The sequence below is a fragment of the Melanotaenia boesemani genome, chromosome 9 (genome assembly GCF_017639745.1).
Source record: "Melanotaenia boesemani isolate fMelBoe1 chromosome 9, fMelBoe1.pri, whole genome shotgun sequence".
NCBI classification, from domain to species: Eukaryota; Metazoa; Chordata; class Actinopteri; order Atheriniformes; family Melanotaeniidae; genus Melanotaenia; species Melanotaenia boesemani.
The window spans coordinates 17325751-17453677 of NC_055690.1; the positions used below are offsets into that span (position 1 = coordinate 17325751).

The 127927-nt window shown below is 38.1% G+C and overlaps 5 protein-coding genes across 8 annotated transcripts; 3 read left to right on the top strand and 2 right to left on the bottom strand.

The window, feature by feature from the left end:
* Positions 1-7233: 7233 nt before the first annotated feature.
* On the bottom strand, positions 7234-29208 carry LOC121645581 (mediator of RNA polymerase II transcription subunit 13-like). Its single transcript, XM_041994081.1, has 30 exons — positions 28344-29208; positions 27097-27331; positions 25161-25329; positions 20299-20444; positions 19981-20178; positions 19542-19736; positions 19286-19442; positions 19088-19195; positions 18290-19000; positions 17910-18126; positions 17727-17757; positions 17490-17611; positions 17303-17393; positions 17026-17222; positions 16707-16906; positions 14791-15680; positions 14515-14682; positions 14191-14414; positions 13876-14071; positions 13413-13779; positions 11135-11351; positions 10497-10688; positions 10130-10353; positions 9898-10040; positions 9653-9811; positions 9358-9540; positions 9033-9190; positions 8569-8733; positions 8259-8359; positions 7234-8173 (listed from the first exon to the last, which is right to left on the bottom strand). The coding sequence occupies exons 1-30, from the start codon at positions 28407-28409 to the stop codon at positions 8041-8043; spliced, it is 6363 nt and encodes a 2120-aa protein (XP_041850015.1). The 5' UTR covers positions 28410-29208; the 3' UTR covers positions 7234-8040.
* A 629-nt stretch (positions 29209-29837) lies between these two features.
* On the top strand, positions 29838-34006 carry c18h3orf33 (c18h3orf33 homolog (H. sapiens)). Of its 2 annotated transcripts, none has more exons than XM_041994126.1 (5): positions 29838-29996; positions 30350-30409; positions 30636-30795; positions 33146-33306; positions 33470-34006. In XM_041994126.1, the coding sequence occupies exons 1-5, from the start codon at positions 29859-29861 to the stop codon at positions 33725-33727; spliced, it is 777 nt and encodes a 258-aa protein (XP_041850060.1). In that variant the 5' UTR covers positions 29838-29858; the 3' UTR covers positions 33728-34006. The 2 variants fall into 2 exon arrangements, with proteins under 2 accessions (XP_041850060.1, XP_041850061.1); XM_041994127.1 differs by having other exon boundaries at positions 33473-34006.
* A 1447-nt stretch (positions 34007-35453) lies between these two features.
* Positions 35454-106249, top strand: plch1 (phospholipase C, eta 1). Of its 3 annotated transcripts, XM_041994082.1 has the most exons (24): positions 35454-35632; positions 46100-46199; positions 65784-65930; positions 69352-69595; positions 69908-70037; positions 74097-74267; positions 74641-74734; positions 80055-80258; positions 80805-80925; positions 83168-83339; positions 88148-88255; positions 91007-91162; positions 91859-91921; positions 95103-95197; positions 96302-96399; positions 96496-96675; positions 98178-98285; positions 98750-98874; positions 99052-99136; positions 100120-100266; positions 100654-100733; positions 100896-100955; positions 101457-101844; positions 102739-106249. In XM_041994082.1, exons 2-24 carry the CDS (start codon positions 46115-46117, stop codon positions 105354-105356), a joined length of 5679 nt encoding a protein of 1892 aa, XP_041850016.1. In that variant the 5' UTR covers positions 35454-35632; positions 46100-46114; the 3' UTR covers positions 105357-106249. The 3 variants fall into 3 exon arrangements, with proteins under 3 accessions (XP_041850016.1, XP_041850018.1, XP_041850017.1); XM_041994084.1 differs by lacking the exon at positions 100896-100955; XM_041994083.1 differs by lacking the exons at positions 35454-35632; positions 46100-46199 and adding an exon at positions 48163-48483.
* A 4878-nt stretch (positions 106250-111127) lies between these two features.
* On the top strand, positions 111128-115495 carry LOC121646144 (extracellular calcium-sensing receptor). Its single transcript, XM_041995015.1, has 12 exons — positions 111128-111141; positions 111453-111641; positions 111801-112024; positions 112145-112227; positions 112547-112726; positions 112846-113034; positions 113153-113656; positions 113845-114054; positions 114124-114247; positions 114377-114570; positions 114712-114993; positions 115073-115495. Exons 1-12 carry the CDS (start codon positions 111128-111130, stop codon positions 115493-115495), a joined length of 2616 nt encoding a protein of 871 aa, XP_041850949.1.
* Positions 115496-120939: 5444 nt separating this feature from the next.
* On the bottom strand, positions 120940-125210 carry LOC121645375 (extracellular calcium-sensing receptor-like). Its single transcript, XM_041993792.1, has 9 exons — positions 124973-125210; positions 124454-124748; positions 124206-124292; positions 123765-124034; positions 123367-123573; positions 122994-123269; positions 122562-122789; positions 122351-122474; positions 120940-122206 (listed from the first exon to the last, which is right to left on the bottom strand). The coding sequence occupies exons 1-9, from the start codon at positions 125206-125208 to the stop codon at positions 121296-121298; spliced, it is 2634 nt and encodes an 877-aa protein (XP_041849726.1). The 5' UTR covers positions 125209-125210; the 3' UTR covers positions 120940-121295.
* Between the last annotated feature and the right edge of the window lie 2717 nt (positions 125211-127927).

Consider the following 127927-nt stretch of genomic DNA (forward strand, 5'->3'; position numbering starts at 1 on the left):
TTTAATCTAACAACCAGTATTATGTGGGAATCATTACAACATAAATGAAACATTTCAAAGCTCCACATGCTTCATCAGGAAGCCTATTTGCCTGTAAAAGCTGCAGAGAGTATTGCAGTTTAAAAGTCAGAAAAAACTAAAAACAGCAGAGTGAAAAATAAGCGGACACTATGAATGAGTAGTTGCTGTGATGGGGGTGTCTGCTTTCCTTTTTTTATCAGGCAGACTCTGGAGACTCCGAGTCCCAAGCACGATGTTGCCAAAAGGCCAGGGTGAGGTAGCTGCCATCTGCAGTGGTGATAAAACCGATGGGAGTGTTACCGTCCCTCTGGGGTAAACTGCCTCCTGCCAACTCGGTACAAGAGGAAAATAAAGAGGTGGTGTAACGAAACCATGAAAGCCGCTGCAGAGATAGTCTTTCAGGAGTTTTTGTCTGAAATGGACATCCATTGTGTTGTTCCAAGCATACTTCCATGAATCATTTTGATATGGATGCAACTCCGTGCCTGGATAGGAGATAATACAGCTACTGTCGTTGGGATAAGAGACACATAAACTACTTATGTTCATATCTTGTAGAGGGTATGAGAATGGGTCTGTATCTGGTGTAATTAATGAAGATGGATCAGAGTGAAGAGTTGTTGAAGAATCCCACTTGTTATCCTCCGTTTCCCACTTTACTCTCTTCACTTGAATAAAGCTGTCACGCTCAAGCTGCCTCTTCCCGTCAAGTGCTTCGCAGCGTCTTCCATCAAGTTCAGGAATCATATTTGTATCATATGATATTTCTCTAGAAGGTGAATCCTTTATTTCAGCTTGGCTGCTAAAGTGTTTCCTTTTCCAGAGCAGCTTCACAGGCTGGTCCAGCTTCCCCAAGTCGCGTTCCTCCGTTGATGATGCGCAACTGTCGCAAGATGCTGGTGAGGATGGGTGAAGCTCAATGGGTTTACTTCTGTTTTCACTTCTATTTGTGTCCATTTTTCCAGTTTTACTCCGGTCACCAGTACTTCCATATGCAGAGACTCCACATGGAGAGGCTAAATAGTGAGAGGCAAATAATCTTTAAAGCATTTGTACAATGAAATGTTTAAAAAAAAAAGGCTTTTATGACATAACTGACCCTCACACTCACCTAAAGACGGGTGACTGCAGGAGTGCTGCTGTGAGTCAGGTAGGCTTGAAGTAAGAGATTCAAGGAAGTGGTCTTTGGGTTTTTGGTGCTTTTTCTGTTAAAGTGAGCATCAAAAACAGTTTGGGAGGCAAAGCTTAGTAGTACAACTGATTACAAAAATCGACTCAGTGATGCAGTCAGAGAAATTTTACAGTTTTGATGAATTTAGTTGTACCTTTAATTGTTTGTGAAAATAAATCTTCCATGCAATACAGACATGCAGAGCAGCCCATCTCCCTTGTGTCTGTAAAAAAAAAACACAACAAAAACACATATCTAGTTCAATAGAAACAATTGTATCAGCCATGGCTTATCTTTTATTTTTAAAAGTGGAACACTGAAGATCTGCATCTGTTTATTGTTGCAGGACTCACTGTTGACCTGACGGACTTCTGTGTTCTGTGAAAAGCATTGATGGGAGCAAAGTAGGCGCTTGGAGTTTTTCTGGCAGGGTGGATGTTGAGCTGCAGCAAAAGACAAATGCTTATGAATCGGTTAGATTAAAGTAGGAGAAACCTCTAAAATGATGATATAACTGGGCTTCTTCCAATGTAGAGTTAGAATGGACAGACATGCTTACATTTCTGTCCTGAGCTCCCATCATGATTGGAGCTGGTAGGATGGTTGCAGGTCGGTGCAGGATGGGAGTGAAGGCATACTGCTGGGTGTGCGGATGCATGTGTGGTTGCTGATGGACCAGGCTGTGCACACACACAAAAAAATGGGCTTCTGAATTCCAAATTAGTAGTACCATGATGGTAATTTACTCAAAACTAAAGTATGCAGAATCAACATATTACCTTACATTATCTTCTCTGATTTCTTAGCACAATAATGTCCCTTTTTTTTTTTTACTTAAATTTTGGACCAGACTACTATAGCAACTATCTTCTTGCTTTTAGAGCCTTTGTCTGCACATCTCACAGTTTTGTTGCCTGATATCCCCAATCAGATTTTACATTATGTTCAATTTGAAAACCTTCTGCTCTAAAAGAGAAAGACCAAGCTTGGTTATCATACCTGACTATGGAGTGTTCTTCTTACCTAACTTCTGCTGGAGTGCAGAGAAATATGGAAACCAGCTCACTGGCAAGACCAGATCAGACCAATCAATCACCCATACGAATACAAGCAGTTTCATTTGAACAGAAACATTAATTTATCCATTCTTGTTGCATCTTACTGGTAATAAAACAATGCCACCATTTTCAACTGAGTCAGGATGGTGTGTGCAGTTTAAGTAAACAAACAGAATGCAAAGATAAAAAAAAAAAAAATCATTGTAAGTACATTTAATTAATGGGTGGGGGTGCGGGTGTGGAGAGGGGGCAGCTAGAACAGATATAGAAGACTGATAAGGATACACCTCAGGCAATTTGCCCTACATACTAAAAGGAGCTAACTGTATCTTGTTATTGTCGATTGCATTGATGGTAATCCAGTTGGGTTATTCAGTGTGCCAATCCATTTAATTCATTTCAAATTCCAAGGACACATAATTAGTAATGCTGTTAGTGACCAGGCTGCCGTGTGATACGGGGTCAATCTGCAATGCATATAAAGCACAAGGTCTTCTGAAGGTCTTGTTGTGTGCAAGCTTAAATAATAAAACATTTCCAGTGATTTAAAAGTATTGATGATTTAGAGAAAAGAAGTTTCGAATATAATAGCAAACTAACCTATAGGATCAGGCATGAAACAGACAATTTACTGACACCTTTTTGATGCTTTTCTTTGTTCCAAATCATTCCAAGCTGGATGAATTTGAATTCGATCAGACAAAACAGGAAAATATTTAAAGACGAAATGACCTGATAGTTGTAACAGAATCAGAACTTGACTTTGAGTATAAGATAATTTTTAATCACCCAAACAAAATCAACTGCAGTAAGGCCCAGTGAACACAGTTCATATGATCATGGATCACTTGGCTTCTTTTCCCAGCTTTTAACAATTTTTTTCTGGGATGCATGGTGTGGATTTCGGTGAGGAAGCATTTCTTTGCTGTTTGTGACAAACTCCTCCACCTGCTGCTTGTGTCAGCGCTTTTTGCTGCCAGATTCCAATAGTTTGTTCCCTCCTTTCTGATAAACATAAGATTAGCTTGAGGTTATACATCCTATGTTCTAAAAATGACATCCATGCCAGCATGCTGCAGAAATCTCTTAATCCCATAGAGGAATAATGTGGGGAGCAAAAACAGAGAGAAGGAAACATTGTAAAATGAACTGATGTCTCATCTTAGGGCATAGAGAGCACAGAAAATCACCATCAATTTGCTGATTTATACATTCAATAAGTTCAAATAAAACAAACAAATGCAAACTTACAAAGCTTACAAATGTTAATTTTTTTCCAAAAGTTTCTCAGTCTTGTGTGATTGCAGACTAAATGCTTTTGGATATTTTCTTGAGCATCGGTAATTAGTGATGGAGACATTTCAATATTTGCAAACAGTGTAATTACCAGATTACAACTTGTACACTGAAAGTAGTCATTTACAGACCTAAACACAACCACTAAATTAAGAAATAGTGTGTATAATTTACATAAATCAGAAAGAAAATATATTTTTTATATTTTTTATGAATATTCATAGTTTTTAATAAACAGACTGTAAAAAATATATATTTATATATAGAAATCACTCAAATATATTCTCCCTTGTTTAAAAAGAAACATATATTCCATAGATATGAATCTTACCTTCTGATGGAGCAAAACAAGCCCAAAATCAGTCCCTGTGGATGTAGGTTAGTCCTTACAGAGTAATATCCTCCTCTTCTTGTCTGTTTATAACCACAAAGACTTTTCAGCTTTTCTTTTGGTAAAATCTCAGCTGACTGCGTTAGTCTGTTTCTTTGTTTCTATGAGCAGCGACTTCAGCAGAGACCACCTTCTGCAGCGGACCAGTGTCAGCTCTCTGCTGCACCCGGTCAATTAACCAGTGTTACTTATCAACACCAGGAAAGACCATTAACTACTCCTAATGGCTTACACTAATCCAATCAGACTCCTAAACCTTTCTGATTCAGTTTAGGGAAAAACAGCTTATGTAGCAGTAGAAATGTTTGCTCAAAGAGACACTGGGGAGATCTAGCAGGAATAAAAAACAAACTAAAAGTCACTTTATATATATTATTTTAATATGGAGAGTGAATGTGAGATCAGTGGCAGTGGATGGATGATGTTTTTTTTTTTCTTATGCTTTGCGTAGAAACTAATGTTTGACAATTTTGAACCATGTACGATGTAAAATCAGGGACAAGATAGTTGATTGCATGTTTTTATCTCTAATTATTACTGTTGCTTTACAGTTATGTAAAAAAAGAGGACTATTTAGATAATCCTTTGGACTTTAAAGCTTGGATTTTGGTTTGTTTTGTATTAATAAATGACCCAATACAATATATCAAAAAAGGATTTCCAGTTAGTTACTTTGTTATTTTAAGGAAATATTCCTCTAAAGCAGCATAGACATATAGCATCATTAATTCACTTTGCATTTTAAACATTCAAATATGTTAATAGGATTGTATTTAGTTTTAATGTGGGTATTTATTTGGATTAATTGGTCACACTATCGAACAGAATCACAAGTAAAAAGCAGCTCTCTCCAAAAAACGCTGGAGTTGTCTCAGGTGGAGAGTGGGGTGTGAAGACCTCATGGAAAAAAATAACCAGAACCTTCAGCTTCCCCAAAGAAGCGTCAGTATTTAGGGTTTCCTCTCAAAATACCTGCTAACACTGAAAATGCTTTTCTGGATTCTGTGGTCTGGCTTCAGCTGGATGTCCTTAATGGCTCCAAACAAAATGGGCTACCCTTCAATTGGATCCAATTAAGCAGAACATAAGGTGCTGATTGGATGAGGCTTTGGGATGACATGTTCCCCTTGATTAGCTAATTCCATTCTCACTAACCATCCAAATCCTGTTAGTGTGGCCAGGGTAAAAGCTGCTGTGTTGTTCACCTAGTGAACAATCCTCTAACTACGATAAGCCACAATTTACCCAGGTGCCAAGACTCACAAAACAGGCTTGTAAAGAAGAGGCCACAGTTAAAGTGACCGTAGGCTTGCTTTGTACATTCACTGCAACCCAAATGAAAACCCAGGGTTTTAATTTGTTTTACTACTTGAAGTTTATAAAATATGGGACAGGGTCTCTTCCCATCACCGGTAAGCTGCAGAGCCTCTATCCACTTCAAACTGTCCACCGGTCAGTCTAATTAAAAACAACTGTATGGATGTACACAGCCTCCAGGCCATTGACTGTATTATGTTGTTCAGCTGCTGGGCAGATAAACACAGTTAGTATAAAAACTAAAAAATACACAGGTCTGGTAATAAGCGGTTAACAACTGATATATGTAGACCACGCTAAAACTGAGAAAATTCATAAATATAATATTGTTTGTCTTCCAAGATGTTTTATATGTTAGTCAGTTTTGGGAACAGTTACAAAATAGTTTTTGAGTACTATTCTCAAATACTAGTACTATTTAGGAATAGTACTTTTATATGATATATTACAAAATGTTAAAAAGCTCAAGTTACTCTCACTTTTAGGTTCTTATCGTTTTTTGGAACTATTAGAATATGTTTGTGTTTTTGTTTTAAAAAAATATACTATTTTTGCCATACTGTCATTTTCTGTTTCAGCTCCTTTGCCCTTTGTAAAAAGCTCATTTCAGCTTCTGTCTTTTTAATGCTGCTGGTGAGCTGATTGGTCAAAATATAGACGTTAGACAGCTGCAGATTCTTTGTTTGGGGTCAGTGAACAGGCCATCAGGCTGAAGCCAACACATAAACATGGACAATTTGAGAAATTCTTCTGTATTTTCTGCATATTGTCATCATGAAAATGCCGTTTTTGGAGTTCAGCTCTTAACATTAGCTTGCACCAATCTTCATTTTGTTGAACAAAGCGATGCTAATGCTAACATTGCCACCAAGACTTTTTTTTGCCTACAGACATGTTTGCCCATAAATGCATAGCTGCACTTTAACTATACTTAAGAACATGTTCAGGAGTTCACTGCAGCACAGAACCAGCCGGCAACATCATCAGTTATAAATTAAATTAAATGAGTAGACCTCTAGTTGTGGGACCACCTTGAGAATAAATGGGTTGTTGGGGTTTTCTTGGTTTTACCTGCTCACTGAGAGAAAGACAGCTGAAAGGAGATCACCTGTTGGTGTTGTCAGAATAGCTGCTACACAGTAAATTATTTTGCAGCAGATAGGGAGGTAACATAAAACAGCTTTGCATCAAGACAAGTATTTTGTGCAGTACTGAAACAAGTATTTGATCATTTTTACCTGTGTGCAGTTAGTTGTCAGTGTGGAAAGTGATATTTTGGTCATGTTTTCAGTTTCTGTGAATGGAGTCTTTTTATTTTTTTTTGTAAATGGTGCTGTGTGGTCAGGATTTTTTTTGGGGGGGGGGGTCCATAATTGTAATAGCCACTACTATGTTTTAGGTAGGTTACTGTATGTCTTGCTAGCTTATGATCTTAAAATTTTAACCATCAAGGTTAATGACAACTGTATTAATGTATTTAACCCTCAACCATCCATTCTAGTGTCAGCTGCAGAGGTTGTCTATCAGTCTTGATGTAAAGCAGTTTGAAGTTTAAATTCAGTAAAGTTTTAATAAAAACAAATATGAATCCCTGTATTAATAAATGTGCAAATACACTAAAGATCACCTTTTAGTCATTAGACATTTTGTGAACATAATCCATTCTCGTATTTCCACCTTTAATTTAGGTTTATAGCTTATATAACTATATAGGTTTATAGCTATAACAGTTCCTATTTAATGTGTTTTACTATGACTGTGTGGGAATTGCGAAGGTGGTCCTGACCCCAGTATGAAATGGGTTGAACAGTTTCAACTGAATGACACAAATTGTCGATTTCCAGTGTCAGTGTTGGCTACATTAAGGGAAGAAGTGCATCTTGAGCCATAGCTCGAGATATTCCTCTGTGATGACTTTAAATAATAAATTTGACCCTCATCAGGTCATACTTGACAAAAAACTAGTCAGCAACAAATTGTAAGGTAGACGCACTTTATTCCTAAAACATAAGCTGCACCATCAGTAGCGGCACACAAGTATATGTACACATATACACACACAATTACCTAAATCTGTTATATAAAATATATATAATCTGACAATGTACCTTTTATTCCTCTTCAAAGCTCATTGAGTTACTGTGCGAGAGACTCAAAGCAGACAGAGAGGTAAGTCTCATTCACTTGTTGGGTGGGACACAAATGCCCAGGCCAGCTTTTACTTCATTTTTACAGCATGGCAATAGAAAGGTCTGTACCCTCTGAAAAAATAATATTCTAAAAGCAATCTACAGCAAATTCACTTGAACAGGTTTTTCCTTGTGTTCTAATCGAGAAAATTACACTTTTTAAACCAATTCCTTTACAGTGAGATATACACACCCTCTAGGATTTGTAATATATAAAAGATATTAAGCATTAAAAATTCCACATTTAAAAACTTACAATAAATAATATATGCAGGCATTTCATTAAGATAAAATCTCATAGATTGCAATCTACAGTCATTAAAAAGACAATTTATTCTCCTTATGAAACATCCCTTGATCATCCAAAATGCTAAAATGGATTCTTGGCATCTGATTGATTGAGTGGGACTTTCCAGTCAGCGTCCTGTGAGATACACCAGAGAGGAGAAAGAAAAGGAGGCAGGCTTCTTCTCCATATTTGCCCTGATGGAGTGCGAGGTCCTTTTGAGTGTCTGGGATTCTTCAGAGCACAAAAATCCACAGTTTGTCTGAGCGATTCCTCCAATCAAATCTCAGCAGTTTGATCCCGTTAAGAGTTCAGAGCATGTTCATGATAAAGTTGTACAACTGTGTGAGCACCACAAAGTGAACAGGCAGACAGGAGCGCCGGTCCTGGGTTGCAGGGTCGCATGTCAGCCAGGAGAGGGCGTTGTATTGCTCTAGAACGAATCTAATGTAGAGAATAGATGAACACGTTAACATAGAACAGGTTTCGTTCTCCTTATTCTGACAAACTGCTTGGAAAAAGTTCATACCTGAGCACATCAGAGGTGTGGTTAGAGTCCAGGGGGTGGGAGTGTTTACTATGCAAAAGCTCGTCTGACTGGACAGAAGACACATGGAGGTGCAGAGAGGCCTGGGAAAGAATAAGATACAAAGTGAATTTAAGTCTTTAGGTTTAATTGGATGCTTTCAGAGAAAATGTCTGAGAACTGTCAATACTTAGAAAAACATTTAACAACAGCAAGGTTTTCCCAGAGGGAAATAAGATTGTTGTAGCAGCCAGGTACATTAAATCATTATATAAAAAAACATTCCTAAATGTAGACAAAAGCCAATTTTTACCTTGAGGAAAAGTGGGCACTGGTTCTGGGCTTGAGGGCAGGCAGACCAGAACCAGTCGGGCAGTGGTCCAGCCTTTGCCGTAGAGACAAAGTAACCCAAAGCCATCGGCTGCTGCAGGATGTTCAGAGCCTCCTCGTGGGACTCCATACGATCTGCACTCTGGCCCTGTTGAAGTTAATAACGGTCAGACTGTGTGTGGTGTCATCTTACACTGTGAGAATCAGTGTAAACCTATAAAACAGTTATTTTAGTACATCTATTATTATTATAGATGTTTTAGTACATCTATAATACATCTATGATAACTAAATCTCTTCATTCAATAGGCTTTTTGAATCAAGCTGAATACTTAATTTCTTTACCAGAGAGTGGGAATAATAAAACAAAAACAGGGAGCTGCTTAAATAACATAACACTCCATGTGGACCTTACTGTGTAATTCAGTTTAGTAAAATGTCACAGACCTTGCTTCCATCTCCTCCCTGATGGTAATGGGAGCCAGGAGAGTGGACAGGGGAAGTTGTGGGGGAGTTGGGCAAGATGTTGATGAGGTCTGCATCCACCATCTCATGATCCATCTCATTGACAAACAGGTCAAAGATGCCCATGCCATCAGATCCATCTGCAGAGAAAGATGAGGAGTTTGACTTGGCAACAAGTTAAGCTTCTGCACATGCGTTTTTGGAAGTTGAACAATAGAAACCGAGGACTTCTCCAGCATTTTCAGCAACATAATTTGCCATTTTTGATATTTTACAATCACAATCTTTTACCATCACTCTAACGTACCAGAATTCATGGGGTTGAAGTTGATGTCAAGGGGCTCTGCCGTGTTAGTGTTGACTTGCACCATGGCTGAGGTGGGGAACACCAGGATGTGTGTGCAGGATGTGTCTTGAGGCGTGCTCAGCTGTGATGTTTGCATGTTGAGTGTGGTGCTGCGACCGAACACTGAACCCGTGGACACAGAGTCTGCACAGGAAAGATTAAGACCATTAGAATTTGGAGTTTTTGTACAGAAAGTAAAAAAAACAAACTTTGAAGTGCTTTTATTTTTCAATAAAAGTTTAAATCCGCTTCTTACCTGGCATGATGACAAATGAACCCTGTGGCTCCATGGCAACCAGACAGGCGCTGAGGATGCTGGGAGTGTCAGCAGCAGAGATGCTACACATTCTACATTTTTCCTTCAGGCGCTTACTGAGGGACTGCAAGTTCCTCCTGCTTAGTAAAATGCTCCAGTCTGGAATGTGAACAAGGTGACAGCTCATCAGTGGGTGTGTTCAGGTATGTAAACATTTTAACTGCTCTCTGAAGGATGGTGTGTACCTCTCAGCTCGCCGTGGCCCATCCTGCCAAGCCGCCCAATCACAATCCTCCATGGCAGTGATGTCAGCTGAACCAGGCCGTGACACCACTCCCACAACTTCTCCAAACCCATTCGTCTGGCGGAGCCCTTTTTCCTCCGAGCTCTGCAATAGTATATTATCAAAATTAACCATCAGGTGGTACTGAGGCATTTTTCTTTTTTTTTTGTTCAGGCATATATAAGCACACCAACCTGTTGGGTACATCAATACTAATAATGCAGGTCTCTAGCAGCTCTCCGTGCTGGTCGGTGCAGGAAGCCAGCAGCCATCGCTGGTCATGAGACAGACAGTAGCCGACAAACAGGACGTTGTACTTCTGCGATGCCTCACCAAAGGTCTCTCCAAGTTCAGTCTGCTTGTCTTTCACTGGAGCTAAAATGAAGGGTGGCGTGTACAGACGCAGACACTCTGGCCTCTGCAGGGGGACGGGGGGACACTTTTTAATTATAATAATAAAAAAAAAATTATAAAAAAATAGAATGTACAAAAACACACTATCAAACTTATCTGACCAGACACATTTACCCAAGTTTCTGATACATAAACATCTGAGGTTACCTCTGGGTTTTTGAGCGCCATATCAATGGCAAGCCCAGGGCCGAAGCCTGTCAGAGACTTGAAGTTGGTGGAGTTGGGCAGAGGCCGACGACACTGCGTGTACACAGAGAAGGCCAGCGATTTCAGGTGCTGGTTGTAGACGTGGCGCTCGCCGCTGTGCACCGGCTGCAGCAGATAGTGGCATGGAACAATCTGACAAGGAAAAAAAAAGGAACAGATTTAAGTTTTACATTACATTCATCGTGCAAACATCAAGCAAAATTGTATACACTATGTAAAAAGTTATTTATAAAATATCTGTTTGTTGTGATGGGTCTGAATTAATTTCAAACCGTGTCCTATGCTGCTACTGTTGTATTACTACTGAAACCATTAGCTTATGATTCACACATCACGTTTCAACATTCCCTCCGGCATGTTGATGCAATCCTGTGTCACTGTGTAACAGGTGTGGCAGTTATCACCTCCATTAGCGTCTGCTAATGATCCCCCTGTTTCCTCTAACCTCCCTTGGCTCTGTTGATGACCTGTCTGTTATAACTGAAGTATTAAAGGGGAGCAAAACAGTTCAACATGGACAGACCCTCCACTTCAAAGTTCGGATTTTGATTTGAGGCACACATTAGAAACCATCATACCTGTACAGAAACAGCATTTCTGATGCGAGCAGGCAGGAAGAGGAGCATCTCCATGTAGCAGCGAAGTAGGGCCAGAGTGTAGGTGCTGGAGTGGGCGTCTCTGTCTGCGTCTTCATAGCTGAAGGGGTCGACAATGTAGACCACTATGGCAGGAGGGTAAGAAATGCCGTGGGACTCCCCGTCTGTTGGCTTGCCCACTTTGTCTCTCTCCATTGTGCTGTTAAGAAAAGTCAGATTATTAGCCCACTCACATCTAATTTTTCAGAATCAGTATTATTGTAATCCAGTCACTTTATTTTAGTATGTTATAGAGGATCAGGGGTGTATTTAGATGGTTATTGTTAAATATTTGTCTGTTTTTAATATGCAAAACTGTCCTTATTATGTAACGCACTTTGTATAAAAAGTGCTTCATTCATTAAATATAATTATGTGGAAAGAAGTTCCACTTTCAACCAACACTGCAACCCTTGAGAACTGGAACAACTGAGTTGGCACCAAAATGTCACGACAGTATGAAAAGATGCGTATCATCCCAGCCGTTGTCATGGCTGCAGTTTGTAGTATTGACCTCACACAGAAGGAGGAATTTCTTGGCACCTCAATCAAAAAAAAAAAAAAAAAAAAAAACCTATGAACATTGAACTCTTTCCAAAACAAAATGGTAACATGAATAAATAATCCATTTTAAATTCAAACAACACTTGAGGAGTCCTCTGCCAAGTTCATAACACAAGCTAACAATGTTTAAAGAAAGTAGTCCAGATCAGGCATGAACTGGAAAAAATTTAACTGTTAATTTGGTTTGTGATTTAATCTTTTAAAATTACAGCTTCTGTTCAATGCCAATGCAGAAATATATTTTCAAGGTATATATTCGAGGATTATCACGACATCAAAATATGAACTGCTGTACATTATAACAAATCTAATAATATTCTTAAAAAAACAAAAAAAAAACAAAACAATCATTGCCCCCCAAAATGCAGAATTTGTTCCAGATTAGGTAAAAACCTTAAGAACTCAGAGGAGCAGATATGTTTAACATACTGGCTGTTAGTACCAACATAAAATACCACAACATTACAGTAAAAGGTGTTAGTTTGAGGAACAAATGCACAGGTAAACTGAAAAAATGTCCATCAATGCAAATGTTTAAATAATTGTTTAAAACTTTTCAATTAAGAGACTATGTGGAAGAATTGTCCCACTAACCAAATTGTCTTACCAAATTCACTAAATAACTTTGAAGTTTTTATTATTGACAATTGTATAAACTGTAAAAAGTCACATGTATATGATTAAACTAGTTTCTGCTGGTTTTTGTAACTGGTACAAGGGTTGCGATAAGTGCCTCCTTTCCGAACAGTGTACTCAAATAATCTTGAGATTGGTGTTGGACAGTAATTTAATTGATGTCTTGTTTTATACTCTTTTTTTAAATTGTTTTTTCTTTTCTTCTATTTTTATTTGTCTGAAATGTATTGGTTCAAAATAATCATTCCAAGTCTTTCCAGCAAGGAAGTAAATTGAGACTTAAAAGGCTTCACTTCTAAACAGCCGGTTGGATCATGTGGTTGACACTGAAGCCTGAAGGTTACATTTCCTCTAGAACAGGTTTATACTCTGTCCTTGTAGTAAAATCTAAACAGTCTGGTGTTATTTATCTTATTTACACCACAACATGTCATTTCCATCTACCATGATTTCTGTATTGCACACAGTGGAGTTTCGCCCCGATGCCACACACACACACACACACACACACACACATAAAGAGATGTGCATGGACACGCAGGTGCACACACTCCAACCAGCAGAGAACGCATATTGGACAATATTTGGATTCAACCACCTGAAAATCAGACATGAATCCTGTTTTATTTTTTTAACTCTCCCTGGGAGGTGAAGATGGAAACACTCGTGTTCTTCATGTCCATCACGGAAAATACATCCGATATGTTTCACCACCTGGATAACTAGCAGCTTTTTGTGCTACAGTAAAGGTAAATGCACATTATTGAACAAATAAACACTTGTGCAGTGCACACTAGATAAATATTGGGATATGGATGACTAGCTAAAAAAAAAAAAACAAACCAAACAAAAAAAAAAAAACAACAACAACAACAAAAAAAACACCAAACTGCTGGAAGTACCAGCTTTTGTGATGTCAATTTTTGCATGTGCCATTCAGAAACCAACCATTAGAGGACTGTTTTTCAGGACTGTTCTGGAAATAATCTTATTAGCCGTTATAGATGTAGTGGTGTCTTACCTCTCTGGTGTCTCTGTGGGGCCTTGAGGTTGGTTGGATCCATTTTCTGCCAAGCCCCCTCCACTTTGTGAGTTTGACTGTGGTCCATTCTGAGTGGTGCTTCCCTGCAAGCCTGCTGTTCCAAAAGGTGAGTAGGAACTTGGCTTGGCTGAGGTCATTCCCCCGATATTCTGGGAGCCAGATGAGGAGGAGGACGGTGGGGTGTTGCTGACCTGGGCAGAGCTGGTGCTGGTAGTGTTGGTGCTCTGGAGTCCTGAGGAGATGCTGGAAGAGCTGGAGTTCTGGGAGGAGGAGGAAGAGGCAGCTGTGGTGGCACTGCGCTGGGACAACAGAGAGCTATCCAGCGGCTGCTCTGATAGGTATGGAGCTGAGATAGTTCAAATAAAAGGTTAATTATTCACCATTTTTACAAACGCCATGACTTTACCAGTTTGGATTTTTATGTATTATCATTGTTCCTTACCTAGATCATAACGACACACTTGAGCAAAAAGTTTGAGCTTATTAAAGGCTTCGTTGTTTCCTTCTCTGGCAGCCATGTTAAGGAACCAGTCACTGAGGGGCTGCTCCGTCATGCTTCTGCCTTCTGTGGTGCCGACCGTCAATATACCCTCTGGGTGACTCTTGCAGATGGGCCTGTGTTGGCCCAGCTGGCATGCCTGTAGAAAGAAAGAAAGGGAATGCAAGAACCAGTGTGAAACAAATCTTTAGGCTGTCAAACTTTTTGTGGGCATATCAGCAGAGGAAAGATGTATTTGCTAAACACTAATGTGCATACCTCATACATTGCACTCAGATCTTTAAAAAAGGTTTTAGCCCCACGAAGCAAGGACTCATTTTCTGGGCAGATGACAACATAGCCGACATCTCTCTGGGAACCGAAAGGATCCAGGAGTAGCTTCTCCCAATAGGGCAACCCAAAAGGAGACAGCACCACAAAGTCGTACTCGTAACCAACCAAAAAAGTTGGGATGGGCAGGGGCTCAGGAGACTCATCTGTGCCTGTGATGAAAAGAGGACATTAAACTTATTGGTTTCGGAATATTCTGGCAGCTGAGCACATTGTTGCAACAAGAAAACCTCAAAAATACTTTTTACATACCATATGAGCCCCTGCCAGCCATTTTGTGAAACTGCTGCCAGGTGAGTGGTCCCTGAACTCCCCAGGAGCGCACGCTCCTCTTCTTCTGGATGGTGTCCTGCAGCACAGGCTGGAGGGACAGTAACACCCGCAGGACATCCTGAGAGAACAGCTTGCTCATGTCTGTTGCTATAGGAGAGATGAGAAGGTGAAGAAGTCTTAACTCACCATGTTTCATGTTAGGATTGAATAATAGAAATAATCTTGTAATATGAAAAGAAATAAGAAAATGCATACTTTTGCATTTTGGCCACTGATGAAGACAGGTGCTTTTCACTAGTGTTTCATCTACTTTGCCCCCCGACATGTTGTCCATGAATTGTCTGCCATGCTCCAATGCCATGTAGCAGTCATTATAACAGTCTCTCTCTTCAACCCTCAGGAATGAAATGGGGGTTGAGCCCAGCTTGGAGTACTCCACGCCTGCCATTGGGGAAAATGGATTGGTGCACTGATCCTGCAGCAGCAGGATTAGCTCATCTGGAGGCTTCTCCTTCACGCTGCCAGCTTTGTGGGTCATGGAAGCTCGCAGTTCCTCGAAACATCGCTCAGTGTCCCGACTGGCGTCTGAGCCTCGTCCCACCACGTCCAGTTCATCTTCCAGAAAAAGCCCAGCAGACTGACCGAAGCGCCGGTTGGTGACGGCGCTGAAGCCACAAGTGCAAGAGTACTGGGCCTCACCATTGTCCTTAAGGTACACGCCTACGTCGGCCCCTCGGATGTTCATATTGCAGACGCACACGCAGCAACTGTCAAAGTTGCAGTCCTTGAAGAGGTTCATGACTGACTCAGAAAGTATGAGGGTGACGTAAAGGCTGTGAGCCTCAGGAATGGAGGGCACGGTGGCCGGCTCGACGGAACTGAGGGGTCGACAAGTGGAAGGCGTGGATGCTGGAGAGTACAGATCAGAGTTGTCATATTTGAGGGAGCCCTGGACGCTGGATGGGCCGCGGGGAGTGCGTGGGGTTCGTGGCGTACGAGGTGTGGGCACAGAGAAGCGAGGCGTGGCTGGGGAAGGCAGGATGCCAGCGCCGCTGTTGCTGGGAGGAGCACTGCTGGACAAGAAGGGTGTGTGGGTTTGAGGGGTGTAGGACTGGTTGTAGTCTGGCTCCACACTTGGGACATTACTGTTACAGAGAGATAAACAATGAATAAATTTAACACTGTGGCTTCTACACTTTCTCAGTTTAGTCTTGACATATAACACACACACACACACACACACATATATATATATATATATATATATATATGATATTATTCAGGGACTGTATACACAATGATCTGGTGGGATTTGATGCCATCTTAATGGCTTTTTAACATTTATTTAGTTATTTTTCCATTTTAAAGAAAAAAACCAAACTATTATCATTCAGGGATTGACCCTAATTTCTCACCAGGTAAGTGTTCATAACTATCATGCCACTACTGTAATTGGTCATTGCTCTACAGACTTTTGTCCAATGTTCCTTTTTTCTTATAAAATCCAAATGATTTCCAGATGTTAGATCTGATGGTCTATTGTGAACCACAGTGCGAGTCGTTGCATGTTGCATTTGTGTTTAGCTCACAATTAGAGAGTGTGGGTGTGTATGCGGCTTTCAAAGCTAGATTTGAGGTCTGTGGAGAGGAACAGTCTCCCTACACTGAGATACATAAATAAATTCAGAATTCAGAAAGGAAAGTTCAAACAATATATTAGAAGAGACATTTAAAGTGACATAATGATCTTATTCTTTGAGATGTAAACCACTAAGAATGGGATCTAACATGAGAACTGCATTGGTATCGTTAAACTGCCACCGACAAGTTGCATTAACTTTTTCAAAACATACACACAATATTTAAAAAGACAAATTTGTGTTTAAAAGGTTATTGTTTGATTTAATACAAGTTATGGAGCATAAAAAGAGGCAACATTAACATAATAAAACAGCATTATCAAAGAGTGTTTAAATGTTGTGACATGGATAAAGCAACAGCAGAGGTTTGCTATTGCTAGTCTGCATTAATGCTACTTAGCCATGTGTTAAACACACTAACAACATTAATGATTTTCATGAAACTGGATGCGTAACACATGTTTGGTTTGTGGAAGAGGCTGTAAAATAAATTGACACTATAATGGCGTACTTAATGTTAAATGAATTTACCTGTCTTTGGTGAGGAGATTGACGCTTGATACGGGAGGCATCAGTTCCATTTTGCCCATGGTCCAGCTCGGCGTGTACACGCAGTCTTCTGGCAGTTTGACAGGCAACAGACACTGACTGGGTAGCGTCTTGAGGGGTGCGTACATAGAACAGCCAATGAATGAATGACATGTCTCTGGCTTGTACACAAAGGAAAAGTCCTGAAAACAGATAAAAACAAAAATGATCATTTAACAAAAAGCAAATGAAGATGGAAAAAAAAAAAACCTTGAGGTAGCCTTCATTTAAGCTTTCCTCCTTCTAGGCAGTTGTGTCACACCTTTATTTCAGATGGCTTTGGGCTGCAGAAACCTTCCTCCACCTCCATCTTGAAGTGGCTGCTAAGCTGGCTCCCGTCCAACAGGGTGAGGCTCGCCCCCGTTTCCAGGCTGTCCTTGCTTCCGGAATTCATGGGGGAGTAGCCCTGCTGCTCCAGGGAGGGTGGGGTGGGAAACATCTGGTGTAGGTCTGCTGAGCCTGTAGAAACAAGACATTAATTCTCTGTAAACATGAAATATCATGATGCACAATCACTAACTGATGCTTGGTTTCCTTACTTATGCAAGACAGGGTGTCCAGCGAGACCGGTTTGGATTCTTTACTGCCAAACTTGTCCTCTGTACCAACTACAGCTCTCCTGGATCCAGGCTGTGTGACACAGAAAAATAAAACAATATTTAAGTACAGTTTCCAGCATGTGAACAGTCTAAACATGTAACCAGTGAGGGTTAATGCTTCACTTACCGCTAGCTCATCTTCATCCGAGTTGAAAATTTTATCCAGATCGCTGTAGGACACAGCCAAGTCATTTTCATGGATGAGGCTGGTTGAGGTTGAAGGTTTACTGCCAGATGGACCCTGACCATCTGCAGTGAATAACAAAACAGAGAGCAGACCTTGAATAAAATGCACAGCGCCTAATATTTTATTTAATCAAATGTCAAAGCTGGAAGAAGATGTAGAAAAATAAGACATTCTCACCATCTGCAGAACTTCCAGTCCCTTCATCCAACTGAACCAAAAAAAAAAAAAAAAAAAAAAGAAAAAAGTAATTAGGCATTTTTTTTAATCTGACTCCAAACAAATCAATCAGGGACAATGTTATTATTTTTACTTTCATGAAAGGTCCAGATTGTCAAACTTACCAAAAGATCAGGAACCCACCTTGTGTTTCTTGTTGTGTTCCTTGTCACTTGCAGCCTTATCCCTCTTCTCAGTAAAGCTGAACTCCTCATCTCCCTCTACGAAGGCGTAAGGGTCTGGCTCCTCGCTTTGTTCTCCGTCACCAGTGGTGGAGACAAGATGGCTGTTTCTCCTCTGAGTATAAGTCTTAACCAGCTCTTGAGACACCTTCAGGGGCTGCGAGGAGTCGCACATCAACCTGAGGGGAAGTAAATTGTACAGGGATGCATGGGCATTGTTGTTTGTTTTTTTTTTGTTTTGAAAAATAAACAAAAAAAAAAACAAGCAATGTTTGTTGTAACTTATTTGAAGGATGAGCGAGAAGGGAAAAAAAAAAAAAAAAAAAAAAAAAAAAAACTTACTCAGTGACAGAGACGACGCTCTCTGTGCCCCCTCCATGATCATCTCGTATTTTGTCTGCAGGCAGCTGGGGTGGCAGGAAGTTAGTCTCTCTCTTCCTGGGCAGGCTGAAATACTTCCAGGGATTGTGAGTAGAGTCTTCACTGGGGCTAATAGCTGAGCCTACAAACATGGTGGGTTCCAAGGTTTCATTGTAATGTGGAGGTAAGGGCAAAGGCATGGGCATGTTCTCCAGTTGAGGCTCATCAGACGAGCCCTTTTGTGGCATCAGACAGGGCTCCATGGATGGCGGGTAGAACGGCTGATGGATGGGCGTGGAAGAGTTTTTCATGCCGCCTGGTGTCATGTCGCCTTCCACGAGATCGCAGGGATGTGGGCTGAGAGGAGGGGGAGGCGGGGATCCGACTAGGTCTGCGGGAGGGCCGTGTGCATGTAGCGTGGGAGCTTTGGGCGGTACCGTGTCCACATGGTGCAGGCTGGGATATGAGCCCTCTTCCTGTGGTCTGGGGCAAAGCCTCGGGGTCTGTGGCTCCAGAGACTGCTCGTCACTCACAGAGTTGCGGTGGTGAAAGGGCGTCTGCGGCCTCCTCTGCTGCTTCTCTCCCTTCTCCAGCTTCTCACCCAGCTTGTGCTTGGGAAGCGGCTGGGTAGGCTGGCATGAAGAAGGCGGGTGTCCTGAGGTGCTGCTGGATCGCTGCTTCTGACCCTTATGCCTTTGTGGAAACAAACAATTACTACATGCTACCTCCTTTTAAATCATAAAACAGAAACCACTGTTCAGCACGTTCCTCTCAGCATACCTTAAGCAACTACAAGATGGCCTGTAAGTTGATTCCACAAAATCCCAGAGTCCAGATTTGTCCGATTCCTCCTCACAGGTCCCATTTGTCAAGGCTGTAAACTTCCTCCTGGTAATTAAGATGGACAGGTTATCAGTCAGTGAAAGGGTATTTGAGGACAAAACACTCGTTTTCTTGAAAAGAGAACACTAAACATACTTGTTCCCTGTATGATTTATGTTATACTCCTGCCACACAGACTCCACCATCTGGCTGGCCAGCCTGCGAGGGATTTTACCCCCATGAAGAGTGTTGTTTGAGCTGTAGCAATCGGATGCAGAGGATAACTTAAGCCACCTGTGGGAGGGCTGGTAGTCTGGGGGAAGGCAAAACAATAAAATCAATCAAATAAATGCAAATTAAAAGCTGATAAGGGAGTGATTAATTCTGGTTAACTTGTTGATCCAAGTCTTACCTGTGTGAGTCTCCTCTGGTGATGTTGGAGGAGTCAGGGTGACAGAGGATATGGCAGGATCTCTGTGAGCAGCCTGACCGTGCTGAGCGCCAAACTGGCTTCCTGGGATGTTGGCAGACCCCTGGGGGACCACAGCAGGAATGTCCGACAGGGGAAGAAGCACCAGGCAGGAAGGGTACACCATCCTTACTCCCGCTGGAACCAAACATATTTACAGATTTCAGAAACTTCAAATATATGTACAGCAATGCGCAAAGTTAACAATATCAGGTCATCATCATCATCCCAAAACTCATACAACCATATATTTTTTAAAGAAATATAAAAATCATTACACATGTCCTTTAACATTAATAATACACATCAAGTTTTATGAAGACTTACCTGTTGGCATTCCCGTCACCCATCGCCGCATTATTAAATTATTATAAAGCCTTACCGACAAGGACCTCCACAGCTGCCAGGGACTCATCTTCCCAGTCTGTGTCTTCCATCTTTTCTTCCTGGACCTCCTTGGGATTGGGGCAAATGGGATAAAACTGTCTCCACTCTTCTATGAGCTTCTGAGTAGGGTGGTCAGACATCTTAAATGCCTGGCCAGTGAGAGTCCCATTTAGGCCATATGGGCTCAGGATAACTGTAACAGAGGAGTCACACCACACATCAGATACCACCACTCCTCCAGTTAAAAAGAAAAATACACTTAAAACAACTCAATTTCAGTGTTCACTACTAAGCATAACTCCTGTGGTCACACCTTGCAGGGGGCTGGAGCTCTGCTGTGCGAGGCTGAGATGCTCCTCGCTCAGTCTCTGCAGAGGCTGATGTTGAGCGATCTCCACACTTGTGCACACGTTGCTGTCGCCGTGGACGAAGAAGGTAAATGCGCATGAAAGATGCTCACTGCAAAGTCAAAGACAAAACAGGCATTTTAAACATATTTTTTACACATATCAAATAAAGAAAACACAGCAGCAACCTTTAACTTGCCCCCCGCCCCCAAAATAATGTCAATCAGTGAGGGTCACTGATATCATCAGAAAATTTGATTTTCCTAAACAAGATGAGGATAACGTGGAATCTACAATTCCACTCATGATGCATTTGAGGGAGAAATGTGTTATGTTTTAAGGCAACAGAGGTATGAAACATCAATATCTGTTTATTCATCCAATCAGGTGATGCATGTACAGTTCACCCTGCCTTACTGGTCTGAATTAATCAAAACCTGAGAAAAAATATTTTCTCATATCCTTCATTTGTTAAAAACCATGCCCATCTTAATTTTCTAACTATGTCTGGAGGTCCGGGCACCTAAATGCACTAAAATAGTACTTGTTGACATGGTTGCTGTAAAACCACAGTGCACACTCAGCATTTTCCAAAGACTGCTGTGTTTACCAGCCAGAGACAGCAGGCGACAGCAAGACTGCCAGTCTCCCGTTAAAGGTGCTGCTCTGCAGCCCCAATACACACACAGACACTTGTAGGTCTCTTTACAGAACAACAGAAGCTGAACCTTAGTGAACAATAAATCCCATCCTCTTCCATACCACAACTCTTTAAGCGCACCTAAAACTCTCGTAAATCAATGAGAAAGTTGCCAGATGGAGCTGAACCAAAGATCTGTGCATTAAACACGAGTCATTTCTAGACGAACATCGCCAAAAAGCCGAGGCTCAAATGAGCTTGTAACTCTAGGGTCTCTTTGGCTTTTTACTCGAGAGGACAGTAAATCTATGTTAGCATGCTTAAATATTGGCAATGAGAGAAAACAGCAGTGCAGAACCCCATTCAGAATCAGACAGATATTTATATGCTGCTGGTTAACCTCAAGCTTTTATTTCTACAACAAAAACACAGACCAGCCTTGCCTTGCACTTGGAAAAAGTAGAGCTGACATTAAACATTAGTTTGGAACTATGCTTCCCCGACTTTCTAATTTTTTTTTTTTTTTTTTTTTTTTTTTTAAAAGATGCAACACAGTAAATCACTGTAATTTCACAAAATTTGTAAAACCTGATAAAAATCTGTCTTACAAATTATATAATTAACACTGTTATACTGAAAATGCTGTAAACAATACATAAAATTTCTGCTTCCCTGAGCTATACCAGATGTAATAAAACCCCTGGCAAAAAAGAATAGAATCACCAGTCTCTGAGGACGTCCATTCTGTTGTTTCATTTTGTAGGAAAATAAATTAACAGATCACAGAGAAGTCACAAAACTAAAGTCACTGAAAATGACAGATTTCCAGCTTTAAGAAAAACTAAAAGAAATCAGGAAAAAAAAGCATTGTTGTAGTCAATAACAACTCCTTTTTTAGATCAAGTAAAAGGAAAAAATATATAGAACCAAAAGAAAAAAAAATGAAAAACAATGTATGAATCATGGAGAAAACAAACAAACAAACAAACAAAAAAAATACAACACACCACTAGTACCTTGTTGCACCACCTCTGGCATTTTTAACAGCTTGCAGTCTCTAAGGCCTGGACTTAACAGGTGACAAACAGTACTCTTTATCAGTCTGGCTCCACCTTTCTCTGACTGATGTTGCCAGATCAGCTTGCAGGTTGGAGCCTTGTCATGGACAATTTGCTTTAATTTCCACCACAGATTTTCAACTGGCTAGAGATCCGGACTATATGCAGGCCACGGCACTGCACTTATGTCTTTTTCTTAAACGAAAGTTTTCACAGTTTTTTCTCTATGACAAGAAGTGTTATCATCTTTAAAAATGATGTTAATATCATCCCCAGACATCCTTCCCAAAATGTCAATGTAAACGTGTTCATTTGTTGAAGATGTAATGACAGTCATCTCATCTCCTGACATGCAGCCCTTTTATTAATGACGGTGGAAATTTGCATGTTTTCTTTAGGCTGTCGTTTTCTTAAATCTTGGAACAGAAATAGACAAAAGTTCAAGCATCATCACCTTGCCCAGTGCAGATTCACAATTCACCACTGAATATGACTTCCATCCACGATTGCGCTTCCTTTTGCCCATTATAACCTTGTCTTTTTTTCTGTTTAGGTGTTAATCGTGGCTTTCGTTTAGCGTTTGTGTATGTAAATCCCATTTCCTTTAGGCGGCTTCATGCAGTTTGGTCACAGACTTTGACTCTCGTTTCACCAAGTTGTTCCTCATTTGTTTTGCTGTGCATTTTCTGTTTTCAAGTGATACTGTTTCAAGTTTTCTGTCTTGATGCTTTGATGTTTTTCTTGGTCTACCAGCATGCTTTTACAACCTTCCCATGTTGTTTGTACTTGGTTCAGATTCTAGACACAGCTGACTGAACAACCAACATGACATTCTGTGATGATTTATCTACTTTTAGAAGTTTGATAATCTTCTCCTTAGTTTCAACTGTCTCATGACTGATGCTTCATTCATGTCAATCCACTTGGTGCATCAACTCTCCAAGGTGTGAACACTCCTTATTAACTGCAGACTAATGAGCAAATTTAATGCATGTGTTTGTTTTTTGTTTTGGAAATGGAAATTTACAGGGTGATTCCATCCTTCCAATTTGTTTCCCTGATTTCTTTTAGTGTTTCTTAAAGATAAAAAGTTACCATTTTAAATTAGTTTAGTTTGCGGTATATTTGTGAGCAGATTTTTTTCTACAAAATTAAACAACTGAAGGAACAATCTCCAAAACTGGTGATACTATAATTTTGGTTGTTTTACATCTAGTATGGCTCTAGGAAGCAGAAAATTTATGTATTTGTTACAACATTTTCTTTTCCCTGAAGATGATGTCTCATTCCAAGAAAGTGAAACTAAAAACAAAATGGTTTTTACTAAACAGCTTGGAGCACAATTCCACAGCTCAACCAAAAACTCGGCTTTATTATTAAAGGGTGTGAAAGACCAGTGATTGTTATAGTTACTTCTAAGCACAACTTTCACAAAAATGAAGTAACATCTTTCCCTTCTGTTGAATGTGCTAACAACAGGTTAAACATTAAATTAAAGAGGCAGCCAGAATTCAGGCACCTGTTAGTCATCTCTAAGTTTCAGGAAATCAACTTTACAAAAAATAATATTCTCTCCTTTTATCAGTCTTAACACTGTTACATTAATGACCAATACGCAAACATGAACTACCCCATGTGCTTTTGCCCCACTTCGTTATATACAGTCCACATTCTGATAAACTATCTGTGCATTTCTGAAGCAAAATAAAATATACAATCCATGTTCCATGAAAGCTGACAGTGAAAACGTAACGATAGCGTTTGCAAATCACCATCTGACTCAGAAAGAAGAAAACAAACTTCTTTTTAAATCACTCAGTTCAGTTTCTCTGCAGACATCCAGCAAACATCATACTAGCTAAGTTAAAGCTAACGCAACGCTAATCCTTGTAATATGTGAAAGGCTAAGCTCGGCACCGCTTTATGGAAAACGACAACACAGAAACATCTAAGAGATTGACATAAGTCTTCCAGTTATCTGACTGCAGTTCATATTATAATATTTCTAGGAAAAGTAACTCCTAGAAGCAGTTCTCTTTATGCGTCTTTACTGAGGACTGGCACATAACCTAGCTGCTAATTAGACTTTTACTGTTTTAATTTAACAATGTGTGGAGTGTCAAGAAGTGAAAACCACAATGCTACAAAAATCAAGTAATTATTTTCTTTCCTGCGACTTAGACTAATGTGAAATCTATTTTCATCAAGAGCTTTATTGCCCGATTTTTTTTTATTATCTGTCCATGAGTTTCTCAACTACATGTTATGTCTGTACCACAAAACAAACAACTATCACACCCACAACACGATTTAGACTTGAATTTGTGCTAACAAAAAATAATTGATTAAATAAGAAAAAAAAGAAAGAAAAAAAAATAAAAACTTGAGTAAACTGGAATAAATCCCGACATCATATAACTAGAACAAGTCTGCTTTAACAGTCTTTACATAAAATGTTTCATGCATGCCTATAAAAGCACTTCCCCTTGGAGATTAAAGACTTTGTAAATCTGAATACTGGTTCCAACAAGTGTGTCGCATTTCACAGTACTTCAGCTCTTGGTAAAGAAAACTATCAGTCAAACCCTAGAAATCTCCACCAATACTTTAACTGCAGATAATGACTAAGGTTTGGCTTGTCAGCACAAGTAAAACTCATGACCTGCTGTTGTGCTGCCTTCTTTACCCCCAGTGACCGTGCTACTTCTTTTATGAAAAAAAGACCAAGTACATGTGCCATGGGTATATGTTTAGTGGAAAGGATTTTCAGCGATTCTTCCTCCAAACTGACCTCATTTAACAATTTATGATAAAAACACAAACTCTTCACTCTTCCTGGAGTATTTTCTATGAAACATCAATACCATGTTTTCAGGTCAACACTAAAATGTGAAATCAGTAATAATAATAATAATAATAATAAAAAAAAATCACCTGTAGCTTGAGATATTTCTACTAAGCTGATGCCTGTTATGGCCTCAGTTTAACCTGTAGGCAGAACAGGTAAATCCTACTGATTTATCTTAACTCATTCCAGCTATGAGCTGCCAGCCTATTCATACAGCTCTGCCTTTAATTCTGAATTTATGGGTCCAAACGTTGTTGTTAGACATTAGGAAGCAAATCCTACCTTTTATTTAGGATCTTCTCCTCCTTTTGGTATGGCTTAACGAACCACTTGCCAATGCGAACAAAGCCACGATTCATGAGACATCGTTCCAGCAGGTTGTGAATGGCTTTGAACAGGAGCGTTCGACACTCGTAGGACAGGCCACTTTCCCACACGCCGTCCTCCTCACCTGAAACAAAAACGCATGAAATCATATGATTTCAACAAACATGTCTTCATCCTGGTAAAGTTATGGTGTGAAATTAACTTTGGAGGTATGTTAGATCTGTTTGGTGCATATTTATAGACTAGTTTGGTTTAGAAACTAAACTAATGACTGAATGCATGAAAACACTGTATATCAACATTTAGCTTTTTTTACTGGTGCATGTAACAGATAAGATAAATATCATTTTTTTATACAGAATTAAATTATCACAATTTTTATTAGGTGATTAATACTCATGAAATCCTTATCTGGTTATTACTATTATTAAACAGCCACACTTGCTCTCAACTACAGATTAAACCTTCTAACCACTGATGCAGCTTAGCTGAAATAGGTCAAAATGTTGCTATCTCTGTATCTGTACACACCAATATTTACTGTCTGCCAGTAACACCTCACCCTACCTGAGAAAAGCCACCAAAAACCCGATCATTCTGTCAACCCCTAAGGGGAATTTTTTTTAACAGATACCAATATCAACAAAGCAGGAACAAACAAACATGAGTCCAAATAATCAAGACCGAGTCATGTGATTCTGATGCCCAACAGCTTGTTCTAAAATCAACATACAAGTCAATGCCTCTGACTTAGCGCCAATAAAGCCATGAAGTCTGTTATCAGCATCGGCCATTAAGATTTCTTAAGTTGAGCCAATGACCATGCTGAACTAACTACTGAGATTATATCTGAATACACACAAGATGTGAAGTAGACGTTTGGCTTGGGAATCTACCGAATAAAGTAAAGTTAAAACAAACAAAAAAAAAAAACAATGTAAAAAAACACCTTAAACAAAACAAGAGCCACAAAATTGGGATAAGCATTTCAGCTGTCACTCAAACACATCACTCTGCTGTAGTTATGATAGCTATGCGAGCTGTCACCGTTTCCTTGGAGACAAGTATGTTAATCAACAAGTTTGATTAATGACACAGTCACAGAAGGCTGTGAAATGATGCCAAGGAAAGGTGGATTCAGCTATGCAAGATCAGACATGAACTTTTTGACAGTGATTAGGTGTTCTTAAAAGTTTACTGTAACTCAGCGTAGCAGCATGTCAAACCTGTAGAAGCACCATAAACAAAACTTTGCAGCGGAATATGAGTCTCTTTGCTGGCGTCAGACAATATAACAAAACCATGACAACAAGGGAAAGTAATTAAAGAAGTGCCAGCATTTCATTTGAGGAAAGAATAGGAAGGCTGGGTCTGTTTTTATGTGGAAAACAACTGATTCTAAATATAAAAAAATAAAACAAATTCAAGAATATTATAGTGTAACTGGAGTCACCCTGTGTTTCACTAAAATATATTTAATTCTAGATTTTCCTTTTAGATGTTCCTTTATCCTATTATACAATGTTTTTACTCTGTAAAATGAAATAATGTTTATCCACTAAATGGCAAGTTCTGTTCTTTGTTAATATTGGACACTGGCATTCAGTTCAAATAAACAAAACTATATTAAAATACAATTTTGTCTTGAGTTGACACATAGATTTAAACTGAAATGATTAATGTTTCACTACTGGATAATTTAGAGGCACTGACTAATATAAATATAAAAAATAAATATAAAATAAAAAAAAAAACAACAAAAAAACAAATCTTGATTTCACTTTTTGGCCACCTCTTTCAACTCGAAGTAGATGTCAAACTTAAGACAGAAATCTGACACTGTGAGAATCACAAATCCTGCACAAAATATGCAAATGTTGCATTCACTTACTTGAGAGCTCATTGTGGATAAGCTCTGCAAAACTGGGGTCATCACCCCACCAGAAAAGCCAGAGCTCTCTGCGACCCGGGGTGTGGTGCCTTCTCCACACACTCAGCACATCTGCCGCCAGGCATCGGCTGAAACTACACAAGATTGGGTCCTCCTCAGTCACTGGGAAAAGGATGGGCGAAGAAGTGGGTCCTTGCCACACAAAACGCCGCCATTTTATTCCAGTCAAATCCGCCTAAAAAGAAGAAAAACAGTGTGAGAATGAACACATATCAACACTGCACAGCATTATGCCAGTTGTCATTTGCTGACTGAATAGCTCTGTATGCATCTGTTTCACCATCCAGACACACAACAATGAGAACATGAAAACTGCTTTTGCTGTAAGATAACTGTTGGTAACTTGAAAGTTAGAAAAGAAAATCCATCTTGTTGACATTTTTTGCTGTCTTTGTACATGTCACCACAAATATGCCATTAAAACATTAAACTTATGCTCAAGTTAACAACTTTTGGAGACTTGCAAGCTTTTTTTTTTTTAAATAAAATTAATTTCTATCAATTTAAAACAGCAAATTGCAACTGCAACTTCCTTTTTTAAATGTTTGATTTACCTTCCTATGTGTAAGCAGTATGTAAGTAAAGTTTATTTTTATAGCACATTTCATAGACAATGTCACAAAGTGCTTCACAGAAAGAGTTAATGAAATTCACAACCAAATAAAAAATACACAGAAGAAAATACATAAAATAGAAGTATAACATGTAAAATCCCACATAACAGCTAAGTCTAACTAAAATCTTGTTGGAATATAAATGTCTAAAATGTATCCACAGTCCAAATTACATATAAATAGAGGCAGGTTATTCCACAGTCTGGGTGTAGATCATTTTAAGACAGGGCCGCCTTAATTTAGTAAAAAAATAGGATGTCTAATTCGCCTGTTGACCAGACCTGTTACTATCATGTACATAACGCTCAAAATTCCTGTACCAACTGCAGTGTAAACAAGGGGTCAAGCCATTTTCATGACCAAGTCTTTTTATTTTTTCTCTCCTCAAGTTGCCATGCAATGTGTGCTTTCTCTGTTATGAAAGTTAGCCAGATCACGGTCTGCAAGTTGCAGGCCCGATGCCTTCACGCTAGACTGCAACTGACGTTACAAAGCTTGTTGCCTTATTAGCCAAAATGGCTTTCTGGCCTCTGTATCAGAGCTAATGCTAGCAAGCGCACAGAGCAGTCTTACCAGGCAGAAGAGGTTGGAGTGGCAGTCCTCCAAACTAGCCCCGTTGGGTACAAAGCACGAACTCATCCTTTCAATGCGTGGTGGTCACGTTAAAGTCCATTGTCTCAATCACCTTCGGGGCATTAGCTGATCTATGTATCTCGCCAGCAAAACGGTGTTCGGTTGTAATTATCCCGTTAAAGCCCTGGCCAACTTGCTAACTACAGCTAGCTACCGCTACTCAGACAACTTCTACCCGGTGCTAGCCACCACTAGCCTAGTAGCTAAGCTAACGTTAGACAGGCAGCTAGATAGCGTCAACTGTAGGCTTCTAGCTATTCGATTCATCAATCCTATTTGAAATGTATTGTCTGATCTGGTTAGCCGCAAGCTTGCGGTCACATTACCTGAACATCAGACACTCAATATTAACATATTCCGAACAGACTAGCATTAAATCCAACAACAGAAAAAAAGTTACACGCGGAATAAAATTACGAGCTCGAAAACTAAAAAAACTTCATCACAAAATCTTACTCCCTGGTGTGCTAATGCTAATGTCAGCTAGCGGATCTGAAACAATTTCAAAGCAAAGGAACTCTCCCCTCCCCCTGATCAGCTAGCCTACTAGCACACAAGCTAACATACCAGAGCTCCAACGCTAGCCTGCTAGCTAAATAAAACAATTAGCTACACCGCCCTCCTTTCCACTAGAACCATCACAGTGCTTTGTCATTGTACAAGCGCTATTAAAACAAATAAAATGCCAATCCTGCGAGACTACTCATCAGCTGCTCTCCCCTGCCTGATCCATGGGTCCTGTAGATTTCCATTATTTCAGTTCATGGATTGAATTCTTTAATGGCGGCCAGGAGGACAACTCTGCCTCTTAGCTCCCATTGGCCAATTTGTGGTAATGGGGGCGTCATCCGGCTTCAAGTAGCTCCATGACTTCACAGTTTACAAGATGAGAGATCCAGTGCATCTGTCATACAGTGGTCACTCCTGGGTGATGTCTCTTTATAAACATATTTTGCTGTGCAGTGGAACTTCTGATGAGTGTGATTATTCTTGAAGATGTTCCATTGCTTCTGTGCGGATTTTTCTGTTAAAGGTTAAACTGTTTAATAAATAAATATAAACATCAGAAATCCATTGTTAACTTAAGAGATTTACTTCGTGCATTGTTATTCTGTAGATACGAAGTAATCTTAATTAAATGAACCAATCATAGTGGTATTTATCATGTTTAATTATATTAATAATTTATAATTTATCAGGCAACACAAGTCATGCACTATTTAATAGAGCTAAATAAGTATTAGAAATGTACCAACTTAAACATTCAAAACGCAAAATGTGAATTGCACATGCAATGTTTTGGCTTTTATATAAACTTGATCCAACCAAAAGGCGAACTTCAATGCCATCCTGTTATATCCAAACCAGACCACCGGGCGGAGACTGCACGAGCCTGCCTTGAAAGTCCCACCCAGATAGGCGGAGCGTTGAACACGACGAGAAAATATCAACAACATGCCGGAGTCGCAAAGAGAAACAGAAACTGGGGAGGTAGAGAGAGACAGACAACAAAGAGACAAGGGAAACAAGTCGTCTCATAATATCGTCTCTGTAATTTCCCAGTTCGCAGATGATAATTTGTCACTCGTGCGGGTAGGAGTCTCTTTTGTTTGAAAGCGGTGACGCATGGCAGTCAATGTACAGTATGCTGCACGTGAGCAGCCTGTACCTTTATTTATTGCTAACCGAATCATTGCTAGGACTGATGGAGTATGGATGAAAAAATCTGAAGAAATAAACTGTCACATTCATGACAAATTTCTTCAAAGCTGTTTCTCTGCACCATGTGGTGTCATGTAATGATTCACCCAGACAGGCAGTTGTCTGCAGCAGCTTTAGTGCTGTAGTGTTAATTGTCAGTGGGGTGCACAGGCTCAGATGGGTTAAGTTTTAACTGTCATCCTGTCAACTGTTGACCCACCACTGCTCTCCTGTCCCTCACACAGAACATTAGCACTGGACTGGCTGTTGCTGGTGTGATTATAATTGCAAGAAGCATAAAACTGGTAAGGAAGAAAAACACGAACAATTGCAAAATTACCCTAAAACGCTTTAAAAAATAACCTCACAAGTTTTTTTTTTCTTTTAAAAAAATATGGGTAATGTGCAAGAATATGTGCAATATCCAAATCTTGTTCTACATTATAATACGCGACACATAGGGTGACACATAAAGCTTTTTTTTTTAAAACAAATTTTACATTAATTTTTGTTCCTTTTTCATCTCCCCAGATAACAAAATTTCAAGCTGCACATGAGATTCCTGCGCATTTTATTGAGAGGAATGTCAGCCTTCGTGGGAAGGTTCTCTCCATCACTGAGAAAGGAATAGAAGTGGAGCACGTGCCAATTTATCTGCCCATTCTTTCTCCATTACTGTCCAAAAAACAAGGGTAGTAATGTGGGGGGTATCCTTTTAAGCATATCCATGAAATAATTAATACTATTACACAAGAAATATTATATGGGCCATTACAGACGAACTCATTGAGCAGGTCGTGCAGTGGCTTTATTTAAAATAAAATAAAAATAATAAAATAATAAAAATGAAAACCTCTACAAACTTTTTGTGACACCCACTGACCAAAATCTGTGTTTTGAAATACCTTTCTTGTCATGAATTTTTAAAATATTGTTCTGCTAATTTTTTTTCTCTATTATTTACTGGATTGGATTAAAACCTCTATCAGATATAAGCTGTTGATATCCAACTTATCATTTGTGGCTATCGGTTTTACAACAATAGAATAATAGTTTTACAATAATAGAATAATAGTAGTTCTGTATTTGTAAGAGGAACCATTTTTCAAAATGTAATATGGTCACTATATTTCCATTTTTTAGACCAAATTTTGATATTTTGCCAATGTGCCAATAAACAATCTGGATCTTTCTTATGAATTCATTTCTTATTAAATGCATAATAAAGGACATTTGAATGATAGATTTTGGCTAATAAGATTTTAAGAAAGCTAAAAAATATTATTAATGAGTATTTTAGGCATCATAATGAAGCTTTTAAGTTCTGATAGTGTGATTGCCCTATTTTTTGCACAGTTTAATTCAAGGTAGTTAATTTATTTTTTTTGCTCATTATCAAAACGTTGACTTTATTCAGTACCGCTGTGACTTTCAATGAAATCATGGACAACAGCTGTCTGTAAAGGTTGTTGTTCATCCAGGTCATGGTTTCAAACATAGGCTGAGTCATGTCTGAGTCAGTCAGGATTGGGTTTCATCCAGGCTGTGTAATTTAAATCTCCTACTATCTCTATGAGAACTGAAGATGTTCTTCTGGATGAGAGCAAAATATTTTCAAGAACTTAAATCCAACTGACTTGACTTAACCTACGTTGGGGTTAAAAAACAGTTTTACATAAAGTTGTCTTATACAAAGTTTCTAGATTTTCAGCTTTAATTGACATTTTCTAACAGTGGTAAATCTTTATTTTTGTGATTGAGGTTCACCACAGCAACATGCATGAGGACAAAACAGAAACTGTTTAAAAGAAATACAGACCAGTAAACCACCATCAGCCAGATCAACCACAGCTATTAACCTGAAATAAGAAAGGGGTGATTGGAAGTATAGCTTTGGGATTTCTCCTGTTACAATATACTTGAAAGATTATTATTATTATTTTCAGAAATTCCTATATATGAACAGACATGGTCAGTCAAGGCAAGAAAAGGCGAGTTAATTTGTAGCACTTTTCATGCTCAAGACAATTCAAAGAGCTTTACATAAAACATTAAAAGCAGCACAGCAGGGTGAAGAAAGCAATAACAAGTGCATTAAAAAACAAACTTTAAAAAAAATAAAAGGAATTAAATAAAAACAATGTCAAAAAGCTAAAATAAAATAGAAAAAAGCAAGAAATAAAGTGAGTCATCGTGACCCATGTTTATTAAGAATTAGTGAATAATGACAGCTTGTGTTTTTTTAAACTCAATATTTCCTTTGTAAGAGCAGCTAAAGACACACACACACATAAAACCTCCAGCCCCACACATTAATTTTCTCCTTTGTTTTGCTGTTTAAGGATTATATCTTTTTCCTTTTTAAAAATCTTGCTAGACAAAAATGTCACTGTGGCATTTTTACTTTGTAAAGTGAGACTCAGGTTAATTTGATAATCTTGTCATGACTAAGTGAGAAATAAGCCTGTTAGCTGCGATATCAAATCATGGTACTCACAGAGCAATAAAATCAAAAATCTTTATATAGACTGCTCCATCAGCTGTTTTCATGTGAAGGACTTGCATCAGGAGGCAGGTGTGTTTCAGATATAACTTTTTTCAGTTCCCATAATCCATTGCTGATTAGACTATATTTTTAGGATGATGAATTTTTACTGATATGTCATACATTTTTATTTCTCTCTGAGATTTCTATGTACCATGTATACAGTATTTATCAGCCAGGCATAATTTGAGTACTAAGAAATGCACTGAAAAGTGGCTTCAAATTTCTGATCGGACTTGTGTTCTTTGCTGCATTTGAGCCCCTTTAGAACCTTGTCCAGTTTCCTGAATTTGAACATCACCTTTAAGAGAATTGACTATTTTGTTAAATGAATATAAGCATCATTTTTTGTTTTACAGCCAAAAACCTGTGTGTTGCCTTTACTCTACTATAAAAACTATAATACTGTCAAGCCCAACTTATATGCCTCAGGAGAGGTATAATTTGTAATTTACTGTAACATTTTTAATAAATACTTCTCTTGTGTCCTCTTTAGATGTGTCCACATCTCCATTACTGGTACATCTTGCAGGTGTAGAGCTGACTCCAGAGGGAAAGAAATGGCTGCAGACGAACTTGGCACCTGCAGAGCCTGTGTGGCTAAAACTTATCAGTCGAAAGGATGCTACACTGCACTGTTTAGTGTCCCAGAGCAAGGTGAGGCATTAAATATTTAGAACAACAGAGTCATTTCCTTCTCACTCATTTATTTTATGGAAAAAAAATACAATACTAGTTAAAATTAAGTTCTTGTCAGCATCACTGACAGGAGCATTTTCTCTGTGGTTATTTTTTCTCCTGTTTTTCCTCATCTTCCCAGCAGGGGTCAATGTGGAGCTGCTGTGTGAACGAAGAGGTCCTCAGGCTTGGCCTGGCTCGCTCTGCACCCATCACAGGAGTCCTGCCTGACTCTCGGCTCTACTGGCGCCTACACAAACGGCTACACAGAGCGGAGGTGAAAGCTGAGAGAAAGGGCCAGGGTCTGTGGAAGGAGGAGAGTCTGTGGGAGAGAACTTCTAAGGCTGTCAGGGACAATGCTTTGTTCAGACTGATGAGGAGGATCTTTAAAAGAACTTGATGCCCTAAATGAGTGATTAGTCCAAGTTATACAGATTGTTAGTGGTGAGTACTAAAAATCACAAAATAGCTGCTTCTCTCAGGAATTAAGAAGCAAAGAAGCGAGATATCTTTTCTTTTTGTACTAAATCACCATTACAACAGTTGCTAAGGCTTATCGTGTACTTGTACTTCTGACACTTTATAAGTTTGAATAGATTAAAAATGATGTTTAAAGCAACGCCTTGAATCCTGATACTAATTCTCAAGCTTTCATTACCCATTAAACCAGCTAAGCACAGTCTGGTCAGTTTGCTTGTGGGACTAAACACAAAAAGGGGGCGGGTTATGTTAATGGTGTTCAAAATGGAGAGGGGGGGTCCACTTGTCCACTGTTACTATAGAAACACCACATGTGAAACACAAAGTGAGCTAAAGCCTAAACTATATTGTCTTCTTTCAGACCCCATGGGAGCCTTATATGTAGTGTCTGAGGGGGTCCTTAAGTGCTTTAAAAGCAGACCCTTTTTAGAAATAATGTGACCAAGACATTAGAGTATTTAAACAATGAAACAGACAGGAAGACTATGACTGACCTTTGATTTTAGAAAGCTATATAGTATCATTAACGTTTCATGACAAATATAAACACAACAGAGACCATAAATACGAGTCATAGCTGCCAATTTGATTCCAGCGAAGAATATCAACATCCACTTCAAATAGTATTTCCCAGATGTTAATATTTGTACTCAGGTACTTCCTTGTTACTGTTTAACACACACAGGCCTGCTAAAATTACACTCTATGGTTGTTAACCACGCTTCATCCCTGCAGAGCTGAAGAGGAGGAGGTCTGTAAAGGAGGCCAAACTGTGTGTCCTGTAGGGTGCCAGATGAAGGGGTTTCAGTGTAGTGAGAGGTAGTACTGCAGCATTCAGTCCATTGGGCACAAGGAGATTAGTAAAGAGGGGAGGAGGGTCACAGGGGGTAGAAGGGGATTTTGGGAACACAAAGGCAGGAGAGGAGGAGTCACAGAGGAAGGGAAAGGGAGTGAAGGGGGTGGGGGTGGTTGATGAATCAGCTTGTCTTCTCTTTTGTTGTGCAAATGTTACTAGCGACTGTTACTGCCAAAACAGCTTGTGATTGGTAGGATGGTTTAAATTGTAAGGTGCATTTGGGGCTGATGGCTGTTGCTGCTAGACTTTGAACTGTCACTGAGGAAGGAGTGAGAAGGAAAACGCGGCTAAGACTGGGACGGCAGAAGAAAGCTTCTAAAACCAGTGATCGCAGAGTTTGTGTTGGTCACTCTGAAGGTTTAAATTTAGTTAGTGATATGTTGCCTGCAATTACATCTTTATCATTTTGTACTTCACTCCGTGATGGTATTTGTGCAAGTGAGAGGAAAATCAGTGATCAGTTAAGATGTTTGCATTGATGTACTTAATCATCACATGCCATATCATATGAAGAGACGTTATTAATAAATGCAAGGAAGGGAGAAAATAGTTTTTAAAGGGTAGAAGAAGACAGGGCTGATATATATATATATATATATATATATGTAAAACTCAGTTAGGTGGTTGTTAAATTTTACTCCACTGTGAAGACTAAATGATTGTTTAAAAAAAAAGTGCTCCACTCCTAAATCCATTCCAGGCTTTGCAAATTTCACTCGTCTCACACCAGCATTTGAAAAGGCACCATGCTTGATGTAGTGGTGGGTGCTCACCCACACAGTTAAGTTGTTTGGGACCTTCTCTGCCTGAAAACAAATCACTGGAACTATTACTGGTTTCAGTTAATGGTTAATGCCATGGATGTCCAGTTCCCGAAGCACTACTTAACCTGCTACACATGGAGGGGACTTCAGGTTTTGTGAGGAAACTAAGAGGATAGTTTCAAAAGCTGAAACTGAAGTGAAAAACGTAAGTAAGCTGATGCTTGATCTGATTTATGACTTTGTTTACCTCTTTCTTTTAAGAAAAAAAAAAACACCTAATCCCATCATGAGATGATCATTTTATTAACTTAGAGGTCCTATCTGTGGACATTTCTCACTCTTACAGTCTGCACACATCTAGCTGTCACTTTAAATTTACAGTTGTTAGGATACTGTATGCAGTATCCAAGCAGCTGTGCACCTGTTCAACCTGTGCTGCTGGACACAGGCTCTGTTAAACAAAAACTCAAAACTCCTTTACTCTTTACTGAACTGCTCCAGGTAGGAAACAGACATTAAGGCTGGAAAAGGTTTTATTCTAGTCGTTTTTACCACCAAAGATTGTGTGAGCTAGTGCGCTCATTTATTTTTTTGTCATGTTCTTAGGTTTAGCTAATCATTGTGACCAACGAGAAATTTTCTGCTGCATAGAAATTCAGTCACCTTTTGGGGCTCTTTTCCACTGGTTTGCAGCAGGGCAGCATAACAAAGGCCTTTATCACACTCAGCCGGTAGCCATCCCAGCGAGAAAGAGGTGGGCACTCCCCCATCTGAGACCAGAGTCCTTGGGGATTTTTTTCATTTGATTTGAGTGGGGTTGAGTGGGGTTGACTGTGTGTAAAAGACAAAGAGATTTAAAGAGACAGCTGGTGTGACACTCAGTGAAATGCAACCCAAAGTGGAAAGGTAACTCTCCATCACTGCTGCTTCTGTTTCATACACCTTTCTGCATAAATGTGCAAACTGAAATTTGTGACCTCATGTCTAAATTCAGACATTTTTTTATGTGTAGTTCGCTTGTGTTTAATACGTTTTTTTTTTCTTACGAACAAAACAGGGTTTTTTTCCTCCTGTTGCAGTTAACACACACTGGGAAGCAGTTATAACACTGGGGTATTCCATAGCACACCCGCATGCACTGTGAAGACTGTGTGTAGGTGTGTGTGTGTGTGTGTGTGTGTGTGTGTGTAGGAATGCATCAGCCGTAAAGCGACTCCCTTGTTATTATGAGACTGGAGGTATTGTGAGCAGTGTATCAGCTTGCTCGTGTTGGCTTGTAGAAGAGGAAACATGACTCTTTGTGGGTGCTCTGATCCCTCATGAATAACTGAACTTTCTTTGTGGAAAGAAGAGGAGAATGAGTAGTTTGGGATTATATTAACCAGCCATGAATATGTGTCAGAGTCATTATGAAAATAAGAAATGTCAAAAGCTGTTTTCCACATTCATTCACAAAGAATGAAACTGTCTCATTATCTGGAACCTCCTAGAAACTTGTGTAGTGTAACTTTTTCCATGCAATAGCTCTGTCTTGTCAATGAGGACACATTGCAGAATGTGCAAGTTTTTCAAGTCTGTAAACTGCAGTAAATGTAAAGGATAGGAACAGGAGTGAGAGTTGAGGAGTGCCTGAAATAGATGTAGGTTTGACTCATGACCTTATCCAACACTCAATCCCACGGTACAACTTGACGAGCCACATAAATGACACCACAGTTACTGTTGCAACAGTACAAGTATAAAAAACACATATATTTAAACATGACATTTTATTTATATCTGACCTACAATAGCTGTGACAAATAGTACTTTACTTTCTCTTCACTGTTTTTAGTTTTCGTTGCAGTTTCTGCTCAGATAGCAGCTCTGATCATTCTGCCCCTCTGACTGACCCCCGAATAACCCAGCAGGTCACTGTGCCTCCTTAACAGGTCAAGAATCACTGAAGCAGGACTGTCTGGAGAATTTAGACTCAGCAACTTGCTTGTCTGCCTCCTTAGCCTTTTATCATGTAGGTGTTTACAGAGCTGATGCAACAGCTTGAAATTTGCTTAATTATTTAAAGCGTTTTCTAATGAAAAGCATGATAACCTTTGGTTCATCTGCTGAAAGTTGGATGTTTTCCAACTTTTCTTACTTTAAGTCCAACTTTATTAAAAATATTTGGCCTGTGAGCTATTAGCTTGACAGAAAAACTGAGATTTGCATTTTCTTTTTATGATTTTCTGTCAATGTTGTGTAAAATATTAGGTTTCAGGTTGTTGTTCTGCATATATTACGAAAGGTTTACATACTGCTGTGAGCTTCTAGTTAGAAAGGTCATTTTGGACCATAAATACATTTACATGCCCTATAAAAACACTCATACAAATCAAACTTAATTTTATATAAAATATTTTTACAGTGTGTAACACTGTATTAAAACGCTTACAACGCCACAGCTTTAATCTCTCTTTCATGTCTCTTTTCCATGCTACAAAAAATACCTTTGTGGTGTCAATGAATGAGTCACTCAGTTTATGTTGGGAAAGCATCTGTTGAGGCATCAGCATGCCAAGACTGTTTACTGCTTAACAAGCTATCACAAGCTCCTCATTCACTCTGTAGGACATATACGGCTCGCAGCCAGAGTATGATTGAGATCTTTGCTATTCCCAACTGACTTGTAAAACAGGTAGACCCTTAAAGAACATTATAACTGAGCTGGATCTGAGCCTGCACCCGTGACTGTGTTTATAGAGACTATTTTATTATTCTGTTCTGTGAAATTTAGGAAACAAATGCAGTGTGGTACTCGGGTGTCAAATGCAAGTTGAACCCAAAAGGTCTGTTTGAATTTGCATGTATGTATCAGATCCTGATGTGTGCTTCATGTGAGTCTAAATTATACTTTGCATTTATGACAGCTGGTCATCAAGAAAAGAAAACTACTGAATTTGTAATTATTCATGTCAGAGTGGTAGGATTTTTGGTCTGTGTCGGAACTGAGCAACAGATGCATTTCTTTTTGTGTCTCTGAAATGAAAAGAACTTCATTTCATGTGCCCAAATCTGAAGTAATAGTCATGCCCTTGTGCACATATATCAGCACCAGTTTTGTTATAAGTGAAGGAAAATGTGGTTGCTATTTTCTCTTTGTATACAGCTATGATTATTTTAGATTTTTACTGTGATTTCATTTTTATTTTTAATATTAATTAAATAACTGACATAGTCCCTGAGACCTCAACCTAAAAATTGTACTATTTAAAAGTCATTCACAAATTGATAAAAATGTGCACCAGTGTTTATTTTTTCAGAAAATGAGAATCCAAATCCAAACAAATGCAATCGATATCTCACATAATATCTGAAAAATAATAAATAACCTGTGATCTCTGTCAGATAACTGGAGCAATTTCAGTAGCTCTAATATTTTAGCATCCCCTCAAGAACTTTTTGCTTCAGGCTTAATTGAAGCTGGCCATGTATCATGACATTAATAAAGATGCTCTCAAAAATTGCTTAACTTATTATTTGCAGGTATATGCTAGGAGTTCATGCAAAAGCTCAACAATTCTTATTACTACTCTTTATTCTTGAAAATAGTTACTTCAAACTCAGACGGTTAGCTGATTATCTCAAACCACTGTTATTGGTGGCATAACTAAGAAAGAAATGTAGATTATTATTAATTATTAGTTTTTCACCTGAAACTTAAAATATTACTTACTTTTTGTTTTCCAGTTAATACATGTTGTACCAGCAATGTGAACACATATGCAATCATTCAAAATTGATGGGCCCAGACTTTTGGTGGCTACATTTAAGATTTTATCTGCTATATTTCATCACTTCTTTAAAAAAAAACATTGATGTTTTAAAGCCTTGCATGTTAAGCAAATTAACTCTTTTCTTTTAGACACAGCTCTACCGCTGTAGTCAGAGGATGTAATACAAAGTAAAGACAAAGAGCTAGAATCATTTGTATTAATTCAGTATGAGTGTCTGGATGGAAACCTAACTAAAACTGAAATCTGTTTACTGCTTTCAAATCAAAAATTGAACAGCAAACATTCATATGCTGTACTCATTTGCTTTGTTTCATGTGTCATTTGGCTTATTTGATTTAAACAACAACAACAATAAAACTTTTCACTTGCAGGCATCATCGACCTAGTTCATTTCAGTGGCTAAGATAAAGTAGCACTGGCACTCTTGCAGTGAAATATTTATTTTTAAGCTGCTCTCTCTCCCTGTAAGAAGCCCAATGGAAAGATAGAACAGACTGTATTCCCCTGAGGTTTCAGGAGATGAGAAGGCTTCTAGAGTTACATCAGTCTTTTTACTGACTCTCATGACATGAGCATGAAAATACATGCACTTACACACAAGCAGAAAAATCACTCATGCATGCAGTTCCTCTTACCTGAGGCAAAAGTTTGTGTTATTATCAACAGCATAGATTAATACTTTATTAATCCCCAAAGGGAAGTAAGTTGCATCAGTGGTTCTTAACATAACAAAAAAGTAGCAGTCCTTAATGGAGCAGAAATGAAGAAGCCTCTCAAGACACTCGGTTGGTAAATCGCTACGCTGTGTAGAGTATTTGTTGTGTAGTCTATTGCACTGACCAGCTTGTGCATCATTCTCCTTGTCAGAATGGCTTGATTGCAAGCATCTATGGCATCTATGACCTGAAGTTGGTGATGTACAACAAACGTATTTTAGTCTTATGTTTTCTAATCCTAACCAAATAGCATTAGTTTTTAACCCTAAACACATGATGGTGTTGCTGAAACCCAACTAGAAATTGGCCAAGTGCTGTTGTAACTTGTTGTGTTGCCATGTTACTAAAACAACCAGAAAATGACATCTGTTAAAGTGCCAATAATATTGTCAAAATGTTCTTCTTGCCACATTAGGATGCACCTGATATGCCATCCTGGATGAGCTGCACTACCTGAGCATCTTCTGTGGGTTGACCAAAAATCAGCCAGAAAGGACGAAGGCAGGGAAATGCTTTGTAGCCACCACTTGCAGGACCATTCTTTTATAGGGGTTGTCTTGCTAATTGCCTCTCATTTACACTTGTTGTCTGGTCCATTAGTACAACAGCAGGTGATTCATAATCAGTTTTAATTCCCCACTAGACAGATTGATATCCCTGAAGTGTGACTGAATTTGAGTTACATGGTAATGGTTATGTGTTTTGTTATTGTTTTGAGCAATGTAGTCTTTGTAGTTCATGTTAAGGGTTGAATATAATTCCTCATATAAGTGACTTTGGATGGAAACCTCTGCTAAATAACTTAATAAGGGTTAAATGTGTGTCTTTGATACACTTTGCATGAACTTAATTGGCAAAGGAACACCAACTTTCATTTAATGGTTTTACTGATTGATATCAGACATCCCAAGGGTGAGATATGACAAATATGTATTTTGATCAGTCTCTTTTCCAACTACCTACATGTTATACACCACTGGAAAGCTAAAATTCTTGAGGTTTGATTGATGTATACTATTCAGGCTGCATCATAAATGAAGATTCAGTAAACACTTGGGGTGCATTCACATTTGAATGGTCCACAAGGCTTGGTCTAATTAGGGACTTGGTTCAGTTGGTGGATGCAGTATTCTTCAAGACCAAGACTGTTTTTATGCTGCACTTCTCAAAAAGAATCAGACATTTTAAATAAGTGTTCAAATTTTCCACCAGAGGCGGCACTGCAGCAAGAATTACTGAAGGCGAAGACGAGACACACAAGTATTGGTTCATGCAGAACAACTTCGGTTTCTGGTACATAACAGCTAAACATGGAACTGCATCAGCTCCTAGAGGTCAGGGGCCTCATTTATCAAACTGTTCGTAGAAAGGTGTCTGTGGTACAAAAAGGAAATGCGGCGCACAAAAACCTAAAGATTTATTAAAGCGTACACACGCATGTCCCACGCCTGTTTCTGTTTATAAACCAGAATAAACTCTAAAGTTGAGGAGGGAAAAAGAACGAAAAAGCGTAAATTTTCGGTGAGTGTAACAGAAATCCTGTCCTCTAGACAGCACTGACAAACATAAAAAGGTTTTATTTGGTGGGCACGGCGTGGGCATTACCAGTGTCAGAAAAACAGAAGATGGCATCAGGCGGCAGATGCTGTCAACACTGTGTTAGATGGAAGACCCACCAGAGATATCAATTGGTCTGGCTGGATATCTCAGTCAGTAGGGCATCCGTGTCCCATACAGAAGACCAAAGTTTGAATCCCACAGGGGTGAATCACTTTGGGGAAAAGCTTCTGCTAAATGACAGTACTGATTCTGGTAATTTGGTAATTTGTTTTAATTTATAAAATAAATATGTACAGATACATCTGAGATTGGTACCAGATTTACTGCTAAATAATATTTCTTTCTAGTTGCTGGGTGCTCCAGCTGGGTGGGCGGTGCAGAGGGACACAATCACGCTATTAAATAGGTGGCCAAGGAGTTGCTGGAAATAAAGACCATCTGGATAGAAATTAGGACAACAATAAAAAAGCATTGTGCAAGATTAAATAAAAGAAAATCCACCTCTTGTGTGTTTCATTAGCGTTGCATCACTTCTAGACGCTCCAGTCTCCAGTCTGCGTCCCACTCCGCTGGAATAAAAGACCAAAGCTTACTTTTCACACTGACTGCTACATGTTGGCAGCAGACTGTCCACCTTATTTAGCTGAATGCATTTTATAACACGTAAGTTTTGTTTCACAATGACAGAGCATATTTTAGTGGTTGAGGTTTTTATTAATATCATCTCCCTTTTTTCTTGAAAATCCAGTTTTTTTCCCCCGAGCGTGTACTTTTAGGAAAATTATTATCAAATGTGCGTCTTTATTCATTTCTGCAAACAGCTTTAATATCTAACATGTGGTGTGAAAGGTAATAGTGGATTGTGCACAAATGTCCCACATTTCATAGCATTTCTTTGATTTCATTCTGCACCATTGATGTCACCATTTCCCGTTTTTCTAGATTGTGTGCGTATGCCTGTGTCTGAGTTGCTGTGGAGGAACATTTTCCAGTCAAGTTTTGTTTTTATAAATCCTAAAAGTTGACTATATTTGGCGTACGCCAGGTTTTGTTCCTACGCCAGCTTGATAAATGAGGCCCCAGGTATTGATCAGATATCTATCAAAACTTTTACTGAATTTTTCCACATCTGACTGCGAGATATTTCTCCCATCCAGCGCCGCCTATTGCCCCACATGTGCATGTGTTTTGCTGGTGTTTACACGTGATGCCGTGTGTTAAACCCACAATGCACTTTGTTTTTGTTATTTTGCAAATCCAACTATGAAGTAAAGTGTTTTTCACTAAAAATGACCCCCCCCCCCCAAAAAAAGAGAAAACAACCAAACAATTTAATTTTGCATGATTATGCTGTATCTGAAAACAACATAAAAAACACTACTGACTTGCACATTTTTCATGGCTTGTTCTTGCCATGCAACCTTCAGTTTGGGAATGTGGTTTCATGAAGTCTATCTGCATCACAATCTGCCATTAAAACAATCAGTTATCATCACATGCTGCTCAATTCATGCCTATAATTTGAGCTTTGTTATGAAAACATATGGTAATTTTGAGATACAATTATATAATTCTGCAATGGGGCATATGAGGTTGTGCTCTACTGTGAGTTCAGAGTAACTCAGATACATTAAAAAGATAAGTTATAGCAGAGTTTATTGACTCTGCCATTATTTCTCTGTTGTATGTTACTTATGTTTTTAGCAAATTACAAAGGTCACTATTTTTCTAGGAACATAGAGTGGTTGCTGTTCTTACCTGACAAACTTGTCACACCATCATGTTGCTACAGTATCCCAGAAAGGACAAGTCAAACACTGACTGTAGAATGGACCTTTGAACTTATTTATGACTGGAAAGTAGATTTAGTTCTTTGAAAATTGTGATTTAAACCAACAGATATCACTACACATTGGATCATTCAGCAATTTTAGTTTTGGTAAGTTTAGGTTTTATGTTTGTTTAAGTTCTCTGCAGGTATTACTTTTCCCTTTTGATTTCTTGAATTAACCTCCTGCACCTGCAATTATCAGTGTTAACAGGCAAATTAATAATCTGGTCATGTTTACACGCACTACTGGAGAGTGGTTGAAAAGTTACCTAAAAGGAAGGATGCAATATGTTGAAAGTGGGAGCGTATGCATAAAAAAAATCTTGGCATTTCTTGTGGTGTCCGTCAGGGGTCTGTTTTGGGACCTAAATTGTTCAATGTTTACATTAATGATTTATCTCAATTGCTAAAACTCATACTCTTTGCAGATGACACCAACATATTCTTTAGTAGAAGGAATTATAATGAACTTGTAACTGTAATAAACAAGTAAATAAACAAACTGAAAAAGTGGCTGGATAGTAATGAATTATCATAAAATTTAAGCAAGGCAATGATGTTTGGAAACTCTACAGAATTCCAGATAATAATTAAAATGTCCAAATTGAAAAAGTACATGAAAATGAATTTTTGGAGATATAATCGACAGTAAATTATCATGGAAAGCCCATATTAGACATATAGAAACCATAATCTCCAAAAGCCTTTCAATCATAAATAAAGTGAAACTATACCTTGATGTAAATGTACTCTGTATTTTATATTTCTCTTTAGTACTCCCATACTGAACATATTGTGTTGAAGTGTGGGGAAATAGTTACCAGTGCACAATTAATCTGCTACAGAAATGAGCAGTCCGGATTATTCATAAGGTTGGGTTTCTAGAACCCACTCATAATCTGTTTATTTAATCTAAACTGTTAAGTCAATGATTGTGTAAAGTATTATACATTAATAACTTTATTCAAAGCATTTAACAATTTACTACCCAGTAATATAAAAATATTTTCACAATTTGAGAGAGTTCTTATAAATTTAGAGGACATGGAGATTTGACATTACCTAAATTTCAAACTACTCATAAGCGTTTTGTGTGTCTGTATGTGGAGTGAAATATTGGAACAGTCTGTATATCCAGCTCAAGCAAAGCCCAAATATCGATAGATTTAAACAGCTATAGAAACATATGATTTAATGTAAATAACAGTTGATTTTTATTTTTGGTTACATCATTCTGTTGAGTGAAATTGGACTGTCCTATGCTGTTGTACATCAGTTATTTTTGTCACAAGTGCTCAAAATAAAAATAAAAATTACATTAATTTAAATTAATGCTGCTCTTGAATGAAAGACAAGCAAACATTGATTGTATCTGTATTACGACATTGCCAAATTGAAACAAAAACATATTTTGATTGCTAGTCTCATACTAAGTGAACAATCTATCTCGGTCCACATGGTCTGCCACACTACCAGCTTGACTAAAAGAGAGGAGGTGGCAGGGTCACAGGAAAGTACTTTCACCCCAAAGATACTTGACCCCTGAGCTCTCTATGGTCAACAGTCGCTTCTTCTCAGGTCAGTCGGCACCAGACGCCAATAAATGTCTCGGAGGCTCCAAGCCTTTCCAGATCTAAACATCCTCTGTGTGTGTCTGAGGTAGAGATAGAATGTTTGAAGTTGTAAATCAAACAGACAGATGAGCAACAGGTGGGGGAATCACTAAGAGCTGGCAGTGGGAGTGTGAAGAAAGAACGGAAATCAGGAAAACTAAGCGGAAAATTTGTCATGGAATAATGGGGATAAGAAATGGAAGGAAGATAAATGAGAACACATGTTGAGAGACGGAGAGTAGAATTCAAAAGTGTAAATGTTGATAAGAAAAGCCTGAACCATGGGTATTTTCCTTAGATTAGCAGGTCAAATATATATGTATGTAATATTTAATTGTACCTATATATCATAATATAATATGGAGTGGAAAATTAATTGAAAGACATTTTAAATGTAAATCTTAAGGGGATCATTTTTCATCTTTGCCCCGTAAATATAAATGTGAAAATTTAATGGGTTATCATACTCTAAAGCTTAGACTCTCTTACCATAATCAAACAGACACAAAACATATATTTATGAGATTCATAATAAACTTCAAAACATTGCAATGGCAAAGTATGATAACACAGTTCTAAAATTCATGACAAACTAACAACATAAAGAAAGAGAAACCAGGTCAGGATAAACAAGAATCTTACTACAGTATGAGCCAAGGCAACACAAGAAGTGAGTTAGCTAATGACTAAATAAGGAGCATGTGTGATAATCAGCAACAGAGGACCAGGCGTAACAAAGGAGCAGGAAATACATTCTGCATAATGCATAAGGGGCTAGACAAGATATAAATAAAACTAACTAGAATATAAAGTCAACCAATAAATAGAAACGTCAAATAAAAGGATTACAGTGCACCACGGGAAAGGAACAAGATACACAAAACAAAGATACTCATCCTGTAGCCAAGCTGAAAAGCAAAGAAGGAACTAACAATATAAGATTTGACATAATAATCTAACAGGAAGTAAATCTAAGTGAACCGAAAACTATGGTGCCTCTGAGCTTTGACAGTGTAACTTATTCCGTCTCTGCTTATTTGTTTTGGTTTTCAATTCTATGCATTATTTTATGTACAGTGTTTTGTACTGTGGTTTTAAATGTGCTTAGTTAATATGATTTGATTTAGTTAATACAACAATGCATTTAGAAACTCACTCCAATTCTTTTTTCCATCATAGGTTGGCCTGTTGTCCATGACCATGAGCTCCTGGGTGGTGAACAGGAAAGGAGAGCCACAGTACCGTCGGCACTTCCTGACAGACAACAGCATCTTTCATGGTAAACATCAAAGATGTGCAAATATATATATATATATATATATATATATATATATATATATATATATATATATATATATATATATATATAAAAACTCAATTTATCCATTCTTAGATAATTGCATGTCACAATTATGAACACTAGAGGGAGACTCACTGCCATCTATGTGCTTCTAGTCTAGTCTTGTGAGATCAGTCAATGAACCCAACCTTTTTTTTTTCTTTAACATGTGCACACACCATCCTGGTTACTTAGAAACACCCTCCCCTTGCAGCTAAACTAAATCCAGACTTGTTACAGGATCAGTTTGATCTCGACCTGCAGATTTCGTGATAGTGAGACTTCCCACTGACAGATCTGCCAGAGAAATCCGTAACAAATCTGATAAGCTAATGTGGTTTTTCAGCTGTCCCACCAACAGCAGGCACACCGTTTTACAGCCTCACCTTGACAAACCACAGCCAGCATGTACATCCTATAAAAAAAAACTGTTTTAGTACTCTTCTGTAGATGATGGACTCATCTCCAACAGTGTTTCTTTTGTTGTTTATCATGCCAACAAATATGTTTTACATTTATCATCACATTAATGGCAATTTAACTTTTTTTTCTTAATACTAAAATTATACATAGCCTAATGATAATAAAACAAGCCATAACTAGAAGATGGTTTACATGTTCAAGCTGCCATGAAGGTTTTAGGGTTAAAGGAGAAGAAATCAAGCAATGTGAAAATAAACAGTCTGTTATCTGAGCCAAACTTTAGATCATGTTTATCTGCTTGTAATTATTCCTTCATGTCTCTGTCTGTCCTTTCTTTTTAGCCCAAACAATTTTCTAAACCTCTCTTTCTTTTACAATTTATTTTTCACATGACTTTGTATCACTCGCTCTCTTTTCCCTGGCTCAGTAATTTCCTCCAGTCTTTGGTTAATTACAGAGTGGATGATGGTTTTGTTTTGGTCATGGGTCATAAATCAGTCAAGTCGGCGGGGGGGGGGGGACTATGTGATCAGGCAGATGTGCATGAATAGGTGAACACTTAAAGTGAGCAATCGCCGGAAAACCTCAAATAAACCTGGTGAAAAACACAAATGCACTCGTGCTGCATAGAAGTGAGGACGACTCTGGTGTTCAGCCTTTTGTGTGTGTGTGTGTGTGTTAATGGAGACAACACCAGCTAATCGATCTGGTAACCTCTGCCTTTCAGTGTTTGAGCCGTGCGTCTTTGCAGTGAGTGAGCGCGGTCACTCCGCGTTTCTCCCCTGCCATAAATGAAATGGCTTTCGTGTGGACCAATGGACAATACTAATCTGGGAGCTGCAGCATGATTAGACTTTTCATTAGGGAAATGACTCCACCAGGATGATACTCTTCTGGATGGACACACAGACATACACACACAAACACGTTCATGCACAATTAAAAAAAGCTTAAAAAACTGCCATTAATTGATGTCTATGCGGATCAATCTCTGCCTCTGTCATCCTCCCCGAGAGCTCCGATATGTGAACAGAATGTTTTTTGTTCTCTGCTGTGTCTCCGAGTGAGCACTGATACCTAAACTGAGGAAGATTCAGAGACAGAAAGTGGGTCATAGCGTTGGCACCACTGCGCAATCATGCTTTTTTTTTCTTTCTAAGGCTGTGCACTGAAGAAAATCTGATCAAAACCAAATAAAGACGCGGATGTGGCACAAAATGATTTTGTTTGGGGCAATTCAAACTGCCAAAACTGAGAGCCTACGAGGTAAAGCAGGTGTAATGTCCAAATGGACAACTCTGGTGATGTGCGCTATCGTTTCCCTGTCGCTCACTCCACGCCCGTCCTAAGCTGTTGCTTATTAACATCCACCCCCCCGGCAGCCTATCGAGCGCGTGAGAAATCGGCTTATCGTTTTGCCTCTGTGTTGCGCCTGATGAGAGGAGAGGATGTGCGCGCAGACCAGAGGCTGTGAATGTGAGAGGTTTAGTGGTTTGTGATTCCACTCCGCAGATAGAGGCAGGTACTGTGGAGCAATTTGATTCCGGGGCTTATTTTCGGATTTAAAAAAAGTGGCTCTTCATCCTCATGGAGCGCTTCTTTCACATGTTTTATCATCATGATGAAACCGGAAAATTTTGCATTTTTTAATGGCATTTTATTTTTTCAAGCCGCTACAAATAGGAAATAATAATAAAATTAATAAAGATGCCCAAAGCGCATGGGGGGACCTTGTGAGGCTAACGACTCCAGTTCTAAATGGCAGAGCTTGAAGTTTGCAGAAATCTGAGTTTTGAAAGAGGTAAGTAATCATTTTTAAGCCTTTTAGATGTTTGGTTAAACTGTCTCAGTGGGGCGCACACATTTATTTGGGTGTCTTCTCGTGTTCATTGCTGGCTCCCAGTTTCTCTGTTGCGCTCATTGTGGAAAACGTCATCGCCCACTCTGCCACAAACACTCGAGGAAGGACTCTTAATTGGATGATTGTCATCTTGGATTCATTATAGTGTAGTAGTATAGATTCAGTATAGTATTCATTACAGTATTCTCACATGTTTGTAGACATTTTTTAATGAATCAGCTCCAAGGGGAGAAAAAAATCAGATAAGCAATATTTAGATATTTATGTAAATTTTAAACTGTTGATGGATTTTGTCAGTTGATATTAGATTTTATGATGAAGAACAGCTGCAGAGCAGCAGGAAACTGTCCCTGGTGCTGAAAATGCCCCTTTGTAATTGTCACTAGGGGGCAGAAAAGCCTCTTAATTTGTCAGCTTGAAAATACTTGGTCTGCCCTTAGTCCATATACATCTGCCACATCCTTTGTAGCCATGCATCTTCTTCCCTGCCCACAGAAATCTAACCATTCCTGATTTATAGGTTCTGTCATCACAATGCCTTGGTGTAAACATGCCTGAGAATCTGACAGAGCACACAGCATAACCACATGCCATAGTTACAAAACAGAGCTGAACTGGATTGTTGTTGGCACCAGCATCTTGAAGCCCAGGCAGGGCATGCTGAACACCACACAGTGTGACACAGCTTTGATGGGAACACCGAAGCCCCATCTTTGGGGTATTAGAGCGACCATTTTGCTCTCTCCTCAATGGTGGTGGTGGTGGGGTAATACAGAGCATCATCAGGACTTAAAAAAACAGAATGTGTGAAGCTGTCAGTCTTCCTCACTGCAGTGCCAGAGTTTGTGTTCTGTCTCTCTATGACTTTTAGGGGCTGACATGAAAACTACCTTTTAATCTTGGAAACACTTGTGCTTGTTGAGCTATATATAAGGGCAAGCTGAGGGAGAAAAGAAGTCAGATTGGAGGAGCATCAATGGCAGCTATTCTCCTCCAAATGGAGGGAATGGCTTTTCCATGTAAAATGTCTCTACCTCATGTGTCTTCACTGTACTGATGATGATGAATCTCAGCACGATCCCTCTGATTTCTCTCTTTTCCCCCTTTGTCTTTGCCACATGATGTGGCTGTAAGGCAGAAACACCAATCAGACGCTCATCTGTTTAAATAATCTCTGTTCAAGATTTTTTTTAAACAAAATCAACCAACCAAACAAACAAATGAATAGAAAAAAGCATCTTCTTTTTTTTTCATTTCCTTTCCTATCCTTTCCTTTCCTTTCCTTTCCTTTCATCTCCTTTCCTGTCCTTTCCTTTCCTTAGGTTTTAGAACTATTATTTAGATTTTATTTTCGATTCTTTTTACTCTCACAGTAAATCCAGTTTTGCAGAAATCTGTGTCACATTTATTGTTGCTCTTCCCTTTCCCACTGGCTCCCAAAGGATCATCATGTGCATGACATAAAATTTCTGTGATGAGTTGCACAGTTGTGGGGCCTGCATGCTGACTTAACCACAGGTGCATCACATTTGTTCTTGCCTCAAACAGACTGTAGATTGTGGGCGTAAAAAGATTTCTTTTAAAAGCTATTGGAATTCTCCAGGTTAAATCTGCAGCTGGGCAGCCAGCAAGTGCATTTATACAGAGAATAGAAACAAGTCTGTGTAAATCTCAGACTTCCTTTCATCTCCCTTGCAGTTAATAAGGGTTCCCAGAAGTTTGATTCACTTGTATCCAGCACTCTTTTTCTCGTCCAGGAACGAAGCATGAGGCAGGCAGCTTTGACTTCTCCCTCACACTTCTTGTGGGGGAGCTGAGATCAGACAATTTGCATGACAGCCAGGCTCTGCTGCCAAAGATATTGTATCTCAGTCTACACACAGTCATCCAGCCTGCTTTTGTTGCTTTAACCTAACAGGAAGAGTCAATACCAGTTTGAACGGCAGTGAAAAAAAAAACAAAACAAAACACACACATGTTCTCAAATGCAAGCAGGCTTCACTTCCCTTCTTTGAAGTCAGTGCTGAACTCCTCCACTTGGGGAACCCCCTGTAGCATCTTTGTCTAATGCATTATCATGCTGCAGTTGGCATGTGTTTATTTTCATTCTGGTACAGCGCCACACTCTGCTCCCTGGAGGGACCTGGGAACCCATTTGTAGCTTTGGTGACTTGAGCGCTGCCTTGAGCATAGTTAATTAGGTGAAGTGAGTAGCCATGAGATAAGAGAGTGCATTTTCCTTTTTATTGCTCATCATTTCCCCGTGTTTCCTAACCTTTTATGTTGCTAAGAACAGGGCCTACCAGAGTTTTTTTTTTTTTTTTTACTTATATTTTACCTATTATTTCATACAGGTTTAGCATAATTAGTTTGCTTTAAAATGTATTTATGTTTCAATATGTCCCCTGAGGTGCCAGTAATGAGGAGTGGCATTCCACTGCAGTAAAATATAAATTGTTGAGGGTTTGCTTGCAAAGAAACATTGCTGCTGATGAAATGCCATTTTAATAGACATGCAGAACCCATCATTAGGGATGTGATATGTGCATATTTTTATATTTTTCATGTTATATGCAGTGAGGATGGAATTTGGAGGGAACCAACAAAATCTGTGATATATTAACTGTAATCAAAGCAGTTTTGATTTAACATAGAACATATTTAAAGGAGAAATCATAAATCGCTGCAGCTTCAAACCTCTAGTTAATTCACCCAAGAAAAGCAGGAAGCTGTTAAAACAAATTACAATTTAAAGTATTATTCAGTGTGTTACTGGTCAAATTTGGGTCAGTATAAACTACTATATACAGGATCTGCAGGGAAAATATAAAAATTTTCTGTTGATAATATGGTATTGATATGGCTTATATTGTTTTTATATGTTTTTATAAAGAAAATGATATACCACGAATCACAGCGGATTTCAATCCAGATCAGAAAACATTAATTCATTTTAGATAACAAATCAACACATTTTAATGCATTTTTTTAACACTCATCCAAAAACCCACTATTACATAAGCCTGATTTAAAAAAGGTTACTCTAACTGGATTATTGTTTTTTACATGACATTATTCATCACACACTTTTTCATAATGAATTAACATTTTTAACTTATATTTCTATTGTTCTTTATTATTAGGTAAAACTATTTAATACTCTAAAGACTATATGTTTACAAACCTGTGGTTCAACTGGAAGGTGTTAAACATTTGATTTCCTGGATCAGAACTGGGTTTGTGACCATGAACTCATATTAGTGGAATAAGGATATGAGTGTGTTTGCCAGGATAATGGGGAGGTATGCTACTGTCTGTACTTAAGTTAATGGTGTAGCTAAGCTAAAATCGGGTTCACACAGTCAGTTGGTGTAAGTGAAAAAAAAAACATCCAGATTTTGTTGTTGAGGGAATTCAAGCTAAAGACCAAGCATCCTCGTGCTGTAAAATAAGGTTTTTATGAGTCACAAATGCACAGTGCAATTTGAATACTGACAATGATGACTAAAGTGAGAGGAAAACTAAGTTGTACATCGCCTGTTAGCTGGTGACACCAAACTGTTATCTTCTATAAATAGTGAAAAAGTTTGAACTGTTTCATGAGACATTTTGTTTTCTGATCACGCCACACTTTGGCAGCAAATTACCACACCTCCCAAAAAGCAGCATTTTGCTCCAAGCTGTGATGATGAAATTAGTCACTGTGGGTCAGAATCAAGTCATATGAAAATAATAGGAAGATGTCACACAAAGGCAACTTTGTACAGTAAGCAGCCGTTTTTATTTCCTCCTAATACACTATAGTATAATCTATTTAATGTCTTTTCTTTTGAGCAGAGTTTGCCTATAGCAGTTGTGGTCTTTACAGACATTTTATTTAACATAAACTGTTTCCACACATGCACTACAGCCTTGGAAATTCCTTGTCATTTTCCAGTTAACAGCAAGTGTGAGAACTGTAACATCTGACTCTTTGCATCAAGTCCTTCCTTCTGACTGCGCTACCCGGGCACTACTCGGCAGAATTTCTGTAGTAGGAAGATCTCTTACTTGCAGAGAATTCTGTTGTTCACTGTTATTTGGGAAAATGTTTATGGGGATGTCACCATGTATATTGCATGCCCGTTAGGCTGTGTAAAGAATTGAAGTTAGATGTTGTCACTATCAGGTAAATGTGCTGCTATCTGCGGACAGCCATGTACACTGTAAAAAACGTGTTAAAGTTAATGAAGTAAGGCAAGCAGCAGCAAAACTTTTGTTTTGCGTAATTCCAACTAAGGGATTCTGGTGTCAAATTAAGAATAAAGTAAGACAGTAACTCAAAGTAAAATCTTACATTTTACAAAGACAGGATAGCTATTCAGGTCTACTCATGTCCTTAAGCCGAAACAACTCAGCAATGTGAAATTGAAAATATTGAATGTTTAGACAACAAGTTGCCCCAATATAATATTTCTTCAGTACAGACATTCTTTGCTGCACAGGGATGTGCTGGTTGGCATTGTTGCATCATAGCAAGAAGGTTCCTGGTTTGAATCTGCAATGGACTGGATATTTTTAAATTTAATAACATAAGTTGTTTGAGCACAAATACATAAGTAGGCCTTAATAGCTATCAAAATTTGGTTAAATTTAATCTACTTTGAGTTAACCTTTTAATTTAGGCTCATACAGCTTGTTGCCTTACTACTTTAATTCCTCTCTCTCTCTCTCTCTCTCTCTCTCTCTCTCTCTCTCTCTCTCTCTCTCTCTCTCTCTCTCTCTCTCTCTCTATATATATATATATATATATATATATATATATATGTATATAGACACTTATATGTGTGCACTTATTGTTTTTCTGAAATGGTCTCCACAATAACCATGTCAGTTCTTACCATGTAAGAGGATTTATTTGCAAATATGTGGTCTAGTTTCAACGAAAATTGGAAAACGAGTTACTACAGTGCCACTATGTGCTTTTTTTCTGTGTACAGGCTACATGTTGTGACTGTATTTATGTTAGATTTGTCTTTGTTTGCTTCCAATGACACATCAAGTGGACTGTAGGCTCTGTAGCTGTCCCACATGCATGAGTCCAAGTGTCTCCCCAGCTGTGCTAATCTTGACTGACAACAGATTCAGGCTGTTTACCTGCTCTTCACCTTCTACATGCAGGGAAAGGCACCAGACATCCACCTTGAACAGGAACAAGAAAGAGGTCAAACAGAATCAGTAAAATACCACATCATCAATGAGTTCATGCCTGAGCAAACACGGCCATCCTGTAGTCACTTTGTGGACCATCTTACTGGTGGAGTGGGTGATGGAATTCATATTTTGGGAAGGCATTCCTTCTCAAAATCTAAGTACTGCCACAAATGTACTGTGGCATTCCTCTCACCATGCTGAGGCCTGATTTCCCTACACATTTATCCAGAAGTCATCTGCCACAGAGCTGTGCGCCTGACTAATTTAATTTCATAACCTGCTGAATTTCCTGGGAAGAAAAGAGAAACAGGAAGGAGACTGGATGATATAATCTCCAATTCTATAGAATATATAAAATGAAGCAAAGATGGATTATACAGGGTGTAATTTGAGGTTTATAATCTTCTTTTTACTTCAGAGCTGCTTTTTAGATAAAAAATTAAGCAGAATTTGTTTTTATTGAATGGACATCACATACATTTCAGATAGATATGGCAATGTTAATTTTAGAAGGACTGATATCCTTTACAGAACTGATTAGTTATAAAAATCTGATTTTTGATTGAAAATGGAAGATATCACAGGTTTTTAAAGACTTTTCATACCTCACTTTATTTGACTATAGAAAGGGAATCCATTGGCACAAAACTCACATCCCTCCTGAGATCCATTTCCATCAAAATGAAAGTCTTGTCTCCTTTTTTTATAGATTTGTTTTGCAAAACTACATCACCGCTGTATAAAGCAGTTTTGAGCAGAAAATTCAAGACTCTTGCCATTTAGAGTGTGAAAAAGTGGACATATTTACTCATTATTTCATGAGTAGGGCAGTGATTTCAGAAGCTGATGTACCCACAACGGCTTTTAAAACCTGTCAGTACATGTAGCTATGTTACTATGAAACAAAAACACAAGACAATGGTTAACAGGGATGTCTCTGTGTCTCTGAAACAAGCTTTAAGTGGTTTAAGCACAACAATAAAATGTAAACATGCAGGAACTTTACATGACTTCAGTGAAACTGTATTCTGTATATTACATGCATTAAATATGCTGCACTTGTGTGTACTTTGTGCTGATGAAGAATGAAGCTACATTAAGGAGATGCTGACAGGGAAGTGTTTGTATTTAAGCAAGCACTGCATCTGATTGTAATTCTCTTTTTATTTTAATCCACCATCATCCATCCATTCATAGGGCTCCTCAGCTGTTATTCTTAGAGACCAAAGCAAGATGTTAGAGGTTTTCCCATTAAAGCATAATCACAAACTCTCACTTTTTTATTTGATCTATTTAGTTTATTTATTTATTTTTTTAAATCAAGGACAGCTATAACAGCTGAGACAAGAAAACTGTTTTTGTGTGGTTAATAGGTGTAGAAAGATGACTTCATTTGGAGGAGGGAAAAGCTTTTGTGAAATAGCAGCACATTAAGTGCAAGATGGACAGATGTACTGTGCATGACTTTTCTGTTAGCACACAAGCAGATACACTCATCCCACATGTCCACCCATTAACTCTTACTCTTGACAGTGCATTATCATGAATGTTATGTCATAATTCTCTATATTCCACTAGCTGATTTGAATGAACCCAGCTGGTAAGCTGCACTATCCTCTTCCCTCTGCGTTTTATAATCACAGAATAAACGACAGAACAATGCTGCAAAATGCCAGATCTAAATCTGTTCTTTAGAGTAGCACGTTAGCAGGCGCACTCACAGCTGTACTTGTTCCTAGAGACCTGTGAACATCAAAGACAGCTGGATAGGAAGAACAGGAGGTGGGAGTGGAAACAGATGACCAAGAGGAAGGTGGAAATGTGTGTGTATGTGTGTTTCCAGACAGAAAAGACTGGCAGATGAAGGCGCCGCTGCAGATCAGAGTTGAGCGCAGAGGAAGATGAACCGCAGGAGTTTTGGTGTGCTTGCTTGTTGTTTGGAGTATGAAGGCTCACTGTCTGAGGTCATTCTGGAGTATCTATCAAGTCTGACGTGAAGAAAGGCAGAGCTGTTTTTTAATACTATTATTTTATTTTTTCTTTTTTTTTTTACAAGTTTGAGCTACAGGTGTAGCTGACTGTGTTGTGATCTGGGACTGAGCTGAATCCTGACTGGCTTATGATTTTCTCAGGTGAAGAAATGGGGGAAATTTGTTCTTCTCTGTTTGGCCCCACTGGTTTACCTCGACACAAAGTACGATCCACCTTCATTTATGGTTCTGCTGAAAAGTGTGCTGGAGCGACCCTCCTGGCACGTAACATATACCATATTGGTGGCACCGTGGCTGTACCACAGAAATGCAGGCTTACACATATTGGTAAGCAAATGTATGTGTGTGTATATTTGTGACTAGACAATATAACACCATGTGTCTTACAGATCAAACATTGAAATAGATCCACTTTTCTCTGCCCTTTCCACTTATTCCACTTTATTTGACACAATATTCAAAACCTCTTGTTCTTTTGTGTTACTGCATAGTTGTTCCTGCATGTGTGTATGTTCATGTGCATTGAGCATATCTTCTGTTAGTGCTATTCATAGAACTGACAGAGCAGGAGCTCATGTTTATGTATCGGAATATCCCTCAGGACAGCCAAATTTCTTAGTTTCTGTCACCATTACTTTGAACCTGCAGAAGGCTTGCCTTAATGATTTGTTGCTTATTACGGATAAAACGACATCTGACTGGTTTGCATGTTATTTTCTGTGTGTTTCATCACTCATTGTTGAAATAATCATGTGTGAATCTCACTCAGTTTGTCCTGTGAACCTTCAGTCAACCAAAACTGATTCACGTCTTGATTAAACTTTTGCACAGAATAAACCATCAGGTCTGAAGAAGCAAAACAGAATAGCAGAAAATGTAGATACCAGCATTCGATTCGGATAATTGTATTTTCTTTGATTGTGCTTCTTGTATTTCCTTGCAGTTGAACTGGCTGGGATAGCATTGGTGCCTTCTGCCACATGAATAGTAGATGAAGGATCAAGCAGATGCTGATGAATATGAATATATGTAGTTATGAATAAATTATGATAAATCTTTGGACTCTAGTGTATTCTAGTTTCCCTCTGACCAAATCTTAACAGAAATCACATGCAGAGGTGTTTGAGAATTGAAACATTAGCTCTATCTGATTACTCACTGATAGAAAACATGGCTGCAACTCTGGCCGAAAAGAGTCTCACATCCGGTTGTGATTAAAAATGACAGTTAAGATTGAAAGTGATGAATGAAAACTGCTGTTACTGATAATGTCACACCAGGTGTTCAGGCCTTTTTGTATGGATCTAAGTGAGGAAAGGCTTTGTTCATCAGGTTATCACAGAGGTGTCTTCATCGCCTACCCTATTAAAATGTGTTTGAATTGCCTTGGCCTCTGTGGCAATTCAAAGCTTTGATCTGCTCTCTGCTCTGTGCCGACAGAGATGATGAGTTTTTACACATGTAAGCGTGCACACACTCCAACAACAGGTTCCCTGAGCAAATAAAGGCGAGGAAGCCAAAAAAAAGTGAAGGCTCGGCTGCTGCTTTATATTTTCTTTTCTTTTACCTTTACCTTCCTAAAAGGGAAAACAAAAAATAATTTGATATAATTGGGTGGAACGCCATTAAAAAGTCATGCGAGGCTTTTTAAACCCTCTTCTGTTTAGACTGAGGACACAAACAGGAAAGCATAATAAAAATGCTATGTGGGGATAACCTGCACAGACATGACGAAAGATAAATACTGAAACTACCAACATAAACTAAACTGTAAAATTATATTCTTATTCTTTTATGCTCTACTGATTAATAATTATTCAGAGATGAAACAAAAAAAAATATATTTCAAGGTTCAGACCATTTTGTGTAAGCATCACTGGTCTTTTGGGAGCTACTTGCATCCATTTTCACCTATGATGATGAGCTGATTCCCACCTTATAGTAAGTTTCTCTTTTCTTACTTCATGCCGAGTATTGAGGTTTCACTTCTTAAGGTTTTTATGTTGGTGATGTAGAGAGTGAGTGGAGGATATCAGGATGGGAGCCACAGAAAGTAGTGTAAACAAAAAACAGAGATACAGGAGGGAGGAAGTTGACTTGTTTTGAGCATCATCAGATGAGATGGAGTTACCTGCACATGTCATTCCTGTTTCTCTGGAGGCTTCTTTGTGTTGCCGCTTGAGCTGGATTACAAGAAAAAAAAAAGAAAAAATAGAGAAAAAATAGACTTCTGTTCCCCTTAGCTTTTTCCTGTGAAATAGATCTAACTACCTCTGAGAAAAATGTTTATATTCATAGTCTGAGGGAGTAATAGGAGAATGGGAATTTGCTATCTAGTAATTGTGAACAGCATTCATTTACTTTAAACATAACTTTTGATGTTCTGTATCTTAGAGATGGAGTAGTGTTGGCAAGCTCGTCTAATATAAGATTCCTTCTGTGCGAAGACCCAGTTAAACAGGCTTTTTCATAAGAGCAGAGACTGTGATCAATACTACAACAAACCCACATTTGACAACAACTTTCCTTAAATTCTATTGTTAATGAAGCTGTGGATTTCAGAAATGACCATATGGGATAAATAATGCAAAATGACCTACTTTTAAGTTTTTGATCAATTCTCCTCAAGTATCTTCCCTCTTCAGTTTCTCAGTATTTTCTACAGCAGTGGAAAATTCCCAGAACAGCATATGATTAAGCTGAAAATATAAGCCTGATTCCACAAAACATGGGGGATGTACTATAAAAATGTATTTAAAAAGCAAGTTCAATGATTTGCAAAGCTCATAAACCCAAATTTTATTCCCAGTGTGCCATAAATAACATAGAAGCATTTGACCAATTACTGGAAAGTATTAGCTCATTTTGAATTTGATGGTAGTAAAACTGTAAAAGTAATTAGTGCAAATCCAAAACAACTAGAGGAGAATTTGACAACTAATTAATTAATTGGCAGCAGATCAGTGGCATGACTGGGTATAGAAGGAGCATCTCGGGAGCTTGGAGCCTTGCAGATGCAAAAATTGGCAGTGGTTCACTATCTGTAAAAACTTGATTTTAAAAATTGTGAAAAGATTTTAGAAAAATGCTCCTGAAGAGATTCTAGACTTCGAAGATCCTGCCATCTACAGTGTATGATATCAAAAGATTCAGAGAGTCAGAAGGAAACTCTCCACACACGGGACAAGGCAGAATGTCAAAACTAAACAGTCATGAGCTTTGGCTCTTAAGCAGCACTGCATTAAAACAGACATGATTCTCCACTGGAAATCACTGCATGGACTCAGGAACACTTCCAGAAATCACTGTCTGTGAACACATTTCACAAATGTAATCACATATTTTGCGGACTTTTTTGTAGTTATCTTGAGATCACAAAGCTCTCTTTTGAGTGGTAAATTAATTTATCTTGTTTTGTCAAGAATTTGTACCTTTCTTGTTTGAAGATTACAACATAGTAAGAGAAAAGAAATTGTGCTCTCTCATGAAATGATTATGGTGACCTCAAAATTGAGTGGGTCCTGTCTTAACACCTAATTTAATCATTCATAGTTGCAATAACACTGGAGAAGAATTTGCCACAGTAAGTGAAGCTGTACTTGTGTAATTCTTTTAGCTGCACTGAGTTTTAGCATAATAATTTAACCAGCTGTGTTCTGCCAATTGTTATTCTTCAGGCCATCTCACTTTGTGTGGCCATGGAAAAATCAGTTCTACAAGGACTAATTAACTAAATATATTATACCATCATAAGCAAAAAAGCCTAGAAATAATGACATAATAAACCTGTTTTCATAATAAAAGAAAATTCATTATCTTAAGATAATTTGAAAATTAACTGTTGATCTTTTGGCTTTCATAAGAATATTATAGGGCACTTTAAACAGACAAAAACAGCTAAGACCAGAGTGAATACTGGAACTTAAAGTCAAAAGGTGATCATGTTTGTTTTCTGCTTGATGTAATGGGCCATTTGCACAAGTACTATTTAGACTTTAAAATATATTATTCCATTTTCATTTTCTCTCATATCAAGATGTGTATTTAAATTTTTAGTTGCAAAAATGATTCTTATTTGTCTTTCTAATATCTGATGTTAGCAATCCCATGTATATTATGTAAGTTGATGCACAGCATTTGTATTATAGAGTTTAGCAGATCACTAACCTTTGTTAATGGTTTGGTTTTATTGCCAATGGACAACAAGAGCTGAACTTCCCAGCTGACTCGAGAAGGAACCTTTTTCTATTTTCTGCCATTTGCTCAAATTTATCAGAGATTATCCCCCGCAATGCAAGGTCTGCCTTGCATTGTGGGTGGTAAAACACAAATCCTGGATTTCTGCTCTTGTGCCTGTCTTTGATAATAATTCTGGAGCGAGTATCTCCAACTGAAAGAGCTCATCAAATTTCTAAACATAATTCATTCCTTTGCTAAGCTTATCCTCAGGACAGATAGACTGTTGACAAGCACTCTGTTGAATGTGTGTACTGTCAAGTATGCTTAAATATGTTTTAGAGCCATACGAGGTTTGACTTTAGTTGTCTTTGAAGATAATCACCCATGTCATAAAAAAAGCATTTTTATATTTTTTGCATGTAGCTGTGTGTGTATGCATCTGTGAATTTGTGACTATTAGAAATGTCCTTTAACTTTGGAATATTTGGTTTTTCTATGATTTCTTTTCACAGATAATAGACTGATGCTGTTGAGTTGTTAGTTTTCATGACTAATGTGATTTAGATTTATGCAGAAAATTGAATCTTAATTTATTAATGCTTATGCATTTACATTTCATTTAGATAATATTGTAACTGTACACAGAACTAGTGTTCACCCCCACCCGCAATCCGGGACTGGATAAAATGTGCATGGAAAATGGATGAAATGGAAAAAAATCTTTATGGATTATGTTTCGTGACTATGGTAAATATGTGAGAGGCAGATTTTCTTTCTTGATCCAAAAAATTACAGATGAGCAAAAGGAAACTTGAGAAGACCTGAAAGCTGTTAAATTCCTTTCAAGAGAGCAAGACCTTAGCAGGGGTATGTTTCAGAGTGGTCGGTTTATTTTTGTTTTACACAAGATTATGTCAAAACTATGTGGCTGGTTTCATGAAACATGGTGCAGTTTTCAGATCCAGTTAGCTTTCTTTCAGAAAGTAAAATAGTTAATTAACTCCCTATACAGATATTGCAGATAGAATAAAGATCAGACTTAACATTAAGTCGTAGTTACTTGGTTGAAAAGTCTACTGACAAATGTGTTTACCAGCTGTTTTTATCCATAGGAGTTACACATTTCTTTTTTTTAGAATGAATAGACGTGTTTTCATGTTTGTCTGACCAAGTCAGAACAAGTTTTTCCCAGCTGATGTGCAGGACTGACAATTATTTATCACAGATGCTTTGTTGCTATCAGTTCCTGCTCAAGGCAGTCACACCAGAACTGAAAGTAAAAAGTTCATAAACTATTACCGCTTGCATATTGTTGATATGATTTAATAAGCATAAGTATAAAAAATTGCGATTGGGACTGCAGAACTTTGCACCTCACCCGTGCTTTGGTAGGGATCAGTTAACTTGTCAGCTGGCAGTGTGCTTTAGAAAAGGGTTGCATGAATCCATAAGGAAATAGACTCACAATTAGTGGATCCAGTTGTTATGAAATAATATAAAGATCTGTACTTTTACCATTACTGGTACATTCTTTGCAACATTTTAAGATTAGTTTACCACTGAAAACTTGCTGTACTGTCCTTTAATAAGTTATTCATCTGCAGTTGCTGATCCACACAGATGTGGAGTTTCACATTTATCCAAAAGCTTTGGCAATTATATGTATATAATAATGGAAGAACTGCAAACACACAGCGTGGTAGGTTTTTCATTCTAGTGATAATCATTATTTTTATTCAGCAATAGTAAATGATCTAAAGATGTCTTGGATATTATTTCATACAAGGCAGGTCTGTTCTTGACTCCAGCACTGTGCTGAAAAGCATCTTTCTAACTGAAGTGTCCTTAAAAAATTCATTGAATTCATTTCAGATTTGGACAGTAGAATGTAAAGTTCTTTTACACATTTCTTTTTTTTTTTTTTTTAGAACATTTTAGTATATTAACAATTAAATTATTAGATATTACTTCCTATTATTGCTGCTAAAGATAATATCAGACAGATCATTTAAATAAACAAACAAACAAATAAATGTTTTTCAACTTAGGAAATTGGGCATATAAATGATCTTGGTATTATGTGTACCACCATTGCTGGTAATTCTGTAATTCTTATATGTTCCTGTACTGTTGCTGTTGGAAAAATGGATCTGTTTCCAAAATGATAGAGCGGTGAAACCAAGCCATGATAAAGGAAATTCTGTTTGTTTGTGCATCCAATAGAAAGTGATGACAATGTGTGTATAATAAAGCTTGTTAATGTAGACGTCTTACATGTAGTGTCTGCTAAACACGCTTTATTCAAGCACACTCACATGTATATGCCAGCTTACCCAGGCTCTACTAATGAGGATGGAAATCTCACTTTCTCTCTGTTGTCAGGCCCATCCGTATTTCTGCCAAACAAATACAGTCACAAAGTGAAGAAGTCTGAAGTTTTGTCTTTTATCCATTCTGGATGCTGGATGGTGCTTGACAGCCAAGCAATCAAGCATGAACTCAGTCCTCACAATCTTCTCGGCCCTTCTGTTCATGATTTTTTTTCCCCCTCTACCACTTCTATTCATTTTAATAATCATTTTAAGAGCCTTTAGTTGACTTTATGCCAGAATATTATAGTATATGTTAAACTTACAGTAATGCAACAATGCATAGGTTAGCTTTCACCAGCATGTGCTCAGATGTTAAGCACATTGCAATCAGCATGTGATTATGTCATGTTGAGGCTGCAGGGCAGATACATTTGTAAATGCCACACAATTTAAAATAAGCTGCAGAAACACAAGGATAATGCATACCAATGCTGATTTAATCCAAATGCATTAATTCACAAAACCCTTCCAAAACAACAACAAAAGGCATAGACACCCCAACTTCATGGTTGTGGATATAATATCTACAGTGGTTCAAAGCAAAACCATTGTAGTTTAACAATAAACACTTTTTTTTTTATTTAACCCTCACACGTTTTTCACTCTCGTTTCCATTTATTCTATTCAAAGACACAGCTTATGTGATGGCACATAGGTTCTTGTCCACCCACATTCCTTCTACAGAATGATGTTTAACGTCAAAATGCCACATCGCTGCTGTACATTTGTAATTTGATCTCTTATACAACCCCTGAAAAATATGATGCAATCGACACACTTGAATAATGTTTATTCATACACATTAATTTCTGTTTTTTTAAGTTATTAAACATAAAAGAAAGTTAAAGTAATAAAACACAGATACTACACTAAATAATTTAATTTGATAGATGAACATACTTGCTTTGTAAATCACACCCATACATGTTAACAATTGTTGTTATGTTCATGAATGAATTTGTTTGTCCACCCAAATGATGGAATCATGAAACCAAAAACAACCCCCCCCCACACACACACACACACACACACACACACAAAAAACCCCCCCAAACCCAAAAAACAAACAAAAAAACAAAAAACAACAACAAAAAAAAAAACTGACTGACTTATGGCAGATCAGATTTTTTAAAGCAGGATGGAGCATTATTATTATTATTATTATTATTATTAGATATCCACTCTAAGTGTTCAGTTGGACTAAGATCCAGACTGTTTGCTGACCAATCCACTGATATATCTTCCAGAGGAAAGGTTTGAAAGCCCTTTGCTCTGACACAAGATATATTATGTCCTGGTTAATCAGCAAATCTTCTTTCGGTTGATGTAATGACAAACCATCCAAAACACCAGGGTCTACCTGTACATTCACTGTAGAGGTAATGACTTCTGGTCAGGTAATCTCCTCTGGTCCTTTATCTGACCTCAATGCCACACCATCAGGAGGTTAGATATACAGACAATTGAAACCAGAGGTTCACACACAGTGTAAAAAAATAAATAATAATAAATAATAAATAAACCTGTCCTGTTTTAGGTCAGTTAGGATTACCTAAATTATTTCTATTTGCTAAATGCTGCAATAATGGGAGAATAAATATTTCAGTGAAGCTTTAATTACTTTCTTCAAAGTCAGAAGTTTGCATACATTTCCTTAGTATTTGGTGGCATTGCCTTTAAACTGTATGACTTGGGTCAAGCGTTTTGGGTATCCTTCCACTAACTTCTCACAAGTGTGTACAGGAATCCTGGTCTATTCCTCCTGACAGAACTGGTGTAGCTGAGTCGGGTTTGTAGGTGGCCTTGCTCACACACATCTGTTCAATTCTCAACACAAATTTTCTATGGGGTTGAGATCAGGACATTGTGATGGCCACTCCAAAACTTTTGACTTGGTTGTCATTAAGCCACTTTGTGACTACTTTGGCTGTATACTTAGGGTCATTGTCCATTTGGAAGACTCATTTGAGCCCAAGCTTTACCTTCCTGGCTGGAGGCTTGAGATGATGCTTCAGTGTTTACAAATAATGTTCTTTCTACATGATGCCATCTATTTTATGAAGTGCACCAGTTCCATCTGCAGAAAAACAGCCCCACAGCATAATGCTGCTGCCGCCGTACTGCACAGTCGGAAAGGGGTTTTTCAGGTTTACATGCTTCTCCCCTTTTCCTCCAAATGTAATGATGGTCATTATGGCCATAACAGTTCCACTTTAGTTTCATCAGACCAAAGGAAATTACTCCAGAAATGAGGGTCTTTGTCCCTGTGTGCATTTGCAAACTGTACTCTGGCTTTTTAGTGTTGCTTCTGGAGCAATGGCTTCTTCTGTCTGAGTGGCCTTTTAGCCCATGTCGGTACAGAACGTGTTTGATTGTGGATAATGACACACTCTTACCAGCTTCACTCTTATCTTCATACAGTTTTTTGCTCTGGTTCTGGGGTTAATTCGCACATGTCAGACCGGAATATTTTCATCTCTGGGACACAGAACCCGTCTCCTTCCTGAGCGGTGTGATGGCTGGATGTTCCCATCTTGTCTATTCTTGCAGACACCTAAGGATGAGCCAGACTTGTGGAGCTCCACAATGATCTACCTGATATTTTGGCTTATTTCTTTTGATTTTCCCATAATGTCAAACAAGGAAGCAGTGTGTATTAGGTGTGGCCTTAAAATGCATGCAGAGCAGTGCTTCCAATTAACTTTGATGTTGCCACTTAACCTATCAGAAGCTCCCAAAGTCATGTCATCATCATCAGCCAAACAGCCTACACATGTTTTATGTCCTTATGATTTTAAATCCAGAACTATGACACTGCTATATTTTGGACACGTGGAAAAAAATACTAATAAATTTTCTTGTACACCCAGCCTGCTTTGAACTGCTACTTTGTAGCAAACGACTTGTTCAAACAGGCTTTGTTTGCAGGAGGTCTGTGAATAATCCAGAGTAACAGAGTCATTGACTCTGAAAAGCGAAAAGTTGGTTTTTTTTAGGTATTTGTCTTCCAATACTGAGCTGTTCAAAAACAATAGCTTTTACTTCTCTTGCCATGGGAAAGAGACTAAAATCCTTAAGTCAAACCTTTAAAAAAGAGATGCTGTAGCATTGAAGGCAGCCTAATCTTTGCTTCCACCTGCCTCAGCATGATGTGAAGATTTATTGTAGGACAGCCTTCTGGCCCACTGTGAAACTTGGAGAGTTATACATTAGACGAGTCTCCTTCTTTAAGAACATTTTATTTCCTCTTCCTCGGAGTTGCTCTCAGCAGCAGGTCAGTGGGAACAGAAAAGCAGCCCTGTGTGTTCACACAGTAGCATCTCTGTTGCAGTTTGGATGCTGACTCACATCAGCTGCAGGCTGTGCTACTAACTGTGCCATTATGTGACACTTTAACTTACTTCCTCCTGAGAAAAAAATACAAATAAAGCCAGACATGTGCTCCTTTTGTGTTTTAAATTTTAACTCTCAGTGTTTGATTTCATGTATGTGTTATTATCCACAGTGGAGCGATGCATGAGTGTGATGCAGTCTGGGACACAGATGGTGAAGCTGAAGGCAGGATCCAAAGGGCTGGTGAGACTCTTCTACCTGGATGAACACCGTTCCTGCATCCGCTGGAAGCCTTCACGCAAGAGTGAGAAGGCCAAAAGTAAGTTTGAGAGCACACACGAACACATCTGCATGCTCCCAAATGCAACATTATCATGGATGGTGAGCAAACTATGAAAAAATGCTGAAAAGCCAAAATCACATTTTAGGCACACCTGGTGTCTTCATACCTTGTTTATTAACGAAAGCATAAAAGTGGGACATTAAAAAGAGCAAATATGTGTAAATGTTGCATTTGGGAACTGTGTGTTTATACAGAGCTACAGTACTTCCTGACGTGCTCCTTCAGCATCAAACGTCAAATAGGTCATTTATTTTAGCTGTCTGAGTACAACACATTGAGTCTTTATCAGTTGCTGTAAATAAAATCTAAATATACGACTTATTTTCCATCTCTTACATGCAGACATGAGAAGAAATTGTGGTTATGGAACAGTCATAATTAAAAGTAACAAGAACACAAGCTAATCTGTCTTGCTAGACCTCATTGCATTTGTGGTCAAAGAAAAAAAGTTTGGGATCAGTCAGTGTCAGACTAGCAGCTAGAAGATGACATTCAGCAGCTGCTGCTCTTAACAAAGTCGTATCAGGTGCTTCTATAGCATCAGTTTTGTTGGAACTGGAGGTTGTGTATTTGGCAGCGTTGGTTTGTCTGTTAGCAACAGAACTCAAAAAGTTATGGATGGATTTTAAATAAATTTTCAGGAAATCTCAGTGGTAATAAGGAACAAGTTATAGATTTAGGGGGGGATCCAGATTCCAGGAATTTTTAAAGGATTCTTTACTATGGGGAGATATGGATAATTTTGCCATTACAGTTTTAATTAAAAAATAATGCCCTCATTGGCAAAAACACTTATAATGGCTTGGCAGAGGTCTGTGCTCTCTGAGTGCTTCTAGTTTCATAATTGAAAGAGAGGGAAAGAGTGACACTGAAAGAATTTCTCCAGGGAAAACGAAGTTTCCTGTGGCAGGAATCTATTTTAAGTGGATTTCATCTCAAAGATGGTCATTTATGAGGAAAGTGCTGGCTTCAAAAACATTTCTGGCTCAAAAATATTCCCTGAATATTTTAAACATTTAGCTTTTGTTCCACAGATCAATAATCCCATGAATAAATATGCATTAAACCTTCAAAACAAAGTCATTGTCAGTGTATGAGCGCTGATGAGCAGCTCTCGTGTTATATATATGATAAGCTGTAAGACTGCACTGAGCAAAAAATACATTTATTGCTGTGATATTGGGCCCAAAAGACTCGGGCAAAGAGAGGGATATGATCTGAGTCCAAAGTGGGCTACTTCATCCAAGACAGAGAGGTTTATGAGCTGTTTAGGGAAATATTTTCTTTTTTTACAAATTTACAGATTTATTTACTGCCAGCAGTAAATAAAGTCTTCAAATTTTTCCATAATTTTTCCATTTTTTTAAATTCAACAATGTGATCTTTTTCACTAAAGTTGGTGGCACATGATTGGAGCATTTTATGTGGAAAAAACAGACAATTCCCTATGTAAGCAAGCACAACCTGAAGAAATCTGAAGAACACCATTATTTCCATTTTCTGAATGTTAGATAACAGTTGTCTCTGGTAAGTTAACAGAAATCTCATCGTCGTTAGTATGGACAATGGTATTTTTAAACTTACATAATCATTACGATACTTCTATTTATAGAACATGTCATGTTTTAACATGCTTTTCATGTCTCTGTTTCACTCTTTGTAGCAGTAACCCTTCAGTTTTTTTTCCTGGAACGTCTGTTGAAGTTGTATAATCTGAGTTACACTGTTCCGGATCTGAGGGGATTATTGTTAAACATTTTATGGCCCCTGTCAAGGCATCGTTTTCACGTCTTTATCTTAATTGTTCCGTGCATCAGTCCACTGATGCATACGTCTGTCTATGGGCCTTACCTCTGCTATGTGCAAATGCCAGTGTCTGTGTGTTTGTGATTGTAAACAGTCAACATTGGATAAGCCTCTTAGATTCTCTCCACTGACATGATGAGGAAAAGACACAACAACCGGCCCGCTCTTTCTTTGAATGCGTGCATGATCAAAACGGGTCCGCCATGTCGTCACTTTCAGTTTAAGCTTCTACTACTTCAGAGACGGGATTATGTAACAAGATGTAAGAATTGAGTGTAATGGTAAAAAGGACATGATGATTTTGAAATGGATTATGACAATATACAGTATGTCCTGTGACTGGTAAGAAGACAGCTAACAGGATAAAATCATTACTAAAATAATCAGTAGTTTTAGCATAAATATTTATTGTTCTTCAGAAGAGACATTGTGCATTGATCAGATTCCAGGAGTGTTTTAAATAAATAGAACCTGCTTAAAGAATCACACAAATAAAATATAAGTGGGTAAAAAGCACAGATGTGAAACAGCACGCAAAGCATATGTGCAAATTGAGAGCAGGACATAAAATACTGCAGGCTGTTTCTAACAATGACACAGTATCTAAGATGGCTAAGTTTATACATAAATCTTATTAGACCGTGAAAGCCTCTGAAGCCTGCAGGAGCTTGAAACACTGTGTATTGTCACACATAGCAGACGAAAGCATAGAAAGTGAGGAACTGGTATCATTTGGTTTGCATGATTATTTTGGGATGTTTTGCTTTTATTCTTTTCAGTATTTTACCCTCATTCTGCCTGCATCATTTCATTGTCATTACACTTCAGTTGCAAGCGCTGAATTACAATATGAATGGATAAAGTTGTTGGAATCTGCAAGTTCACACTTTAAAACAGATAAAAAGTTCCCTTCACTCAGATTACGATGAACTAGTTTACATTCATATCTTAGCTTATTTTTGAATAAGCTTATCTGAGCATCTTTTTGGTATAGAACTTATCTATGAAGCACCCAGTCCTTGTTACATCCCAAACTAAAGTAACTGCTGTATAATACCATAAAGCAAGGAATAGAAGCAGCAGTAAAACAGATGCATTTATAAATTAATCAAACTCTACAGGAACTTGACAAAAGCTGACTGGAAGCTTGAGCTTAGTGTGTTACTTCAGATTAGTTGCTAACATTTGGATTAAGTTTTTGAAACTGGTAGAAACAATTTTTTCAAACTTTTTCTATTCAGTTGATCAAAGTGGAAGGTTGTGATAGAAACAAGTATATATTTGAATTAAGATGTATAAAACCTTTAGACATAAACACAACACAAAGGAAATTTGCATCTCCTGTTGGACTATGATTTATTTGCACTTATGCTTTACTATCATTTGCATTTACTACTTCTGCTACTACTACTACTACTAATACTACTGCTGCTACTGGGACAAAGATATCTTTTGAGAGAATCTTTTTATATTATCTAAGCAAATGATTTGGGGTTTATAGATGCTAATTGATTATTCCGACATATAAATATTATTTTTAAAATTTTTGTTATTTTTTTGATCTTTTCTTTGTCTGTCTTCATGTTATCAGTCACCATTGATTCACTCTACAAGGTGACAGAGGGCGGTCAGTCGGACATCTTCCATCGGCACGGAGATGGCAGTTTTGATCCAGCCTGCTGTTTTACAGTGTACCATGGAAACCACATGGAGTCCCTCGACTTAGTGACATCAAATGCAGAAGAAGCCAGGACCTGGATAACTGGCCTCCGCTACCTGATGGCTGGTATCAGTGATGAGGACTCACTGGCAAAGCGGCAGCGTACACATGACCAATATCCTTTAAAACAAAGAACTACACATAAATCACTGCTGTTGCGTTTCCCATCATGAGACCAGTTTAGTAGAAAGGACAACAATTTATGTTGATTTGTTTGTTGATATGTGATTACAATATTTTCTCTTTAAACTCACTCAAAAACACTACCAGAATGTGACATATTATTTTTTAGTAATTTCTTTCTTTGATCTTTTTTGAGTTTTGAGTTAAGCCTAGATGTTTGTAAATTGCTAAATTAGCTGCATTTTGACTAAGTGATAAATTGATTTTGTGCAACACGTTATTCTCTTTAATCCGTATGTTAGACGTGGATGAAACAAACGTTCGAGGAAGCTGATAAGAACGGAGACGGCATGCTGAACATCGACGAGATCTACCAACTTCTTCACAAGCTAAATGTCAATCTGCCACGCAGGAAGGTCAAACAAATGTTTCAGGTCAGAAAGTAAAACTATTACAAGTCATTGGCAGCTAAATTAATGTTATAACTTGATTTACAGTCGCTTCTATAGTGTTATAACAACAACAACAAAGATAACTGTAATGTGAATAATAATAATAATAACAGTAATAATAATAATAATAATAATAATAATAAAAGTTAAAAACAAAAAAACAAAAACAAACTAAGGTAGACATTAACGGTTTCACTTCTTGTTTATTTAACTAATTATTTTGTAAATAGGAAATGACCAGAACATTTGTGTACATACACCAGAGGTGATTTTCTTCTACTTTGAAAACATTGCATTCTTCAAAGGGATAATAATATATTCCAAAGGAGGAATGTATGAACATTTTATTGTCATTTTATTTTATGTTCCCTTTATGTATGTAAATAGCTATGCTTGCTTAAAATGTTGTAAAACATTGCTAATCAAACACGCTTTATGTTAGCATGGTTGTTAGGCAATACATCCACTAGAGGGCAGTGCAGAGTTCAGAACCTGCACCTGAGTTAAGACGTCAGTTTCAGACATAGCAAACATGGTAATGGTGGAAGAGATGCATCCATCCATTCTGCACCGCTTATTTGGGTGGAGTTGCCAGGGAAATGGCCTCAGTAGAGAGGTTTAGACTTCTCTTTACCTTCCCTCTGGGGAAATCCTGAAACATTCCCATGCCAGCCAAAAGATGTAGTCCTTCCAACATGTTCTGGATCTTTTCTGGGATCTCCTCCCAGTGGGATGTGCCCAGAAAACCTTCCCTTCCCATCCAGATAGCATCCTAACCAGATGTCTGAGCCACTTCATCTGGCTCCTCTTGACATGGAGGAGCAGTGGCTCTACTCAGAGCCTGTTCTGGATGATTGAGCTTCTTACACTATCTCTAAGTGAGAGCCCAGCCAGCCTTCAGAGGAAACCCTTTTCTGCCCTTCTGCTAGGTGAGGGTAAGAACAAAGAGCGACTAGTTTACTGACAGCTTTGCATTTTGGCAAAGCTCCTTTCTCATCATGACAGACAAATGCAGAGTCTGCATCATTGCCATACCACACCAATATGCCTGTTAATCTCCCACTCCATTCTTCCCTCACTTGTGAACAAGACTCATGCTCCTCCACTTAGGGCAGGATCTCATCCCTGACCTGAAAAGGGCAGTGTGCTCATGAAACCAACTGAACCACATCATCTGATTGGGTGAACTTCCATTCCCTCCTGTGAGGGAGACCGTGATAATTTATGTTCTTAGAAAGGGACAAAAAATAAGCAGTGCAGTATACACTGGTAGTCTTTGGACCCTTAAATACATTGTCCTCAAGGACCAGGGCTGGAGACCCCTACCTTAAGGCCCATTTATGCCCGACTCAGAAGATGGATACACAGAAGGACAGACAATTTCATCCATTTCCTGCATCAGTCACATGCATACTTTAGCTAACCGTCACTGACTCGTGGCTGACACGTGACCAGCAAAAGAAACAAACCAGAGAAGAAGAAGAGGGTCAGGAAGGGGGGGAAAAAGTAGAAGAAGAATGAAGATGAGCACAACAACTGTAGAAATTGTGCAAGTTTTTGAATAAAGGATATGTGAGTCTTTAGGGCGTATTGGGAAAAAACTTTGTAGTGATGCATTACCGCCACTAAATGGTGTCTGAAACTGACATCAGCTCACAGAAATGAATTCTGAACTTAGCACTGCCTACTAGTGGAGGAATTGACTTAACCATGGCAATGCAAAAGACGCATGGAAGTACGAGGACGGCAACGTATGACAATGTTTGAAATGGACGTTGCTATTTATGTATGCAAGGGAGCACAAATAGGCCTTTAAGCAGAGAATACACTTAATAACTACATCTCGTCAAATTGGTCCCTATACTGCCTCTAGTGGTTACTCGCATAGCAGGGTTTACTTCTGACAATGCTTACAAACAACACAAAATGAGAGAGGATGCCATTAAGAAGCAGGTTTATGAGAGTTAAAGAATTTTGGAAAGAAAATAAGACTCAAATGCAAATTTATGAAGTTGAGCTAAAAATAGCAGTTAATTAGTCACAGATCAAAAATGTTCTCATTACCACCATCAGAGGAGATAGTTTGCCGAAAGATGAAAGCAGGTGGATGAAAAAAAACAAAACAAAAAGAAACTTAGGAGTATTTATTAAGAAAGCATAAATGCTTAATTGAAGATAATTATACATGCAAACAGAAACGCAAGCATGTTTTGGGCTTGCATTGCTCATTCGTAGCCTCTATCAGCCTGTAGCATTTACGTTGTTTATGCTTTTGACTGGAGACACTGACACCTCATATCTGGAAGCCTGCTTCACCCAATATTCAAGGGCAGTATAGTTTTGTTATACAGCTTCTTATGATGGTGCTGGGCAACAGAACAATTATTTAAAGAATTTCTGTCTGACAATAAACAAACAAAAGGTTGCATTTTTTCTTCGTGACAAAGGAAACTGTCAATGTATTTTTTTCAAATATTGCAAAGCTTTGCCTCATGTAGACCTGTTTTATGGTACTTTATATTGACAGCAGAAATGTAAAACAGGAACTACTACCATTAGATACTGAGAAATGTTTTAATAATCAACATTGTTAAGCTTCTGAATGTGAAACTGACCACAATAAATCTTATTGTCAGCCAATAGGGATCTTAAAATGTTCATTTTTTATATAAGTATCAAAAGTTGTTCATAAAGCCTTCTTTTCTCCATGCTTCATAAATTTAAGAGTATATTTATTCCTCCATATAGTTTAATGCCACACAACAAAGCAGATTCTTCTTTGGGTTTAGATCAGAGAAATAATGTCATCACTTTATCTTATTCCATTTAAGCAACAGCAGACAGTACCGTTGCCATTTGAACAGCTTGTGTTGCTTTAAATACCCTGAATCTGCTTGTTTTCTGTCCATGCATTCCAAGTCCATCACAACCCTGCTGGTTTTGTAGGATTCTTATCAAGTCTTGAATTCCCACAGCAAACTCATTATGCGAGTGTGATGGAAGCATTGGGTGGTATGATTAGATTTAGTGTGGAATCGAACGGGCCCCCGTGAGATACAGGTAATATCAGACTATGAATCCCAGCAAGCTGATGGAGCAAAGGTGGCAGGACAAAATGAGCAGTGTGTCAACATCTAATGAGATATGGGGTTAGGAGAGGAAAAATAGTGTGTAGAGGAAATTTGTTGGTGTCTTACAGACAATCTGTGTTTGAGTGAAAGACAGCAAAATAAAGAGAAAAAAGATTGCTCATCATATTCTTTGTTTTACACCATGATTGTTGACAAACGTGGTGGCAGGGCTGACACTGGATCATCACCACTAATTATCAGTGTTGAACCATATGGCTTGAAAGGACCCCAAGATCCAAACACAACAATGTTAGAAACAAACAAACAAAAAAATTTGCATACAACCAAAAGGACAACAGATTCTGAAAAAATAGTTAAAAAAAGAAAAAAAAATCTTATACCCACTTATTCCAATGTGAGGGAATGAAGGGATCTAATCCAAGCATCTGCTTAGCAAGAGGCAGAGTACACCCTGGTCAACACAGACAGACAGCCAACCACTCACACTCAAGAAAAAATGATCAATTAAACCAAAATGCATGATTTTGGAGTAAGCCAGAGTAACTAGAGAATCCATGCATGCACGGAGAGAACATGCTAACTCCACACGGAACGGCCCCAGCTGAGGTTTGAACCAGAAACCTTCTGGCTGTTAGGAAATTGAGCAAACCACTACACAACCATGCAGCCCAACCTTCTTTTTCTATAAACAGAAACATTGTGTTTTCTCTTTCTCTTTCTTTCAGGCATGAAAAAAGACCTGGTTAGGAAAAAAATATATTTATTTATACGGTTACACACATACTCACCTCACACTGCCTTAATTCTGCCTTAAATAAAACAACTTGAAATGAAATATGTTACATTCTTTTTTTCTATTAATCCATTTTTCATATTTGGACAAACACACTAATACATTCTTTTTGTGAGACTGAGCAGGTTTTGACACATCCCTCTCCTACCTTCTTAGGAAGCAGACACAGATGACCATCAGGGTACACTGACATACGAGGAGTTCTCTGTCTTCTACAAGATGATGTCTTTGAGACGAGACCTGTTCCTGCTCATGATGGCATACAGTGACAGGAAGGACCACCTTACAGCAGAGGAGCTTGTTAACTTCCTTCGCAATGAGCAGAAGGTAAGTGGTCACAGGATTCATGTTATATCTTAAATCTACAGCAGATGTTAAACCTAACAGAATGTTGTATAATGAGAAATCAATTTCCCTCAAATTAGCCTTTTTAATTTAAGATCCAGCCTAAGATTGGTTCATAACAGGGATATTTGATTTGTTTAAGTTTTTTTACACTGCTGGAGTGTCAGTTTTCATCATACTTTATATCCTATTTTGAAAATAAATTAATCCTCCGCTTGTTTGACTTGCACAAAGAATTTACTTTACACAAATTTAAAATGAAAAGATATTTTTACCCATATGCACGTGGATTTATTGGTTTAATTGTGGACTGACCAAGTGCTTTGCATGCATTGTCTTTACTTTTCTCCTGTAGATGGCCAACGCGACTGCAGATTATGCTGCAGAAATCATAGATAAGTTCGAGGTCTCGGATGAAAATAAACAAAGAAGTGTTATGGGGATTGAAGGTAATCTTCATATCTCTTTTTTCTTCTTAGGCTTGTATTTTACTTTGTTAAATCTGACACCCAAAAACTATAATAAAACACAGCTGAATAGGGTACGAACAAAGCCCATGGGCCTATATGTGACAAAGTAATTAGAAAAGGATTTCTCACTGTTGTACATCCCATCGGGTGGCCATTACATTCCTTAACCCTTTAAACACTGCTAGATGACCGGTGCTTCTGAGCACTTTCGCTTATATTGTCAACATTTCTCAAGAAAGGTAGTGTGTAACTTTGTGGGGTAGGTTTTCCATTCATTTATGTTCCACCCAGGAGGCTTACAATCCAGTCACAAAATGTTGTGTTTATTTTAAATGATAATTCCACAATGAGTCATCTATGATAGTACAATTAACACATTTTCATTATAAAGAATTGCTATCACTGCTATGTTGCTAAGAGACCTCTATTTTGACCCAGAAATAATGATAAAGCCAGTTTCTGTGAATATTTTGACCAAACAGATAGCTTAAATTAATATTAATATCCACAAGAAGCCAAAGATCAACGAGGGACAGCAAAATTATATATCTGTTTGAAAAGAACAAAAATAATGGTCCTCTATGCTATGGCTGGAATAAAGCCATTAAAACATTTTTTATGCACAGTGGTGTCAAAAACAAGTTGAGTTGGAGTTGGTTATGTGAGAATAGTAGGCAAATTGTAGCATAAATAACTATAAACATTCCTTTCTACAGTGCAGTGCATGACTTGCAACAAAATCTGACCTAAAATCAGAATCAGCGCCAACTGAGCTAGGTCATACTACAGCCCTAAGAAATCTAAGTATTTGGGAGTAAAACTGATAGCCTAGTATTTTTTGTCAGTCTGGTATGTGGTAGTCTGAGCTTACTGTGTGTGCCATTGTGAGCTCCAGGGTGTTTACTCTATGCTGTCAAAATAACAGGATCACATTTAGTGCAGAACCTCAGATCAGACAGACTGTGGTGGAGTGAACACTTTTCACTCAACACTACAGAACTTTCTAAGTGACGTGCCCCCTATCGACAGCTAATCCAGCATCCATCTTGCATCCTACCTATACTGTGAAATCAATCCAGCCAGTACAAGACAGTCCTATCTTGACTCTTGTCTTATCTCTTGTTCTGTCCCTTACTTTCTTTTCCTCTCTTCCTCTGACAATGTCTTCTTGTGTTTCTTTGCTGGATCAATCACAATGGACGCTCAGAATGGCATGTATTGATTTCGGCTTGCTAGCAAGCACCTTGTCAGAAAAGCATTATAATAGACGTTAATGTGCCATCAAACAAAACCAGAACAAAAAGTTTTATAATGCGTCTTTACCACAACATGCTATGAACAGAGTTGTAACTATATGATTATGATTGGTGACTATTTTTTTTATTTCTTATTTTTTTTTTGCATTTTGCAGAAAACATGTCACTTACATTTCATTAAGACTTCAGAAACTGTTACAAACTCTGAGTGGTAGATTGTAGAATGTTTCCATAAGTCTTAAATATTTATTAGACACTGGCTGAAATCCTCCTTGCATAACCTTATGAAGCAAACCTTCTTTGACTTAACATTAATAAATCACTGCAAAATACATTTCTTATTATAATGACAGTAATGGACTTGGTGTATATAGTGCTTCTTAAGGCACCAAAGTGGTTTACAGTGAATCCTTTTTTTATTCACTCCACATTCGTACTTGGTGATGGTAAGCTACCCTGGGGTAGACTGATGAAAATGAGGCAGCCATTTCACACTAATTGCCTTTCTGATCACCACCGAACATTCATACACACCATTCATACACCAGCAATGCCGACAATGGCAACAAGGTGGGTGAAGTGTCTTAGTCAAGTACACAATGAGACATCCGGTAATTTAAAACCAATATGCTCTTTTATTCCATGTATGCCACTCTTCATAAAAGACCTTAACTCCAGACATTGAGTGGCTAAAATTATAAAAGAAGGTCTGTGTGACATTTCAAGTATTTGCCACATGTAACCAGTGGGTAACATCAAGCAGAGGAGGAAGGAGTGGGAGGGTAGCTATAGTCTGAAGATTGTTTAATCAGAATAAGTGTGGTGGGAAAGAGAAAATTAGTCTGACAGAAAGACAAGAGTAAGTAAGGGGACAGCAAATGAGAGGGGAAAGGATGAGTAAGACTAATCTTTTAATCTGATGCATGAAGGCCAACAATGGGTGTGTCCGGCTGACCAGATCAGTGGGCTGGTACCCTGCCTGCAGACCTGAAATGTGGATGTCTAGACATACATTGTGCATATGTGACACCAGAGGCCTCTGGGTTTTACTTTAGCAGATTTCTACAGTTTGAAGACAGTAGCGCTTTGGCATTTTTTGCTGATTATTTGTTTCATGCTTGTGTTTTTATAATCTTTTATTTGTTTTAAATCTTTCGTATTATTTAGGGCCCTAATTTTTAACTTCTATTTTACGACTCTTACTGTAGTTGTACAGCTCTTTGGTCAACATATGTTGTTTTTTAAATGTGCTTATACATAAAGTTGACTTAATTTGACTTGACTCGACTAGATGTGCAGTCTTGGATCTCTTCTGTCTCAGACTCTCATGTTAAAATCTGAAATGAACTACAATATGCCAGAACAACATTGCGGGTTTACTTTAATCACTAACTTCTGATCGCACATAATTTCCTGTTTGGTATATGTGCTATATATTTTTACTTTTTTTCTTTCTCCTCCACACTCCACCTGTCCACATTAACTGCCTGCTTGTCAGCTCAACTTGTATTTTTCCTCTCAATTCAACTCATTTTGGCTTTTTAAGTCTTTTTTTTCTCATTTCCATCCTTTCTTACTGAATGGCATGATGCTGTCTTGCCTCTCACACTTGCTTTCATGTAGCACCACAAATGAAAAGACCTGTGTGAAGCAAAGTGTGTAAACCAGTAGTGTGGTTTTACCACAATAAACCTCACAGCTCTGCACTGTGTTTGAACGCTTGGGTGACCAAGCTGCAGATGAAGACATATTGTTGATGTCACTCTGACAAGCTGTGCATGATATAATCTGGTGACATGTAGTTGGAGGGAAAAAAAGTCATGTGTTATGGTGTTCTTATATATTTCAGGCAGTTTTAAAGCGCTAAACATCTGCCATAAATTAGATGCAGAAAAGGCCAGAGTACATGACAAATTATACTTTTAAATACTTGCTAACATGTGAATGTTTGATTGGCCACTATATTGGCCTCAAGATTTTTCAGTTTGGCATGCCTTTACTCAAATTTGAGGATTAATTTGCTCAAGAAGTTATTTCAACTTTTCATGCAAACAACATGATTAACTGATCACAATTTCATGCAAAGGATAAAAGATGACCTTTCTTGTGTTTTTATAATATTTTGCAAAAGCACTTGTTGAGCACAGGTCAGGGAGAGAGGAATTGTAACCAGGCCCTTAAATACTGACACTGATTGTGAAGGACCTGCATCTTCCAGTGGATCTTTGTGATATGAGTAATTGGCTTGACCAGTTGTTGATGAAACTGAATAAAGAAATCAAACTAATGATAACTTTGTTGATTAGTCAATTGGATAATTGATACTTTACTGATTAGAATGTGTATACATTTCAGGAAAATTAAAAGTAAAAAAACTTTCCATTGGTGGCAATCAGAAGAACATTTTGAAACAAGATTTATTTACTTGAGCACACAAGAGCACAATTACAGCATCACACTTCAATTCTGTTTAAGCTCAAACTAACAGCAAGTTCTGCCTCCTTTTATAAGCAGACAGCAAAGTGAGGGGAGGGGGTAGGGTGGTTACAAACAGGTTAAAAACAGGTACGGGTCAGGTTCAGACTGGTCCTGCAACAAAATTGTAGGGTAATGGGAAAAGTCTCTATAGTTTCTGTTGCATTAGTTTCTGTTTTGCAGGTTCTTCAGAACCACATCTGCACACTTCTCTGAATAGTCATGATCATCACAAGAACAATCTGTTGAAAATTTCCGTAACATGCTCAGTCAATGAAATGGTTACAATGTGAGGCCTAAATTCTTTTGAAGTTTATCTAAATTTTGCATAGTGTCTTTATAAACTATGGCATATAGAGAAAAGTGACAGGGTTCTGAGACCAGTTAAATGAACTCGTTCAGGTCTGCAAGATATACAGTAAGAGAAGATGTTGAAACTCTAATAACTCAGCTGAGTTTACAGGACCCAGCACTACAGCTACTACTACAATGTTGGTGGCATGAAGGCCCAACATCCAGACGTGGGGCCTGTGATCACAGCCCAACACTGACCAGCCTGATTGGCATTTTCCAGACAACATCAGGATTGGCAGACTGGTCACTGGCACCCTGTGCTCCTCATGGATGACAGCACTTTCACTGTGAACACATGTGGCAGATGTGAGAGAGTCTGGAGATGCTATGGAGAATGTTTTGTTGCATGCTAAATCCTCCAGCATGACTGGTTTGGCAGTGGGTCAGTGATGGTCTGGGGAGACAAACCTCCATGTGCTAACGGTACCCTGACTGGTACTGGGATGAATTTGTCAGACCCATTGTCAGACCATATGCTGAGACCTGGGTTCCTTCTGCTGCATTGCAGGAACTACCTACAAACATCCCCACTTCCTTGCAAAGCATAGAGCGCAACTCTTAAAAAGAATCTCATTGATGGATATTTTGTTTGACGCTGACTTGATTAATGATGTAGTTGTTTCTCAAAATAGGTTGTTTTTGTGGTAGTTGAAGAATCAGTTGGAGAATTTGCATATTGTTATATTGTTTTCAGTATACACACTGGGCAGCATTCATTATGACATTTGATGTTTACATGTTTGCATTTACCAGTTTATATTTATTAGATACAGCAGGATGTCATAAGAAAAACAGAATTTCAGATAATCTGCTAAATCTTGAAGGGTGGGTGAAAACATGGACTTGCTGTTGATGTTAGATACAGAGTCAGGAGATTACTGTCATCAGAACCTATCCACTTGGCCCAGCTGGTATCTGCACACTATTTCTCTGATGATATTGAGATGTGTGACTTAAACCCAAACACATCAAAATGGAAAGTCAGGGGATCAATGATGCCATTAGGATTCTTCACATGAAAACAATCAATGTCAGAACAAAATTTCACAGCAATCTGTCTGGTTATTGTAGAGAATTTCTCAGCTGGCAAAAACATTGTCAGAGCATGGATAAAACAGTAGACTTCACATTTACAAAAAAGAAAAATAAACAAACTCAAATTTAGCTAAATTGAGCCCACTGACATCTCCCCTAAATTTTGCATTTTTCCTCAGGTTTTACAAGCTTCATGCGCAGTCCAACATGCGACATTTTCAACCCTTTGCACCATGAAGTGAATCAAGACATGGAGCAGCCTCTGTGTAACTACTTCATTGCCTCCTCTCACAACACCTACCTGACCGGAGACCAGCTTCTCTCCCACTCAAAGACGGACATGTACGCCTGGGTGCTGCAGTCTGGTTGTCGATGTGTGGAAGGTACATATACATCTTCATTTAAATATAAAAACATTTTAGGTTATAGGAAATAGTAGAAAAAGCCCAGGTGTAAATAATATTGTAATAATGGCTGAGTGACACTGCAGTCTCAACAGTGTTTATACCACCATGGCTCAGTGGGACACTTGACAGAAAATTGTCATCATTGGAGCTATCAGTAACACCTCGGCTTTTCTTACGATGACTAATCAATTTGTCTGCTGTGAAAACACCCTGTCATAATTAGAAGAGAAAAACATTGCTCTGTTATTGTGGGGTGAATGAAATATACCGATCATTTCTATGGATCTTTCTAGATGTTAAGGTTCCTTACTGCAACTTTAAACTGTACAGAAAAACTTAACTTTCTTTGGCAATACAGTCTAGAACAAATCCACAAATGCAGCATTAAAAAAAATCCTCTCTCTCTGATTCCTCTATTATCAGTCTTAAACTTCAGGAAATCTAACAGTGTGTTATATTTCCAGATGAGAGAGAAATATGTTTTCCACATTCATGACTCATTTAGTGTTTTTCCCCCTGCAGTGGACTGTTGGGATGGTCCCGATGGAGAACCGATGGTCCAACACGGATACACCCTGACCTCCAAGATAACATTTAAATCCGTCCTAGAAACCATCAATAAATATGCCTTCGTGAATAACCAGTGAGTCAAAGCTGCCTGTGGCATTGTGTGTGTGATTGAATGTGAGTCCTTTGTGAGTGTTTTATTTTAAATGTACTCTTCTATCATCCCACAGTTATGTTGTCCTTCAGTTTATTTACTGATATTAAAAGGAAAATCAGTTGTGGTTCACAAACAGCATTTTCTATCATGGATCTCATCACTGATTCCGTACTGGCTTCAGCTCTTTGCTTTATGGCCCGTTATGTGTCCATTTCTATAAAGCTTTTTCACCTTCAGTGTGGGAAAAGCAGCAAATAGTCTGTATTTTCTTGAAGTAAGTAAATAGATCTTTTTCAAAGTTGAGCTAGGGAGTGGCATTTTCTATTGTGATAAAGCCAACTTGAAGACAGTGAGTGTTTCTGAGGCCAACAGGGAGGGATTCAGAGATGGACAGATTTACATTTGTACTCTACTTTTTGTCTCTATTATTTTGAAATACTGATGAATTTGATAGTTTTTTCTACAGGTTTATAAGAAAAAGTGGCATAAGTTAGAAAACCATGTTGTTGTTCTTCAGAGATCAATGATTCCTGGAAGTAATTAGCACCTATTACTGAACCATCTGCTGAGCAACTTTTCGTTGGGCTCCCCAAGGATCCACTGATTGTCTCTGCTGGGTCCAATAGTACCCAAACACAGTGGTGAAAGATGCAGCTCCCTGCTGCCACATTGGCTCACACTGACGGCAACCACCATTTCTAATGATCGCAGTAACTGTTTAATGAAAATAAGTTATTTTATTCAAATAGCGACTCTCTTGGATCAGAACCAGTTTATGTAATTAATTAAGAAGTTTGGCAGTTTGTTGGAAATTGAATTGCAAGCAGATTAGAGTTGCATGTCTAATACAAGTGCAGGACATTGATAGTGATTACTGGTTTAAAGTAGCTGGATAGTCAAAATGACTTTTTAACATTTTGTTGCTGCTGAGAGATGGATGAAAAGTTCATTATTCAAATGGTGGTCCTTAAATAGCTGTAGCCAATAATTTGTCATCTTTGCATAAACCCTGCAGAGTCACAGATTATCTGTTAAATTCAGGCTTTTCCATAGCTGAATTTTTTTTTCATTAATTAGCTTCACAGACATCTGCAGGCTGCTTTGGGAAAGCAGATCTCATTCCATGGATTCTTTGTAAGATAAAATAACAGACCAAAAGTCTGAAATGTTTGAGCATCTCTTTAAAATTGCCAAGAAAATAAGCAAATAAATAGGAAAAAAATAAAAAATAAAAAAAAAGCAAAATGCATTTTTAAATCAACTTTCATTTGCCATTCTGGCTTTTCCCAAGACTTTTCAATCAGTTCGGAGCAGTGTCTTCTGTGGGAGGAAACAACTCCCCTTTAGTTTGGATGCTTGAATTTTTTTTGCCTGTTAATCTAAAAAAAATTTGGAATAATTCTTCAAATGTAGGTTTCCAGGAGATAATTTTATTACAGTATGAATTTAAATCGTACCCAGTCCTGCCTCCTGAAAGAAAAGGATTCATGTTTAGCAAGTATATCTGCAGCCTCTCATTAATTCATTGCTTATTAATTAGTAATCTGTAATGATGCTGAAAGGGAGAACAGATTAATAAACTGAACTTCTTGTGCTTTATTGCTCTTCCTCACGTCTCTCCTGTCGATGTGCTCATGAATACATTCAATTGTTATTTGTGCTAACTGTTAATATAATTAAAAACCTAAGGACTATTTTGCAATGTAACAAACCTTTCCTCTACCACCCCCCCCCCCCCCCCCCCCCCCTACACACACACACACACACACACACATTACAGAAATCATAGACACACTTCACTGTTTCACATGAGAGGAGCAGCTGTGTGTTCCCCTGATGAAATTAAATGACTAGATCTCTCTGCTGTCTCTTTTTGTCCTTGGCACTCGTGTGGTGTGTCATGGTTGTGCATTTCAGTGTGTTTTGGAGATCAGGGGTAGAGGTGGAAGCAGGGCCGTGTCCCTCCCTCAAGGGAGAACTGTCAGTCTGACAAACCTGACATTTGAGCTGTGCTGCTTCGTGGCCACATTTTACGTTTTCTAAATGAAAACATGCAGACACTTGAAACACACTTATAAACACATGCATACACAGCAGAGAGGAAAAGAGTGTATGCTGCTGTGTTTTTACCATTTTTCTACTTTTTGTTCTGTTCAGACAAATATTTGTCGAGGTTTAAGCAACTTATTAAAACCTCCATATGTTTCTTGATCTTTTTTAGATACCCAGTGATTCTCTCCGTAGAGAACCACTGTAGCATCCAGCAGCAGAAGAAGATTGCACAGTACCTGCGAGAAATCTTTGGAGACAAACTGGACGTGGGGGACGTACTGAGCAGAGACTCCAAAACATTACCCAGTCCTCAAAGCTTGCAAGGAAAGATACTCATCAAAGTAAGAGTACATTTGTGGATAGATGGATGAAAGATGGACTGAGAGTTCATATTTTGAAATAGATAAAATTTATAATTACAGTATAATTGTACTCTGTGATTAAAAGCCTCTGCTTCACACCTTCCAGTCCTTCTCTCCCTGGTGGGGAAAAAGAGAAGTATACATTATCTGTCAATAATTGACTTCATGTGCATTGCTACAGATGATGAGGACTGGAAAAAGCAACACAAGGCCACCCATTATTTCATATAAAGAGAAGAAGAGAAGGAAGATTAAAATAAGACAAAACTAGGTCAATGAATTAATCATAGATGTGAAAAGAAGGATGACTTGTTGGCATATGTTAATTCAATGGTATATTGTTAGCATAAATTCTTCGTAGCATATACAGTGGTGGCACAGCCTGAGTGGTAACTCAATGGAGCTGTCATATTCATTTTTAAACTGCTACTGGTGGTAAAAATAAGGACAAATGCTAAACCTCTAGTTAACCTTTAGATCCTGTGTAGCATGGATCAGTGTCAGAAAGGTAATTAGACATGGCAAGGCAGTTTAATTGTATAGCACATTTCATGTACAGGACAATTCAAAGTGCTTTACATAAAACAAAGACATTACAGATATTTAGAATAGTAAAAGGCATCAACACATAATCAACACATAATCACAATAAAATAATAAATTACATTAAAATGATTAAAAGCAAGATAAGTTAAAAAAGTTACCGTGCAGATTTCATGCATAGGCGCATGAGACAAGAAATGTTTTTAACCTGGATTTAAAAATGTCTACATTTGGGGAAAGTTTAATCTCCACTGGCAGTTTGTTCCATTTGTTTGCAGCATAACAGCTAAATGCTGCTTCTCCATGTTTAGTCTGGACTCTGGTCTGGACTAGTTGACCAGAGTCTTTGGATCTAAGAGCTCTGCTAGGTTTATATTCTCTGAACATATCGCAGATGTATTCTGGGCCTAAACCATTCTGGGATTTGTAAACAAGCAGAAGGGTTTTAAAATTTATTCTGTGACTGACTGGAAGCCAGTGTAAAGATTTCAAAACTGGTGTAATGTGTTCAGATCTTTTAGTCCTGGTTAAAACTCTAGCAGCAGAGTTCTGGATGAGCTGCAGATGTTTAATGCTCTTTTAAGAAGTCCTGTTAAAAGACCATTACAGTAATCCAGCCTACTGGAGATGAATGCATGGATGAGTTTCTCTTGGACTTTCTGGGAGACTAAACTTTTAATTCTATTGGTGTTTCTGAGCTGGTAAAAAGCTTCTTAGTCACAGCTTTGATGTGGCTGCTGAAAGTCAGATCTGGGTCTATCAACACTCCCAGGTTACGAACTTGGTTGGTGATTTTAAGAGCCCGAGTCTCCAGGTGTTTGCCAGTGCTGACCCTCTTCTCTTTGCTACCAAATAGAATAATCTCAGTTTTGTCTTCATTTAATTGTAGGAAATTCTCCCTCATCCAGGTGTTTATTTGCTCCAGACACTGACACATTAAGTCTATTGGACTGCAGTCATCTGGTGACAGAGACACATAAAGTTGTGTATCATCTGCATAGTTCTGTAATATTTTACCCAAAGGGAGCATATACAAGTTGAACAGAAGAGGTCCAAGGACTGACCCCTGGGGGACTCCACAAGTCATGGCCACTTGCTCGGATTCATAGCTGCCGATCGTAACAAAATAACTCCGGCCTTCTAAATAGAACCTGAACCAGTTAAGGACCGCTCCAGAAAGTCCGACCCAGTTTTCCAGCCTGTGCAACAGGATTCTGTGATCTACAGTATCAAACAAAGCACTGAGATCCAACAGAACCAGGACTGATACTTGACCAGAATCAGTATTCAACCTAATGTCATTTAACACTTTGACCAGAGCTGTTTCAGTGCTGTGATGAGGTCGGAAGCCGGACTGAAATTTATCAAGATTTCCACTTTCATTTAAAAAGTCATGAAGCTGGTGAAATACAACTTTCTCAATAATCTTGGAAATAAAAGAGAGGTTAGAGACAGGTCTATAGTTGTTCATTATAGAGGCGTCTAGAGTCCTTTTCTTTAGGAGTGGCTTAATAGCAGTAATGCATGAAAATCTTTGCTATAGAAGGAAAACACTCACTCATATGCGTATTTTCAGTGAAAAAGGCAGATCGTTCTCAGCTTGTTCCTGGTGTCTTATACCACAAAGAATGAAGGGGATTTTTCATTTGAAACCTGTGCATTATTGCATTTGCAAGACTTAAAAATTATGCCATGGAAAAGTCTAACAAGTAAGAATTGGTTTATTTTTATATTGCTAGGTTCTGGTGTTGCACTTGCATATTCAATAAGTCACTGCACAGTTATATTGTTTTGATTAACTGTCATATACTGTAGCTGCTCTACAGATGGTTCCATGCAAACTTGTAAAGCTCTTACTCCCATTTCATCACATTTAGTCAGCTGTAGTTCCTTCAGTGTGGACATAAAAATGAAGGGGAACTTTCTAATAGCTATCAGAACTATGTACAGTAAATGTTGGGGTCTGAAAGCGCCATTGTAAGCCAGAAATGTTGAACCATGAACTATGTTCACCTTCACTTGTGAGGACATAAAAATGGGGTATTTTGTCTAAAGAGCTATAAAAATTTCCTGCAGTCTGGAGCCATCTAAGGACGCCACATCTCCAGGGAAATGGAGCATTGGCCATTAGTCTAAATTCGGACTTTTTCAGACAGAATGCGTCGATGACACTGCTCTACTCTGAAGCACATCATCTCAAACGGCTTGTGAAACATGAAGACTTATCACTGTGTCAAGGAAAAGTACCGAACGTGGAGTCAAAGTTCAGGGCTATGATGAATACCCATCAAAAGAGCCGTGCAACCAGACATGACGGTCAAAATGAAGGAAAGTTTTATGATGTTGTATGCCTTCATTTTCTGGATGTCTGGAAAAGCTGGATGTTATTGCCTCTAAATGATATGAACTTTGTCTCCAACATCTACACAGCACCAGTGATTTAGAGAAGACATCCCCTTGCTTCCTTTTACTGTTACACACTCACTAGATATCTGAACCTGATCTATCTTTATATATGTGTGCATGACTGTCTTATGACTAGTGGATTTTACAGCTGTGTCACTAGCAAACCTCATTATTCTGAAAAGTAATATGAAATAAATGCAAACAATATCGACTTGAAAAAGGTTGTTGTTATCAGCATTTTACATTGTCATAGTTGACGTGAGACTGATAAATTTAGTTTAATTTTGCAAGCGCGCCTTAAAACCACACTTTTGGGTAAATGTGTGCCAGTGTGAACCATGAACCGCTAGTTTCTACCTTCTTACCTGAACGATAAACAAATGGTGATGAGATGGTACTTGCCGGTCACTGACTGCTGGTCACTGACTGCTGGTCACTGACAGCCGATAAAGAGGAGGAGGCAGCTGCACAGTGCAAGGCAAGGCAAATTTATTTGAATAGCACATTTCATGTACAAGACAATTCAAAGTGTTTTACATAAAATATTTCAGCAGGGTGCAGAAAGCAATACAAGTGCATTAATTAAAAAGAGAGAGAGAGAGCTTAAAAAGATTAAAAGAAATGCAATTAATGAAATAAAAACATGCTGACATAAAGTAGTACATATTTGAAGGACAGAGAGATAATAGAGCAAGTAAAGAATTGTAAAGTTAGCATGAGGTCAAGAAAGAGCAAAACCCTAAATGATGTTTCCATTCTCTTTGCCACAAAGATGCCACAAAGATGCTTATAGATTAATACCACCAGCCACCTATTCTAACTTCTAACAAGTGTTTTTTAAAAGAAGCAAACATGAACTATGTGGCAGTAAATGCAAAACATGGGTAAACTGCTAGAATTTGGGCTGTGGACCAACATAACCATTGCATATTATAAAAAATATTAAAAAATCTGGTTTTCCTTCAATATCCTCAAGAGTTAAGATTCTACCATCATCCAAACATCTAAATGAAGACAAGCTAAAGATAGATAAAACCAAATAAAATGTCTTTATCTGGTTTGCGAAAAAAAAGTCTTTCCAGTCTAAGTCAGATGTCTAAAAAGTGAAAGCACATTATTGATTTTCAAGGGCCTTTACACCCATCCATCTTCTCTTTTTTCCTCCCCGCTGCCCTTGTTTGACAGTCTTTCACCCATTTACTTTCCCCAGCAAAGCAGCAGAGCAAACACAAGACAAGAAAGAGATATGACATAAAGGTTTTTGGCACTCACACATAAAAAGGACAAAAGACTGCTTGGCAGTGGTTGAAGTGAGGGCAGTAATGTTAGCCTGTGAGAGACTCCGTGTTCTGAAGAAAGCTCTGAGTCTCCATTTTTATTGGAAAAGATGCTCCAAAAATCTTGACTCCCACTCTCACCTTCAGAATGCTCACTAATGGGCTTTCCAGTGTGCTGATAGAGCTGCTTTGGGAGCTACTCAAGAAATCTGGAGCTGATTCTACATTGTGTATGTGTTTGCACAAGTGCGCATTTTGTACCCTCCTTTATGCTTAAATGTGGCAGAAACAGCTTCTCTGCCTGTAAATCCTTTTAAAAATGCAACATAAATATGGAGGTTACTTGGAATGCTTATTTTTTCTGTGCACAGATTTCAGTCAAACATGTTGAATTCTGCTGAGTTATTTTTGGATTATCACAGAGGTGCAACCTGTGTGGGCGTTTGTGAGTATATAGGATGTGTGAGAAATGGTGCTGTACTTCAGACATATGCAGAGGTCTAATGTATGCTTGTCACTTCCATTTAAAGTAAAAATTTTTTTTATCTTTTCTCCATCCAGGGGAAGCGCCTGCCTGCCTATCTGTCTGCAGATGCTGAGGAGGGGGAGGTGTCAGATGATGACAGCGCAGATGAAATTGAGGAAGACTTCAAACTGAAGAGTAGTAATGTAAGATTGGGGAATGTGGCTTTAAGTATCATGTGCATGAACCTTTCTAGTAAAAAATAGAAAGAAGTAAATTAGAAGGTTCCTCTTCCAAGGTTTATAGGTCAACAACACAATAATGAATTAAAATGTAAATTTAATCAAATAAGATAAATATAAAAGGAAATCTAATGGAATTTAATAAAATAAAATAAAATCTTTTATATTCATGATTAAGAAAAACCTTCATGAAATGACAATTTTTTTCTGTATTATCCAGTTTTTTTTTTTTTTTTTAGGGCAGTTATGCTTACATAATAAATTATAATATGCACATTTTTTTCTTTAGAAATTAAGGAGTCATTGTAATAAGAAGCTAAGTATATATTGGCAATGTAAACAATTCAGTAATCAGATTTTGTTTACCTTATATGGTGCAAGAGAGCTGTAGTATATCAGATAATTAGCTGTCACTGAGGCTTGCCATATGTTATTTACAATATGAACAATATTTGAATGGCATGCACAGAAAGTTTCATTAACCAAATTGGATTTTTTTATTGCTAGACCATACTGAAAAAATAAAATTAAAAAACTGCAATGCATTTTTTTCTTCAATAAAAAGCTATTGAACACAAACATACCTACAAATTATTTATTTTTTTCTTTTTTTAAAGTATTATACTTGATGTATTTTGCCTTATTTAAAGTTTATTCTGACTGTCATGTGATAAAAACTTTGTCTTTGTCAGCAGACTTAAGCCAAAATTTTAAGTAAAGAAACATTGACTTTATAATTAAGTTCATGATTGTGTGCATAGGTGTCTGTTGATGCGGTTGGGTTGGGGTTAAGGTTCTGGAGACATGGGTTGGTGGCATTAGGGGTGGATGGGAAGGTGGGAAGGATAGGTTGGTTGAGTAGGGTTAGAGGCATGCACTTGGAGGCGTGGGGCGGCTTTGAGGGGTGGGATGGGTTCGGCTGGGTTTGGGGAGGGATTTTTAGATGGATGGGGGTTGGGGAGCACTGGCCTGGAATAGGCGCCGACCCACAGTAGGTGGTAATCTGGGCCAGCCCTGCACTTTCGGGTTTTGGGCCTTTCATTGGTTGGTGGGTGGCTCTCAGGCTTGTGGTGTTTTGGGTTCTGTCCCTGACTAATGCTCAGGGGGCTATTGGCTGGCGGGGCTGGCAGACTGCTGTCCCCGGTCCCCCCGTGGCACACACTCTGTGGTGCTGGGGGCTCTGGCTGCGTCCTTCTTCTGTCTCCTTCTGGACTGGGGCATGGTTGTCCCTGCTGTGGGTTGCCTTGGTTCCATACTCTGTGGAGGCTGCTGGTTGTCCATGGCTTAGGGTTCTTTTGGTCTGGCTCTGATCCTTGGAGGGGGTGTGGTTGCATTTGCATGATCACTAAACACAACTCACCTCTAATATTTTGTACACACACCTAAACACAACCATATACACACATAGGTAACATGAACAGAAGTTAGTTAAAGAGATCTTAATGATATTATTGTACTTGAGGTCATGACCTCAGTAATTGGCTTGAAATGTTTATAGTCATGAAGTTTTAATGGTAGTCATTACAGTGATTTTTTGATAATCAGTGCTTAATGATCCAAAACACAAAAACATATTTGAACAACTTCTTAATACCGTTTAATAGAAAAGGGAGCATGAGCATATCAAACATGCATGAATATGCTGTCTCTGCCAGCTTAATGCATGTTGATCACGCATCAGATTTATAGTCATTTCTAATCATTATTCTTTATCTTTTATTATACAGTAATGCCATGGTCCACCTTCCCAAATTTAAAACAGGGAAAAACAGTTTTCCAGATTGTTTAGTTGTTTAACAGAATATGGCATCAATTCCCCCACATTAAACTGGGGGCGTGAATCCACAGATGCCACCTCAGATGATTATTGCCATTTTTAAAGGGATGTTGGCAGGGTTCTGGGAGGATTTGTATTGAGCTTATTAAAGCAGTGTGCTTTCACAGCAGTCACCACTAACATTGCATTAATAGAGTGATACACCTTCCATAGAGCAGTTATGTATGTTCTGTTGGGGAAAAACAGACTTTTATGGTTCCTGTTTATGATGTTAATTCATCAGACCACTCTCATACAACCCAACCAATGCCAGCATGAGAAAAGAAAAAGCAGACTTGCAGATGTAGACACAGACAGATGTTTTTGGTATAAAGAATGCAAAAGATGCAGCATGTATGGTTGTTATCGTATCAGGAGTTTGCTCCTGTTATTTGCACTTGCAGCCATTGTTGTCTGGATAGCTTTGGTTTAGTTTGGCTAGAAATATCAAAGTATACTGGAATAAGTAAATAACTTAGCTCCACACACTGAACTGACTTAATGACCTTGGTGCATAACCTGTGGCCAAATTAAGGCCAGTTTCCTGCATATTGCAAATTATATTTGAATGTTCTTTGCCTAAATTTAAAGTTGCATTTTGAAGGAAGCTTAAGAGCAGTTTCTAAGTTGCTGTGTAACGTCTGCTAATTAACAAGTCAACATGCTAAAATGTGACTCCCTGGACAATTTTTGTGGTCCATTGTTAAAATAAAGAAATTATAGTATTTTCAAACACAGTACATTCAGCAGCATGCTCATTTATGTTCCTGGTTGTATGTCTTGCCGATAAGTAGTGGTTATACTGCAGGTTTAAGTCCTGTGTTGCATGGTCTTGTCCTGTTACCAGTCTCCACCATTTTTAAATAAATGTTCTTTCATTCATCTCCTCTTTCACCTAGGGCAATGGGCATCACCAGGTGGAGTCTCACATCAGAAAGAAACTGGACTCTCTTTTGAAGGAGTCTCGGATCGGAGACAAGGAGGATACTGACAGCTTTAGCATCAGAGCTCTGCTCCGAGCCACACACCAGGGTCTTCAGAAGAACCTGCGGCAGGTACAGCCCTAAGAAAATCTGTGGAGCTGTATATTGGAAAGAATAACACTTAAAGTTGAAGAGAACAGCAAAAAGAAAAAAAAAAGTGTTAAAAGTGGGTCATGGTGTCAGTTATGGAAGAGAATGGAGAAAATAAAGGAGCTTAGTCAGTGTAGCACTTACAGGTCAAACATACCCACTGAAAGTTTAAAAGATAAAGTTCACCTCTTCAGGCCACCCTGAAGGGGCTGCTTTGTTTCCACTTGGGTACGTGCCTTTTCATCAAAGAATGTCAAAATGGACAGAAAGTGACAAGAAACTAAATGTCTGCAATGTTACTTAATATTTATATTAATATTTTCCTGTTCGCCTCTTGTGCTATTTTTAGAAGCTTCAATTTCCTGACAGCCATTTTAATGTAGTGGGTGTAATGCTTCAGAGCTTCCTAGTCCTGCTTTTCTTGGTGATCCCCTTCACCTCATTCTGTCTCAAAGGCTTTTCTGCCTAAGTGTTCCTTACTGTCAGGTTTCTTATTTCTCGCCCACTGCCCTCTTCCTCTGTGTTGTGCATTATTGGCTGCTGTCTTAGTGCTGTCCGTACAGCTCCTAAGCTTTAGGGTTTCCGTGATTTATTGGTGTTAATGTGGATGGCATAAGATTCACACCTACATGCAAGCAGTATAGAGGCAGAAACAAAGTGTTTTCCCTTTTTTTCTAGAGTTCCAAAGGGGTTTTGAAGAAATCCCAAAGCAGATCCTTCATTACAACACTGAAACAGAAGGTAAGGAGCTTGAAAAAAGAGTTTTGTCTTTTTATTTTTATTGATTTGTTATATCTATTTTTGTGATGGTTAATTCAGATTGGATTGGTTAAAAAAACGAAATTATGGAAAGCATCACTCCATCAAATTGCAGTTTTAGAGAAGTATGATTTTCTTTGCGAAGCAGCTTTTCTTAGTATATCTGAATGCCACCGAACTTCCTCAAGGAGGGAAAAAGCTGAAGGGGTGCTCTACCATGGTTTGTAGTTAGGATTAGGGAAGGCTGGTGGATTATGAATTTGGGTTGGTTGGTTTTTAGTTTTTATGTCACATATTTAAGTTAGTCATTTCCAGACGCTACATTTACATGGAGCACTTTTAATCCAAATGAACATCCAATTTAGAATAAAAATGCATCTTGTCAGCTCATCCGATTGACCTTGATTTTCAATCTGATCGAGAGGGGTGGTTAAACCTTTTCACGATCAGGTCACCAAGAAAAAATAACCATGTGTACGCTTATTCCAATTGTTTTGTGGTGTATGCTGCCTCTTCGCATGCTTGAACCATGTGGGGGTTAGGTACCATAGTGAGTTTCAGCGAAGATTTCAAAATTGGCAGCAGCAAAACAGAACCGGCAGATACAATGTTTTTATTAGAAACTGAACAAGTTCAGGAGTAGTGAGCATTTTGACAGTGAAAAGGTTCAAAATAAATAATAATAATAATAATAATAATGAAAAAACCACTTCTTCCAAACTAGTAAGCACTGTGCATGTCAAAAGCATTATGTCTGTGTTAAATCTGTCCATCATGTAAATACAAATGATCCGATCACTATCTAGCGTCCATGTAAACATGTTACCTAGAATCTCCCATCAGATTGATTTAAATTGGATATTGTCCATGCAAGAGTAGCTGTAACTCCTTCTGTACTCAGGGGTGTATACTAATTTTGCATCCATAGAAACACTGGAATCTTTCTTTTTTCTCCAGACTATAAATTCAAACAAAAACATCATGCTCATGCTAATGGTGGGTGACCCCTGGTTAGGCCTTAGTTGACCATTCAGAACACTTTAAAGATTTTTGGATGGAGCTGTCTCTATGTGTTATGTCTTTTCAGGGAATTGGCCCACATGAATATGGACATAGATGCCCCTGTGTTTGCTAATGCTTTGCATCTGCATTATTGGGAGGACTAGCTCCCCCTGAAAGAAAATAGAAAGTTATTATAAGCATTTATGAAAATATGCCATGAGTTCAACATATTATTGGTTGTTAAGTCAAACAGTTGTGTAGAAGATGTAGGTTCAAATCTATTGATTTTTCTGTGGAGGTTTCTGTAACAGCTGGTTGCTCCTTTATTATCCATCCAGTAAAATGTTGGCAAAAATGATCGCAGGAATGATCTTGTTTAATTAGTTAATAAATAAATAAATTAATTAACGGTCTTATGCATATTTATAAACTACCAGAGGGCTTAACTCATTTTGACTTCGAACTTAAATTAAAAACAGTCTGTTAAAACCTGAAGGCGTTCTGTGAAAATCTTCACTAAAACTTTGTTTTTCCCAACCTCTGAAGAAACCGAAAAGAAAATAATTTTAAAGGTCAGAACCTTAGTTTTTAATTTTAAATTAATGGTTTTATCCTCATGTGTAATTATATATTTTGAAGTTTTAATTTTGTGTTTTGAATAAGTTACTCCTGTGTTAGGATTAGAAGATATGTATGAATTAGGTTAGTGTAAAACAATAAAAAACATGAAAATTTACGCGCATGCAGTATGGCCAACACAGAAAACATCTCCACAGCAATCATTGTATTCAAGTTTCTTTATCAGCTCTGTCTCTATGACAACAACTATTTCATTTTCTCTTCAAATATACAAACGTTTTGCACTTACGACAACAATGTCCTGGACAATCCTACTTTACGTTTATTGTACTAATATGACAGAAACAAATTATTTTATTGACTAGATTTTTTTTAATTCCATTTATATAAGCTGCTGTTCTTATTTGCCCCTTTTGGTAATTTACACAACACACAAATATGCTTTAAATGGACCATAAATTATAACCAACACCACCTAAAACAGTGCTAAACATGAATCTTGACAAATGTACCAGAGCCTTTGTACTATATTGCATTAAGTGTCATCAGAGGTACCTCATTAATCTGCCACCGTTTGTTCTTTATTAACAGTTGAGACATGTCTCCTCTCATTAACATCACTTTTGGTGAGACAAAAAGAAGCAGTGTTCTCATATAGCATAAATCTTTCTTAGAAAAAAAAAAAAAAATCACATGTAAAACACTCTTTGAAGATATGTTTCCAGTATGTAGTTGATCGTATTTCAGCTCTATACGCATCTTATGTTTCTCTAGAGAAGATCAAAGCTGTGAATCCATGAGTTGTGCATAGCTGTGAGTTGTACTCCTAAATCTAAGAAAAGCAAACCTTTATCCGAAGCGTGCATTGTGTTGATTTAGATCCTGTGCTAAGAATGTCTTCAAAAAGCTGCTAATGATGAAGACCATGCAAGGAATAAAATTACCAAATATTTTCTAGTCATTAGGTTTTCAGATATAAAATATCCATTTTCTTCTTTTCACCGACTCTTGTTTTTATGCACTCACTTATCCTCTTTATTCTTTTATATCTTCCTCCGAATTATATATATATGTGTATGTGTGTGCATGAGTGCATTAAATATTTTCCAAAGTAATCTAAACCCTACAATTATAAAACCTTCATCCTCTTCTTCACCTTAGCTCTAACAAATATGGTGCCTATCTCAAACAGAGTGAGAAAGACAGTAAGAGAAAACACATCAAGTACTGCAATTGCTATAATTAAATACAGTATACAATATGTCTAAAATATGTCTGTCCCCCAAATTTATGCACAAGCACACACTGTAAACTGCTACTACAAAACCACAACTCCACTTGAATCACACTGCAGCTCCAATGTTTTGTAACATACACAATTTGCCAAATATATACTTGCAACACCCCCTGGAGACTGAGGAAGTCAGTGCTGTGTTGAGGCGGCAGCACCTATGATGTACTGTATATTTAATATGTGTATCAGGATCTCAGCTGCAGACATTGGTATACTACAGGAAATACTTCTCTGCTTTGTAACACTTGCTTGTGTGTTTGCACATTTTCATGTATGCCTGTTATCCAGAGACACTCCAAATCCAGGCTGTCATGCCAAAGTGTGGACAAGGAGGAAGACGATCAGGGGAAGTCTGGAAAGGAGGCTGGAGGACAGTTCAACAGGTGATCTTTGAACAGCATGACCACAACTCTAAAAGTCACTGACAATGGAGAGGTTTGATGGTGTAAGCTCTGTTCAGTTAGGGTCATCAGTCGTGGCATGAAAACACTGAAGCTCCTCCTGCTGTCATTAAGTGTTGATTTTTAACGGGATGGAGTGATGGACTATTTCACTGACCGGAATGGTTTTATGATTATGTTTGAACATTGTTATAATCCCGTTCACTCATCATTCACATTTTTATTTTTTTTCATTTTCATCCATAAATTAAATTTGAGTTTGTACAAAGACAAAGACTCCAGGATGTTGTCTGATTTCAGCTGCAGCAACAGACATCACATGTTGAGTTAATACACAGCTGCAGGTTGGGTTTATAAAAGTGGTGAAAAATCAATGTTTTATCAACTCATTGCTGTTATTTGACTTTTACTGATGTTAATATTAAGCCATGATTGGAGATAAAAACATTCTATTATAATTAATGTTTTAAGAGCGATAAATGTATAAGTAAAAACAAAGTTAGAAGTGAGTCTATTGTAACTGCAGTTTGAACATATAGTAGCCCAATTTTTTTCCACAGTGTTAGTCTACCTCAGTCTTTTTAAATCCTCTTTCTCTGGGAATGAACTCTGGGCTAGAATTATAGATACACAGTTTTGTTTTGTTCCCTCAGCTCCTGCTCCTGTCAGTCTTTGTTCTCCTTGCTCTATCAGTCTCTGTTCCTGGATGCATATTCATGCATGCATATCCTCAGGAGCTGTCATAATACAGATTTCTACAAGAATGAATCTGATAGGCTGCATGACTGACTATCTTTATCTAAAAAGGGTGTGTGCATCACTGTGTCAGCGTATGTGTGCATGACTGTGTATCACTGCACTGCATGTGCTCTGGTCCCTATTAAGCTTTTTGCCTTTGATGCTCTTTCCTGTGGTTCACAAGCTGCCTCTGATGAACAATTCTATTCATCCTGCCATAATTTTCCACTCTAAATTTGTCAATAAGTGTGTTCAAGACATATACCATATTATTTTTACTTGACCTGCCCAATACATCTTTATGCAATCTCATTATCACTTGTGTGTCCTTTCTTGCAATTGTTTAAGGGGTGGAAGGAAGAGGAAGACGATGAAACTGAGCAGAGATCTGTCAAACCTAGTTGTTTTCACCAACTCTGTAGCTTCCCAAGAGTGCCTGAATGAAGGTGAAACACCAAAGCTCAGACATCTACACACACAAATAAAATGGTACAATATATTCTCAACCTTCAGGGCTTCCTCCCATGTTTTTTTCTTTTCAGGCACTCCAGGTGACGTTTTGTCGTTCAGTGAGACCAGGGCACAATCTCTGGTCAATCACAGGACTGAACAGTTTCTGGCTTTTAACCAGAGGCAACTGTCACGGATTTATCCCTCAGCCTATCGTATCGACTCTTCTAATTTTAACCCTCAGTTATACTGGAACGTGGGCTGTCAGTTGGGTAAGATGGTGGTGTATTACTCCAAGCTGCTAATTAAAACACTGCCTTTGAACACAAATAATCACTGCATACCTCATGCATGCAGAAACCGTTTTATCTGTGGCAGTCATGTGATGCTCTTCATTCAGTGAGATTTAAAAGTTTGGACACCCCAGATTTGAAACTGGGATAGTCTAATGGTTAGAAAATTACATAGTTTACAAAAAGGCTTTACATTAAAGAAAGTATATTTCATAAAAATGAGAAAGATTACAATGTTTTTTTTTTTGCTGTTTAAAAATGAAGCTAATGTTTGAGCATCCTGCCTTAAGGAGCACTGAACAACAGTCCTTTTGAAAACTTTTTGTTCAAGGCCTTTTTATCCTTTTTCAAAGAGTTTGAAAAAGAGCTCAAATACTCTTGGTTTTTCTTTTAGGGCTGTTCTTGTAAAGTACATCCAGATTTCCAGTGATAATTAGTTTTGGAGACTGTGAAAGCCAATGTATAACACTCAGCTTTTACCATTCAAAGATAGCCCACTCTGGATTTTAAGATGTGTTAAGGATCCCCATCTTCTTGTAGCAGCCACACTTTTTCAACCTCTTTCAGTTATTGACAATATAAAGTTTTCTTTCAGAATTTGCTCGTATTCTATTGAACACATTCTTCATTATACTAGTAAAATAGTCCTCAGTGGCTGCAACACGAGTGTCAACGAGTGGCAACTATAGTGTCAGGGAGGAGCTCGTTTTATTATTTCTGCACCCTTTTTATCTATCTTTTTATTTTATTTATTTATTTTTATCCAAAAGTAACTTTTCTTATTGCTGTAAAAAAGCTTAACTTGAAGTTCATTATTAACAGGACTTGCTTCCAAAGTGCATTGCTGTTCTCTAAAAGTCTGAATATAGATTTTGTTTTGACAACTTTTTAGGGTAATTGCAAATGTGTCTCTGCACAGTAGAACAGAGCATTACCACACATGGTCTGTTAAATCTTCATAAGGACCTTTGTCTGTGAATTTGTGGCTTTTTATTAGCCTTTCTAACTATTATAGAAGTTTACTTTTCCTTCCTGACCTATGCTTGATCCCCACAAATCCTGATAAATGCTATTTCTTTAGACTGAGGGAATGTCTCTGTTAAAAATGTATATGTGCTAGGCAGCAACTTAATGGAACCTGGATAGCTGCTTGTTTGAATAAGGGTTAAGGAGTGTTTATTAAAAACTTTGAAATTTGCATCCCTTGACATTCCCCTAGAATAATTATGAATAAGTCATTGTCCTATAAAGCTAAAGTCTGAAACCTTGGTCATAATGATCATGAGTAATGAATAATGGGTGACACATGAAAACATTTGCTGTATGTTTGCATCTTGTGCAATAAGGTTTAAGGCTTTACCTGTAGGGTTACAAAGCCATGACAAAGGATTTTTGGAAAAAGTGGGTCATTTTATGTCATATTTAAGTAGTGGTTAAGTGACAATGTGAGACTTATCAAGTTTTTTTCTGATCTTTTTCAGTGGCCCTTAACTATCAAACAGAGGGGAGGATGATGCAGCTCAACAGAGCCAAGTTCATGGTGAATGGTGGTATTGGTTATGTCCTCAAACCTCCTCCCATGTGCAAAGGTATAGCAAAAAAAACAAACAAACAAACTAAAAAAAGTTGTAATTTGATTATGAAATCATAGTAGTTTCGACCTCAGGTATAGATATATAAATATTGTAGACCTGGAATTATGACCCCAAGAGATGTGAATCTAATTTTATATAGATATCAGTGCAAGAAAGTGTTTTGTTGGGACACATAACTTGTATCCATCCTCATCAATCATACTGTAAGTCAGGTGTTCCCATGCTAGAGAACACCATGAAACCCTTTTTGCTTTCTTTTTTATGTATTGTGTTTATTCTGTGAACTTAGCGACTGTTTTGCTTCATTTACAGTTTACAATCCTACTCGTGGTGATGCACATTAGAAGCATAACCAAAAATCCTTTGTGTGGAAACAACAGTGTCAGAGGGCCTGGATGCTAGGATTAACTAATGACATTAGTTAAAGCTGCTTCTCTGCTGTGTTTTACTCCCTCTAGGCTCCTTTAACCCATTCAGTGATGACCCACTTCCAGCTTACCCCAAGAAGCAGCTCATTCTCAAGATCATTAGTGGCCAGCAGCTGCCCAAACCACCGGACTCCATGCTGGGGGATCGTGGAGAGGTAAAAGCACTGTGTTCTCGCTTTCTCCATCTGTCGCTCTTTCTCTCATGCACAAACTTGCATCCACAAAACATATGCACTTTTATACTTGACTGCTCAGAGATGTTCATCCTGCTCTCACTATAAACATTATAGCTTAAAATAAAATTAATTCTACCACCCTCTCTCCTCTATTAGATTATTGACCCGTTTGTTGAAGTGGAGATCATCGGTTTGCCAGTTGACTGCTGCAAGGAACAGACACGTGTTGTTGATGACAATGGTTAGACACAAACAGATCAAACTGAGAAGCACCACAGTATAACACCACTGTTTGCATGGGTTGATTAAGGGGCAATGCAAATGTTTTTGTTACTCTTCTCTTGTACCTTGCATGATTGTATGTTCTTTACACTATATCCTGGGGTTTTCAGTCTGAGACAGTCAACCTCCCATCATATAAAGTTAGTTAAAAAAGTACACAAAAAACACACCAATTTAATCTTTCTGCTTAACTTTGCTAATTTCCTATATATTTGTAGGATCCTGACAGTTTTCTTCATTCACTGAGCAAGAGAGCCAGGATAACCACATGTTGCTGTTTTACATATCAAATCGACTATAGCTAAATAAATGGTCTGTTTTGAGGTGTTTGCATGTTTCTGAAAAGTTAAATTACTTTTACAACTAATATATCTGAGCCCTTCTACTACATCACAAAGATTTGTTATTATTTTATTGTCTAATGAAATATTAACTTCATTCTTTGAACTTTCCCTGAAACTCTTTGGAGGCTCCCCAGGGAGGGTTGCCTCATGCCTCTAGTAGTTACTTTACCCATTGCTGTAAACAGAGCACAGATAAAACAATGCCACAACTTTGTATATCACATTTTACTCTGGGCTTTTAAGCACTAACACAATCAAAGTCAAACTAATTATTATAGCCACAGAGGAAGCAAAGCAGAGAGATCTGTTAGTGTGACCCCTTACATGTCTCTACACATAAGGACACCCAGCAGGGGGAAGGGAAAATCCTCCTCAGGGAAAGGTTATGGAGCCCCTAGAGCTCATTGGTATGATAATATAAGTGCACAGATCATTGATCTTATAAATACATCATTTGACTCATCACTTCTCCTTACTCTATCTTTTCTATTATTTTTAGTCTTGTGCAGTATACTTAAAGTGTGTGCATGAGAAATATACTAATAAAGAAGATACAAAATAAAATTCACACGTGTGTGTGTGTGTGTGTTTTCCTCAGGTTTTAATCCAGTATGGGAAGAGAGTTTATCCTTCACACTTCACATGGCTGAAGTGGCACTTGTGCGTTTCCTTGTCTGGGACCACGACCCGATTGGACGAGACTTTATTGGTCAACGGACTGTTGCCTTCAGCAGCCTGATGCCTGGTCTGTGCAGAATTCATGCATTTTCCCTTAAATCTTAAATGAAATAATATTTCTGTATGAATGAAACTGATGTCACTGCCAGCAAGAATCAGAACAGTACTACTAGTTGACACAAACAGGCAAGCTCACCACTTAAATGTCTAATTTCCCCCATACCTCTGACAGTTAAGCCAGAAGGGAAATTATCCATGACATGAATGATTTGTGTATTAAAGGACCTGTGGCTTGGCTGGTTATTTTAGTTATCTATACCCATTAGAGTTGACCCTGAACTCCTGGTGCCCTCTCTGGAGGCATCTACTGCACAATCATCAGTGTGATGACAGCTATTATTCTGTAACCCACACTCCAACTCATACTCTTTCTCCCATTATCTCTGAACAACAGGTTACAGACATGTTTACTTGGAGGGACTGACTGAGGCTTCTATCTTTGTGCATGTGTCAGTGCATGATGTCTACGGGAAGGTAAGTGCTCTAAAGGTGTTATGTTTGCTGTTATGACCCTCTTTTTGCTTCTTTTGTCAACTACAATAATTTAGTAGAAGCAAAAAAAACAAAAAAAAAATGTGTTTAATTCAGCACATCAATCAGTTAAAGCTCTGCTCCTTCCATTCTTTGTCTCTTTAGTGGAGTCCACTAGTCCTGAACCCCAGCTTTACCATAATGCACTTTTTAGGATCTAACAAGGTATACTCAGAACCTAGGCTCTGTGTTGTGCTGCATGAAAAAAAATTGCATGATGCAGATATATAATTCATTTTCCAACAGATGCCTAGGCATGTTTGTGTGCGGCTTGGAGTCATGCAGTTTACTTACAAAGCTACTTTTTATTCTGTATTAATTTTATTTATCTTTTTGTCTTGTGATGAACACAAAGGTTGCAGTATAAGCATGCATGCACAAACAACAAAACAGCAGTTTCTTGCATCTTGTTTGCTGTAACCTAAGGAGTAATGGTGCCATCTATGGGCAAAGTTTAAAAAAAGCATGTAGCCTTTTCATTTACTGCTCATCAAGTTCATCACATGTTTCTAATGTTTTTATAAATATTAATACTTTGTCCTTAAGTCATAATTTGGGTAAGTTTTTGTACAGTGTATAAGAAATTCCCCTGTGGTTGATTTGGTGGTGCATTTTATCCCCTCTTTGATATCTTATTTCCATCTGAATTGGTTGTTTCTACTTTAGGGTCACCAGCTGCGAGGTATCCGGGGTTTCTTCAGCCGTTCCTCCAAATCCTCTGTGGACACAAACTCCTCTGGTCTTCGAAAACGCTCCATCAGTGATCACCTCCTGCGCCGCACAGCCAGCGCTCCGGCAAAGGGACGGAAGAAGACCAAGATGGCACTGTCGGAGTCTGTGGCTTTGATATCTGACCATAAGAATGGCACAGGTGCAGGTGCAGGCGGAGAGGGGGTGTCAGGGAAAGAAGTAGGGGTAGAGAAGCCTCTACAGCCCAGAGCCCCCCTTACCCACAGACCAGTCTCCATGCCATTAGACAGACTCCTTCAAGGCCAGCTGACTCTCTGCTCCCCAGTCAAAGAACAGCCTGATGTGGGTGCAGATACTGTCATTGGTGGGTATTTTAATCTTATCCTGGTAAAAGACAGAAAGGCATTTTGGAATTATGTAAACTACATACAAATGATATTGATAAATAATGTAAATCAATATATAATATTAATTAATTGTTTTCATATAGCAACACAGCAATTTGTGACAATGATTTTAACAGTCACTACTGGGAACATTTTTTTTCAGTTTTGCCTTATTCAGTTAAATTAAATTATATTACCAAAGTCAATTCTCACTTAATTGAGCTAGCATGTCTTAAACATAGTTTTGAATTTAATTACTTTGCATATAAATGGATGTAATTTGTTTTCTGATTTTTCTTTTCTCTACTTCCTGCTGCAATTACCTAAATTTCATGTGCAGTAATCCTGTGAACTGATAGACCTCAGCCTATTCTCCATGATACCTTAACATACCTTTTCTATCCCATCTTCATTTGTTGTTTTTCTTCATAGTAGAGAACTGACTAGGATTTTCCTACAGGTAATCTAAAATACCTATTGTTTGAAGGTTGCATCGTTCAAAAACATACCAGTATTGCGTCTACCCAGTGTATTTTGTTTGAAAGTGGTCTGAGAAATATATTGCTGTGCCATTTATCCCATTTGACCATCTCTTTCCAAATCTGATATTTGAAAACATTTTATTTTCCATTTTTCCCTTTGTTTTTCTTTCTTTCTAATTTTTTTCTTTAATTTTTTGTGACCTTAGCAGCCCCATTTCCAGCTTTCCCTTCACAGTTGTTCTTGGTGATCCATTTGTCTGTGTATTGCTATTGACTGTATTGGCTGTAATGTTGCTGTTATTTAACTGTTTGTTAGCTTGAGTTCTGTTACAAATATATTATGTAAGCCGGTTTTAATTAATCCTTTTCTTTATCTATCTGTGTCCACAGGAGCTTGTGCATTCAACAGGCCTAGGTCTTCCTCTTTTGACCCTGTCATTGCATCATCGTCAGCTGAGTCAAGCATCTTTTTGCCATCTAAGACTAACAGAAATAATGGGTTTGACCAATCAAAAGAGGTTTCTTATCTGGTTATTGGTAGTGGAGAAGTAAGAAAGGAAGAAGATTATGTCAATTACCAGTCAGAACTCAATGGAACACATAAAAACATCTTACCCATAACACATAGCCAGATGAGATCAGATAAACCAGAAACATCATCAAGCAGTAAATTGTTCACAGTTGCACCTTCGGTCTCATCTTCCTCCTCTGCTGCCTCATCAGTGGCTCCTGTAGGAATGGACTGTGGTCTGAAAAGTCCCCGCTCTTTACATGATAGCACCATCTCCAGACTTATTGATGCTGTGTCCTTAGGCAATGAGCAAGACACATGTGGCTCCATTTCTGCTCTGATCGGTCAATTTGAAAGCATTATTGACCAAAGTAATGCCACAACTTCATCACATATCGCTCCTTCCCAGACTTTATCCTTCAGTCCCAAAATGCCTAAAGTTGAAGATTTAAGGTCTTCTCTAAAGGCTAACACGTTATCTCCTAATAAAAAACTTTTCACGAGTCCCCAAAAAGTCTCTCAGAAGGCAAATACTGTAAGTAATGAAATTTCTTCATGCCACAAGATTTCCAAAGCAGATTCATCTGCTTCAACCCTCATCTCAAGCCCACAAACTACTGAACTGGAGGAAGTCTACACTATTCTGGATGAGGAGATTCTGCTACCTGTGTCAGTGTACAACCTGAGGAAACAGACAGTCCATGTTCAGGCAGACCCCACAGGAAGCACCCCTTCAAGTAGTTTAGGGTCCTCTCCTACAAAGGTGGTACAGAGTTTCGAGAATGGTGTGGACAGGAGAGGTGAAAATGAAGAGGCCATAGAGATAGAGGAGCGGATCTATGAGGAGGTGGATGATCCCCCAATAGGAGCACCTGAAACAGAGCAGGGTACTTCTAAAATGTACACAAGCTGCTCTTTAAATAAACAGAGGAGTTACCTGTTTGTCCACCATTCAGCTGGAGAGCGATTTACAGAAGTGGAGCTAAATGTTGATGAGGATCCATTGGAAACTCTCCTGACCTCCCCGAGACAAGACACACACTGGGAAAGGCTTGTAAGTCCAACCCAACGGCATGCTATTTATCAAAACCATGATTCCACTCCTAACTATTCCCATCAAAAACAGCCTCCTTCCTTTTCTCAACCACAGTACCCTAAACATTCATCTTATCCAGTCTTTTCACATTGTAATTCCCCAGTAAATCAAATCTCTCATCAGCTGCAGAATCACCAACTACAACAACACAACTCCCAGCCTTCCCTTAACCATAGGTATGTCAACTGTGGCACCTCTAACCCTAGTCCTTTGCATCAGAACAGCTATCCCATATCTCAGAGCCATTCTGAGGCCTTTAATAACAGCAAAGACTTCAGCATTTCCTACATGCAACAGAAGAGCTATAGTGGAAGCCAGATCCTAAACAGGTCTCATCAAGGCAGACCAGGGTACAGTCAGATAGAGAGGGAGCAAGTGGACTGCTTCTACAGTGTTCCACCAGCTGTATCTATGAACCTGTCTGGAGACAAAGGCAAATCTTCCCAATCTTTTGAATGTGAAGCAGTGTACAGCCACCTGGACTATGACTGTGTTATGCCTTCAGAGTCTTCAACTTCTAGAAACAACCAACCACATGGCCAAAGTCAAACAAAATCATGTGGCCTTAAACTGCCTGAAAAACACAAGGCTCCCCTCAGTTATGCAAGGCACCAGCCACAGGCTGCAACCAGACCTTCACTGCTTCCAAATTTATCAAGTCATCTCCAATCTTCCCACACAGACTCCACAGTCCCTAGTCCCTGCAAGTCTAAGTCCTTGGGAGACCTGACTTCTGAAGACATATCATGCAACTTTCAGGGCAAATACCATATTATTAGTCGCAGTTTCGTCACTCCCCATATTGGGAAGCAAAAGCATAAAGGCAGTTTTGGGGAAGCAGCTCCCCAGTCACAGTTCTGTGATCCACTTACAGAACAGTTACGTCGACTGGTCAGTCTGGAGGGGGATGATAGGGACAGAAAAAGCTCCAACTCCCCCCAGTTACACCATGAAGAAAAATCTCAGTTGTCGCAGCACCAAGCAGCAAGCATATCTCCATTTGTTTCAAGAGATATAGATGATTTCCCACCAGTCCTTACTCGTCGGCTATCCTCTCGAAGCCAAAGCCGAGTGCGTCACATCAACAGTCGTGCTCGCGAGAGGCAGCAAGAAGCTCTAAAATCTCGTCCAGGGGTGGTGATTAATAGTTCTGCCAGCCTTGGTGGGGTGATACTGAGGAACAAACCAGCCTCACAGAATCCACCAGCTAATAGACACTCTACTGGTTCTTACATAGCGGGCTACATTGATGAACTGGAGGACAGGGGGCTTCCTGAAGGAGCTTGCACATCATTACGCTATAGCAATGGAGACCATTATGGAGATAGGTACTATACGGATGACTCTCTTCCACCTAGAAACACTTCCGAGCCTGAAGTTTACTTTCTGCTCAGACTATAACCCCGTCCAGAGACTAATATTTAATTAAGGCTCACAAAGTGATCCGTGATTAAATGTAAATGATCCCGAAAGCCAGATGACCAATTAAATTGACATGTTCATTCATCAAGATTTTCTTGTTTTACAGTCATAAAAATGTCTTTCTGGGCTGTTTCTAGTCTGTACAATAAACTGTAAGTGAAACATTACAAATAATCAATAGTTGGAATTGATGGCATGAGTTCCCTGTATGAAATGTCCACTAGTTAATAATGAGTGGTCTAGTTGGCTGTGTATTGTCTACAGTCTCTTTAATGTGTAAATGTACTTGGGAACTTTGAGTCCCTCTAAAATCGCTTCCTGGACTGATTGTACAGATATTTTGTTATTTTTGTTTGTGTGTTGTACTGTTCAATCTATGTACACGGAATCAGTTACTAAAAAGCAGGGGTTGGGTGGAAGGGGTGGGAGTGGTGGGGACGGGTGTCTCTCTTTGTTTCATTTGAATATGTAGTGTAATCAAGCAGCTGTTTGTAATAGTTGGGGTTCATCTTTCCAAATATCAAATGTAGGTCTTCCTTCTCTTTTCAGTGGTTTTTCATTAGTTGTATTGTGTAAATATCTGTGACATGATTTTTCATCTGAAATGGCTTTCAGTTAAGAATCCGTTTTAACTGTACATCTGTTTGTGCATGTTACATGTGAACATGTCAAGCATGACTATGCACCAGTTTGTACAATAGATGTTGCACAGAGTAAATAAAAGACCTAGACTTGTTTGCATTGGGTCCAAAACAATATATAAACTTCCTGTGCTTGGGCTCGTTATTCTCTATGACTTGTAGAATTTCCAGATGTGATGACAAAATTAAAAAGCAATTAGTGTTTAAAGGTTTTTATTTTTATAATTGCTTTGATACATGCAGAAAAATAAACTGTTCATTCTGGTTATTTTGTTTTGTATAACTTTATGGACTGAAAAAACAAAGTGAGAACAATACAGGACCAAGTTGATTGGGGGTAGGGTGCGAAGGGGGGGGGGGGGGGGGGGGGGGGGGGGTTGGCAGTAGAGCTGTAGTTTGTTTTTTTTTGTTTTTTTAATGATTGTGTTACACCATCCTTCTTTCTTTGTATTGTTGCTCATTGGAGAGCTATGAACATTTCCTATCAATGCAATAAAATACTGAAATATTTGATTTGAAATAATGGCATGTTTGTTTCCTTTTTACATCATGGTGACTCATCACTGAACAATAACGTAGGTAAAACTTAAAAGATTTTCATCTTGGAATACACAGTAGATGTTCATTAAATAATAGCATAATACAGTAAAGGTTGCAAATTCCTCCACCAGATTCACTGTAACATAGTCCTTTGAGACGTCAGAGAAAATACACAAACATTTATGTGCATTACTCCCATGTCTGGTCTCAGCATTAACTCTATCCATCTCTCTCTCTAAGACAAAGAAACCTGAGTTTCAGTAAATTAAAATGCAAAGTTGTATTTGTGGTAATGGCCATCAATACTTTTACAATTAATTTTTTCTCTATATGAAACATCAGCATCATGACACCATCATGGGGCCTATTCTTTCCACTTTTGTACTTTTATTTTCTCCCACAGTTCAAAGACATGCATGTTACATCTGCAGACAATTCTAATATTGAATATGAGTTGGTTATCTGAGTGCATCTATGAAAAAATGGCCAGCAGATGGAAGTGTTGCAACATTTCATACTTCTTTCTGCATCCTTTGCAGTGTTTGTATGAGCTAATTAGCAGTAATCATATGCTGTGCAACTCTTTATTCCCTTACCATTGCTAATTAAAGAATTAGTTTCCATAGTGACGATGAATTACTAAAGTAATACATCGTTTTGTTTTTTTTTATTAAAAAAAAAAAGTAAAACATCTTTATGTAAATACTGTGAACCTTAAGTCAAATAAAGTTTAACCTAAAGACCACCACTTCCATCCAGGCAAAACTGTTTTACTGAAATCTTTTTGTTAAAACTTTTAAATAAAATGCAGACACTGATAAAACCACAATATGGCACTATTTTTCTTACACAGCCCAAATTCAAATTCATTAGAACAAATGATGAAATGATTTAGAAACTCATTGTGCTGGGAAAGTGTGAGTTTTTCTGTCAAGCTTTAATACAAGCATGACAGAGGTGACAAATATTTGATAAAGTTACAGTCATATTTTAAAAAAAGTGCACACCTTCTTTTAATTCTAAGATCTTAAAATTAAGTAAAAATATTTCAGCAATGACTGTTTTGACTGAAGGTTTCAGACTTCTGGAGTCCTGTTTCTAAGCAGTTTAATAAAGATAATTGCAAGCAGCACTTTGATTAACTACTTTCTTCTAATGCACTTTGAAATACAGACATTATTTCATTAGATATTTACTTATATATAAAACAAAGACTGAAAAACATTACATTTAACTTTTAACTTAATCTGGTTTTAAAGGTTGGTTATGTATAGTCCTATGAAATTTGCAGCCTAGTCTGTCAACAGACCTAGCCTGACAATGCTTGGATTAAAGACTTGCCAAATTTCATGAAGATAAAGACATATATCTATATGTAAGAATAGATACTTTGCACCCAGTTGAGTGAGATATATTCCAAATTCACATTTATTTCCATCAACGATTTAGATTGGTTTGTATTACTCCTCTATATAATACTTATAGATGTGACCTTTCTCCACAGCAGCCTAATGAATCATTTCCACCATGAGTGTGTTCTTCCTGTAATGTGGAGCATGAAGGTTTGCCTGCCTTCCAATGACCAGGTTAATGTTCATTTATGTGTCAGTTTGGACATAAAGAATGAAAGTAAAGAATTGTTATTAAAGAACTTTTTATTTATTTATTTATTTTTTTTAACCATATACCCTTATACTATAAAACACTACTGCATGGACATAGAGCTATGTTTACAGACTACAAAGAGAAACTGACCTGTTACCTGAATGATGCCAAGAGACTATGGATTGCACATTGTTATATGCTATAATAACAACATGTTACCAAAGATTCAAAGCTAATTTCTGCAAGGGCAATGACAGAGCATTTCCCATCACTTAACATCTTTCATGTGGCAAATTCAGAAGTAACATGATTAAATTTCCTCATTTTGCCATTCTAGGCCAATCCAGGGATCAGTGCTAGTATCGCTGATAAAACTGCTTTAAATCTTCTGTGCAAAAGAAGTGGAGGGTCTCACAGATATTCTTGATTCACTCATCTTTGGATAACTATACTACTGGATCAGTTAGAATGTATGCATATTAATAATAAGAATGAAGATTTCTTTATTTCTGTTGAAATAACCAAATTAAACCTATTCAAAGGCTGACATGAGGAACAAGTTAATAATTAAAAAAAAAAAAGGAAATAAAATATGGATTTCATAATTTGACCCATGATTGCAAACCACAAAAACAACTGAATAAACTCCCAGGTAACCTCTTTGCTCCCTCTGTGACACTTCACTGTAATTGTATAATGAGATGTAATTGCTTGTAAAATTAACACTAATTGGAATAACAATTTTCACACCTGTGGCTCATTAGTAGGTTAACCCCTGCTTCTCTTAATGTAAGTTTAATTTCACTTGGTCTTCAACTTTGTGATCAGCATTTTAAGATCAAAACAACGTTTTCTCATTTAATCTACTCTACAAAAAGTAACAGCTCAGTGTGAGAGCCATGAAGCTTCAAATATAGATTAAATACATATGATAAGAACAAGTGTGATTTCACAACAAAACAAATGCTTAAAGAAGTCATTTTTAGGAAACTTGAAGAAATATCTAAACTTCACCAGACCGTGGTCTCTGTGTGGTACTTCTCAGTGTATGAAACCATATAAACAAACAAATGTTTCTTTTGCCGCTTGTATTGATTACATGGTTGCTGGCATCAGGAAGATTAAGAAGGAGTAGAATTAGTTGATCAGCATACCACCAAACTATAAATTGTCAGATTTTTAAATACAGTAAACACTAAAGTAAAAAATGAAAATAGAAAAGGGTTGGTTTTAAACCACTGCAACTTTTTGCAGAAGCTGACAAATGACAAAATCAACAGAATCCACTGCTGTAGCAGTGGGACAGATGGTAAACACGCATTGTATCAGCTGGCAAAAAGCACAAGTAAGATGTAGTTGCCAAAATGTAGCAGCTAGGGTGGTAGGTCAGATGGTTACAAGAGACAATAATATGGCCATCTTCAGTGAGAGCATAGAGGCACATGCGGCTGTCATAGTCACTGATATAGGGATAAACCTAACCTGGTTGCTACGGCTTTAATCACTGCACTATCCATCAAGCTGGGATCCAGCGTGAGATATTAAAGCTGGCCTAACTGACAAGAATTTCTTCCAGTCTGGACATTAATTCAGTTAAACTTATTTTAAACCTAAGAATTATTAGATGTAAGATGCCAAAATAGCTAAGTGCAGAACTGTGGACAGAAAACAGCAGCTAATGTTAGATTACTTTAGGGCCTGTCTGGATGCCTACTGTCATGAGAGGATTATATGCATGCAAAGGAAAAAAAGACATGAGGTTCCAGCATCCCAGATGTTATACTGGGAGAACCTCTGGTACTGAGAACCACTGTAGTTTGTAAATGATTTGAGAATTTGATATAAAAAAAACAACAACTAAACAAATGAACCATGTGCAAGTATTAGCAACTATACCACTTTAAGTGGGTTTTTGTTGAACCTAGGACAACTAGCTGCTGCCTGATTGCTTGGTGCTGGTAATGTGGTTGAAATGTAGTGAATGTTTTCTGAAGTAAAATTGTTGTAGAAGAACTAAACTGGCTGTGGGTTATTATTTGCAACATTGCGGCATATTAGCTGTGGTATGGACCCTCTGCAGCAGGAGGTTCTTGGAGATTTTTTTTCTCCAACCAGTGATGGTTAGGCTTAGTGAGTCAAAATTTGGGAAACCAACAAAATTGTATTTGTGCAATGCAATATTTTGTCTCTGTCAAGATATCACAAGAATAGCTGACCGGTTTTCCATGAATAAATTGCAGAATGCATATTTCACATCCTGCAGGGAAGCGTTGGATGCACTTTTTCAGGTTCGATGATGTATGAGTCCCATCAAACTTGTGTGTGTTATTTTTTTTTTTCAATTATCTTTGGTAGGATTGATAAAAACTCTTCTTTTGGGAGCAAATGCAACATCTTTACTGCCACCTTCCTCCATGCATGAACTTGCTCTGCATTATGTATGGGACTCTTTATGTTTGAATGAGGCCTCAGCTTGGGCCAGGGTCTTAAGTTGCCAAGTTAACCTGCAAGATTTGCAGGATAATGCATGAAGCCTTGCAGCACAAAACCTTTGAGATAAAATGATTCTCACTCACATTTAAAGAATAGTGGAACTGTATTTTCAGTCATTACATGAAGAGTTCTGCTGCTTCATGACTCTGAACCAACAGGGCTCTGAATCCTGCAGTCCAAGCTGTAAGGACCGTTGAACCCAACCTGTTGCATTTGCATAAAGCGTGATCTGTCCAGAGTTTATCCTGCCTCTTGCCCGATATCAGGAATAGGCTCCAGTAAATTGGATTTTATATATATATATATATATATATATATTTATATTTATTGATCCTTCTCCATGCTGTATGCAAATACTCATCACTCATTCGGCTTGATGCAGTAAATGACTTGATGCAGTGTCATCTTGTTTACTTTTCGTCTGCTTTGGGCTTCACAGCAATTATAAATACCCAGAACAACATCGATGTCATGCATAGCAGGAGGTAGGTCATAGAGCCGATGCTAGTTGGTGGTGAAAGCTATATTTTTACTAGCATGCATTTTATAATAATAACAGTAGGTGTTTAAATATTGTTTTTTTTCCTTTTGTGTACAAATTGTCATATTCAATATAATATTTTCATTTCTGAAATTAATGGCTGATGGTGATCCTTTTTATGTCACTTGCTGCAGATATTTAATATTGTGTGTTGTGTGTATTTCAAGTGTCCCAAACAGCTTCATCCATGTCTTTGGTGTTCTGGCTAATTGTTCTGTGGACATTCTCGACTCCACCCCTGCCTCTTTTGGACAGAAAGCTAAGGCTCCGAGTGGGGTTGCGGATGGTTCAGGCAGTGAACTGTACTCGATGGAGAATGCCTAGTGACAAAGGTTTGTTTGAGGATGGGGATGTGGTCATTGGTGGACTATTTAACGTTCATTACTTAGCTCCAGCTGAAGACAGTGACTTCACTAAACAACCAGACAACTTTCCTTGCACTGAGTAAGTCATTAACTATAATGATGTCTTAACATTAATTCTTTTCTTCAGAATTTTCCTCTAAAAATGTAATATTATTCTTTATATGCAGATCAACTGTGCTTCAGTTGTATGAGTATTTTAACTGATATTTTTCTCATTACATTTCTCCTGTGTTCTCAGTTTGCAAAATCTGCCTCTACAGTATATCAATGCTATGGCTTTTGCTATAGAAGAAATCAATAATAGTTCAGCCTTGCTACCGGGGGTGAAGCTGGGCTATCATATTCATGATAGTTGTGCCCTCCCTGCTTTTGAACTACCAGCAGCTCTGTCAATGGTTGGTGGAGACTCCCCTACCTGTAACATTGCAGCCGAATATGAAGAGGAAATCGGAGCGAGAACAGGTATTTATTCTCACTTTTCTGTTTAGAAAATAAAACAATGAGCTATTGTTTTTAGTAGACAGTGAGCATTATTTGTATGGAAAAAGAGACTTATTTCATTATGTCTTTTGATGCCATCAGGTAAGCAGGCTGTTCCTTTGATCATTGGTGGTTCTTCATCTGGAACAGCCCAGATACTCTCCAGGATCCTGGGGCCACTTTCTGTGCCTTTAGTGAGTTCCATTAAAATATGAAATATTTTTTATAGCAATTTTATTTATTTTTCTGTATCTTATTTGATGGACAGTGGAGCATAAACAGAGCCACATTTATGGTTTCTTGCCTTTATTACCTCCTTATTTTGTGTCACTGAAATAATGGATTTGTTTTTGTTGCCCACACTGTAAAAACAGATCTATTTATAATAAAGAGAAGCAAAGCTACTGTAGGGAAAGTAATCTCTGTATTATAAAAATTCTGTATTTAATAAAATTTAGAGACTGAAGATCAGATATTATTTCTGATGCACTTCTTGTCTTTCAGGTGAGCTACACAGCTAGCTGCACATGTCTAAGTGACAGGCAACAATACCCAAACTTCTTCAGGACAATGGCTAGTGATATTTACCAAACCCAGGCTATTGTCCAGCTTGCCATACACTTCAAATGGACCTGGATTGGTGCAGTGATTACAAATACTGATTATGGGCTTATGGCAGTGAAGGTGGTTCAATATGTTGTTGAATTTCATGCAGGGAAAATGTTAAAGCATCTGCATAAATACCATTTTTAAATTCTTACACTTATTTAATTCTCATGATTCTTTTCAATTATACATGGCAGGTATTTCAGGAGGGGATTCAGGGGACAGGAGTGTGTCTGGCATTTGTAGAGATTCTCCAAAGGGAAAATATTGTGAGCGATGCCAGGCGAGCAGCGCTTACAATTCAGGCTTCAGCAGCTAAGGTGATTTTGATCTTCACCTGGTACACGGATGTGACAGAACTGTTTCTGCAACTGGCCAAGATAAATGTAAGAAACTAAAATGAAAATGTTTCTGAAATGCATTAACTTAAAATATGAAATGGAGACTTTTATCATAAATGATTTTTCTCCTGATGATGATTGTGTTTTTTCTTGTTATGACTAGGTGACTGACAGGCAGTTTCTGGCCAGTGAGGCTTGGAGTACCAGCAGTGATCTTCTCCAAAATCCTGTCTCTAGTAAAGTGGCAAGAGGTGTTCTTGGTGTGGCCATTCGAAGTACAACTCTACCTGGATTTGAAAATTATATACAGAATTTGAACATGGCTCGTCGCCCTGATGATGAGTTCTTAAGGGAATTTTGGGAAAAGGAGTTTAGGTGCAGTCCTGGAGATACTCCTCAATCTTCTTTTACTTCATCATCACGTGCCCGTGCTGACAGGTCCCTTCAGAGAGCTGCTTTACCACCATGCAATGGCACAGAGACTTTGAAGGGAGTACACAATCTCTTTACTGACACCTCTCAGCTACGAGTAACAAATAATGTCTATCTTGCAGTTTATGCTGCAGCCCACGCTCTTCATAATCTTCTCTCTTGCCCTGACATACACAGTCCTACTGGAAACAACATCTCCACCTGCTCCTTTCCAAAACAAATCAAACCTTTTGAGGTAAGAAAAAAAAATGTTTCACATGTTTGTATGTTGCATTCAAGCCTAGCACATTAATGTTATGTTCGCTCAGTTCAAGCTTATTTTTTTCATAGGGACAGAGCAGAGCAAATAAAAACTAGACAATTGCTTTTTACTGAAAACTAAAAAAATAAGTATTTACTTTGTCAAAATTTTGATGCTTTCAGCTAATGCAGCACCTTAGCAAAGTGAACTTCACTACACCACAGGGTGACCTGTTTTATTTCCAAGGGGCTGACATTCCAGCAAAATACGACCTTGTTAACTGGCAAAGAACCCCTGAAGGACAGCCCCATCTTGCTGTGATTGGTCGTGTGGATGGGTTTGATCTCCACTTCAATGAGTCCGCAATTCAATGGAGCACAGGATCCAATCAGGTGCTCCTAAAGGACCATCATCAAATTTTCTGAGAACCAATATCCATTATAACTAGCAATGTTGTTTAGGTACCTGTTTCAGTGTGTAGTGAGAGGTGCCCCCCAGGTACGCGGGTGGCCACCAGGAAAGGGGAACCGATCTGCTGTTTTGACTGCATCCCGTGTGCTGATGGGGAGATTAGCAATACAACTGGTAAGAAAAACCTTTTATTTAGTCAGCCCTTCAGTAGCTGCAGAAACTTTTAACATGCAATAACTGATGATCTTTGCAGCTCATTTACAGTCTTTCCTTACATCTCTCTCTGTCGTGTGCTTCTTCCAGGTTCTGCTCACTGTGAGCATTGTCTGTCTGAGTTCTGGTCCAATGCTGAACGGACAGCTTGCATCCCCCGCCAGTTGGACTTTCTTTCGTTTAATGAAACTTTGGGCATTACCCTCACAGCAGTAGCTGTTTCTGGTGTCGTAGTGACAACAGCTGTGTTTGTGGTGTTCCTTTATTACCGTCAAACACCTGTGGTAAGAGAACACATTGATGTACATCCCTGAGAAATTTGATATTTCTGGAAAAATTAAGTTCACTATTTTTGTTTAAAATATTCTGAATGAATCCAAGTGCTTTTCCTTATAATGCAAATGTAATCCAATGCTCATGTTCAGGTACGTGCCAACAACTCGGAGCTGAGCTTCCTGCTTCTCTTGTCGTTGAAACTCTGTTTCCTGTGCTCGCTGGTGTTCATTGGCCGTCCATCAGTCTGGTCTTGTCAATTCCAGCAGGCAGCTTTTGGGATTAGCTTTGTACTGTGTGTGTCATGCCTCCAAGTCAAGACCATCGTGGTTTTGGCAGCGTTCCGCTCCGCTCGGCCAGGCGCTGAAGCCTTAATGAAGTGGTTTGGTCCAGCACAGCAAAGAGGAAGCATTTGCTTTTTCACCTGTATACAGGTCTGGCAATGTTTTAATATAACATTTCTCATCACAGTATTTACTTAAATTAAAAGGTGTCATGTGTCTTTCCATCAAGGTAATCATCTGTATTATTTGGCTCTCGCTCAGCCCTCCGATACCTCGGCCTGACTTGGAAGTCCCAGGATTAAAGGTTACTCTGAAGTGTGCCATGGCCTCTGTGGTGGGTTTCTCTCTGATATTGGGCTACATTGGCCTTCTCGGCTGCACCAGTCTCCTCTTAGCCTTTCTTGCCAGGAAACTCCCCGACAACTTCAATGAAGCCAAACTCATCACCTTCAGCATGCTGATTTTCTGTGCTGTCTGGGTGGCTTTTGTTCCTGCTTATGTTAGTTCTCCTGGAAAATATGCAGTAGCAGTGGAGATTTTTGCCATCCTTGCCTCAAGCTTTGGTTTACTGTTCTGTATCTTTGCTCCAAAGTGTTTCATTATACTTTTGAGGCCAGAGAAAAATACTAAGAAAAATCTAATGGCCAGGTAGTAATAAGAGAAATTGACAGATCATACTGGGACTCACTATATAAATCATTTAAATATGTTATTTTAAATGTTGCATTTCATGTATTTTACTATAATCTATGTTCTGTGTAGATTTTCTTCTAGTAAGCCCAGTACTGGGAATGGGCAATTTTGTTTAATTTTTGTAATCTGAGTTGTGAAAGAACAAGTTAATCAAGCCAATAAACTATAATAAAAAATAAATAAATTTGTTTATTTTTTATTAAATCCAACTTGAGCCAGATTGCTTTTCATATTGCTCACAATAGTTAAAATAACTAATCTTGCAATGAAAGGAAACAAAAATGGAAACAACATTATGAAACATAATTAAAAACAAACAAACAAACAAAAAGCAGTCTTATCTTTAGTTTATAAGTGTTTATAAACTGTTTGGTGAGATGATCGTCTGTGTGTGTGCAGGAGTTCAGTAGAAGCAGCTCTGCAAGGCTATGTGTGTGTCATTGTGTGTGTTGAGGAGAAAGTCAGTGTGGAGGTTTTTGTTTAGAATGTGTTTCATATGACTAAGAGTTAGAATGGACAATTTAATACATCATTATAGTTAAATAAGATATTAGCTTTTTGGAAGACACATCTATAAATGAAAGCCAATGAGCCCCTTTAAGTCTATCTGACTTAAAAAGGAGATTTTTGGCTGACAAATGCAGAATGGGCCTCAGAAAGGACTCTTTAGATGTATATATGTACATATCTTTATATGTAAATATACTGAATTTATGAGCTACTGTGGGATTATAGATGAATGATAAATATGAGCTTCCTTTTAGAGATCTTTAGGCAAAATAATTGAATAACTATAAAATAAGATAATAGAGGAAAGAAATAAATAAATATGGGCGTTATTGAGAGGAAAACTTTTATTTAGTAGGATATCTTATGAGACCTAAGAAAGACTTTCCAAACAGAAACAGAGTTGTTTGTGTCTCTTGGCCAGGACTCCCTTGGAAAAGATGTTTTAATCGCAATGGGACTTCCTGGTTAAATAAAGGTTAAATTAAAAAAAAAAAAGTGTGTGTGTGTGTGTCAGCATGTGAGTGGGCATCTGCCTAGGGACAGCTAAAGTCCTACTGAAATTTTAGAAGGACCTCCCAAGCAGGATGCCAATAGCCAATTGTTTTTCCCAAAGGGGGAGGAAAGTCTTACCCCCTCGCTTCTCAATGTTCAAAGGGGAAGTGTCCTGCTTCTTCCTTTTTTTAAGATAGATGAGACATGATAAGTAAAATTATTATTTTTGGTTCATTTTGAGAGTTTGAGGTTTTCCTGAATATGCTTCTTTGTACAGCAAAACCATTCAGAAAACAAACATTATAAGTGTTTGTTTTAGGGAAGTTGCCTGCAGACACACCCACATAATTTACTTAAAATTATGTCTGACCTCATCTGAACTTGACATTTCCCAAAGAATACTAACCAACTGTTCATAACGGAGAAAGTTCTATAACAAGCGGCATCTTCCATTAGCTGTTCTCAATAACAGATACTATTAGTTCATAGTGATAAAGAGACATCCTTTATTGAGTGCTTGGTTTGGCTTTCACAACACTCATAAAGTCAAAATACAGAACGCCTGAAATGTTCTCAGAGCAGAAGGTAGTGATGTTCATCAATGAGAGAAAGCAGGATGAGATACATAAAAAACCAGCAGATTGAATATCTGTGAGTCTGATAACAGTTTGTAGCTGTTGATAGCTGTCAGTCAGAATAAGAGTGTTGTGACAGCTGAGTTTAGTATAGAGCTGTCTCATGAGCTCAGGTTGAGCAGCGAACTAGCTGAGCAGTGACTTAATTATCTCTGAACGCAGAGTGGAGATCAAGTCACAGAATGATTATTTTAAAGCAGCTTGCTTATTAGGTGTCTCTGTAAAGTAGACATATATTGGGAACATTTGGGGAGATTATTTGCAACTCAGAACACTTAGATAGGATGAAGAAGAAATCTCTTCATTTGGTTCTGATAAGAGGTTGTTCAAGAACAACGAGAGGAGGAAATTTCATTAAGAATTCTATGACAGTTTAGGTTATGAAGAGGTTAGAGTTATGAAGTCATAAACAGAGTAATAGTTAAACCCATCTGTGAGAAACATTAGACTTTAACAGAGGAGTAAAATTTGTAAAAGAAAGAAGGTTACAATGCAAATAATGTAACCATAAAAAGAAAATATATTTTAAAAAGGAAGTTTCAAAATAACAGTGTTTGGCTATGAAGTTGTTCTATTTTCCCATATAGTGGCGTAGTGAGACTGAAGACTATAGGAATAAAGAAGCTGACATTTTTAAAGTTGATAGAATATAATAAGAGTAAGGTAATAGGAACATATTGGGTTAATAAGATATTACTATGATAATGATGAGAACTGTGTGTGATTAGCAGTCACTTAAAGGAGAAAATTGGTTTACACTCACTTTTAGTTAATTATATCAGTGAAATGGACCACTTATACCACATTACTTGACGGGATAGTGGTTGCTTTAACAAGTGAGGGAATAAATGAAAATAATAGGGAGCATTTATAGCAAGCAGAATGATACCACATGTTTATTAAACAATTTACTTCAGCTCTGCAGTTCAGGACATCTAACTCATGCTGGAGACAAATGTTTTATGGTGCAAAGCAATGCATGCAAATTAGTGTTGTTCATAATGTTTTATAGTTTTCAATTTAGAAGTCAGCAGTCTGTTGGTTAGATGAAGCATTTTGGTCAATTGCAGTTATAAGAAGTCACATAAATAAAAGGGGACATAAGGGGGTCTGAAGAGGGTTGATGACCCTTGTTAATGTTTTATTCACAAGAAAAAGAGTGAAATAAAGAAGAAAAGAAAAAGATAATTTAAGATCAAGATTCAAGCTTTTTTTTTGTCAGTTTCTGTGGTATCTGAGTACATACACAGAAATTAAAAAGGATGTTTCTCTCCATCCCATGGTGCAAAAAATACAAAGAATAATTTAAAGAAAAGAAAAACAGTGTAAAACACACAATTAGGTGATTCTGTGGCAACAGCAGCCTCATTTTTTTCTTTTTTTTTTTTAATAGTGCAATTTCTGTGTTCAGTAAGTGTTGAGGAGGGTTCAGAGTTCAAAGTTTCTGGAGGCCGAGGAAGGAGGTGGTAGGGAGGAAAGAGTGTTCAACTTACTGACAGACTGATGGTCGAAGCTGTTTAAAAGTCTGGTATAGCAGGCTTGGATGCTCCGATACCTTCTTCCAGAAGGCAGGAAGCTAAACAGGCTGTGCAAGGGGTGGCTGGAGTCCCTCATAATGCTGACTGCTTTGCAGGTCAGGAGGGTGTTATAAGGGGCCAGGAGAGGAGGAAGTGTGACACCAATGATCTTCCCCACTGTGTTCACTATGTGCTGCAGTGTTTTTCTGCTCTGTTCTGTGCAGCTCCCGAACCACACAGTGACACAGCTGATCAGGATGCTCTCAATGGTGCCTCAGTAAAAGGTGCACATAATGGGTGAGGGGGCTCTCACTCTATTCTATTCTATTCTATTCTATTCTATTCTATTCTATTCTATTCTATTCTATTCTATTCTATCACAAGATCACAATTTCATTGAACAATGTCAACTTGGGTATAAGTGCACACAGCTTATTCAGTTCTTGGTTGAGCCAAAGAGCTGGACAAATCTTTCTAACTCATTCTGTTGAGTAGAAGAGTTCAGCTACTGAGTCTTTAGCTTGCTTTTAAAAGTGGATAAGGACAGAGTTAGGCCGATCGTTCCACCACCGGGGGACAACAGAGGAGAAGAGTCTAGCTACTGATTTTGTGCCACATTGTGGTGGGAGCACTAGGCGCCTTTCAGTGGGAGAGCATTACTGTTGAGAGGGAGTGTACCTCTGGATTAAGCAGTGGAGGTAGACAGGAGCTATTTGGGTTATTGTTTTGTAAGCCAGAAGCAGCGCTTTGAATTTGATGCGTGCTGCATCCTCATCTGGCGACAGACAGCAGCTCAAATTGTTGCAGTGGCAACTTACAGCAGCGCTTCCTGTAGCTGCCACAACCTGCTGCGAGTCTCCAAAGCTTTCCAGAGCTGCTGGAGTTGTTGAGAAGCCAGGATAATAGTGCTAACGGCTTGGACTGATATGGTTCAGGACCATCTTGTTGTTGTGTAGCTGAGGAGATTCAGGAGGGGAAAAGTCTTCCACCTCAAAAACCGCTGTGGCGTAGTGCTTTGTGAATCTCGCTTTCCATAGCGGCTGCTGAGGTGCTGTCTGTCAATCTTTTCTGCCTGTACATTTTGTCCTGACCACTCTCTGCTCCCGATGATCCCAACCCTTGCAGTTTCAGGCATTTTTCCAAATTTGGCAGTGGGTGGAGTTATGCAAACAAAAGTTTTGGTCCGACAAATTGGATTCAATCAAACCATATTGTCAAGTCATACGTGGTTTAATTTAAAATAGTCTTGTAATTTTTGATGTCATTGTCACTATGCTTCACTTTATTGTTTAATATCACAAAATTCAGGATCCTCAGCTTTTTATATTTACATTTAATAAAAAGAAATTTCACTTCAGCAATTTTATTAGTTCTAATGAGTTTCAGCAGTAGTTCCCAATCTGGGGTCTGGGGTCCCCGAGGCTTTGAACATTCAGAGCTATAGACATTGTCCTTATCTTATGGGAAAAAGTAAGGCTATATGTTTTCATTTAATGTTGGCTCTATCAAAGGACAGGACTCACTCAGAATACATTATTTATGGTGGGAATCTCACTTTCAAAGCATAAAACCAAGCAATGTGTGGGGCCATATCTGGACATATGTATGAAAACAATTATTATTTTCAAGGTAATTATGTAAATGCATGTTTTATTTGTGCTTTGAACGTGATCTATGAAGTTACAACAATGAGTTCCTTTACAAGTTGTACAGTAGTGTGGTGGCTACCACATCGCCCTACAACAAAAAAGTTAAAAAACACAAAGCCTTGGGGCTTTGTGTTTTCTTCAGGTACTCCAGCTTCCCCCAACAGTCCAAAATCATGCATTCATGCTAGGTTAATCATAATAATAATAATAATAATAATGAGATAGGGTCAAGCCTCCTGTTGCCCTGCATTGTAAAAAGCAGATTTAGACATTGAATGGATGGAGTCTGCTAACTACATGTTGTTACATTATTAACCTGCTGCTGCCATCTGCTGTTCAATTGTCCAACTTGCTCCTTTTTACATGTGGCTAAACAAATGTTTGATGATAGCTTTTTTTTTTTTTTTACTTGTAAAAGACAAGACAATATGTGTAGACTGAGAAAGAAAATGAAGGAAAAGAAACATAAAGGTGCAACTCACATATATATTTCAGTGGCTTTAAAAGAAAAAATGTAATATTTTATTGCTATGAAAATGTAAACATGTTTTTCACTTGTTATCATGCTGGTGATACTGGTTCAGATTTTATATGGTGCAAACATTCCCCGAAATAAAATGACCCATGTTTTTTGAGAGTTCTGATATTATGGTGTGATTTTCATTTTTTAGTCTTATGTTGATATACCTTTATGCAATTGTAGTATTAAGCAGCAAGGTTGATCTGTTTATTAAAATTAATACCATAAAAAGAGCAAATATATGTGTAATAGTTTTACAACTTTATTTAAAATATCTCACTGTATCTATTGTGAATTATGTTACCTAGAATGCTTAACATTTAAAAGTATTAATTTGGCATCAGCTCTTTCTCCTACAATTTTAGAAATATTACATCGACCTATAAAGAAAAAGAAAAAGTATTCAGTCTGTCCTATAAAATGGGTGCATGCTCTTTTATGATTTAATACCTCGACCCATAATAGCTTTCTTTGTGTTCCTTTCTGGTCTCAGCAAGATTATGTAACATTTGGGTCCAAACAGCGCCAACAAGAGACCAAAACTAGAAGCCAGAATGGCAAATACCTCCACTGCATCTGCATATTTGCCTGGTGAGCTGATATAAGCAGGAACAAAGGCCACCCACACAGCACAGAAGATCAGCATGCTGAATGTGATGAGTTTGGCTTCGTTGAAGTTATCTGGAAGATTCCTTCCCATAAATGCTAACAGAAAGCTAAGAAGAGCCAATAAGCCAATGTATCCAAGTAATACAGCAAAACCAATAGTGGACCCAACTACACACTCATAAACTATCTTGTCATCATAATATTGAGTGTTTTTATAAGGGGTTGGTGAGGAAGAGACAAGCCAAGCAGTGCAGATGGCTGCTTGAATAGAAGTAAGAACTAAAACTGTTCCTCTCTGCTGCATTGCACCAAACCACTTGAGATTGGCTCCACCTCCTGGCTTGGATGATTTGAACACAGCCAACACCACCATGGTTTTAACCAGGATGCACGATACACAAAGCACAAAGCTGATCCCGAATGCTGCATGTCTCAGTTGGCACGTCCACAGTCTGGGTCGTCCGATGAAAAGCAGTGAACACAGGAAACACAGTTTGAGTGACACTAAGAGCTGAAAGCTCAGTTCTGAGTTGTTGGCTCGTACTATAGGTGTTCTGCGATGATAAGTGAAGATTCCCAGGACAACAGCACAAATACATGTTCCCAGTAAAGATGCAGCCGTCAAGCAGATACCCAGGGGCTCCTGATAAGAGAGGAACTCAGTTTTTTTAGGAACACAGTAGTCACGCTGAGGGCTGGACCAGAAGTCTTCTGGACAACTGATGCACTCTAAGGAGTCTAACAAAAAGGGGAGACAGTGTGACATATACTGCATGCTAAAACAAAACAAAACAAAAAAAAAAACAAAAAAAAAAAACAAACAAACAAACAAACAAACAAACAAACCATACTGTCATAAAAATAAGTTAGATGGATACCCACTGGTTATATTTATAATCTTTCCCTCCGAACAAGGGATGCAGTCAAAACAGCACTCAGGTTCCCCCTTCCTTCTCACCATGCGAGTACCTGGTAGACAGTTCTCACTGCACACTGAGCGAGGAGGCTATGGGAGGAAAAAAGATTCTGTTATTTTAGCATTTTTTACCCTTCTAAGATGAAATATAAAAGAGGAAAAACAATAGGATATAACCTTTTTTGATTCCGAATTCCAGAAGATCTTGTCTTCATCAATGATAAGTTCTTCACCTTTGAATTCTGATATTTTAACTTCTCCCACATTTTGAATTTCAGTTCTTCCATCAGGGAGCCACAACCAGTTCATAACATCATATATTGGTAAAGCATCACCTTTCGCATCAAATGATACTCGATCCCCAAATGATGTAGTGAAGTTCACTTTTTCCAGATAATACACAAGCTAAGAAAGAAAAAAAAAAAAAAAACATAAACTAAGCAATAATTTGAGTGATGTCAAATAGCTTCTTATTGATATCTTGCAAAACATTTTTTAATAAATCCTTCTGTCAGTTCATAATCCATTTGAAAACTTTGCGTTTCATCCTGCAGGCTAAACTAGTGAAAAGCAGGATTCAGTCACATAATCAGAGGGAGCATAGTGTACCTGCCATGGCTGAAGTGTTTGCAAAGTGGCACATGTGTGCTCACTAAAAGGCCCTCTCCCTTGCTCACACCGCAGCACATCATTAAGGGCATATGCCAATGCATACACAGCTTTGTACACATTGTAGTCAGGCCTGAGATTAGAAACATCCAAAAACTCAGTCTCCACAGCCTCTAGATCTTCTTCTCCAGTGCACAATGTTCCCCCAGCTTCCACCCAGTCTAATGAAGGTGGTGCAAATCTACACTGAAATGTGAATTCCCAGAACTGGTTTACCTGTAATACATGCAAAACTCTACCTTGTCAGTGATACTTGTCTTTTGACTGTTTTTCACTGATACAAAAAAGATCAGCTTATGCTGGTAAAACTCACAATGCTATTTTCATAGCTGTTGTTATGAAGGAGGTCAGGACGAGTTTGCCGCAGAAAGTCCCTGAGGCCTGGTATTTCCCCTCGGCGAATAGCAATCCCCAGTGTTCCACCCAAGTATGGCATGAGATGAGGGGTCTGAAGCACGGCAGCAGCTGTCCAGGCTTCACTAGCCATCCACTGCAGACCCGTCATATTTTGTCTTACCACCTGTGCATTTACCAAATGTATACTCTTAGATTTCCAAGCCACTAGATTACTGCATAAATCAATTACAAAAGGCTGATTCCCTGATTTTACCCTTTTACAGGTAAAATGTATGTTTTTCCTCTGAGAAATTATGGGTATTTTTTAGAACTGGAGCATACAATAAATTTTCTGACTATAAAACCAAGACCAACCTCCTCCATGAGATTAATGATTTGACTCTCATGTGCAAACACAATAACCACACGGGCGGTGGATTTCTTCATCACATCCACAATCCTCTTCAATTCAGTTGTGTCTTTCTCCCATGGCAAGACCTCTAAGTAAGCCAGGCAGCCTGCACCAGACAGACTGAGATCTGTTTGGAAGGATCGGGCAGCATGGAGTCCATAATCATCATCACTGATCAGCAAACCAGCCCAAGTCCAGCCAAAATGTTTTAGAATCTGAATCATAGCGCGCACCTAAGTGAGCACAGAGTGAGGAATAAGTGGAGTTCAGGAGCAAAATATATTTATTTATATAGTTTGGTCAGTTTTGTTTTCTATTTTACAATTCAGTTGATAACAAAAGTGTGTGACTAGTCAAACAGAAAATTTCATTCTGTATAATATTTCTTATTTTAAGGTTTATACCTGGAAAGCATCACTTGGGATTGTCCTAAAGAACGATGGAAACTTCTCCCGGTCACTCAGGCAAGAGCATGTGGCAAAATAACTCACCTGTGAAGCAGAAACACACACACTTTGCATTGCTAAAAATATTAAAATCTTTTATCACTAAATATAGTATAGTATCACTTTTATACACTTGACATTTAAAAGTTTTAAAGTTTAAATGAAATCATTCAAGGAATTATTAGATGGTAAAATGAAAAACTTACCATAGGTACTCTGTACAAACCTAAGACACTAGAGATGGCTATAGAGCGTGTTGATGAAGAATCACCTACGATCCCAACAATTGGAGGGTTTCCCACACAGGTCTTATTTAATGTAATTTGCTCCTCTTGACCATTGAGTAATGCCAGTGCTGCACGGAATCCCACTCCAAGAGTGAGACAGTTATCAAACAGACTGTATCCCAGAGTCACATTTGGAAGCAGGTTGACGTTTCTGTTGATCTCATCAATGGCAAAAGTCATGGTCTGGACCTGCCTAAATCCTAGAACATCAAAACTAAGAGAAAGTACTTTACTGTTTAACACAGAAAAATGTAACCAAGCCAACTGCACAGAACAATCATTGTTACAAAATAAATTAAGTAAATTGCCTAAAAATGTTTTAAATGTCTGCAAACAAACATTGACTAATTTGAAGGTATGATATCAGTTTTGCAGCTGTTCTGTCAGTTCCAGATTTCTCCCAGATTCTTATATTTGCTGTGACCCTAACACACTCACCCATTGCAGGTTAGTTGTTGTGGCTTGGAGGTAAAAGATAGGTCGGGAAAGGTGGAAAAGAAGTGAATTTGAAACAGTCCCCCCAGAACCACGTCTCCTGCCTTGTGCATCCCATTTAGATGAAACTGTCCCTGTAACTCACAGGTGGAGGAGAAGTGAGAGGAGGATGCAGTGGAAGAAAAAGCATACTCAAACAACACAAGCATGAGCAGGCTTGTGTGTAAAATAGGCCACATGACTTTCACCTGGTTGCCCTCTTCTCTGAGTCCAGTTTATGTTTAGTTGTCCCACTTTTATTGGTTTGCAGTCTTGTTTCATCTTACACCCATTAGAGAAAAAAGAACTGTGGGCAGGGCCTAACATGCATTTCATTTCACAATGATTTTGCATGAAAGTAGAATGACTACAGATGTTAGAATATTACAATGAAATAAATTATCCACTAGATGGTAGCAGCACACCGAGACAGCTGTGACTGCAATGTTTGATAAAGGTTTTTCCAACGATTATGGTTGGTCTCAGTGCTGCAATTGATGTTCCCTAATTGGAAAAAGTACAATGTATTTATTACTAAAATCATATATGGCAAAAATGGGTTGAAGGGATCCCAACACTGTTGTTGGGGCAGTTAGCCCCTGGTAGGGTAGCTAAGGCAGACTGGCTGGTAGAGTTCATTACAATGCAGATTAGAAAATGGTCTGAGATAGTAAATAATCCTTAAAAAAATCCCTAGATTCAGGTGGGGATCCAAATCACCCCCAAAATCTAATCACATGTTGCTTATTCCATTTCTGAGATTTTATGAACATTTCATTAAAATCCATCCATAACTTTTTGAGTTATGATGTTAAAAGACAGACAGACTGACAGACAAACGAACCCACGCTGCTGCATACATATATAAGATCATGGTGTGGGCCTGTCTAAAGCCTAATACAAAAAAGCTAACGCAACACACTTCACACGTAATTATCCATGGGTCTACATTTGTGGTATAATAAATGTTAAGACTTCCATCTCCCTCATAGCAGAGGATAAAAACATTGTGTTTTCTTTTGTAAGCTTGATGTTGCTGTCCACAGTAATCATGTTTCAAATGAAGGTCAACTTTCGCCATAGCAAAGGGCATAACCTTTGCTATGGCGAAAGTTGTAAGTAAATGATTTTTTAACTGAAGAGGGCTGCACATTCTTATCTTTCATCACTATCCTTGATGAGTCAGTAGAGATGAGTTTGTGTTGACAACTAAAATTATACAGTAAGATAATATTATAATTACAGTCTAAGATTTTGAAGATCAGTGGTTGATAGGAATATTTATCTAAATGTAAAACTGTTTTAAACAACAACAGGTGCTGCTAATTTAATATAACTAGTCATTTTTAGAGGAAAGAGCCAAAGTAATGACTTCCTTAGTTTTTAGATTAGCTGTTCAATCCATGTAAATTTCACCAGTTTCTGAACAGCACAGGTCACTGCTGCATACACAGCTGTAGAATCAAATTAATTTATGTGTGATATCAATTGATTGTTGAGGGTTGAAAACCTTAAATGCTTGTGAAAGAACAACGTGAATGATCTTCTTCACATATCATTTATTTATTGCTTGAAGTGCAGTGTGATGTTTATTGCTAACATCAAAATACAAAGAGGAAGGTGAAGATTGCACTAATTTTATGACTTGGTAGTTGCTTACATTCCCACACACAGGTATGTTTAGTTTAGGTTTACCCACATTGGCCTGTGCTGAACCCAAATGAGATTCTAAGAACCCAAATCTAAGCTCGTTTGTGCATTGACAGTTCCCCAAACAAAGCAGACTTTCTGAGCAAACAGACTAGGATTTGAAACAAAGAGAGCTGGTGTAAATGCAGATGCATTAACTGTGAAATATCGAGCTGACGTTATACCAGTATTGATGTTAACATGTTCGACCAATTGCATTTTGTCACCCCCTTAATTCCAGAGAAACCATAAAATATGCAATAAAAATATTATAATGTTTCATCAGACTATTTTTGAATGAGCACAAATTTGTTTTAAGAAATTACTTAAAGCTATCTTCAAAGTCAAAGCAGCACAGCCAGGATACACCATATAAATATCAGCTACTGCCTGATGTTATCCTTGCTGAAAAGCTAGCTGCAGCTATCAGGCTAAATTTGAGGTGTATAGTGTATCTGTAGATATCTAATACTAATAATTTTTCATTCATTCACTTTCTAAACCAATTCCAGATCAAGGGGAAGCTGGACCATATTTTCAGCAATTAGAAGGAAAGAAGCTACTTACAATTTAAGACTGTTAATAACTAATAGCAAACATATCACCTTTATGATTAGATAATGTGCCTTTTCTTAACAATCCATGCTAACTATAATATCAGGGTGTAGCACTTTAGAAGAATAGAAATAAAAAGTGAGCGGATATCACACCTGCCATGGTTCCAGAGTTTGCAAAGTGGCACAGCTGTGTCCTCTGAAAGGCCCTCTTCCAGACTCACAGTGCAGCAGGTCATCAAGGGCATGAGCCAGTGAATACACAGCCTTGTACACATTGTACTCAGGCCTGAGGTTAGAAAGATCCAAAAACTCAGTCTCAGTATGTGTAATATCTTCTTCTGCAGTGCACAGCGCTCCCTCAGTTTCTATCCAATCTGCTGGATCAAATTTGCACTGAAATGTATGTTCCCAAAACTGCCTCACCTGAAACATAATAAAATAAATTTACTAAAAACATCACTTTCATTACCTTGTTTACTTAGTTTATGTCTTTTACTTTAGATGAGGTTTAAGATTAAATTCTCACCATGTTATTTTTATTGTTATCATTTTGGTCAGGATTTATTTGGAACAGGAACTCCCTGAGCCCTGGTATATCTCCTCGACGGATGGCGATGCCCAATGTGCCGCTCAGGTATGGCATTAGCTCTGAAGTCTGGAGTACAGATGCTAA

Excerpts from the sequence above, each read along its gene's own strand:
- LOC121645581 (XM_041994081.1), bottom strand. The coding sequence starts at position 28,409 with ATGAGTTCGTGCTTTGTACCCAACGGGGCTAGTTTGGAGGACTGCCAC. Across the intron at positions 19,001-19,087 it reads CCATCTTGTAGTTGCTTAAG|GCATAAGGGTCAGAAGCAGC; the intron begins GTATGCTGAGAG and ends GTTTCCACAAAG. Across the intron at positions 9,541-9,652 it reads TTCATTTGTCATCATGCCAG|ACTCTGTGTCCACGGGTTCA; the intron begins GTAAGAAGCGGA and ends TTTCCTGTGCAG.
- c18h3orf33 (XM_041994126.1), top strand. The coding sequence starts at position 29,859 with ATGCCGGAGTCGCAAAGAGAAACAGAAACTGGGGAGGTAGAGAGAGAC. Across the intron at positions 30,796-33,145 it reads ATTACTGTCCAAAAAACAAG|ATGTGTCCACATCTCCATTA; the intron begins GGTAGTAATGTG and ends TGTCCTCTTTAG. Across the intron at positions 33,307-33,469 it reads GTTTAGTGTCCCAGAGCAAG|CAGGGGTCAATGTGGAGCTG; the intron begins GTGAGGCATTAA and ends TCATCTTCCCAG.
- plch1 (XM_041994082.1), top strand. The coding sequence starts at position 46,115 with ATGACCATGAGCTCCTGGGTGGTGAACAGGAAAGGAGAGCCACAGTAC. Across the intron at positions 65,931-69,351 it reads CAAGAGTGAGAAGGCCAAAA|TCACCATTGATTCACTCTAC; the intron begins GTAAGTTTGAGA and ends TCATGTTATCAG. Across the intron at positions 95,198-96,301 it reads GCTGGAGGACAGTTCAACAG|GGGTGGAAGGAAGAGGAAGA; the intron begins GTGATCTTTGAA and ends CAATTGTTTAAG.
- LOC121646144 (XM_041995015.1), top strand. Across the intron at positions 113,657-113,844 it reads AACAAATCAAACCTTTTGAG|CTAATGCAGCACCTTAGCAA; the intron begins GTAAGAAAAAAA and ends TGATGCTTTCAG. Across the intron at positions 114,994-115,072 it reads GCTTTTTCACCTGTATACAG|GTAATCATCTGTATTATTTG; the intron begins GTCTGGCAATGT and ends CTTTCCATCAAG.
- LOC121645375 (XM_041993792.1), bottom strand. The coding sequence starts at position 125,208 with ATGTGGCCTATTTTACACACAAGCCTGCTCATGCTTGTGTTGTTTGAG. Across the intron at positions 124,293-124,453 it reads GTTTGTACAGAGTACCTATG|GTGAGTTATTTTGCCACATG; the intron begins GTAAGTTTTTCA and ends TCTGCTTCACAG. Across the intron at positions 124,035-124,205 it reads TCCCAAGTGATGCTTTCCAG|GTGCGCGCTATGATTCAGAT; the intron begins GTATAAACCTTA and ends GTGCTCACTTAG.